Below are 111,227 nucleotides of genomic sequence, written 5' to 3' on the forward strand. Positions count from 1 at the left end.
AATCGAACCCGGGACCTTCGGCTCAGTAGTCAGGGTCACTAACCACTACGCCATTCAGCCGTCATTATAATACATAATATATACGCAGGATGCTGTAGATTCTTAATGAAAAATATAAATAAGGGGTTTGCTAAACGTCCAGGTTACACTCGATTTTCAAAACTCGTGTGTGTGTATTTCTTACCAAATTGAGTCCATTTTGCATAACAACATCCAATTACTCATTTGATACTTGCCCCCACCTGATAAACAGAACAGTCTTACAGGTCGCTCGCGATAAATTAAACCTTAACAACTTACGAATAAGACTTATAAGGAAAATATTGTTCAAAACGTGTTGTCTTGACATATGACCGTTAAATTGACTCAGTAGATATTGACAGGCGACGCCAACTGCCGGCTTCTGTTCTTAATTTGAAATTTTAGATGAAAATATTGAATAGTTTGTGTTGTGTATAAGTTGCCAGTGTTATTAATAAAATAAGCTGCGATGTAAGTTGACTTTTGGAACAACAGTTGGCTTTTAAAAAATAGTTTAGTTTTTAAGTTTGTGTATATTTAGCCCATGTAACCGCCTTTTTTATGTCAACTGGCATGATGCCATTATGATAAAAGAAGGCTTTTTTAGATTACTTTAATGCATCTTACTAAAAATTATTTCATTATTTTATCCTTTTTATCACAGAAACCAAGCTGCCTAAGTACATAATATAATTTAAAAATATGATATAACACATTAACTTTGTGCATAACTTGATCATAAAAATATATTATAAGTCCTTGTGTATGTATAAAAGCCGTTTGAACATGAAATAACTACCCTCAAAACCGCATCCAGAGTTTTTTTTATTCCTAAGTTAATTAAGAAGTTATATTCCATACATTAGAATTCAACGCGGTGCCTTTTCGTAGCAAAAGTAAGTTCTAGTCTAGCGGGTTTGATAAATAATTATATCTCATCATCATCATCATCATCATCATCATCATCAGCCTGTGCCAGTCCACTGCAGGACGTAGGGCTCTCCCAAAGTACGTTACTGGATGCGATCCACAGCTTTCCACATCCAAAAATTACCCTGTTTTTCCCGCTAGCTTCGCTTTACCCTAAAAGGGAATTCAGGGATTAAAAGAACATAATAATATAACCTTTATGCTATATATTATGAAAAAATTAAGAAACAATCACTATAGTAATAGTAATAGTATTTTTTTCATAATTTTTCTGTATACTGTAGGCATGTCCACTAACAAAATTCCTTCCTAAAGGCGAATAAATTAGATAACCAAATGAAACACTCATAAAAGCGATTGTTAGACCGAATTGCACTCGGGGTCAATGAATAAAATTAAGTTTAGGTTTAGTATTCATTGATATTAGGTAACTTTAGTATTAATTAAATTCAACATCATCATTATCAGCCAATAAACTACCTATGTATAATAATAATAATATGTGGGAATATCTCACACACGGCCATCCAATCCCATGCTAGGCAGAGCTTTTAATATGGGAATCGGAGAGCTGATATAATATCAAAACAGATACATAACTAGCTATACATAATTTAGTACATGCATATTAAGGAGCCGTCCATTAATCACGTGAGGTCGTTTTTCTCATTTTTTGACCCCCCCTCCCCTCCCCCTGATATTTGGTGAGGTTTAAAAACAACCCCCCCTCCCCACCCCCCCTGGATCACGTGTATATTTTGGAAGTCTATGTAAAGGCAATTTTTGACTAGAAAAAATATAGGTCATACTACAAATCGTTAAAATTTTTGCGCCGTCCAAAATATCGGTTCAGAAATACCAAATTTTTGTCAAAAAATTAATACACGTGATGTCTAACGAGAACCCCCCCTCCCCCCTCGTGATGTTTCGTGAGGTTTTCAGTACCCCCTCCCCCCCCCTTTGAGCCTCACGTGATTAATGGACGGCCCCTAACTAATATCTGTCTTTAAAAAATATCTGCCCTGCCGGGGATCGCACCCGGGACCTTTGACATAGCAGTCAGGGTCACTAACCACTACACCCCTCGTTTAGTAACAAAAACAATGGTACCTAAAAGGCGTCAGTGTGGTCTTTCCTCAATACACAGGATCTTTTATAGATTACTAGCTGTTCCCGCGAGCGTCGCTTCGCCTTAAAAAGTTTTCCCGTTGGAATTCCGGGACAAAAAGTAACCTATGTTCTTTCCTAGGGTCTAGACCGTATGTATACCAAATTTCATTCAAATCCGTTCAGTAGTTTTGACGTGAAAGGGTAACAGACAGACAGACGCAGTTACTTTCGCATTTATAATATTAGTTAGGATTAGGATTAGGATGTAGATTGTCAGGTAGAGATTGATTTAAGCAACACGGCCGCGTTTCTGTACAGTTTTATTTATAAGTTGACATTTTGGATTTTTTGCTTTCATGGTGCTAAATAAATAATATTCTATTATGGTAACCAATGACATGATATCAATGATTTCAAAAAGAAAGATACGCCCGTCAGTACGTTTTGTCAAAAGAAAATTATGACAGATATTTATGAGATGTTAGGGCCAACGCGAGGGTGCCATTTTCTAGAGCAGTTGGGCCTGTCCTTACGCTAGTAATATATAAGTCAATGCATGATATTCTATTTTACCCTCTCATTCCTCCCCAGCATGAAGCTGCTCCTACTGGCCGCGTTGGTGGGCTGCGCGTGCGCACGCACCGCGACCCGCCAGCCTGGGGTGCAGGCGCACATCACCTCGCTCACTGATAAGGTAAGCTTATTTTAGGACGATCGCGAATGCTTCTGTAGTCTAGTGGTGGAAGAGCTACTAACTTTAAGACGGAAGTGCTGATTCGGTCGACCTAGAGGGCGTGAGTTCGATCCCCGAGTTGTATGCCAACAATTTTAGTTTCTATATTCCAAGAGTATCATCACCTCACTCACTAATAATAATAAGGTAAGCTTATTTCAATACTTTTATTTTATTTTATTTTACAAAAATAGACACACCAACAGCACATATGATCATACATTATAAAGACATAATTAAAGGTATTATTATTCTATCTATGCACCAATTACAGGCGTGCAACAGCATTCAAAAAGACTATCGTAAACAGTAATTTAAAATCTAAATAAAATTATTGTTAACATGCAAAATCTAAACTAAAATATACAATATTTAAAGACATGTACAGTAGAATTATAATATACATATATTTGCAAACCTAAATTACTTAAATGAATGACACATGAAATTAAAAATAAATTAAGAATATATAGGTACAAATAAAATCTATTTATTAAGAATGTCTAAAATTAATACTAAGGTAAGGTATAAGGTAAGCGTCCACCTGTCGGCACATTACGCACCGGACGCATTGCTTACTTTACATTTATTTACAGTAATTGTAACTAGGTATGAATATTATATAGATAGTGAGACCATAGACTAATATTAGTCTATTAGTTTATGGTGAGACTAAGGAAAAATCTAGTGTGAATAGCGTGATGTCACTTCTCCGACCAGCTGGTGACATTGACCCTGAGTATTCGTCCTAGACAACTGTATCTAGACTGTAGATCTATGTATACCTAGGATAGTTACACGTCTGTATAGTTACTATCGATCGGGTCTGCTAGCCAAGTTTTAACGACAATAGTACCTATGAGTTATGAAATTTACAAAGGCAAAGCTCGCTGTAAAATACGCGTACAATCGTACAGCAAAAAGCGGGTGACTCGATTGCGAGTCACCTGTGAGTTCTGTGACTAAACCATCGGGGATTACAATCGTGGGCATAATAATATGTGTAAAATGTGTATGCATGTATGTATAATTGTATTTACTCCAATAAGTAAGTACCTACCTACCTAACTATTTCAGTCAGAGTAAATACTGAAATCTTAGTATCTGCCTAAACCAAAAGAATTATCTTACAGTGTTGGCATTAATTTACATGTAGTGTACGAAATATACTCAAAACAAAGATCTTCATTGTTTGTTTACTTTATCTATCAATCTGTGTACTAAAGGCGAGGCCCCATTGGTGCCTTACGTCGTCGCGTCGCAGCGTCGTCGTCGCTGTAATATATTTTTTATGATCGTTCCTCTCCGTAAGTGCCCACATATCGGTAGGTATCGTACGCATCGTACCAAACGGATTGTCATAAATGTATGGAGAAACGGAGTCGGCAATGCCGATGAAGTGGACGCACTTGTGTGCATTTCTATACAAAGAATACTGAATGCGTCCCACAGTCAAACCATATTAACATTTGGTTTTGTGGGATGTATGTAATAACATAAGTTGTTTTCTTTGAATAAAGATTTATTGTATTCTATTGCCTACAATGAAAGGTGGCTTGCCTTTTGGACGACGCGACGCGACGCGACGCAACCCAGTGCAACGCACCAATGGGCCCTCATACTAAAACCATGGCATTGGAGTGAGATAGAACAATGGCCGTTTGATTCACTGACCTTGTCTCGTGTTGACTCAGTCTATCTCAGTCACTCCCGTCACGCTCGCCCAATCGGAGCGAGACAAATAATGTTGCCAGGGTTGACGGAAATGGCCAAAATGTGGGAAATTATCGCGCAAAATGTGGGAAAATATGAATTGTTTTGTTGATAATACTGATAAATAAATGTTTTTTGATCAATAGTGTCAAATACCGTGTTAAACATCCACTAAAAACTGGTTGAAGAATTTTATTATAGCAAATTATAAAATACTTAGGTATTATTATAGTTTGAAAAGAAAGTACATATTTCTTACACAAATTCAAGTATTTTCGCTAAAATAGCAAACAATCACAGAGCCGTATTTATGGCGAAACCTGTAGTATAGTGACTTTTATCTACGTCGATAACGGACCCGTGTAGCGGCAGCTGGTACCTAGTCTGAGTATTGACTATGACACATAACTATGTTTTGCGAGTGTACTAACTGATTCTAATTGGTATATAAGTAAGTAAATTGATATTAATTAGGTTAATTTGAAAAAATCTATATGTACATAATTATACTGTATACCTAAGATACGATATACCATAATCATCTATTGGTCACGTTAGGCTAATTTAAAATTACTTATACTTAGTTAAGTATTATAAAATGGATTTAGTATTTACTGAGTTCATTAAGACTTACAGTATTTCTTTGTATACGTACCACGTACCTACGCGTACAGTCATGCTTATTAACTTCATTAGTCACTAAAATACTATTAGTCTATTATTTAAACGTTTTATAGTCACTGCAGTCGCTTACTCTGCTGTGGGTAACTAAACCGATAACACTTTATAAATAAAACCCCAAATTCATAGCCCTTTTTGTCACCTTATAATAGCTTTACAAACAAACTATTTCGTGGTGATATATATACGAATTGGGACTTTTTGACTGACACAGTCTAAACTCCTGCATTTTAAAGTCATTTGTAAACGTTCTACAAACTTTAAATACGGCATATTAATTTGGGGGTAATTTTTTTTTTGAAGTGAAAATTTAATCTTAAGGTTGAGGCGGGCAACCCTGCAATTTCCCACGCCACTGACTCAACCACAGTTTCACAGAGTCTACCAATAGAATTATATCGTGTTGAGAGAAAATTCGAGTTTTCCATTTTCTAACACCGGTAAGTTTTTTTTACATGCACATGCACATAACCTACTTTTTTATACTTTTTACACATGACCTCCTTGTTAAAGACTTTTTGGTTTGATCTTGAATCTGGCTAATCGCGTTTTCGACCTTTGCATGTAATTATTTGCCGGTTTGTTTTTTTAAGATGCGCGCGCTATTTTGTGTCTTGTTTTTTATTTTTCTTACATTATAAATGAAATGCCTATTGCCTACTTATTGCCATCGCTTTTTTATTAGTAGTGTCTAGACTAGAACAACGTTGACTCGTGTGTAGCCATTGCGGTGAGTGGTTACAGTCGTCGAAATATAATAGGCCCGTTTGGACAGCTCCAAAATGTATGGGATGACAGCTGGTGTCAAACCTAAATCATAAAAAAATTACCTAAACAATAAGTAACTTATGGTGCTTTAATAGTTCTTTTTTTCTTTCGGCCGTTAAATAATAAGCCAGATTATGTGTCTTTTTATGTATTTCATCAAGTAAATAGCAAATTTGTATATCTGTCCAAACGGGCCTATTATATTTCGACGACTGTAGTGTAATTAATAAGTGTAGACTACCTTCGTTAGCACTACCATCACCTAACTAATATAATAAATAAAAACGTAAGTACATCATTTGTTAGTACTGCTTTGCGATTCTGTAAAATCAGACATCTCACTTCGATCTTCATTCTCCCTTCAACTTTCACTTCACGTATGTCATCTCATACATTAATTGTCAAAATCTCGAAGTTGCGGAAATTACAGAATGCCAATTTCAAAACTCACTCCGGATTCAGAATCGAGTTTTGACAATTAGCTTTATAGAATCGCACTGCTGGTACCTACATAATTATCATAGTGCAGTGGTTTCTGAAAAAACTGAATGGCAAGAACAGAGTTAAGGTTCCTAAACTATAAAATATGACATATTTACTAGATATATACCTACCTACTTTATCTAGTTCTAGTAATTGTATTGATACTTACTAGATAAGTAACTCATTGACATTAGAAGTACATATTAAAGGGGTTGCTATTTTATGAGTGGAGTAGGTACCTTATGCCAAGGTACTTGTACTAAAACGAATCTGTTCTAATATTTTTTTACCATTTCCGCTGCGTGTCAGTATGATTTGACATAGATAAACGTTATTATATCGCGATTCGCTACATCTACGTCTATAAAGATGATGAGTAGCGGGGTCTGGATAAGTCTTCTATTGTTAGCTTTCTTGATATTAAATAACGCATACCTACCAATACAGCCATGTCGATCTCTTAAACTATTTCAAAACAAAACGTTAAAATTCACTCAAGACTTCAAATAAAGTATTCTCAAAGAACTAACGAAATAAATCTAAATTGAACATTCTCAGTGGAGATCATAAAATATCCCACGAACCTCAAACATGTCTCAAAGATTTATAGACTGGAGTATAAAAACAGGAAAAACATCTGAACAAAATTTAAAAATAGCTTTGCTTCATCCAGTAACAACTATTGTAAAATTTAAATTTAGCTTCCGTTGATGATTTATTTAAACGAATTAAAATATTGAATTTAAGTCTATTCTTTTATCTAGACAGGGACTAAATGGACAAGTTTCATTTCAAAACTGTACCCTTTTTGTAACATCCTGTACTTATACATATGAATCCCCTTATTTCGGTGGAAAGAAAATATAACAGTTGTAATTTAAAGTGGAAGAAAAAACAACGCTGTTAATCAACTAAAATCAACAATAAACCGTGTTGACTATTTTCCTTCATTCATCCCACCTGGACCGTTTCCGAAAATAGCCCAAATGATGTCATAGTCGTAATACTTACCGACTCATAATAAGAAACAGAACTATCCAGGGTGGAACTTTATCAATGATAATCGCGTTGTCACGTCAATAATGCAACGTTGGAAATCGGAAAAAAATATACTTAATCCATGTAAAGTCAACTATGTATGGTCAGCAAAAATTACTTAGCTATTATAATACCTAGGCCTAGAATAGTATACATAGGAAACCTAGGCCACAACACAAAATCTTTATTTTTGTGATCAAACTGACGGGTGATACGTAACATGAATTCTTATAATCAAAGCTTGAATTATATTTTAGAATTGTTCGTTCCTAGTTCCCATACACTGTATCGATAGATAAAATATGATTTCACCCATGAGGATGACCATGAGGTAAGGATCAAAAGGTTTGCGTTGGGGTGGCCGACATAATATATCTTTTGCTGGCTGTACATGGCTCTGGCGGATATCCCTCCGAAGATTCAGAAAACACAAAACTGCAGTAAATAAAATAAAAAAAATAAAAAAATAAAAACGCTAACCATGACTCTATCTCGATACCGATTGCCTGTCAATCATCGTTCGTCATTCGTAAATTTAGAGAGTGACTCTGTCAACGGGAGGGCACCCTGTATATAGTTCAGTTCGGATCATTATTATCACCGGATTTCGGGAAAATCGCCGAGTCGCCGCCAAACTGTGTCGTAATTCTCGCAATAATAAACATGATCTTGTTATACAGTTAGCAAAAAAAGTTTAGAAATGAAAAACTTTAGTGAAAATCAAATAATTTCTTGGTTGTAGAAACTTAAATACGTGACTTTTTTACTTGTTTATTAAATACCAATAGTTTTTTCTTGTGAATTTCTATAAGTCGTAAATATTTTTTTTTCAAATTGACCCACTGAGTCACCCTCCTCTTCGGCTCAGTGTAGCTATTTTGCAACATCCTATATAAATGAAAGTGTAATGACAACTTTGTTTTTTTTTTAAGCTTATGACACTTTTTATGTTGACTGTACAATACAGGCGATAGTTTTCGTACCTAATAATAAAATAAACATAATTTTGTTTGAACGATCGTTAAATGATAATGGACATCCTCTGACTGTTATTATAAACATTAGTCTATCCATCTTTCAGCAATCCATTTGATGTTTCATTTCAGTAAAGTAGGATTGAGTAAAGTTAAAAAAGACATCACAATCCGATCGATAAAAAAAGTAAAAATCAAATTAAACATATTCTGTACTACCACAAAAAACTTTAAACACTATTTAACAAGTATTTAAAACGAAATTTGACAGATTTTGTAGGCGTTTGACAGCGGTAAACACCAATGTGGTAAGGCCCATTATTTTCATCACCGAAATGAGGCATGATGCATGATTAATATGAATATATAGCTCTTTTCATGCCCGGGGAAAATTGCTTTCTTGCATCTCAAATTTAATTTCAAAATCAGAAATATTGTTTTTAATTGTTCTTAGCTGAGGTGGACAAGATCACAAGTTGTATCATTGAAATAATAAATTATTAACTAACTAGGTACTTTTATAAAAGCTACATAGCGTTGCTTTAAAATAAGACATGACAATAAAAAATAAACATTGGTTTTCGCCCGTAACTCAACGTACTAGAATACAAAAAAGGTGGTCCTATTTTCCCCTTGTCCTATTAAAGGCTTAAAAAAGTTTCTATAAGAAATAGTACATAATTATTTTATTAAAAGCTCGACAACATGCGAACTTGTGACTACTTAGTATTAACCTAGCGCAACCGTGTGTTAACCAACGCACCAATGGGACAGATAATGTTAAGTGCTTATTAATGTTACAACGACATTTATCGTAAAGTCGAATTTAATTAGGTAAATATCCATTAAGGTCGGTTTACATTGAGCGAACACAGATATAAGTAACATTCTTTCATGATCTTTTCATAAGGTACCCCTTAAACTTTCTTTCACACATCACCCTGCGTGTTGTGTGAAAGAAAGAAAGATATTTTTTGTGCAAATATCTTTTTTAATAAGTATTTATACTTAACTGTTTTTGTTTTTCGTATGTGTTGCTACACAATAATTTAATAAAGTTTTTTTTTTCTAACACTGTGTTCGTTTGTTGTACTTATACATAGTAACCTAGCAAATGGCGGATCGATAATCTGAAGGGCAGGCTAACCTGTATTATTTGATGGGACCGCTCCCATTTCAGGACAGCGGCTATCTTGATGCTTTCAGCGTTTTTCAGCAGTTTGCAATTTAGCTGTTGTTTTTCATTTTGAATATTTAACTATATAAAAGGGTACTTATATTAATCCGAAAGGTGGTAACTCAGAGGTATATAAGCAACTTAATTATGCTCGACACTCAACACAAACACAGCATAAGTTTTTTTGCACTTTGCTACCTGTACCTCCTGCAGGTGGACTGGTAGAAAATGCTTTTGGCAATAACTAGATAAAAACACACACGCAATTTTTTCATGGATGTCTTTGTTCAGAATGACGAACTGTACGCTTTCGTCGATACCATTGTGCAACACCTGTATACTTATATGTATGAAATGTGCGTTATATTGTTTTGTTGTGAAAATTTTTAATGTTAATTTTGATATGGAGAGCGAGATCTCCTGGCACAGGTATTTTATACTTAATAGGAGGTCTTTACCTTATATTAGTTATAAGTTAACAGTTTTTGAAATAAACTATTTTTAATTTTAATTTTTTAATTTTTAATTGTTCTCAGGACGCGCGAGCTAAAGCCATGGCGCACCCGGCATTCGCCAACGCAGGCCGACAGGCGGGCGTGGAGCTGTGGAGGATCGAGGTGAGAACCATCACCATCATCAGTGGCTACAGCATCTGTTGTACAGTCCAACTATAAAGTCGTGAAAACGGAACTGGATCCTAACTAATTATTTAAGATCGTATTTAATCGATCTGTTATATTTATTAAAGGACAAATCCGTTAAAAATCCATAATCAATCGTTATTTTATTTTTAAAATGTATGTAAAAGTAAGTAAATAACTGCCTAACTTAGCAAAATCGCACTCTTTGATGTCAGGTCTTTATGGTTTGACTATAGATGGTAGTTGCAGCACTCGTAGGTTATGGGTTGCCGCTTCGCTGGCTGTACATTGTACAACCCTATAGCAGCAAGGCATGAGAACCACCAATAGCATACGTTTTTATGCCTGATGAAGGTGCCGGATGCACACAACCGATAATGAGTGACCGACTTTAGTTAGGATAATAGAATGTGATCCCCCTTTTCCACTTTTGCAAGACATGTCTGGCTGATCAGGGACTGGTTATAATCCTTTCAACATTATTATGGTAGTAAACCTATTTCAGCTCTAATGTTTTTCACCGAAAACATAAGCAAAATAAGTAGTAGAATATAATTTCACAGTGTAATTGTTATTAAACATCTTTGTAGCTTTACATATATACAGTTTAGTACGATTGATTAGGCGTAGATAATATGTTAATGCACCTACTTTAGTTTGCTACTTTGTATTAGCGTAAATATTATTAAGTTATTTCTATCAGTGGAAACTTGTAAAAGGCCTTTTACTGCTCATTCTATTGTTATACCTTTAAATTGTGCTGTAAGTTTTCCTAAAATAAAATAAATAAATAAATAAATAAATCAATACACTCGCGAGCTATGAAAAAGTTCCACCTGCCATTGCCGTTCCTGAAAATATCACTGGAACTTTTTCATGAGCTAATTTTCAGTTATTTTTCAGAACTTCGAGCCTGTTCCAGTACCCGCAAAAGACCACGGCAAGTTCTACAAAGGGGATTCTTACATTATTTTGAAGGTTAGTTTACAACTTCAATCATTTGTCCCATTCGAACTAGAAATATTATTATCATAGGTTATAGTTACATTGGTCTTATAGTGTAAGTTAGCACATGGCATGCTTTCCATGACGTGTACACAATAGAGACCCAACTAACATCGTAGCGTTAAAAAAACTCTCATATAACTTGTATAATGGTTCCATTCGAAAATTAAAGTGTTAAGACATAGCTGTATAAGAGTGTAGGAGAGTGCTCTAACTCACTTATAACCACGAAAGAGGCCCACGATTTTGAGAGTAAAGGCTTTAGAAAGTCGGTAAAACGGTGTCATTGAAGTGTTTAAGTTATAGAAAGCCTGTAGTACGGTGTCATTGAAGTGCTAAAGTTACTATAGAAGAGCGTTTAATCACTCTCAGCTAGAACTTTTACCGGTATAGTTGTAGTTGTAGAATGGTTATTTGACTCCCTGACTCTTATTTGTTTGGTAAAAAAGGGTTAAGTGAGTATGTTACCGTTTTTCAAATATACTTTTACCATACAAGTTGTATGTCTTTGAAAATAATAGTGTCAACAGCAATCATACGCGACAGTATTAGAGTGACAGTATTGATCATTACTAAATAACAGTAAATATAATATATTAACTTGACTTAACATGTTTTGTGAATTGAAAATAACATGCCATTGTAATTTAACTGTAATGTATACCATATTTCCCACCTCAATTTTAATGCGCTCCGAATTCATTAAGGATTTCAAATGAAACATAAGTAAATATAAAATAGACGACTCAATTTTGTATTTTTTTGTATCCTTGCTGTAAGTCCATTAGTTTCATAAATCGATTGGCATGACTGGAATGACAAAATTCACATAAATAAGTAAGTATTTTAAAGCAAAATATTGTTAATCCCAGCAATTTATAGGTTAGGTCGCCAATGCAAATGGCGAACTCACATTTGAGACATATAGACTCACCTAAGTCATCTATTACACTTTTTGAAATAGAACACCCTTAGTCAAGGGTATTATGCAGTCTTAGTCGATCCGCACAGTCTTGCTTAACACCGTTACTTTTACAGTCTACTTGCCTAACGCAATAAGCGTAAGTTAAGTTAACCTTAAAGATTAAAACTGCATTGTTGAGTTTTCCAACACTGTAATAATCTTGACTTACTGCACTCTTGACAAAATCTCTTTTATAACCAATTCCTGCAGCCTAAATTCAATATGACACCTAAAGATTTATATGAGTATTAAAGGAAACCACTTAACAACCACAAGTGTTAACAGGTGTCAGTGAGCACTCTTGTATAGCTTTAGGTTCTAGAAACAGTTTAAACCTATAACATATTAATTATAATTGCTTTGACTAATACCATTTTAACACTTAAACCTGCTGTTAACACTAATTTCATTTGTTAACTCATCTTTATCGCTTTATGTTAGAACTGAGATAACTAAAACACAGTTATACAGGTTAAAGTTATAAAAATAGCTGTAACTGAGGGTAAAATGTTTGTTGGGGAGCAACGCATTCAAAATTAACCACATGGAATTGTGGTAAATGCCTGATTATATTAATCACAGTTATTATAATATCCCAGGGGCACATACTTAGAATAACCATCGACTAATTTATCTTTTTTCGTGATTCGTGATACGGGCTTCGTGCGTCGAATCTATTCTACATTATATATTTCCATTATCCCTTCCACCAGACGTCAGCCGACAAGAAGAACAACCTATCCTGGGACATCCACTACTGGCTGGGCAGCCAGACTTCCCAGGACGAGGCTGGCGCGGCGGCCATCTTGACTGTCGGGCTGGATGATAAGTTCGGAGGCGCCGCGGTTCAGCATAGAGAGACTGAAGGGCATGAGAGTCAGCAGTTCTTGGGCTACTTCCAGTCAAGTGAGTCATTCTGCTGCTGCTACATGGGTTCTTTATCTACGTAGGTAAACGTGACTTTATTGCGATTTTCCATTAATATGGCGCATTGATTACTTGGGGCGCAAGACGCTTTTCAAGGCGCTTTTTAATTTTTGTGACGTCTTGACAGTTCATTATCGATGTCGATAAACTCGTAATACGTATTATTTACTCGTAATATTTATGATAAATCGCGATATAATGACGTTTATGTACGTCGATAACAAACCCGTGTATCGGTAGCTGGCATATTATTGCTTTCGCCACACCACACTATACCACAAATGATGGCCTAGTGTCAGCCTGGACCAGCCAGGACGAGGCTGGCGCGGCGGCCATCTTGACTGTCGGGCTGGATGATAAGTTCGGAGGCGCCGCGATTCAGCACAGGGAGACCGAGGGACACGAGAGCCAACAGTTCTTGGGCTACTTCCAGTCAAGTGAGTCATTCTGCCACGAAGTTCACTGTTGACGAAGATAAACGTCACTGTATTGCGATTCGCCATTAATGCGCTTTCCACAAAACACGGCACCGTATTTATCGCGATATAGTCACGTTTATCTACGTCGATAACCACCCCGTGTATCGGCACTGGCATTTTACTGCTTTCACCAAACTATAGGTTTTTAGGGTTCCGTAGCCAAAATGGCAAAAACGGAACCCTTATAGTTTCGTCATGTCCGTCTGTCCGTCTGTCCGTCTGTCCGTCTGTCACAGCCGATTTACTCGGAAACTATAAGTACTACAGTGATGAAATTTGATGGGAATATGTGTTGTATGAACCGCTACAAAAATATGACACTAAATAGTAAAAAAAAGAATTGGGGGTGGGGCCCCCCATACATGTAACTGAGGGATGAATTTTTTTTTTTCGATGTACATACCCGTGTGGGGTATCAATGGAAAGGTCTTTTAAAATGATATAAAGTTTTCTAAAAAACATTTTTCTTAAAGTGAACGGTTTATGAGATATCAGCTCTCAAAGTCGTAAAAAGTATGTCCCCCCCCCTCTATTTTTATAACTACGGGGTATAAAATTCTAAAAAAAATAGAGGTGATGCATGCTAATTAACTCTTTCAACGATTTTTGGTTTGATCAAAGTATCTCTTATAGTTTTTGAGATAGGTTGATTTAACTGTAAACGGAACCCTTTGTGCGCGAGCCCGACTCGCACTTGGCCGGTTTTTATATTTCTCTTAGGTACCACAAATGATGGCCAAGTATCAGCCTGCTCAAACTGATCAACACGTGCAGTCGTGCAGGTTTCCTCACTATCGATGTTTTCTTTCGATCGTTCGCGATGAAATTAGATTTCAGTACCTACCGGATTGTGCAAAATCCAAATCCATTGCAGTTCATAATAATGAATCCAGTCGTTGTATGTTTGTTTGTGTATTTGCGGCCAAACTCAACACATCGCGGTATTGCGGGATAATTCTGTTCTATGTTTACAAAATATCTCATTAATCATCATCGTTATGTGTGTACATAGATCTATGTTTCATCTGAAACTAATAAACGATACCGAAACGAAAAAAAGGTCAAAAGTAATGTAAAAACTGATTTTATAACAGCATTTTTATATTACCTTTTTTATCTTTCTAGTTAACATTCAACAAGTTTCCATACACATTACACAATGAAAATAATGCGTCTAGGTATTGAGTCCTATAATACATAGGTATGCTAACTATCTAGTTACTAGATTCTAGTAGATTACCTAGGTATCAAGTAGATAATTGTGATCGCAATACACAACAAGTGCCTTCAACTAGATAATTGATCCAGCTGATTAGTCAATCACTTGGTAACCTTCGAGAATGGGAATAAATTAATAGGAATAGGTAAACTTACATGAGTACTTTAAGTACCAACGTCAATTAAATAGTCAAAAGAAAATACACTTTACAACACATAGGAGCGATGGTAGCTCAGTTCTGTAAGCGCCCGCTTCTCACACTATACGGGTTCAAATCCCTCTCCTTTTACCGTAAAGGGAAACATCGCGGGAAAACCCCCATATCTAGATAGATTTACCACATCAAACTCATAAAACCAAACGTGATAACCTAAAGTCAATTTTTTTTATCTCAGATACTAAATACAATACTAAAAACAATACTTCACTTAATCGCGGGACAATCGACTGTTCATGAACCGTTCAGAATCTGTCAATTTAGATACTTACCCCCTTCTTCTTCCTCCAGCCATCAGATACCTGGACGGCGGGCACGCGTCAGGGTTCACGCACGTGAGCACCAACGCGGGCGCCAGCAAGAGACTCTTCCAGATCAAGGGCAAGAAGAACATCCGCGTCAGACAGGTATGATGATGATGACCAGCTATATTGTGGCACTGCTTCTTTGAAAGAAGCCTAAGGTCTTGTCCAGAAGGAGTGAATTCATCAAGAATCTCTAACGCGTGAGCATTTGCGAAGGAATTCAGAACGAAAATAATAAGCTGCACTTTCAGAAAAAGAAGAAGGCCTAATAATTGAACTTAGATTTTATTGAGTTGATTGTGATATTTGGGTGCCTACTCGTCTACAGCTAGACAAGACGCCCAAAAGAGCGCTTGTCGTCACTACCGACCAAGTCGTTGGTCCAGCACCGTCCTACGGTTGCATATTTGTTTCTCAAACTCAAAAACCTCCAGACAACTAAAGCCAACCCTTCTACCCTCAGGTGGACCCGCTGATCTCGTCCATGAACAAGGGCGACTGCTTCATCCTGGACCTCGACCAGGACATCTTCGTGTACGTCGGTGAGAAGACCAGGTTCGTATGACTGCATGTCCAAACCTTGACAGGAGGTGCTGGAAGAATTATGAACTTAAGATCTAATTGTATTGCCAATTTTACGCAAATAAAGGTTTCTACTACATACATACATACATAGGTACTTACATAAAGCTGAACGACTGCAATCCCCGAAAGGGTGGTCAGAAGTCACCCGCTTTTCGCCGTACATTTGTACTAAGGTCGCGAGCCGTATCGCCGTTTTTGAATGAGATTATACTCGCACTTAGGTTACCCTAGAATCTAGATGTGGGTTTCCTCACGGTGTTTTCGTTCACCGTAAGAGTACGTGGTATAAATTTGTACTTAAATTCTTCATTTCTAAAGAATGCATTGGTACATAGCTGGATTCAAACCCAAGGCTTCAAGAATGTGAGTCGAGACTTTATCCATTATTTTTTTTTTAATATACTTCACTTTACTTTCAGGAACGTAGAGAAACTGAAGGCCATATCTGTCGCCAACCAGATCAGAGACCAGGACCACAATGGACGCGGGAAGGTGGATATTGTTGGTGAGTTTTGTGACATAAGAATGAGATAAATTTTACTTGTCTCGATAATGCGGCCCATCCTCCCGTGATCCGGATGAAAAATTCCGACACTTTTAAAGGGCACCGACAAGAAAGCTGAAGCCTATCTGCTGCCACGGCCATGATAGTCTGGTTTTCATCTTTCTGCCGCATCTACCTGCATAAAAGTACGGTGACAAGTAGACGTCAGTGGTATCACGCGCACGATATCCGAATGTCTCATCATCGCCTGCGCATTTGACATTGACTTATTACATGAAAATATATTATTGATTACCAACCTAAGAAATATTAGGTACATTTACTCTAACAGCTACACTAGGATTCCCTGTGTCGTAGGGGTCTTTCGAAACGAAGTGCGTATTATTAAATTTTGCAGACTGACGATATAAATGATCACTCATCTACCATTATCCCTTCACAGACCAGTACTCGAGTCAGGCGGACGTGGAGCGCTTCTTCACGGCGCTCGGCTCCGGCAGCCGCGACAGCGTGCCTGAGGACAGCGCGGGAGGAGACGACCAGGTCAGAGGATAATAATGTTATGTCGGGATACCTCACACAAGTGACAAGCTAGGTTGAGACTGTAATGTGGATAACGGACAGCTGATACATCTATATCTGCGGCCGGGGATCAAACCCAGGACCTTATTCGGCATGGCAGTTAGGGTTACTAACTACCACCACCATTCAGTCATCAATAATGGTCGGTTGTCTGTATAATGGGATAAGAATGCTTCTTCACGGCGCTCGGCTCCGGCAGTCGCGACAGCGTGCCTGAGGACAGCGCGGGTGGGGATGACCAGGTTAGGATGGAACTTCAATTGTGTGAAACATAGCATAGTATGCCTCACGCCAGAGATGCGGGTTCCAAACCCGGCGCTCATATGTACCTCTAAAGTTGAGTCCTTTGAATTTAAGTACAATGTATACCATGGCACTTACGATGAAGGAAAACATCGTGAGGAAACCTGCATATCTAGATGTAGCACATGATGGTGTACAGCATTCTAGTCCACTTTAGTCCTCTTTATCACAATAAGCCAACAATCATTGACAGCTGTGTGCCACTAATGCCACTATATTCTGTCTTCGGTATCCCTCCAACAACAACCAGCTACCTGTCCTAGCATGTCCTTTCAATAGCTCTTCCCTCGCTGCCTTAGCTGATCACATTGTCTTTACATTACTTATGCCCTTTTTGTACCAAAATCATCCAAAGCTCTAACTAAATGCCTTCAACATCACCAGGCTTTCGAGCGCAACGAAGAGCAGACGGTGACCCTGTCTGAGATCTCCGACAGCAGCGGCAAGCTGAAGATCACGCCGCTGAAGAAGCCATACACGCAGGAGCAGCTGAAGCCTCAGGTATTGTCAGATCAGAAATAATTATGTGGTATGAATGATATTATGATTTTTTATACGGAAAAACAGAACTTCCAATAAAAAGTCGGCTAAAGTGATGTGACGATCTTGCTGAAGTGTGTCAATAATGGTAAATGGTAACTGCGAGTATAATGATAATCATCATCATCAGCCAATAATCATCCACTGCTGGACATAGGCCTCTCCCAAGGAGCGCCACAACACTCGGTCCTCGGCCTTCCTCATCCAACCACTACCCGCCACCCGCCTAAGGTCGTCAGTCCAGCGGGCAGGAGGGCGTCCCACGCTGCGTTTGCCTGTTCGTGGTCTCCACTCGAGAACTCGTCTACCCCAACGGTTATCGGTTCTTCGGCAGATATGACCAGCCCACTGCCACTTCAGCTTGCATATTTAATGATAATATGCTCTTTTTAATAAAGATACTTTGATTTCAGGAATGCTACATCCTGGATACAGTCAGTGGCAGCATCTATGTGTGGGTGGGCAAGCAGTCTACTGACAGGGTAAGTCTACGTTTCTATAAAATATTATCATCCAGCACTCATTAGAAAACTGGTAGACATTGAAATCTACAGTCCCGTAGGTTGTGCTTATATTATGTAGTCCGTATATAAAAGGAACACTGCTGCTTAATTCTCTAGCCAAAACAAGAACACCTGATCAAATCTTTAGTATTTAAATCTGTACTAATAATCTGTTGAAAAAATCCTTCAAGATGATATAAATAAATGAAATTTTAACTTTCAGGAGAAGACCGAGGCGATGGCTAAAGCTGAACAATACCTTACTGCGAAGAAGTATCCTGCTTGGGTATGTACCATGTACCTTTTTACCTCCTACATCACTACATCACCTTCTTCTTCATGGTGTCGATGGCATCTAAAGTTTGATTCCCATTTAGTGGCGCTGTAACTAACTAGGTATCTAACGTTGACTTTACAGAACAGTGGTCATTATCACGTTTGAAACTTTTAATTTTCCACCATTCCTATATGTCCAGATTGTCCAGTAATGTATACGTCGTGTATATGACTAGTATATGACGACCGAATGGCGTAGACGACCGAATGGCGTAGTGGTTAGTGAACCTGACTACTGAGCCGATGGTCCCGGGTTCGATTCCCGGCTGGGGCAGATATTTGTTTAAACACAGATATTTGTTCTCAGGTCTTGGATGTGCCCGTAAAATGGCAATAGGCCCGCCCCCTATTACATTGGGACTAACATAACACTCTGGCGAAAAGTGGGTGCAGCAATGCACCTCTGCCTACCCCGCAAGGGAGTACATTAGTACAAGGCGTGAGTGCGTGTGTTGTGTGTTTTTTTATGACTAGTATATAGTAATGCTAATAACATTCCACCACCAGGTGCATGTATCCCGAGTCCCGCAGGGCACGGAGCCGGCCGCCTTCAAGCAGTACTTCACAACCTGGCGTGATGTCGGCATGAGACACTCCAGGATTGTGCGCTCTCTTAGCGGTAGGTTCTTCTTTTATCATCATCGTCATGAACCTGTAACCAACTGTCCTTAAAATGTGAGAGCGCTTGTGTGGAGGGCCATAAAACTCTGCATTCTTCATCCAACCACTACCTGTGAAAACTCGTCTACCACAACGGTTCTTCAGCAGATATGATGAGACCTTTGACACTTCAGCAAAGAGGGGCTTACCGTATTATGGCTGCAGGCTGGACAAATTCCTCTAATTCTTTATTATTTGTTGTGTTTGTAAAAAAACAGAAAACCAGGAATAATCAAACCTTTAACTACTATCCTCAGATGAAGAGTACTACAACAGCGACGACGAGGTGTCTGCTCGACGTGCACAGATCGTGGGTCGCACGGGAGCAGCCCGAGCGTTCATGCCTGACGAGGGTACCGGCAAATACACTGTCTATGGGTGAGTATATGGAAAAGCAGCGTGGGACGCCTTCCGGTCTGTTAGACCCAAGACTTTAGACAGGGTAGTAGGATGAGGAAGGCCGAAGACGGAGATTTGTGGCGCCGCTCCTTGAAAGAGGCATATGTCCAGCAGTCAATGATTATGGGCTGATTATGATAATAATGGTTGTCGCCAGACCGACGCGTCTACTACAAATAGTAATGTATCAGATTGTCGATCAGATATGGCCAACTGTCCTACCGGCAAATTACGTGAGGCAGTCTGAGGTTGGCTTAGAATCGGAAACCGAGGATACAATACTGTGCTGCTCTGCTAACCACATAATTTTTGTCTACAGAATCGAACCCACAACCAACAAGCTGGAAGCCGACTCGTCCAATCAGGGCAAGCTGTACCAGGGCGACGCGTACGTCATCAAGTACACGTACGACAAGGATGGCGCTAAGAACTACGTCATTTACTACTGGGTGGTGAGTGCACTTCCGTTACATACACTTTTTGGCTGAATACTTATTGAAACCTGTTGATATAGATGTGTGTAGATGTGTGAACCCACCAAGCATCACCACCAAGCTGAAATCTGCTTCAATGCTTACCGTGTGATCTGATAATCATAAGTCTACTGGACATATACCTTTTAAAGGACCTTCTCCCCCTCCTCTAACTTTCTCATAGCTTCTGCCACCTGTCTAAGGTCGTCAGTCCAACAGGCCGGTAGGCGTCCCACACTACGCTTGTGATTCGTCGTCAATAATGATCAAGTATAACTTATTGTGTTTCAGGGCAAAGACGCATCCAAGCAAGATGAGTCAGCCGCTGCCACCAGCGCTGAAATACTGCACTCACGCGTAAGTATTCTTGGTTATTCAAAATCTATATTTGCAATTTGGTAGAAAACGGCGATATAAGACTGAAGCACGGGTCTTTTTCTTCATATATTTTCCATACTATTTGTAACTGTGCAGAAAGGATTGGCCTCTAGGAAAAAATTAGCGTCTGTCGCTGACTCGTAAAATCACCTTTCGTGTGTCATTTCTACTTTCTTTCTTCTATCTATCTATTTTTCCCCAGTGATTACTATAGGATTGAAATGTTTCCATTAGAGCTCACTTATCTATTTTGTTAACTGTACCTATGATAACCATGTCTATTTGCAGATAACCGACGCTCCGGCAGTCCTGGTGAAGGTGCCCCAAGGGGAGGAGCCCAAACATTTCCTCAAGATGTTCAAGGGCGAGCTGGTGACACTATTCGGAAAGCAATCGAAGGAAACCGCTGACAGCATCAGACTATTCCAAGTAAGTATAAACTTAACATATCAGCCATGTTTTCGACTAAAACTAATTTTAAATCAAATCAAAGTGCTTAATTTAAGTTAATTGAATTTAAGTGGTTTCAAAATTACTCTTAAATCATCCAATACCTTCAATCACGGTCTAATGTTGTTGATCCATATCACGAACAATATAGGACCCAACAATAACCCCTGAGGTACCCCACTAAATAGGAGATAACATTTCAAATAGCATGCTTTTAGACAAGTAACCAGAAGTGACTGGATGGAGAAAACCAAAACCAATATTAAGGCTTTCCTTGTGAGAGCCCTTTATCCAGCAGTATATGATTCTTTCTTACCTGATGATAATTATATCTATCTATTTATCATGGCAAGCTGATGTTCCGCATTTAGCCTCTAAGGTGGGCCATTTTGCGTGAAATACCAATAGGATGGCTAGCTATTATTACTATTAACCCACCCAAGCTCACGCCAGAAAGTCAGTAGACGACTAAGGATCATACCTGGGCTAGTAGCACGGCCCGCATTTAAGACGTGACATAATTTTTGCATCGCGCTCACTCACATCGAGCAGCCTCAAGAGCTAGCGCGACGGAGAGCTTTTGTCACGTCTTAAACGCCCCGTACTAGCCCTTCTGATGATGCTCATGATAATGACTATCCAGATCCACGGCAACGAGTACGGAGTGGACACGCGCGCTCAGGAGGTGCCTCTCACGGCTGACAGCTTCCGGGCTGATGACGTGTTCCTGCTGAAGGCTCCGGGACAGAGGTCCGGGGTGTGGATTGGAAAGGTAAGGAGGTTATTGAAAATCCCACTTATATTATAAAGGCGAAAGTTTGTGAATGTGTGTGTGTATATTTGTTACTTCTTCACGTGAAAACGGCTGAACCGATTTTAATGAAATTTGGTATGGAGTTAGCCGACACCCTGGATTAACACATAGGTTACTTTTTATCGCGGAATTCCCACGGGATATTTTTTAAATGAATGACATAGTGAATGAGGATTAATAAAAAGGGTCGGGTGGACCACATTGAGTATGAATGATCACCCGAGTCCACGTTGTACTATGGTGGACCATTCTAAAGAAAACTGCTACAAGGTACAATAAAATATTCTTTCAGAATGCACGAAGCCACCATTTACGCTAGCAGAAAATATAGGTTCCGTGCCAGCTTCAGCCACTGTAGCGAAGCGTGACTGTATGCTTGATTATAAACGCTGATTAAATAGATTGTTGCACTTCTATTGAATTATTAGATGATAACAATATGCACACACGTCGGTAGGTGGGTAGAGAGAGAGAGAGAGAGAGAGAGAGTTGCCAGACGACAAAATACATATTAAAATATTAACATTGTTCTTTCATCACATTATCTATCTACATCTCTTCTATTCAGGAGTCCAACGCCTCCGAGCGCTCCATGATCGAGTCGTTTGCCGAAGCCATCATCGGGAGAGGAGCCGAGTACGAGCGCATCCACCAGGGATCAGAGCCTGCGCACTTCAAGGACCATCTGGGTAACTAATAATAATAATATAACACATGGGGTCGTTAAACCTAGTCAGAGGCCTTCGGGCAGCTTGAAAACATCTGACAGTCGGGTTGCCCACTTACCCGACAACTCTCTTAAAACAAGCTTGCTTGTGTTGGGGTCCAACGCCTCGGAGCGTTCCATGATCGAGTCGTTTGCCGAGGCCATCATCGGCAGAGGAGCTGAGTACGAACGCATCCACCAGGGGTCAGAGCCCGCGCACTTCAAGGACCATTTGGGTAGTCTATTATTTTCTATTCTCTGTGGGGGTGTAAGTACCAGGGGGAACACTCTATATGACGAAAAACAAAGTTCCTGAGCGCTGCTGCTCGAGCCACGACTCTATCTCGTTCGTTCGTTTTTCGTCAGTATACAGGGTGTGGCAAAGAGGGTATACTAAGCCAAAACCTACATGTGCAACAAGTTATATCTAAGCCCGAAAATTAAATCAGAATGAATTAATAAAAATTAATACGAAAATATAACGAATTAAATCGAAATTCGCAAAAAAATATATCATTTGCCATAGTATACCCTTTTTGCCGGGATTCGAAACCGCATCTCTAGCGTACCACCACTCTATTTCATGTATCCTTAATAAAAACATTATGTCTCCAGGCGGTGAAGACATAGAGCCGTCCACAACCCAGGCCTGGCGCGACCGGCTGGCGCGTCGTCTCGGAGCCACGCCGTCGCTGTACGAAGTCACTGTGGACTCTCGCAACGTGTTCACGTTTGATGAGCAGCCTAACTATCAGCAAGTGGTGAGATGCATAGCTTTATGACAAAAAACATAAGCAGCTGTCTATACGTATAATCAAATATACTTCAAATCCATAAAAGTTCAGTTTTATAGTCATGTCTTAGCAACATGAAATGTTTTTGTAAGTTATTTTACACATAGTTATGTAAGTAGTTAATTGAATTTTAAAAAGTTGTTCAGAATGCTCTGGTGTCATTTAATTCTCAGAGCTTTCGTGCAATCGGCACGTTTAATACAGCAGCAGCGCTCCGAAACTTCGTTATTCCCCAGTACCCCCAGGCCCTGTAGCACAGGGCGCTATTAAGACGTGACAAAAGTTCTCCGTTGCGCTCACTCTTGAGGCTGCGCGATGTGAGTGAGCGCGATGCAAAACTTTTGTCATGTCTTAAAAACGCCCCGTACTAAGTAGCCCTTCTGTATTTATTACTTTGTTACCCCCCATAGAGTATATAGTCCAGTCAAGGAATGAGGTGTAGAGTGCGTGAGCAGGTAACTAAGCGATTCCTTCAGAAACTTGTTGAGGGGGCTTGGGTTGTTAACATACCAAAAGTCCTGACTCCTAGGTGATGAGCGGGGGGGAGTAGGGGGGTTAAAGGTACGATTTTTTGGTTTTTAGCTTATTTCTCGAAAACGGTGCATCGGAGAGAAATATTATAAGCTAATAAAATGGAGCTCTTAAAATTATCTAAAACTTTTATACCATATGTTTTTTTCTAATTCCTAACCGTTTTCGAGCTATTACCCTCGGATAAAGTTGAAATTTACAAGAAAAATGTATTCATGTCAAAAAATTCATAAACATTGCATCATATTGTCTTAACCTATTCATAAACGAAAAAAATGAAGAGGAAAGAAGTTCTAGATTTTTTTATTCCCTTTTAGAATATATTACATATGCTGGTCAATGTCCAACCCGCCTAAAGTTAGAGCTACTTTAAACTTGCATTTTGGTAAAGTCACTGACATAGCTCACCGAATTAGTAAGCTTAAGTGTGAGTAAAATAGCTCTAACTTTAGGTGGGTAGGACATTAACCAGCATATGTATATATATTCTAAAAGGGAATTTAAAAATCTACAACTTCTTTTCTATTAATTTTTTTCATTTATCAATTGGTTTAGACAATATGATGCAATGTTTATGAATGTTTTGACATGAATACATTTTTCTTGTAAATTTCAACTTTTTCCGAGGGTAATAGCTCGAAAACGGTTAGGAATTAGAAAAAAACATATGTTATAAAAGTTTTAGATAATTTTAAGAGCTCCATTTTATTAGCTTATAATATTTCTCTCCGATGCACCGTTTTCGAGAAATAAGCTAAAAACCAAAAAATCGTACCTTTAACCCCCCCTACTCCCCCCCGCTCATCACCTAGGAGTCAGGACTTTTGGTATGTTAACAACCTAAGCCCCCTCAACAAGTTTCTGAAGGAATCGCTTAGTTACCTGCTCACGCACTCTACACCTCATTTTGAGTCATTTATTGACTGGACTAATATTATAAACACTCATCCGTGGAAGCACAGGATCTAGTCTAGATATACGTACGTGGCCATCCGTGGTATTTTTTTACGCATGTACGAAGCCGTAGAGCCCGTAGAGTGATTATTTATACTTTAATACCTGTTTCTTCCACAACCCCAGTTCCTACAGCCTGATGAAGTGAACCTGCTGGACACGGGAGACGAGGTCTACGTGTGGATCGGAGACGAGGCTGAGCCCAGGCTGGCCAAGAACTCACTCAGGATCATTGAGGTGAGAACACTTACTATAATCCTTTCATCGCAGAGTGCCTAAAACGCATTCTGCTTCTTTCACGTTATGCCTAAATTTTAATGTAAATGTCTAGGAGGTATAGTCTGAAACTGTTTATCCACAGTCGATTGACCCATGAACTTTTATGCAAGTGCCACACTATCGAGGAGCCATTAGTTATGGCGGTAATGGATGTTATCGTAGGTGTGTGGCCCCAGCATTAGCTTACGTGTGTTTCGCCTACAAACTTGTGTGGGTTCAAACAAGGTGTCAGCTTACTCCATGGCAAATTTGATGAAAATTGATCCAGCCGCATCGTATGATCATGTATAAAGGCCTCTACACACCAAAGCCGCTGACCCGGCGGCTCAGGCCGCCGGCTCAACCCGCCGGCCTCATTTTGAACAATCATGCCTCATTTTGTACTATGATAACCCGCCGGCACTAGGCCGCCGGGCTATGCCGCCGGGTCAGCGGCTTTGGTGTGTAGAGGCCCTTAGATTTACCGCCCATTCGACTCACCGTTAAGGGTGAGGCCCCGTTGTTGCGCTGCGTTGCGTGGCGTCGTCGCCCGCTGCAAAAGAACTGTCATAAAAAATATGGGTTCCCCTCATCTCGCCTAATCTTTATTGCCCTAAACTCGTTTCGCATAACTCGTAAGGTCTAAACTTTTTTGGTAGAATCATTGGCATAAACTTGAAACACCTAAGTCTCGTTTGCTCAAATTGTTCGTATTGGTATAATCTTGTTTCTCCTAATATAATCTTAATAAATACTATATTAAGTATGTTGTAAATGTACAAATTGTGGTATTTTTCTCCTACATCCCGAAAATCACGATATTATTTAATTATACGTTAGCTCTTCATTTTTACCTTTTTTAAATGGTTTTAAAGTAAACAGTTATACTTGATATATGACTTGCCTTGTTGTGAAAGATTCACACAATCAAACAGTGAAAACCGCTAGTAAAAGTGATCACGGATACTCAAGATAATAGCAAAACAAGTTCAAACAGAAATAATAACGGTTCTCCAAAATACTGACGAATCTATCAAAATATCGTAAGTGAATGTCCATTATAATGATTACAAACGCCATTAAACCCCATGAGATCGAAACCTAAAGATAGGTGCGACGACGAGCAAAGCGAGGAGGAGCGTGTTAGGTGCACATTATCGTCAAAAGCAAAGCGGAGCGCAGCGAAACGGAGCGGAGCGTTTCCCACATAGCGGCCACAATACAAGGCACCAGTTTGCGCTATGGAGGGAGACGCTCCATCAAAGTTAAAGCCAAACGAATATTATTACTTTGTATAACCTATGCCATAGCATTATTAGGCTATTCAAGATTTGGCTATACCATTATTAGGCTAAACAAGATTATGCGAAAGAACTTTTTACTAAAAGAGATTTATGCCATACGATTTTCGGCGTAACGAGACTTTGACCAAACGTTACTATGCAATATAAGATTAGGCAAATAAATCTTAGGCCAAAAAAGGTAGAACCAAAAAATATATCTGGGTGACCGAAAGAACGAACGCACAAACACAACCCCCGTGTTGCACCACTTTTAGCCCCTCAATTAACCGAATTATAAAATTAATACCCATATACTTATCTGTATATTATTTACCTGTGTGTTACCCAGTATTAATAGACCCATGTTATCCCCAGTCGTACTTCAAGAAGGCGGGTCACGCGCGGGTGGCCATCGTGATCAAGCAGGGCGCCGAGCCTGAAGCCTTCACTAGGCTGTTCGACTCCTGGGACCCCAACATGTGGATTGTGAGTAGTAATTTAACATTCATTCAATAGTTACCTTTGTAAACTTTACATATCTACAGGGTGATATGAAAATATAATAGGTACTAACTAGCTTTTGTGGCTTTGTCCGCTTTGTCCAAATGTACAGTCAGCTGCTTTAGTAGCTATACACTTTTGTACCTTGTCAAAATACCTACTAAACAAAACGTCAATGTTTGAATGAATGAATAGGCATTTAGTGAGTTTGACAAAGATCAAAAGTGTATATAGTTACTAAAGCAGCTGACTGTACCTACTACAGTCCGCTTTAGTTGGTGCAAAATCGTTGTTTCGAATAGACATAAACATAAATAATTATGACAGCTTAGATTAACGATATACGAACAAGATGGAGTGTTAGTGCAAATTAAACTTTGCGACAAATATCACCCCACTTCCACCACTATTTATCTTCGTAAATATCGAAGCTACAGCTCTTATATTTTGTATAATTTAAAGTGTATTTGTTAATAATGTTAATGTATGTGTTATTTTACAGAAACAAAACAACTATGAAGTAGAAAAGGAGAAAATGCTTCGGGAGAACTTTATCGACACCGACTAGATATAAAATTATAACGCACAAACTAAGTAACGACTGCTATGGTATGGCACGTTTATCTACGTAAATAGTTGAACGTTAGTTTGAGTTTATCCATGTAGATAAAGATGTCATGCCGTGGGCATTACAGATATCTAAAGTGTTAAATAATTAACAATGTCTATTATGTTTTTTTTTATACTTAAGCTTTAATTAATTCCGAAAATAAGTACGCACATGAGCACAAAATATTTATAATGTAGAAATTATATGAATTTGTTGCATTAAACTGTTTTCTATTCTTTTATTATTCTATGTTGTAACCGTTAGCGTACCTACAAAGTATAATAGGTAATATATAATAACCTACTTTTTAAATGGTGCTAATCAATAGGTACTATACCTACTACCCTACAATTTATACATTTACTTTCTACAAAAAAGCATTTATTATGTAGTCTGAGCCTATCTGAAACCTAGTTAAACATTGTGAGATATGGCGTTTCGACTTTCTCCGTGTTCGGCATCATAAGGGTCACAGTGACAGTTAAATAAAGTCCATTTTTCTCTCCACCTTTAATTTGCAAGGTGCGGGTGCCTATATAAATAGAGTGAGTCGCCCGCGCGCCTCAGTTGGTTTTTGATTTTTGAAGTGAACACTTCGGCAAAATGGCTCAATGTAGCCACGGTTCTCGTCGGCTTCGCTCCGACGGGGAAAAATATAATATTGAATTTGCGGAGTCCTCGCTGCCGGGAGCTGTAGCGTGATGCGGACCAGGCGGCGCGGGGCCTGCCGGCTGCTGCGCACGCAGCCATTGCTGAGGATTTCGCAACGAAGGTTTGAGTTGATAAGCCGTGAGTAAAATGCTATTATTTACTGCTTTTAAAAGCTCAGCCACTGGTCATAATGCTCCGGCGCTTGGGGTTTTTATCCCACGCAGTAGGGTCCGATTCAATAGTCGTGGTCATGATTGATCACATATTCCGGTCCTACTAGTGGCGCTTGAGCTAGATACTTACATTAATTACCGCTTTAAGTAAAGCATATGTTAATTTTATACAGGAAAAAATAATAAAAATATATTTTTCTACCCTCAATTTCTAATATTTTTAGAAAACAGTTGATAAAAACTTTGCTATTACAATAATGCACTTGATTATAGCTTATGTAAGGCTTTACAAACAGGAGCTTTCCAGGAACGTCATAGGATTTTTTACAGGAAGCACGTGGCTCCGAGTTTCAGTATGTTGGGACATTGTGGCATGCGCGGCGAGTAATGTGATTCGGTGAAATTGAAGTTTCGTGTTACCTGCACCCGGCCCTGTGCTGCGCTGGCCGCCGTCTTGTGGCACCTGCATCGCAGCGTACACCCGGCCCTGCGCTCCTGCCTTGGCCACCGGTTCGTGCCACCTGCATCGCAGCATACACCCGGCCCTGTGCTCCTGCGCTGGCCGCCGTCTCGTGCCACCTGCATCGCAGCGTACACCCGGTCCTGGCCCTGGCCACCGGTTTGTGGTACCTGCATCGCTGCATAGACCCAGCCATGCACTCCTGCCCTGGCGGCTGTACACCCGGTCCTGGCCCTGGCCACCGTTTTGTGCCACCTGCATCGCAGCGTACATCCGGTCCTGGCCCTGGCCACCGGTTTGTGCTACCTGCATCGCTGCATAGATCCAGCCATGCACTCCTGCCCTGGCGGCTGTGTTGTCCCACCTGCATCGCTGCGCACACCTGGCACTCCTGTTCTGGTTGCCAGATCCAAACGCCCCCTGTCTGGGAAGAGATTTTATGCTCAGCGGAACCGCCTGCACTATTGCTAGTACGGTCATCATCATCATCAGCCATCATTATGAGTGACTTATTTAGAAGGTATCGAGTAACGTGCGCTATTCATCAGTGATTTTGGCATATGCAGACGAACGTTTACTGCCAAGGTTGGTCATGTTAGCCATACAAGGGCACACCAAGGAAGCCTGAGTAACCACCTGCAGTCGCCGTAGCCGCATCGGCATGGCTGACGACAAATCGGGTAACGTGCACCGCTTCTAAAAGTGTTATAGCACTTCAATTTGATGCCTCCGCTGAGGTAGGGTATTCTAATAAAGCAGCTTTCTTCTGAACTGCCCAAAGTGACCTGTAGACTGCTCCTGGGGATAGTTGTGCAATCAATTTTTTATTTCAATGTCTCTGCTGAAGAAACTGTCTAATGCAGCTTTTGTTCTAAACTGCCTTAAGATCATTGGACTGCTCATGGGAATGGTGACGCACGGTAAGTAGGAGCGTTACTCTATACTGATGAGAAACGAACGAACGAGAGCTTTCGTGCAATCGGCACGTTTAATACATACAAACAGATACAGCGGCTCGCGCCGCAGTGCACTGAAAGTTCGTTTTTCGTCATATAAAGTGACCCCCCAGACACTATCTTAAGTGTCATGACACATCGGCAGATTCCAGCTTTGAGTCTTTTCTTTTCTCGGCTGTGAGCAAAGTGAATCCCACCGGCGAGTGTTCAACCTAAAAGCACTGAGCTAATTCCTGATTTCGTGAAAGTCGCTGTTGCTATACCATACCGCTTCACAAGTTACCGAATTTATTATGATCCTACTGTCGGGTGATCATGATCGGAGTGTCATCGCGGTTTCTGAGTGGCACCATATTAGCTGTCTTCCTTATGTCCCAGTGGATTGTGAGTGTGTATCCGAGCTCTTTGTTGAAAAATGCGTGAACCTCCTACGCAGCAGCTGTCTACTAGTTGTGTATCGAATAAATCGAGTAACGGTGCTCTTGCACGAGACGACTACCTTTTGGTAAAATTATAACTTCCACTATTCTGGGAACATGCATATACCTACTGTGTACTGTGTAACACATCACGTGTAGCCGCAGCCCTACTCAATGTACGGGGCTAGATAATAAACAATGGCAGTCGTCATTAAATTTCTATGAATTTCGAAGGTCATCATTTGGAGCACAATCCAAAGGGTGAAAGTACCTATTCATGCCTAAACGGCTTCTCTAATGAAAATGTATTTTTAATTCGATTCTGGCGCAAACGTTTCATAACTATTTTTCAACACTGTATCTGCTGAAACTACTTAGACTGACTGGTTAAGATGCAGACGTGCCGTTTTCACAATTCCATTTTGAGTAATCCTCAACTGTTTTATGGATCTTTCAGTTAGTTACGTAACTAGTTACCAAGTAAAAAATTACTTGTGTCATGCTCGTACTCGCATCTCATTTAGGAGCTCTCTGGCCTCTAGCTGAAGGCTAAAACTGGTATATATATCTACTAAGCTAGTACAGAGTTATAACCGGGCAGCGGTGACATGGTAGCTGCTTGATTTATTAGAGTTTGCTGAAAACTTTCTAAATAAGTAATAATTATTAGTCATAATATTAACTCTTCGCAGTTCTTTCAGAATGCAATACCAGGTCGCTGAAGTAGGTAACCTTATGTTCGCGACTGCAGCGCCGCGACCGCCGCGCCGCCTGGTGGCGGTCGGCGGAAACTAAAAACAAAAGAACTGAAAGAATCCTCTGAAAGAGGCCTGTACAATTTTCACTTCTCAATCTGAACTCGTCACGATACGCATCTGTATAAATTGTATTATATTCAGTTTTCTTTGTAAATAAACGTAATATCAGCACAAAACCTATGGATTATTAATCGCTTGAACATAAATTTGGACCTCCGGAGCCGGATAAAACAAGAAAATTGAAGAATTCGGAAATACAATATACGAATCATCGAGCCACGTCTACTTCGACGAATCCAGTAGTACGTGCGGCGAATACGAAGTCGACGAGTCAGAACCACTAGATCAGACGCCAGATACGCTGGACGAGCATCCTGAAACGAGAAATATACGAGAGAAGCAGATGTCCCACTGAGGCGAGCGAGAATCCCACCACTTCGAGGCGGTCTCCACGCAGTCAGCGCGGCGTCGAGAACACGGTCAAGACATTCCTACTACATATTCCTTTGCCCTTTGCCAGAGATCTGTGTTAACATAGCTTGTGCACTCACTTTTCAGTACACGAGACCCTGCTGTTCGGCTCAGGTTGGCGCGCGCAGCACAGGATAACTGTGAGTACTCTTGCATTCTATAAACTGCCAAAATGAGTAAAGAGGATATTAGTAGAAGTAGGTCACCTTGTAATCCACGCATTAGCGACCTTAAGAAACAGAGAGGTACGTTAAAATGCAGATTAACTATATTCGAAAAGTACGTTACAAAATTTAAAGATAGTACGTTAGATAAATTACAAAAAACCGAAGTTAGCGTTAGAATTCAGTCGATGGAGGATACATTCAAATGTTTTAATGCTATTCAGAGCGATATAGAAGGATTAGCCGATGAGGATGAGCTTATGTTGCAGTTGGATTACCGCGAGTCATTTGAAGAACAATATTTTAATCTCATAGCTGTTGCTAAATGCTTGCTTGACGATGAATCGCCTAGTTCTAGTGCCAAATGCGCTCCATTCGCTAATATAAAATTGCCTGATATAAAACTCCCTTCCTTTGACGGTAGCTATGATCGCTGGCTTGAGTTTCGAAACTCATATGTAACAATGATTCATGAACGAACTGATTTAAATTGCATTCAGAAGTTTCATTACTTAAAATCGTCACTAACTGGTAGCGCTTCTCAAGTTATTAGTGCTTTAGAGTTTACTGCGGATAATTACACGCACGCTTGGGAGCTACTCGAAAAGAGATTTCATAACGATAGGCTACTTGTTCATAATCATGTTAAATCACTTTTTAACATTCACACGGTTAGTAAGGAGTCGCCTGGGCAGTTACGGAAGCTCATAGATACGGTGTTAAGGAACCTACGTGCACTTCAAACCTTGCATGAGCCCACGAGCCATTGGGATACGTTGCTAATATATTTGATTGTTACTAAACTCGATGAGAGCTCAGAGCGAGAGTGGGAACAGCACAAGGGTACCTTACTTACTAATTCAGAGTCAAATAAACTAAAGTTAGACGATTTAATGACGTTTCTTCGCAATAGGGCAGACTTCTTAGAAATGGTTAATGCGAACCAATCTAATTCAAAAAGCACAGTTAAACAAGTCACCACCGAAAGCAAAGTAGCATACGAAAAGAAAGGATCTTCACAAAATAATTATGTGCACAGTTACGTCTCCACTAATAAAAATAAGTCGACGGATAAAAGATCACCACGGAGCTGCGTAATGTGTAACAAAAGCCATCCTTTGTTTACGTGTACGTACTTTCTTAACATTGCTGTAGGTGAAAGATCAAAAATTGTGCAACAAAACGATTTATGTGTGAACTGTTTACGGGCAGGTCACTCTGTAGCAGACTGTTTATTCGGACCATGCAGGCAGTGTCAACAGAAACACAACAGTCTACTTCATACGAATCAAAACGATAGCAGTACCCGCGTGTTACCCGACAAAGTTCAAGAGTCGGTGTCATTGTCTAGCACACTAGGGTCGCAACCAAGCAACACAAATACGGAGTATAACGATCAGCTGTTAAACCGGGTTTTATTGTCCACCGTGCTAGTCGAAGTCGCCGGTGATAATAATAAGTATCACACTGCCCGTGCATTATTAGATAATGGCAGCGAACACAATTTCATTTCGGAGAAATTAAGTAAACGATTAAATACGAAATTAATACAGTCCACTCTAAACGTTACAGGTGTAGGCAACAAGCACACCAATTCGAGTCACTTATGCGATATCACGATGCGATCAAAGGTACAGGATTACAGTACAGCTTTAAGATGTATTGTACTTTCTAGCATTACCTCACACTTGCCATCTACCCGTGTAGATGTGCAAAATATACGAATCCCTGAAAATATACGATTAGCGGATCCTAGTTTTCACGTTCCTTCAGAAGTCGAGTTGCTGATAGGTTCTGATTTATTCTGGGATTTGATAGAATCAGGAAAAATACGATTATCAAGCGGTACCTACTTAATCGATTCTAAGTTAGGATGGTTAGTTTCAGGGCCGATTCCAAACACTGACTTGCGCATGAATAATCAAGTTCAGTGCAACTTCACTCAAACGATTGATTCACAGTTACGTAAGTTCTGGGAACTTGAGGAAGTACCTAACAGTAAACCGAGTTTTACATTAGACGAACAAAAATGCGAGGATCTATTTACTAGTACGACAATACGGGAAGCTAGTGGTAGGTTTTCAGTACGAATGCCATTAAACGAACCAGTTGAATCTCTCGGAGATTCATATAAAATCGCGAAACAACGGTTTTTATCTTTAGAAAAAAGGCTAAACCGTGTACCCGAGTACAAACGGATGTACAGTGAGTTCCTGAAAGAATACGAATCACTAGGTCACATGACTAAAATAGACGAAGTCCAGTTTCCGAACTATTTTCTACCTCATCATGGTGTTTTTCGCGAAAGCAGTGAGACGACGAAACTTCGAGTAGTTTTCCAAGCGAACACTCCCACTGAATCAGGCAAGTCGCTCAACGACATTATGTTACCGGGGCCGTCATTACAAAACGATATATTCTCGATTCTTTTAAGATTTCGGCAGCATAAATACGTGGCATGCGCAGATATCGAGAAAATGTTTAGGCAAGTAAACGTACAGCCTGATCAGCGCAGCTTGCAGTGTATAGTTTGGCGGGAAAACTCTGATGATGAGTTAGGCGTATATCAGTTGAACAGTTTAACGTATGGGACAACTGCAGCGCCTTATCTAAGCATGCGATGCATACGACAGTTAGCTGAGGAATGCGATGATCCCTTGATAGCCAAGGTGATCAAAGACGATATGTATGTTGATGATTTGATTACGGGTGATGATGATCAACAAAAATTGATAGCTACATGCGAGAAAACGTCACAAGTATTGAATTCGGGTTGTTTTCCGCTGCGAAAATGGACATTTAACTTCGACGTTAGTGACACAGCATCTAAAGAAATAGCTAAGGGTCCGCACACACAGAGCAAAACGTTAGGACTTGGGTGGTTAAGCGCGAGCGATGAACTTCACTTCACGACAAAATTAAGTTTAGATAGTGAATCAAAGCTAACAAAACGTTCTATCCTGTCAGTGTTATCACAAATATACGATCCCTTAGGTCTCTTGGCACCAGCAGTGATACAAGCGAAGATCCTGCTGCAACAGTTGTGGTTGCTTAAGATAGGTTGGGATGACGCGGTCCCCGATGACGTAGTCAGCATGTGGAATAGTTTCCTAAGTACGCTAGGAACATTAAACGAAATAAAAATAGATAGATGGATATCAAGCGATAATACGGAGGTGCGAGAGCTTCATGTCTTTTCTGATGCATCACAAAAGGCATACGGGGCCTGTGCCTACATACGATCATGCAGTAATAATGGCAATATAACTGTAAAACTACATTGCGCGAAAAGTAGGGTTGCACCTTTAAAAGTTTGTAGCATACCTAGACTTGAGCTGTGTGCAGCGTTAATCGGCGCTAGACTATACGATGCGATAATAAAAGCGTTGCGTCTATCATTCGATCGCATATATTTTTGGACAGACTCCACGATAGTCATGGGCTGGCTTCGCATGTCTCCCCATCTGCTCAAAACTTTTGTGCAGAATCGAGTGACCGAAATAAACGAGCTGACAGGTAACTGTACGTGGTTACATGTTGATGGCAAACATAATCCCGCCGATTTAGTTTCGCGAGGGCTTAACTTAGACGAATTAGGTAAGTCAAGTTTATGGTGGAATGGACCGTCTTTCCTAAGTAACCCTGAACTGCCAGCTAGTCAGACGAATCAAGTGCATTTCGAGTCATTGCCTGAAATGAAACCGACAAACAATACGACGAGCTTAGTCAGTACGCAGCCTAATGATGAGTTATTTGACTTCACTAAATACTCTCAATTCAATCGGTTACAACGTATAGCTGCCTACTTGCTACGCTTTGTAAACAACTGCCGAAGTAGTAAGATTAGAAAAACCGGTTCATTATCAGCTGATGAGTTACACGAATCACGACTTTTACTCGCGAGAATGTCACAAAAACAATCATTTCCGAAATTATACGATAATTTAATAAACAAAAAGGACTTGAGTCGTGATAAAGACATGAAACAGTACCTAAACTTAAACGTATTTTTAGACGAAGACAAAGTTATACGTGTAGGCGGTAGATTAGGTAATTCTAGTTTTGAATACGGGAAAAAGTACCCTATTCTATTGTGTGGTAAACATGAATTCACTTTAATGATGTGCCGTTATGAACATAAACGATTATTACACGCTGGTCCACAGCTCATGTTAGCAAACATTCGCGATAGCTGGTGGCCAATCGGTGCTAGGAACTTAGTTCGAAAAGTAGTGCATCAGTGTGTAATATGTACGCGATTGAAAGGAAAGGTTCTAAGTCCTATCATGGGCAACCTACCTGCAAACCGTTTGGAGGGCAGTTTTCCCTTCTTACATACCGGAGTAGACTTCGCTGGGCCAGTGAGCATACTTAATCGTAAAGGACGAGGAGCGACACTTACCAAAGGGTACATATGTTTGTTTGTTTGCCTATCGACGCGAGCGATTCATTTGGAGCTAGTAAGCGGTTTATCGACAAATGATTATGTTCTAGCGCTCATTCGGTTCTATAGTAAACGCGGTAAACCAATTTCGATTACTTCAGATAACGGAAGAAACTTTGTAGGCGTAGAAACGCAATTTCCCTTACTCTGTGAGAAAAATAAACGAAAGGTCATTGATCACTCGGCTAATCAGGGTATACAATTTCATTTTATCCCTCCTTACTCTGCTCATTTTGGTGGTTTGTGGGAGGCGGGAGTAAAGTCCTGCAAGAGTCACCTGAGGCGAATAGTTGGTGATGCTCGATTAACGTTTGAGGAATTTAGTACTGTGTTAGCGCAGATCGAGGCCGTCCTAAATTCCCGCCCCCTGTCACCGCTCTCCGCCGACCCGAACGACCTCTCACCGCTGACGCCGGGACACTTCCTCATCGGACGCCCCCTGACCGCCCCACCAGCCGAGGACCTGACAGCAGCCGTGACCAACCGGCTCAACAGATACGACAGAGTCGAACAGCTTCGCCAACACTTCTGGCGGCGATGGTCAAAAGAATTCGTCTCTGAACTACAAACACGAACCAAGTGGAAAATCAACCACGACACACTCACGATGAACAGTCTGGTGCTGATAAAAGAGGACAACCTTCCACCGCTGAGATGGCGACTGGGAAGAATCGTACAGCTGTTCCCGGGCACGGACGGAGTAGCTCGGGTGGCAGACATACGCACCGCCACGGGCGTGGTGCGCCGCGCCTTCTCGAAGATCTGCCCACTGCCTCTTCAGCCAGAGCCCTCTTCATCATCATCACCGGCTTCACCTACGATTACGACCTAGATGTTGGAAGTAGGTTCTTCCAAGGCCGGCGGTATGTTCGCGACTGCAGCGCCGCGACCGCCGCGCCGCCTGGTGGCGGTCGGCGGAAACTAAAAACAAAAGAACTGAAAGAATCCTCTGAAAGAGGCCTGTACAATTTTCACTTCTCAATCTGAACTCGTCACGATACGCATCTGTATAAATTGTATTATATTCAGTTTTCTTTGTAAATAAACGTAATATCAGCACAAAACCTATGGATTATTAATCGCTTGAACACCTTCCTTAGCTGGACAACAACAAGCCTTTTTGTTTTAAAGAGTGTCACATTTATTCGCCGTTCCACTGTCATATCGATGTCCAAGGACTTTTTCTTGGGTAAGTATAGCTAACTACCTAAGTTTACCTATAGATAGCCGCAAGCTATCTGCTGTTGGCGAACTGTCAGTTCTGATTGATAAGTCAGGCTCGAGGTGGCTCGTCCAACTGTCCATGTTCCCGCCACCATGATTGTTGCTTCCACAGATTAGAGAGTCTATGCTGGCTGTCGTTGCATCAGGTCTGATCAGGTACAACTAACATCTTTACGTACCATCTTTATTTAATCGAGCTATTTTATTTTGTTTTATCTAGGTTGACTTAATGGTTTCAAAATCGAACCTACAACAATGTAAGTAGGTACCTATCTACGTACCTTTGAAGTTGCAACAAGGCGAAGCCTTAAGGTTTTGGCCGAGACCTGCCCTTAGTGTTGACGAACATACCTAAAGGTGACCTTGTTAATGTTTTTCATATGAAGTACTGAACATTTTACTTATCCTGGTGGCATGACTGATCATTTACTTACCCAGCTAAGACATGTTAGCCGGGTTTCATTTGTCAACTATTACAATTGTTATTGTTGTGTTAATCAATCTTTATTAATTGATGTCATCTACCAAGGAATGCTGCCAGAGCTCATAATATTCACACATGATGATACAGAATGATAGTAGCCCACAAAATCGGTGCAAAGGCTTATAAAATAACTTTCCTTCCTAGTAGGAACACTTCACAGGAACTCGTTAACCGCCGAGTTAGTTAGAATACAAAATTAGACTGTGTGTTACTTGTCAATCTAGAATATGAATATAGTGACCTGCATCATGTTTTGAAAAACTGAATACTTAGTTATCCGCCAGTGTCACAGCCTTCATCTAATCTTTTCCAGTAGCTGATGAGGATGAGATATTTAGTAAAATTATCTTCCCTTCAAGCACCACTCCTCGTTCCAAGGACTAAATGCCGCGCCAGGTGTTGCAGGCCGTGTCGTCGTACAGGGCTGACTGAGCAGGTCCTCGAGGCTCCAGGGTCGGCTGCTGCATTTCTGAGGTCAGTCCAGAATTACATACCCTAGTCAGCATGTGCTGACCTGAGCCCCAGCGGCCTGGATCGATATTCTACATTTTACAGCTTTTAAATATTGTTGCAAAGTATTTCACTGGTTCCATCCATTCGGCTAGTGTATGTTAAAAATATTGCCTTGACAATAACAAGATTTTGATCAATAATTACTTATAAGTATTGCTTTCGAAGAGGCACTGTGTGTGTCCATATGTATAAATACCTACCTATATGTATAGGTACATACCTTCCATAACTTTCTGACAAGTCAGGAATAATAAGGAAGTACTTAAGTCTTATGTATACTTATACCTTTCTTTTTAGTATATCTATTACCTAGAAATCTATGCATTATAAATTTATAGATTCAAATATTTATCTACTGATATACTCATCAGTAGCTTATGGGTCACAGTTGGTTTTCTCTCCACCATGCGATAATAAACACATCTCACAATGTTTAACTAGGTTTCAGATAGGCTCAGACTACATAATAGACGCATTTTTCCTGAAATAAAAATGACATATTATGTATCTAGCCTATCTGAAACCTAGTCATTTCTGCATGGTGATATTACAACTGAGGCGCGCGGGCGACTCACTCTATTTATATAGGCACCCGCACCTTGCAAATTAAAGGTGGAGAGAAAAATGGACTTTATTTAACTGTCACTGTGACCCTTATGATGCCGAACACGGAGAAAGTCGAAACGCCATATCTCACAATGTTTAACTAGGTTTCAGATAGGCTAGATACATAATATGTCATTTTTATTTCAGGAAAAATGCGTCTATTTTTTATAATTTTAATTATTAAAAATTTTCTAACAAATTTTAATACAGCAAGAAATGTTTGGTAAAATTAAACACTGGATTAAACTATTTATAATGTACTTATACTTTGTTTTATTTTCTATTTACCTGACCCTCTAGTACGGGTTTTTCTATGTATGAAAACGACAAAAGTTTACGTTTCCTCCTGTCATCTGCATACATTATCTGTAAAAAGTTTCATGATAGTTTCCATTAGAGGCGCCACTTAGTATGCGAGAAAACGTAAACTTTTATAGTTATCGACGAACTATCAAACCTGTACTAGACCTGCTGACACCTTAACTATGGAAGAGACGCAGATTATGTATAAGTAAGTACTAAATTACTTCCATGAAATTTCCTGAATATACAGGTTGTTCCAAAAAATATTAAACGTGAATTTCTCTATAAGTAGGTACTTAAGAATTTGATCATGGGACCATACCAGTAAAACCTCAAAACGTCTTTATAACGTCACAGGTGTCAGGAATAATAGCTGAAATGAGATAGATAGATCGATAGATAATTCTTTATTGCACACAAACACAGAAATTACAATGGAATATGCACTACTATGAGTAATTAATGAGGAATTATGCATGAAACGGCGTTTCAAACAATCATCATCATCAGCCAGTTAACGTCCACTGCTGTACATAGGCCTCTCCCATGGAACGCCACACTCTGTCCTCGGCCGTCCTCATCCAGCCACTACCAGCCATTTGTCGGTTCTGTGCCTCGAGTGCGAGTTTTATCTCTGTTATAAGTTTAAGAATTCTGGGTATCAGTGGTAGCGTAGCTCCCAAACGACTAACTAAATCGATTTCAATGTTGTGATTGGTAATGTAGTCCAGAATGTTTTAGTCATATTTATCAGACCAGAAACAAAAATAAGTTGCTTTTCCCCACACTCAGACTTTCGAAAACAAACACATCATTCATGGGGAACTGTATACGTTTTTATAATAAATTATCAAATGAAGCAATAAACCTTACTGAGCAAAAATTTAAGAATTATGTTAAAGCTACATTATGTAGTAAAGCTTACTATAGTATAAATGATTATTTAAACGACAAAAACGCGTGGTCTTGTCCACCTCAGCTAAGGCTATTGAAAAAATGAAATGGATATAGGTACTTAAGTAAAATTGTAGGTACTAGATATAAGTAAAAATTGTAATAGATTATAAGGAAAAAGTTGAAAAGATGCTCGAGGAGTTTCTTTCGCCATTTCTTTCCTTCTCAATGACGGGGCCTTTGTGAAATGATGGTAGATGACTATCGACAAATAATTGTAAAATTTTACGTCGATTAAACCATTTGAATTTGAATTTATCAAAATCGGCTAAGCCAGTATTTATGCGGTTTTTAACGTTGGTTAGGTTATTTGTACTTTTTCATACTCAAAAACCGTCTATTCATTCATACATTGAATATTTCTGAGTTTGACAAGGTTCTATAGTGTAAAGCTACTAATGCAGCTTCCTGTACTAAATAGAACATAATTCTTACATAATTTTTCTTAATAAAAATACCTATGTCACGTTTGGCGGTTAATCTACCTTGGGAATAACGTAGAAATAATGTAAAAACCTATTTAATAACATATCACAAATCATAACAGTAAGGTCAAGTAAACATAGATAACTCTTGTGCCTCGTTTAGGTTAGTGGTTTGCGTTAGGACAGTAGACAGTCGATTAACTATGTAACTAGTAAAAGCGAATTTTTAAAGTCATCTAAGTATAGATACTAGATAAGGATGGTTATACTCTGTCCATTTTATTATTGGTTTTTTGACATTTGAAATCCCATACATATTTGATGACTGCAATGGAAAACCAACTTTACTTACCAGACATAAGGGAACGTCAAAAATGCAATAATACAGGGTGTTGCAAAAAGGGTATACTAAGCCGAAACCTACATGTGCAGCATGGTATATCTAAGCCTGAAACTGAAATCAGAATTTGAAAATTCGCGAAAAAAATTTTTCATTTTCCATAGAAACTTTGTTGGTCACGTAACTTTTTACTATGGGAAAATAATTTTTTTTTCGCGAATTTCCAAATTCTGATTTCAGATTCACGCTTAGATATACCATGCTGCACATGTAGGTTTCGGCTTAGTATACCAATTTTGCAACACCCTGTATAGTGGAAGCTCTATAGTTAGTTTGACAAGGTGCAAAAGTGTATTCGCTGCCAGCTTCAAAACAATGTAGTTGCTTGTACCGTACTGCACCGTAGCTGCATTTTGCGTTTAGACTGGTAGATAAGACAGCTGCCGCTTCACGGGTTCGTTATCGATGTAGATAAACGTTACTATATCGTGATCCGCCATATTAACGACTGCACTGTGACTGGAGAAACGCGCATAAAACGAGTTTATCGACGTCGATAACAGGCCCGTGCCGTGACCGCAGGATAGTAAAGTTGATGATATCAACTGGTTTTCATCTAAACGAGGCATAATATCCAGTTATTCTTATCCTGTGGTCATTATTTGGTCAGTTGGCGCATCGCTCCTTTACTACAAAGACGTGTGAATAACTAATGAAATAAAACTAATTAAAGATAAACCTGTAGATCTACATACCTATTAATGAACCAAAACTAGATATACGTGTTGAAGAGGTGTATTTAAAATTAGTGCATTTTGTTCAGTGACTTCAATGTGGATTTAAAAGACAAAAAAGGTAGGTTGAATTTAACTTTATTGTTGTTTGTTTTAGATACCAATTAAGTTGTTTTTATAACGGACAGCTATCGGTAGTTTTATTAATGTTGTTAAAAGTTTGACGTGGTTCGTTGTATTATGCTAATTATATGCCTATTAAAGGTGCAAATTGGTATCTTCAGTTTAAATGGAACCTATAGTGAGCAGTTAATTAGGCATCTAGTTACTTAGATTAAAAATATATGAGCAAGATGGAGTATCGCATACAAAAACAAAGCAGGATCACATTTTGTTCACTGTCAACCCGTTTTAAGTTTAACCTAATGACAACCATTGTAATACCTACCAATGAATAAACCCACAAATCTTCTAACTAATCGAACTAATTCAAGATAAGAGCTCAGTGGAAGAAGTGGGGTTTTATTTGTCGAGTATTAAATTATCACACACACACACACACACACACACGCACTCACGCCTTGTACTAATGTACTCCCTTGCGGGGTAGGCAGAGGTGCATTGCTGCACCCACTTTTTGCCAGAGTGTTATGTTAGTCCCAATGTAATAGGGGGCGGGCCTATTGCCATTTTACGGGCACATCCAAGACCCGAGAACAAATATAGCTGTGTTTAAACAAATTATTATTGTATTAAATTATCGTTATACATGTATGGAAGATTTGCGTGTTTATTTTTGTATAACGTCATTTTGTTCAATGGAAGAGCTATGTTCGGGGTTTCCCCGCAGTTGAGGTTTTTCCTCGGAAAATTAACTGCATCACCCAAAAAAAACTTTAAACTTTGTTTATCATGTGTTTAAAACTAAATTTGACAGGATTATCAGGCGCTTTGCAGCGGTAAACACCTGTTAAACACTTTCAGTTTTTATGGTAAGGCCATAAGTCTTTAAATCCAAATGGTGTTTGTTTATCGAAAACCGTTATAATATACCTATTTCTAGTTTCTAGATCTTATATATTGTATAGATTTATTAGTTATATACCTACCAAAAGTATCGGCACATGTTATAGAGACCGACACGGTTTATAATTGCTAATATATTTTTAACTCTAACGTTGGATTCTAATGATAGATGGGGTGACGACTTGCGAAAGGTGGCTGGTTATGATTGGATGCGGAAAGCTATAGATCGCATCCAGTGGCGTGCTTTGGGAGAGGCCTACGTCCAGCAGTGGACTGCTATAGGCTAATGATAAACGTTGGATTGCACGAAACATATTTAAATCTATTGCTCGCTTGCTTTGATAGTAGATAGATAGTGACTGAGCAGGGCAGCAATAGATTTAAATGTGGAACATTTAAATCTATTGCTGCAAATCACCCTAAGGGCCTGTTACACAATGTCTGGTTAGTCGCTACCTGTTGGATAAAATACATGCTGTTACTGTCAAAAAAATAATCACAGAGAGTGACAGCATGTTTTTTATCTCACAGGTGGCCACTAACCGGACATTGTGAAACAAGGCCTATAATAGTGTATAAGTTCCATTCCTACTTACAAACTTTCATGATTATAATATTACAATAGCCTTGAATCAATCTTATTCTCTCCTCAGCTACCCTCAAACCTCCACCATGGGTCCTTCAACACTGCTGCTGCCGTGTCTGCTGCTCCTGTCGTCATCATCATCACCAGCCCAGGGTCAGAACATAGAGAGGAGACTCGGACCCCTGCGAGAGGTTTTCGCGTGGAAGCAACTCACTTTCGACATTAATGGACATACTTGTGAGTATTATTACAAAAGTCTGTTTTTTAATCTCAGATACTAAATTGACAGAGATTCTGACTGTTGATGAACCGTTCAGAATCTGTCAATTTAGTATCTGAGATTAAAAAAAACAGACTTTACGTTACCTTTCTCCTTCTCCTTTCTCTGTGGGGGTGTTATTACCTACACCTTGGATCTCTCGATGGAACTCGATGGATGCGTTGCTTATTTATACCTAGTAACGTACCTACTTGGTGGTTATAAATCAATTATCAATTCACAATTAAGATGATAAAATGGTGATGTGTAGGTACCTACCAGGAAAAAATATTACAAGTAGGTGCTTACCAATTATGCAAATGCGTTACCTACTACTATTATGTACCTTCTGTCTGCATCATGCTTGCTAGATTTATGTGAGTCCGGTTTTGCTTGGTACCTAAATAGGTTAGGTAGATATATACCAATGAACAAATGATTTTTCATCACTCATATATTTAATAATGCTCTGAAAGTAGATGGGGATTTCCTGAAAAATGACTCTTTTCATAAAACACTTGAATAACTTAATGTGCAATTTACTAGATAGACGACAACTATGACGATAATTTTTTTAGGTTTGTCTCGAATATTTCGAGTTCAGTCATTCATTCACTTCTATAGGCTACAAGTAACTAGAATTTTTAACCCGGAATTCCTCACAGAAAACCCTGTTGTCCAGGAAGCCGTTTAAAGGCGATGCAAAGTCCGCACATAAAAGCTAGCCTGAAATAACCTCCTTTCTTCCCCTCTCGCAGTGCTCCGAGACCGCTTCGGCGGCATAGATGAGGCTTCGGAGGCTGATGCAGAGGCTGATGTGGAGGCCACCAGGGAGCGGAGACAGGCCGACAGCGTCTACTTCATACAGCCTGACAGCGATAGGAACCAGGGCGGTGAGTATTTGATTAATGATTTCAAATGGAAGAATGCGCGAACGTCAGAATATTTAGCATTTAAGGCCTGGGTCTCAGCTAGGTCTCAGCATTGTGACGCGGCCCACGGCGAGACGCCGGACGCGATCTACGGCGCGTAATAGGAGACACGGGCCTTAGGCCTGGGTCTCCTATTTTATGCTCTATGCGGCGTCCGACTTTGACGTAAACGTTTCTATCAACGTCCTACGGCCTACCTACGGCGTCTACGCGCCAACGTCGGCGTGTGAGGGAGACCGCATCAGTACATTTCTATAGTGAGCATCGTGACGCGGCCTACGGCGTGACGCTGGACGCGACCTGCGGCATAAATAGGAGACCCGGGCCTTAAAGAAAATGTCGCTGCTGGCACCACTTCAAATATTATGACAGATACGTATGAAATTTTGGGGCCAGCGTGACAGTGCCTCGCTACGCTAGTAAATTTAATAAGTCAATGATTCGATGTGTCTTTTTGTAACATATACGAACACCCTCCACATAAATCTTTCGGGCTGATCTGTCCGTGGCTACATTTAGGGTCAATCTATGCTGAAATAGTGCTTTGTTGTTAAAATAGCTCTGAATCTGAAACACTGAGGTGTAGTTTCTACAGCACAGAATCACGACCCTGCACAGTTATACCATGATTCAACTAACTGACGTATCTTTTCACCACGATTGCTCACAAATGCTCCTAATGGTCATAACTACTTTTTTACAGCCATAACATCAACACCAATACAAATACAAATGTATTTTCCAGAACAGGGAAACGCGAATAACAGACCCAACTCAAGCTACGGGGGTGGAAACAGACCCAACCAGAACAATGGAAACAGACCCAACCAGAATAATGGAAACAGGCCCAGCCAGAGCAATGGAAACAGACCCAATAATGGCTTCGAGAACCAAGGAAGTGGAAATGGTGGAAGCCGTAAGTATTTCAAAAATTTTTCTATTATTGACTTAGTTAACCATAACTTTAAATAATAAATACGTAGGTAGGTATAGGTACGCACATACATCATATCATAACCCAAATGATTATTTTCGCCGCAATATCTTTAATTAAATTGTAGATATTTTAAGCGTAAAGAGTCTTTGTTATTCATATTTATGATTCTGAAGCATTTTCCCAGATTGTTCCACTCCTAAAATTTAAACTCTTATATTATCAAACTTAAACGATATAACTGATAATAAGTACCTACATGTTACTATACTACAAAGATTAATATGATTTTCTTCCACCAAAGTCTTTTAATTTGTATATTTTGTTTAAGGTCCCACGGTAACCAGCACCACTGCTCGACCTTCCAGTGAGTATAATAATAATATATCCTACTAACTACTTAGTTACTTTAATAATTAATCGAGCCCCAACCAGTGCAATTTTAAAATTGCAACCATTAACCAAACCACTGTTCCATCCATTATCATTTACGACTCAAGTTACGAAAAGATGGCTTAAGTATAGCTTATAGGTTGCGGAAATATATCCGGCTTAATTTATCTTCCATTTAATATGTTTCAGATGAATCTGGAAGGTTCTTCGTGCAATACAACAATGTCCCCATGGGGGTGGAGCGAGTCGGCAACAGACTGTTCGTCACTGTGCCTAGGAGACGATTTGGTAAGAACCTTTCATCATCAACATGTAGACTAACAGGTACAAAATTGAATTTAACAGGTTTACGCTGGTCTATTTTGACTCGTTTATTTGAGTCCTGACTAGAATTATAACATCATAACGTGATATTTAAAGTAAAACAAATTACGGACAATAAAATGGAAAAGCTGAAAAACACAAAACCTCATATTTTATGAACTATTGCTGCACCCAAATCAATAGTTAATCAGTCTTGGCCATAGAAGTAAATAAACTAAACTAATCGTCCACTTAATTTCACCCATACACTCCATAATTCTCATAATAACCTTCCCCCTCCCCAGGCATCCCTTCAACGCTGAACTACATCGACCTCACCCGCAGCTCCAACACCCGCTCTCCATCCCTGAAGCCCTACCCGAGCCTCCGTCAGGGGTCCTCCCTGGTGTCCATCTACCGGACCAGAGCAGACAGCTGCGGGAGACTGTGGGCCGTGGATACGGGGCTTTGGGAGATACCTGGTAAGAAGGTGATTTAGGGTGTGAGGTAGGAGTCTGTTCGGGTGATGTTACGAATATCAACAGTACCTTACCCAGTTATATACGTTCGGCGCACCCTGTGCAGTCGGCAAGTCGGCAACGGACGAACTGACTGACTAATCCTTTTAGAAGTGTGACGAATTCTAGTGTTTGTCACCAACAAGCTATAGAGGAGAAGAAATTTAATGTGGATTTATTGATTCTTCATCAAAAGCCAGTTGCATAGTGTTTACAAGCCAAATTACGTGTAATATGGTTTCTATGCAGTTTTTTATTTTCATGTTTTCAAGTCAGTGAACAACGGTAGTTATGTCCTCTTTCAGTTCAAGTAAGTACCTACCCTTATATGAACACCCTGTATTAATACAATACTTATTTAAACAGACAACCGCCGCCAAGTGCAGCCGCCAGCCATCGTGATCTTCGACCTCAACCGCAACCGGCAGATCAAGCGGTACGAGTTCAAGTCTACAGATATACCGTCAGAAAACACTCCGGCAGGTAACTTCCACTATTCAACAGCCTGTAATTGTCCACTGCTAGACATTAGGGGCCTTACTACAAAAACTTAGACAGTATATTTAACAGATGTTTAGCGCTGTCAAACGCCTACGAAATCTGTCAAATTTTGTTTTAAACACTTGTAAAACGGTGTCTAAAGTTTTTTTGTGGTAGCACAGTTAGCCTCTATTAAGCAGTACTTCAACACTCTGTCCTCGACCTTCCTCATCCAGCCACTACCGGCTGCCTGTCCAAGGTCCCACATTCTCTTGATGATTACACTTCTCGCATCGTGTACGTCCAGGTGTTCTTGTAAAGATATGACCAGGCTATTTATAGCTTGACAACTTCGTGCGCGACCCTCCTTGCGGGGTAAGAGACGTGGCGGGGGCGAGGTAGCACGACATGCTACACACGTAGAAAAGTGTGCCCGGATTAATCTCGCGATAGCTTGTAACTATTTCTGACGTGATGTAAGAGTAAGTAAAATTTTATTCTATGAGTGTTCCCGTAAATGTCATATTTAGCTTAAAATTAATAGTTTGACAGAATTAAAATTAGGATGTCTACCTTCAGAATATCTACCAATTTGATTTTATTTATGTAAAAGTGTTTTATTTTATAAATCAATTTCCATGTCACTTTCATGTTCACTCTCTGTTTGAACTTGTTCATCATCGTCGTCATCCTCATCTTCATCATCGTTTTCATTAACTTCAATTATAAATCTAAAACAAAAACAAAAAAACATTATACCTACTTTGAAGTATAATGTACTAGAGTACGCCAGTCATATTAGTTCAGTGTTTACCTAACTATAATATTTTATGTTTAATTTACATTATATTATAAATAAACAATAACATACCTGTCCAAAACATCGTCAAATACTCTATCAGATTTATAATATTCGTCTTCATTTTTTATGACATGGTCGTGACAATTTTTCCACTTTTCAGTCGAATAATTAGATAAAAGCAACTCTAAGTCTTTTATCTTTTTATCTAAGTTAGAGTCAATTGACGTTCTTGCGAGCTCGCCTTTCACGTACCCCCACACAAGTTCAATAGGATTTAAATCCGGGTGGTATGGGGGTAGGCGAAGCACGATATGACCATTTTCTTTCAAAATTTCATCAATTTTGTATTTTTTCATATTTTTTATTTTTTTCACATTTACGCATAGAGCTATCATGCTGAACACCCCGGCGTTCTAGCCACTGCTGCATGACACTTTTCAGGGAACTCATTGTAGGCTTCTTCTCGATTTGAGTGCTATGGTAAGCTGCGTTATCCATAACAATAACAGAATTTGGAGGAATGTTTGGTGTAAGTTTTTCATCAATCCACTTTCGAAAATTTGTGGCATTCATGTCACCATGATAATCACCGGTCTTCGAGTGTGATTTGAACATCAGTAAAGCATTATGTACAAAGCCATTGCGGCTGCCAGCGTGTACAATTATTATCCGAGATCCTTTACCGATGTTTTTCATAGCCCCACGTTCCGTATTAGACTGCCAGCATTTTTGTGTCGCGTGGTTTTGATTCACGTAAGTTTCATCCAGAAAAATTATTGACTTACCGTCCTGGCGGTATTTTTTTATATGTCTGATGTAATGCCATCGTAGGCGCATTATGTCGTGACGTTCAATCAATATTTTTCGCTTTGACTGGCATGATAAATATTTGAAACCAAGCCTACGTATTGTCTGTCTCAAGTACTCACGTGAACAATGAAGAACATCGTCTTGTTTTAACTCCGCATTTAACTTTTTCAACGACGGCATACATTTTTTGACATTATACCACTGTGTAATTTTTCTGCGAATGACACCTTCCGTGAAACTGTCAATTTCAATCCTTTTTTTAGGACTTATATTTTTTTGTGGTAATTTAAAAGTGCTGCCCTGTGCCTCCATGGATCTCGCTTCTTTTATGATTTTTTGAATGCTGGTTTCCGAAAAACCGGTCGCTTCAGAAACAGTTTTTTTCAAATTAATATCGTTTGCGTATTTAATCGTCGACCGGTCATTTTTGCGACTTTCAAAATACTTGTACACTTTATATACAACATCCTTAGTCTGTCGTGTAATAACCTTACTCATTATTGCCGCACCAAGCCTTAGCCGCGTAGCAGGACTGATCCGGTACGCTATTCTACAAGAAGCCCCTTAATTTGAGAAATTATACGATTTGTTGTTTTTTCGTTGTTTTGTTGACGAATTGTAGATACCTAATAATAATATAATGATAATACTAAAAAGATACCTAAATATTCCAACGATTGTGGAGGCTCCGCCCTCAATACTCATCTTAAGACTAATGGTCTCAGGATCAGTGGTCTCATGTGCGTCGAACTCAGATTATGACAGATTTTACAACACATGTGGCCGCCTCGACTGCTCGGCCGAGACTGCCGTAATAATGACGTGCAGTGCACGCGTTGCCCTTCCCCGCTACCTAACCGCTACCCGTTGTCGTCTTGGGTACCTCGTCCCCTCCGCGTCTTTCACCCCGCAAGGAGGGTCGCGCACGAAGTTGTCGAGCTATAGTTTGCAGATTTTCAGTGCTAACCTGAAATCTCTGACTTTAACTCCTCCTGTCTTTCAGAACAGTCTGAAGCTATGCATCAACAGTTGATAACCTACCCAAGAACTACTGTCAGCCCACTGAATGTTTCAGCCAACTTTTTTCGGACAAACATTTCATAAGATCAATTAACTCAATTCTTCAAATGCCCTCCCTCATTCCAGGTCTAGCCTCGATAACAATAGACATGAAAGACGGCGACTGCGCCAACGCCTTCGCCTACGTCCCAGACCTCAACACCAACGGCATCATAGTGTACTCCCTCAGAGAAGACGACAGCTGGAGGCTCACACACAACTATATGCATTTCAACCCGCTGGCTTCGAACTTGAATATTGCTGGTGAGTATCTACATGGAGAAATAGATAAGTAGTAAAACGATTAGAACGATTTTTTATAATGGAACAGCTGCATTAGGCACCTCGTTTTCATAATAAAAGTTGTTGACTGTACAGTCTTTGTACAGTTCACTAAATAAGTTACATCCTGTACAAATTATATATACGAGGGCGGGTCAATAAGTCCGTGACTTTTTGAACAAAATACTGGTTTTTGGATATTTTTTTTATTTATTTTTCAACGTAGTCTCCTTTGAGCTCTATACACTTTGTGCAAAGTTTCTGCAATTTTTTTATCCCTTCCAAAAAATGAGGTTTCTCGAGGTCATCAAAATACCCACCTTGGCCTTCTTTGGCACCGATTCACCCCGAGAAACCCACCGTTTAGACTGATTTTTGGTCTCTGGTGTGTTGTGGTGGATCCACGTTTCATCCACGGATACAAAACGGCGCAAAAACTCGTCCGAATTTCGGTTTAACAACGCCAAACACTCCTCTGCGAAGTTGTCATTCGATTGCGTTTGTGAGCAAACGCGGCAGCCATCTTGCGGAAAGCTTTTTCATACCCAAGTGATCATTCAAAATTGAAACCAGTGAGCCACGTGATATCCCTGTGGCTTCCACTATCCCTTTCACTTTCAATCTCCGATCGGCCAACACCATGTCGTGAATTTTTTCAATCATTTCAGGTGTAGAGACCTCAACTGGGTGCCATGGACGTCCGGCATCTTCCGTACTTGTACGGCCACAACGGAATTCAGTAAACCACTTTTAACCATAGATATTGATGGTGCAGAGTCCCCATAATCTTTATCAAGCTTAGCCTTGGTTTCAGTGATGGTTTTTTTCCGTAAAAAAATCATGCTTAGTGAGCACACGAAATTCAGTTTTTTCCATTATGTTTTAAATCACGCGGTTGTTGCTAAGAACGGGTGTAAAACACAAACCAAGTGACGTAACTTGTGCAAATTTTGACAGATGTCTACTGACAGATGCTTGTTGACAGGAGCAGTGTTGTTCTTTCAGTTAAGTGGCGGGAAATTATAAAAGTCACGGACTTATTGACCCGCCCTCGTACTTAAGTAGAGGAAAGGGATCTTATGGGATTCCACCGAAGATTGAAGATATAAGATACCTCATTCGCACATAACGCTGCTGTAAAAACCGAGCTTTATTTATGTTATACACACAAAATACTCACGCATTTTACAAATATACCTTTAAAAACCACACAATGTAGCCTAACATAAACATAACCACTTCGAACCCGGAAAAACTCGACCAATCACGCACCCGCACCCCCTTTCCAGGCCAGCGTTTCCAGTGGAACGACGGCATCTTCAGCATCACGCTGTCCCCGACCTCCTCTGACGGGTGCCGCGTGGCGTACTTCCACCCCATGGTCAGCACCCAGGAGTTCTCTGTCTCCACCTGTGTGCTCAAGAACAGGACCGCAGCTGATGGCAGCGACTATTGGACCAGGTTTAATGTTAGTAACTATACCTCTAACAGGGTACTACCTGATTATATAAGATCCAGTTTATAGCCACGTATCTCATAAACTAATTGATCGATCCGGATGTTTTTGACTACGTTAGAAAGGCAATTTAATTGCAAGTATTTCAAGCTGTCATTCATCAAAATCGGGCCATCCATTCAAAAGTTATGCGCTCATTATTTGTCATGTAACTCGTGATATTAGGCGTTTTAACGTGCGGTTAGTTCGGTATATTCTGGTAGAGCATGGTATCCATGGCACCATGTTGGTGACTCCTGGTGGTGACGGGTGCCGGCTGGCGTACTTAAACCCAGTCAGCTGGTCAGCACCCAGGAGTTCTCTGTCTCCACCTGCGTGTTGAAGAACTGACGGGAGCGACTATTGGACCGGTCATAGAGCAACACCTAACCTAATGTGAGGCATAAAACCCGTGCGAATGGAGAATGTTTATGGGTGCATAGCGCCGAAACTAATCGACCGAATGCAATATTTTTGATGTCGTTAGAAAGGTGATTGATTCCATTGCAAGTATTTCAAGCATTAATTCATAAAAATCGGGCTATTCGTTCAAAAGTTATGCGCTCATTCGCCATTTTACTCGTGATATTGGGCGTTGTCACGTCCTTACCTCTAGATGGTGACTCTACCCGTCTAACATACAAATCATAGCCCATAAGAGGGCCCAGTTAAATAATTTATATACTTACTCAATAACATTTGACTTATAAATTGTCCACAGCTACTAGGCGAGCGCGGCGCCAACAGCCAATCTACAATGCACGGCCTGCACGACCGCACCGGAGTGGTGTTCTACGCAGACGTGGGCCGCAACGCCCTCTCGTGTTGGAACTCCGCGACTCAGCTCGTCTCGTCCAATGTCGTCATACTGGCGCAGGACTCGACACGGCTGTCTTATCCTTCAGGTTATTAATTTATTATCTATTTGATTGGTAACCTAAACTCTAACCTACAGTATAATCGCTAAAAAATAGCACATCTGTAAGATTTCAGCGATCAAACATATTAAAGCGCCATCTATTGAGGCTAGAAAACATTATTTTAGTTCCGTATCGATATCATAGATGGTGCTAGTCGTTCCGTAAATATCTAGTCAGTCATGAGCTATTGTGCCGTTACTCAACGGAAGGCGAGCTGGAATCGAATTTTAATACAAGAGCTATCGAACTACGCTGAAATGCAAATATCTTCATCTTCGTCACTAAATATCACTATTGCTTACAGATCTCCACGTGACTGGCGACGAAGTATGGCTCATGGTAAACTCGATGCCTCGCTTCATATACTCCCGGCTCGATACCAACGAATACAGCTTCTTTATTTATAGGTGAGTTTTCAACAAGCGTGGGACCCCCTCCTGCCCCTGGACCGAGCATCTTCTATGTATATGGTCTAATATGGGTCATGTCATGTATGTATATCATGCATGTATATGCCCATGGTCTATATCTATATGTCTATTGTTTATATTTATATGTATGGTCTATACCTATGTAATATACAATGGTGAGGCCTATGTCCAGCAGTGGACGATTACCGGCTGATGATGATGAGTTTTTAACTTCTAACTATTCCGGCAAAAGTTGTAAAGTAAACTGAGAGAGGGTCGACTCAGAGTCGCATTTTACCAAGGTCACCTTAAAAGATAATGAGATAATTTTTGTATATTCTGCCCAAGCTTATGGTGAAAAAAGAAACGTTTCCACTGTATTTGATGTTATCTGTTGAAATTAAATGAAATATTCGACGTAAAATTATTCAATTAATTTGTCAAATTCAAATGACACTATGACTGCATCATTGAAACCCAACCCAATACGGGACTCGGTAACAGTATTGTCTCTATCTTACATATTTTTTTTCATGTTTCAGGGGTTCAGTGAATGACCTTATCATGAACACTCCGTGTGCGGACGGCCTTACGCTAGGGTTGTCATCTTCGTGATAATAATAATTAATTTAAATACAATATTATTTTTTGACTTATCTAAGTTTTGAGAACTATAAGTACAATTTGTAAGTCTAGAATACTCTGTCGTTTTATGTATGTAAGTTAAAATGAAATGAAAGACAAAAATATGAAATCAATATAATTTTATTAAAACATATTGTATTTTATTACAACATATTGTATTTTATTAACCTACTTAAATTACTAACATGGTCAGTATTTATTTGCAAACAACACACATACTTACACATAATTACAATACATTGACACGGCAGGTACTGGTGGTTATTAAGGCTATATGGTTAAAAATACTGAATAGATATTCATGAAGTTTAGTATGCAGCAAGCCCATACTCTGGACTTTTTAACGGAATTGCCACGGTAAATGGATTTGTTTTAACCCTTAGCTTGAATGTGAACTGAACTCATAATTAGCGGTATGAGTAAAATAGCTTTATTTTTAATCATTAAATATGTATGTGTGAACTCTAGGGCACAAAAGATCTGCTTAAAATATTTAATATATTCAGACTTAAAATGGGAGTGTTACTGATAAAATTACAACCACTAAATGGTGTAAATGAACGCAATTAGGCACGGTAGTCTTGTGTGCACTCCAGGGCACAACAGTTTATCAAAATGGTTTCGTATAGTGTTACACACTTCCTGTATTGTTACACACTTCCTAAGATATGTATCATCATCATCATCACTCATCCTCGTGGGATCCTTGCATCACACTAGCGACGGTGTTGAACTGACGCGTGAGTGGCAGCGCCCGTAGTGCGCGCGGCTCCGACAGCCAGTCACAGTTGGACGAGCGCCCCGCCACCAGCCGGCCCAGGAGGCCGCGAACGCACTCCATCTTGTCCACTAGGATGCGGAGTTTGCTGTGGGGAAATATATTTATATATTAACCTGCTACCGTAACACCAAAAGACATTAACTATGAACGATCCTTAAACAGCAATACTTATCTTTGAAAACTGGCACTATTCGTAGATATCAGACAAATGCTGCTTAAGGGTGGGTAAAAATACTGATGTGTAGGAGGTGGTAAGTGGTAAAGCAGCAAGACACAATTAGAAAACTTATTCAACCGGTAGGTATAAAATCTGAGGCCTTATCACAAAAAGCTTAGATTACTTCAAGACAACCTTTAGGTGAAAGTATATGAGTTGTATGGTGGTGCAGGATTGGCCAGACTGATTAGCATCTGGCGCTGACTGTCCAGAGTTACAGAATAATAACTAGTTACCAGAATGCTCCCGCTGTATGTAAGCAAACAGGTAAGATACACTGATAGTTTCCAGTCGCGCAACCCTAAAAGAAAATAAATAAAGTAAAATAAATTGCAACTTACTCGTATAGCGGTCCAGGTTCCACCATCTCACTATCAGCAGTCGCTGAAGCGCGTCGGTCCCGCAGCTCCCCGAGCAGCGCGTCCCACTGCGCGCGCGCAGCCTCGTGCTCCGACTGTGGGGAGGAAAACTATTATAATAACATCTATCAAATAAAAAAATACAAGGTATAGGTAAAATATATGTAAGCCCGAAAATGAATACAGAATTTCAAAATTCGCGAAAAAAATACATTCTCCATAATAAAAAAGTCACGTGACCAACATAGTTTCTATGGAAAATGTTTTTTTTTCGCGAATTTTGAAATTCTGATTTCATATTCTGGCTTAGATATACCATGCTGCACATGTAGGTTTCGGATTAGTATACCCTTTTTGCAACACCCAGTTGTATATCACAGTAAAATTAAGAAAAATGAGTGTGCAGGTCACACTTCCAAGTTACCTAACTATTTTTAATTTCCGTATTTGCCCCTGGGAACATCATGAGATTGTAACTCTTACTTTATAAATGTACCTTATTTATAAAGTAAGAGTTACAATCTCATGACTATATGTAAGGAAGTTAACTATTAAATTAACACTTATAAAAGAAAATAATTAATACTCTCTTCTCTATGACTGCCTGAAAATGTGTGTGCCCCAGAGGTCACACCACCAAGACAGTAATCATTAGATTAACACTTTGTATGTGCACTGAAAGATTCATGGCTAGCCCAAGGGTTAAAATCCCATGATATGATTAAAATGTATTTGAAAGCCCTAGAGTTATGTAAGTGCCAAGTACAGGTGCATTCTTCTTACCATATAGATGAAGTGTAGGATATATTGCTGTGGTTTATAGTCTCACTAAAAAAGTTTTCATATTATATCAACACACTGAAACATCCTATAACTATGTAAGTAATGCAACACCCTGTACAAGAGCCCCTACCTGCTTCTCAACAAGCACGGAGTCCAGCTGGTGCAGCTCCAGGTCCAGGGTGCGGAGTCTGCGCATGCGCTCCAGGATACGCCTGGAAATTCAGACATTAATGTTTGCTTAAGGTTGGTAGACCCCGCCGCACCAACTTTATACTACTTACTGAGTTATATGAAATCCCTGGAGTATAACTGTTCTATACCAGGACTTTAGCCTATATTTTATATGAAGGAGAAGGTTAACAGGAAAACCTGAATTATAGTGAAGTCTTTCTAATAGTAGTTTCGTGATGGCTAAGTTGTAAAAAATTATAGTTTGTATCCTAATCCTATCATAAATGCGAAAGTAACTGTGTCTGTCTGTTACGCTTTCACACAAACACTACTGAACGGATTTTAATGAAATTTGGTATACAGATGGTCTAGACTCTGGGAAAGAACATAGGCTACTTTTTATCCCGGAATTCCCACGGGAAAACTTTTTAAGGCGAAGCGAAACTCGCAGAAACAGCTATTTACTATGAACTTACTCTTTTCTATCAACCAAGTCAGGACTCAGCTTGCTATCCTTACTACTGATCAGGTTTTGGACGGCACGACTCTGTGATAAACCTTTAGTGATTGCTCCTTCCAAGACTCTCTTCTGGATAGTTTCTTCTAAATCTGACGTTATGTTCGCTCCGTTCAGAACTCGGTCCGTAACTTGCGGTGTTGCTGGAATTGTAATAAATGTAATTATTCAAATAGCTCCCATTTGTTAAATAATAAATAGATGTTCAGTGCTAAACGGAAGGACCAGGTAGGATATCCTAACCTATCCGTTTAATGTAGGTTTAGGTTACCCAATACTATAAAAACGAATGCAGACTAGAGAGTAGTTGGGTAGGCAGTCAACCCGCTTTTAAGCTGATAATAAACTCTCACAATACTTACAGGCTGATATTTTAGCATGCAGCAGGCGGTATTTGGATGTGAAAGTGGTTAAATCTTGCAATTTCTTAGCAATAATATCTTCTTCAGTTTCTCTGACTTTAACACAAAATAACTGGCTTGATAAGTTCCGTAGGTCCTCATCTAGCTTACATCCGACCTCTTTTAATGTCCGGAACCCAGACATAGTTTTAGAAAATTTATTAAGTTACTTGAAAGTTGAATTATAAGGTAAACAAAACAAAACCGTTTTTAGATTTTGAATTTGAGGTTTTGTTTTGATTTTTGATGAACTTTTGACACTTGCTTGGTGTACAGCTTGACATTGTAAGAGAAGTGAAGTTAGCAATTTTTAATCAACCAATCACCGATCATGTCGGGCTACCAACATTAAAAGTTATATGATTTCCGCATCCGGATGAAACTAGAAAAGGATTCGTTCATAATTTAATGGGATCTACTCTTTTTTGCCAAACCATATTCTGTACAACTTGTTGTCGTGGCATATTCTGACATGTCAACAAACAAACTTTGACAAGTTGACACAAACAAAAACAATCAATGGACGACGACGACGGAATCAAAGACTACTATAGTATAATCGGAATAAGACTGTTGACTCAAGGTCAGAATCCGTATCGCAGATGAGCGCCATCTAGAAATCAAACATGGAACTAATCATACCATACTATACGTATAGGTAGGTAGGTAACCTGTATTGTATAGCTGTTCTATCAATGCCTGTTTTTTATTCAATCTGCTGACAGATTTCCTTACCAGAAGGAGAAAATAATATAATCTAGCAGATTGAACATAAAACAGACATTAATTATGCAGTCTTATTTCAGATAACAAACTGAAAAAATGATTTTTATGAATAAATAAAACAATATGTAATTTTTACGTCTTTTATTTTTTAAATAATACTCGAAAGCACTTTTCTTAATTTTATCAATTTAATATAGAGCTTTGAGGACAACTTAAGAAGAGCTTTTTCGTTTTCAGTCATAGTCTTGTATCGGCGACCTGGAATAACGATATTTTTTTTGTCAATTTATTGCATAATCAATATACCTACCCCGCAATCAGCCGCTCTAATTGGGGGCACATAATGGGGTCTAGGAGTTGTGTTCGGTATAATATAATTAATTAATATTTAAACTTACGAGATTGTGACTTCATTCTTCCACCAGCAGCTACAGGTCTTTCAGTTGTGTCCATGTTGTAACCTGTAAAACATATTTATAAGGTAAATATTAGATATCTTTTTTTTCATGGTTCTATACAGTCATAGTCATACACACTCTTAGAAAATGACAACTGTCCTATATGACATATAGTTGGACTTTTAATTAGATGCAGTAAAATGACGTTTTGTGGGTTATATCCTCCTAATAAATAGGGATGTAACTGAGTAAGAGTGGGCACACACTTAACGGTCCGGTCAGGGGCCGGCAAGAACAGGTTGACATTCATTTGTATGAAGTGACGTGACATTCTTTAAGAACGACCGATCAGAACGTAAGAAGTATGAAATTATGAGTTAGCTCTGGAATGATTAGATCTTCTGTGAACTTAATCACATCCCTATTGAAAGTCCAACTATATTAAAGTTAAAGACAAACAGTCTGCTGAGGACATACAGCAGAGGCCTAGTAACAGGGTCCCGTTGGCACCATTTGGGTGTGGAAAACTAAAAATTACAAGAGAATTAATATTATATGTGCAGTCAGCATCATAAGTGGCTATACACTTTTGTACCTTGTCAAAACCAAAAGTCATAAACCGTCAAGTTAGTCATCATTAGTGCCGGTAAATTTGGCAAGGTACAAAAGTGTATAGGGACTTGTGAAGCTGACCGTACCTACATATTATTATGTACATATTAACATGTGGTGTGGAATATTGCAAAGGGCATAACATCTTTATCTCAAGATTGTTGGATCAAATCCCAACATGAAAGGACTACTTGGCCTTCCATTATGATTTTACAAACATACTTAATATTTCCCTTTTATTATTTAATGAGAAATAGTAACATGTAACTTTGAGACTAAACCAGCTACCTCCTAAGCATAAATTTATGTCCTTATGTAAAAATAACCTAACCTAACCTTACCTTGTGATGTGCTAGGTACATCCATATGTAATAGTGGCATATTACTAATTGGTTCAGCAATCAGTAATGGTCTTCTTCTTCTATCATCTTCAACATCTCCTGTGAAAAAAAGGTATAATTATTATAATAAGTATTTATACAAAACATTTGATGACAGCAGTATAAATTGAGAATCAAAAGCAAATATAGATAACTAGCTTTTCCCGCGAGCTTCGCTTCGCCTTAAAAGTTTTCCAGAGGGAATTTCGGGATAAAAAGTATCCTATGTTCTTTCTCAGGGTCTAGACCATATGTATACCAAATTTCATTCAAATCCGTTCAGTAGTTTAGGCGTGAAAGAGTAACAGACAGACACAGTTACTTTCGCATTTATAATATTAGTTAGGATTAGGATTTAATGTGCCACAAACTTATCTGTTCCGGTGAGAGCGAACTAAATTGCTTACTAGTTCATTGTATATTGATATAGATTAGATGGGTTTATTAAAACCTCAAGGGCTAATTACCACTATGGGCAAACTTAAAATCTTATAGAATGAAGAAGTATTAGACATTTACTTGAACTGTCACCGGAACAGATAAGTTTGTGGCACTATAATGCTGAAATAATACATACTTGGTAAAAGACGTGAAGGCACTGCCATAGGACATAATTTTTTGGGGTAGAGGTATGTCTCCACAAAATGTTTTCGACAAACTCTTCTGTTCTTGTAAACATAATCCACATTTAACTCATTGAGGTCACCACCGATTCTCGTTATCCAAATCTCAAACAACTTATTGTTCTTCTTAGGATCTGGAAACGTGTGTAGGAGAGTACCTGAAAATATTCAATGTTCTTATCAAGTAAAGCTTAAAGCCAATAATAAAATGAATATAGAACTTGAACAAAAACAATAATTAATAAAGAAATCCTTCCCTACTGTTAGGTTGGACGAAATTTGTTGTATACTCTCAGACACCTTAAGCTACTGGAAGGGACAATTTAACCGAAAGACCTCCAGCTACCTATAGGTTCAGTTAATACTTGTAGGAGTCTATACTATAACCTATAAGTAACACTGGAAAAAAGTTTGCTTGGATAACTTATCATAACTTAAAATGTGATTGTCTTGGAAACCTTTTCAATCATGAAGTATACAAACTAACTTACCACTTCCTGCAACGACATCACAGCCAGGTACACAGCATTTCAGCCTGGACATGTTCACACCAAAACTTGAGCATAAAACAGAGTCCGTGGGAAAGCGCAATAGTTGTCGTTTATTAAGATATCCGTAAGAAAGTCCAATCGTGGGCAAAACAGAATCCGTAAGAGCAGCAAAGTCAAATAAAAGTCCAAAAGTATCGCAAACCAGAAATAAACAACGCAACAGAGACGGTTGTGAAAAAATTTCAAACTTAAAACTTGACGTTTGTGACATGTGACATATGTCTAAACTGCCAAAATTCAAACTCAAAATTTGACGTTTGCGACATGTGACATATGTCTAAACTGTCAAAAAAGTTTCATGTTTAATTCACAGCCGGCGCTGCTGGTAATGAAATATTTACGATCGTTTGTACTGAGTTGACATAGCATGGACGGAATTCCCGGATTTGCTGCGCAATAAGCCAAAAAACTGCTTCAACATCTAAATTGTACCATCTTAAATTCTTGATGACTTATAACACGTTTCCCTGAAGCCATCAATACCTCCAAACATGTTGGAAGACGATGCCAAATCGTGCCAAGTGTGGTATTCATTGCCAACCGAAGTATTATTCTACATTTTCCAGTACTTACCAGCCAGAGACCTGATTAAATGCCGCCAAGTATGCTGCCAGTGGAGGTATGTAATAGATGGGTTGGTAAAAAATGAGTTTCTATGGCGAGAACACTGCCGAAAAGACTTTGAATCAGTCTACCTTATGGCCCGAAACAACGCAAGGATTGGCATGACTTGGTTTAACTTGTACCGATCTCTCGCCCTCTGGCCGAAGTTGGCGACCGCACGTGACGTCATAGACGAGTTCGCTTCAGCTTCCAGCGTCCAGGAACAAATATTGGACCTGAGAGTGCTGCAAAACGGAAATGTTGCTGTGCATAAAAAAGGATCCATAGTCTACTATGATATTGAGACGTTGGAAGAGTCCAAGCGAGCACCGCTCATAGGCCACTACTTGAGATACGCGGAAAATTCAAAAGTTGTAGCTATCCTCGGACTTCAGTTGCACTTGTTCCTCATTCGTAAAGCCGTCTACAGCACTAAACAGGAAAAAAGCAGCACTTTTCATAACGTCAACCGTTTCTTTCTCAATGAACAGAAAGTGTATTTCTGCAATACGGATGATGAAATTTTTGTTGTGGACTTGGAAAAGCCTGAAATTCGAGCGGAATATGTGACAACGGTCACGGAAAACATCATATGCCTTTCCTTCAATGACAACCACATTCATGTACTAACATTTGCTAGAAATGTATATTCCATTGTTCGTAACCGCATGGCCTCCAGGTGCACTTTGGACCACTGCTGCAACTTTCTGCAGGTGCTAATAGATTTCGAGTTCTTAGACCAAATGGATTGGACCATATATAACCAGTGGATGTTCCTAGTCAACCGTCCGGTGCCTCAGGGGCCTTTGCAGAACATAAAAGTCATGAAAATATACGGAGATATGATCTTTGTTGGTTCCAACTGGGGTGTACTGCGTATCTACTACTACCCATACCGTGACGATGAGTTTGACCTGTACAGTGCAGAGCCCGTGAAACAGTACAATTTTATGGAAAGGCTAGACTGTCCGGTGCTGACCGATTCGTGTCCCATCATACAGATAGACGTCTTGGAATCAGAAGATGGCCATACAGTGCTAGCTGCGATGCCGAAAAAAATTGCTGTATTAGAGTTTGTTCACACTTTTAAGAGGACAGCATCGGTGGCCATGCTACCATATTACAGGGAAGTACAAAAAGTTAAGGTACTAAGAATTGATGACTCTGTTTGAAGCTACTCTACTCTCAATGACTGAATCTGATTAATCTTTAAAATCTTCTTTCAGAATTATTATGTAGGCCCTTACTATCAAAACTTAAACACATACTAAGTGCCAATTTCTCCATTGTCGGTTATCTAACCAACAGGCATTGATTTATAAATGAAATGTCATCTCCATATAAAATTCATGACAGATGTATCAAAAGTTAACCACTACTCCCTGGTTATGCTCTAACCGAGAATGGAGAAATTGGCACTAAATGTTGTCAGTTGGCGGTCAAAAGCCTTATAAATGTGTCAAATTTCGATTTTATTTTATTGATAGTAACACAATTAGTTTTTGGTTATTGGCATAGATCTTTGTCCAAAACTAGAGTTTGTGATTTGCTGCATTAAGTTTAACTCCTGTGAATAAAGAAGTAATATTAAAATGGCGGTCATTTCATAACAGCGAATATTGTTTCTTTATTCACAAATGTGATATACTTATCTCAATCAATTGTTATTTAATTATTAATTATTTTTAACGTACATGATAGGAGCTATCCTGAGGCCACTACATTTAAATTTAGTATCATTCCTTATTTATATCATCATCAGCCCATTTCATTTAAATGATCGGTGATAATCGGTTCTTCGGCATATTTGATAAGCACATTGCCAATCAGTTCTGTACGGGCCAATAGCCGTACATTTTGCTATGTTAACAGTTTTACCTTAGCGACCTAAATTAAGTCAGTTCTTGTCCGTCATCAACCGCGCGCGACACGTACTCATCATCATATCATTATAGAATAGTTATCAGTTTAAATAAATCAAATTATCATAAGTTATATACTTCTTTTATCATTTCTATCATCTTATCATATTGGTGTGTGGACCTGGCCCTCACATCAATTGGTCCTTCGAGCCTTTCGGACAGGCGGGGCTGACAATCGCGAACTTCGAACTTTCGGGACACGTGTTTGTGTAGCCTAATTACTTCATCTTCACTTACTATTATTACGAATTTATTAAATGTTGTTTGTTTACAATTAAATTGTTATAGAATTTATCGTTTAGTTTAAAAATTAAGCTCCCTAATGTTACTGGATTTGACCTGCTGAATCTATGAGGCTTTTTCTCTAATAAATTCTTTATTTGGATACCTACCTACTTAATTTTATCGATTTTCCATTGTCAAACTAACACACCGTCAAAGTTTGAATAAGAACAAAGGCGCTCTGTGAGTTTGACAACGTACAAAATGTACAGCTACAATCAAACTATAAAGTCCTGACATCAAAGAATGTGATTTTGTTTAGACTTTTTATGATCATCAGTTATTTACTTACTTTTGCATACATTTTAAAAATAAAAAACCGATTGATTACTTATGGTTTTTTTACGGATTTGTCCTTTAATAAATCTAATAGTGATGTAACGAATATTCGCATTCGCATTCGCATTCGCGAATATTCGCACTTTTTTGGATATTCGCATTCGCATTCGCATTCGCAAAATTTTGTGCGAATGTTTTGCGAATATCAGTAGATACTTTTTAGAAAAAAACTTTTTGAAAATAATGGTAGGTTAACAAAGTCAAAATCCATTCGTCTATAACTTTTTTTATTACAAGTTTTACTTTACCATATTTATTTACTTTGGAAAATGAAACTATAGATTTAGTTGATAGTTTCATAAGACCTAAACATAAATAAGCTCTTTAAACAATCAAAAAGCGTATTTTGACTATTGTCAAAATATATAGTGTCAGAGCAAGAGAGCCATAGATTTAAATAAGGTACGTGCGCCAAAGATGGCACTATTCCTAAGATGGCCAATTTCAAAATTTCAATCTTTTAGACGCCCGGATAAGTTGTAATTTCGAGTCATTTCGCTCTAATGTTTGGTTAGTGCCATAGAAAAAATAGCCTACGATTTACATCCTCATTTTTACAAACTTATTAGTATTTCTTAAAAATAAAAAACTATTTTCGTTTTTTTATTCAGACTTTCGTAGGTTCAATGGCATTCTGAAGAAGCTTAGCGTTGTTTGTATTCTTTTTTGATTTTTATTTTATTTAATTAGTTCTTGTCACCTTGTTCCTATGAAGGCCCACCACACGCGTTGCCAAGATAGCCCGGGCCTTACAGGACTATACAATATCAAAGTTTCTTTGGAACATGAAAGAGACAATGAGTGATTTCGGCTATATTTTTATTATTATGTTATATTCAAACACAGAAACTAAACTTTAAGCGTAGTTACAGTCTCTTAAGTATCTTCTATCCAATTTAAGTAATTATAAAATTAATAAAAATTCAAACATATTTTTTTATAAACCTATTAAAGCCAATATTTAAGCATTGTTTTTATTTTTGTGAATTACCTAGTAAAAAAACTGTTTATACTTTAAAAAATTGTTAGAATAACAGAAGAACATTTTTATTATTTTAATATCATTACAGACTTTTCTAATGAAGTTAGATTTAGTTTTGCTAAGCCTAAGATAGACCACCGTACTATTACGTCCAAAAAACGATAGTAATTGACTAATTAACAAAGAAGTTCATATTTTAGTTTATTTATTTATTTAAATCTTTATTGCACAATTATTACAAGTTTAAGTTTTAGGTAAAACATGGTTTTTGTTTTGATAGCATTTATAAATTACTTGATTAATATCGGGCCATGATAAGTGCCTATGTTCCTAAGAAGGCCCACATTAAAGGTGTTCGAAAATGATTGTTTCCGTAAAGAAGCTTGATTTAATCTGATGATTTATTTGTTGATTAATATTCAAAAATAAATGCAGAATATAGTAGGTAATCATGTTTATATTCTTAAATTGTTTCTCATTTTAATATTTTTTTTCTCATTTTTTATTTATTTAATTATTGCAAAAAATGGGCATTAAAAGGAGCACGTACCTTACGTTCAAATGTTTCGTGTTTAAGTCACCCTCAGAAACCGCACACAGTCGCAATGAGTCGAGATAAATAAAGGGTAACTACTTTAAAAAAAACTGCAACTGGTATTGGCTAATCTGATTCGGAATGCGCCTAGAACGGAACGTACCTCGTTCAGTACGAGACTGCCATCAAACCATACAAATGACGCCAAATTTGAACACAAACTGAATATTCGCATTCGCATTCGCATTCGCGAATGTCGATATCAGATATTCGCATTCGCATTCGCATTCGCGAATGTCCAAAAACACACATTCGTTACATCACTAAAATCTAATATATCTTAAACAATTAGTTAGGATCCACTTCCGTTTTCACGACTTTATAGTTGGACTGTACTTATGAAGCTGACTGTATTATTATTATTATTAAGATTTGGCTTCTGTATGGCTCAAAAAAACATTTTAGTAAATTTATAAAATATTTGTAAGTACAAATAATAATATAAAAAAATGTTTTGCAGCTTATTATAGCTTATTAAAGAGTATATTTTATTGGTGTGTTACATTAGTTATATTAAATACTTATGTGCAATAATCTATGTTATGTAAAGAAGCAATTTAAAGATGGCATTAATAATTAGTGGGTGTAGGAAGAAGTACTTATTTATCAAACCAACGTACAGACCGTCTAGTACGGGTTTTGCAATTTTGAAAACGAAATAGTTTAAAGATAGGTTCCGCTAGAGGCGCCACTGGTTCTACCTTTTTTGGCATAAGATTTTTTTGCCTAATCTCGTATTGCATAGTAACGTTTGGTCAAACTCTCGTTACGCCGAAAATCGTATGGCATAAATCTCGTTTAGTAAAAAGTTATTTCGCATAACATTGTTTAGCCTAATAATGGTATGGCCAAATCTTGAATAGCCTAATAATGCTATGGCATAGGTTTATACAAAGTAATAGTATTCGTTTGGCTTTAACTTTGACGGAGCGTCTCCCTACATAGCGCAAACTGGTGCCTTGTATTGTTTCCGCTGTTTGGAAAACGCTCCGCTTTGGTTTTGATGAACATGTGCACCTAACACGCTCCTCCTCGCTTTGCTCGTCGTCGCACCTATTTTTAGGTTTCGATCTCATGGGGTTTGTAATAATTATATTGGTCGTTAACTTTCGATTTTTTGATCATACAATATCGTGATTTTCGGGATGTAGGAGAAAAATACCACAATTTGTACATTTACTACATACTTAATATATTATTTATTAAGATAACATTAGGAGAAACAAGATTATACATAGGTATAGACGAACATAAATTTGAGCAAACGAAACTTAGGTGTTTAAAGATTGTGCCTAAAGAGTTTTAGACGAAACGAGCCTTATGCCACATAAGTCTTGGCAAAGTGATGGTTCGGCCAAAAAAGTTTAGACCATACGAGTTATGCGAAATGAGTTTTGGTCAATAAAGATTATGCCAGATGAGCGGAACCCGGCGCCACTTTGTATGCGAGAAAACGTAAACTTTTATAGTTTTCGATAAACTATCAAACCTGCACTAGACGGGCGGAATCCACTCTGAACCTCACATTATAATATACCTAGTTACCTCACGTAATCTGGTAAAAAAATATATACTTTAAAAAATTAGCATTATACATTATACAGGTGTTGCAAAAAGGGCATAAGTACTAAGCCGAAACCTACATGTGCAGCATGGTATATCTAAGCCCGAAACGGAAATCAAAATTTCAAAACCCTTTTTGCAACACCTGTATTATACCTACTATGATTGGTTGATATTTTTGAATAACTACCTACATTTTTTGTAATTTTTTTTAAAGTTTATTTATTAACAAACAAACATTAATTACTTAGTTTCTTGGAAATTGAGGGTTAGTGGTTTACCATTGGATGGATTTCAAAAAATATTACATAACATGTTACCTAAATAGAAAATTATTTGTGCTCGTGTGAGCCTAAATGTAATTTAATTATGCATGCTTGTGCACGGGTGTAAACAGATGTGGCAAACAATGTGCTTCTGTAAATAATATTTTTTTTTATATTTTAATTGACTCTTCTAAAACGTTCCTGTCGGTAGATCAACATTACTTACTTTCTATACAGGTGATTCTTTCGTAGATGCATATCCGGAAGTATGTTACAGAGCTCTTCATTCTGAACAACTTTTCTTATCTTCTTCTTCTTCTTGACCTTGGTACATAACGAAAAAAAAATGTTTCCCTATACAAACATTGGTTGTTTACTGTGTATGGGGAGTAGATATTTTTTTTCGAGAATATCCCAAGGTCATTATAACAAAAGTTGTTCAGAATGAAGAACTATGTAACATACTTCCGGATATGCAGCTACGAAAGACTCACCCTGTAGGTATAATCGCGAAAAGACTTTCATTAAATCCAACACGTGAATGAATGATAAAATGCCACCCTGTATTTTAGGCACTACTAAGTGCCAATTTCACCATTCTCGGTTATCTAACCGACAGGGATTGATTTATAAATTAAACGTCATCTCCATATAAAATTCATGACAGATGTGTCAAAAGTTAACCATTACTCCCTGGTTATGCTCTAACAGAGAATGGTGAAATTGGCACTAAGTTGGACTATGTATACATATAAGTAAGTAGCATAATTAGCTCAATTTTATGATCTGTAGAATGGTTTGAAATCATCATTTAATAAATAATAAAATGGATTTTGAAAGTAAAAACCCGGATTTATTATTATTTAAGTACCTACCTGCTTTTTTTAAGCTGACAGCCCTAGAAATCGTTTCACGGAATAATTTATCAAAACTCCTATCACATTGGAATACCTAAGTTAGATTTTGATTGTTGCAGATGTTTCACGCCAGCGTGTAAAGAAATGAACTTTTTTGTGTTGTCACTTGTTTCAGTTACAAAGTTAGCTTTGTCAGTCTCTATCATACATATCAATGTCTGTTATCGACTTCCGTATCCTAACTTCCGTACTGCTAACTGTAGGTAAACCACCTACAGTTAGCAAAACAGATAAGTAAGTATCCATTTTAGGTAGATAGCCACAGTCCGTTTCATTAGAACAGTGCGACAAACTTATCTGTTCCGGTGAGAGTGAACTAAATTGATCCATATCTCATTACTTACTAATGAATTGTATATTATAAAAGGTTAGATGGGTTTATTACCACCGCAAGAGCGAATTAACAATACGAGCAAACTTAAAATCTTATAGAATTAAGAAATATTAGTCATTTATGTGAGCTGTCACCGGAACAGATAAGTTTGTGGCACTATAGGTACTTTTGTGCCCTGTCAAACTCACAAACCGGCTATTACAGTCAATCAATCTTTGGTTGTGGCACTATGCCGTGTGTGACTGACACAGCAAATTCCGCCAAATTCAATAGTAATAAGGAACACACATGTATATTATAGCTGTCTTTACGGTAATTTAGATATATTTACAGGGTTAATACCTGGAACAAATAGACAAACACATTATATATACAGGACATCACAAATAGGGGTTAGTATAGTTTTAGTATATATAATGACAATATACAAATTTACAGTTTAATATTATTAGTCTTGAGAAATCTGTACAGAATGTTAGCAACTGGAGTATGTACAAGTGTTAGTAGATAATTAATATTTACAGGTTTAGGAATGGATGGGGGGAGGAAATCGTGGAGGGAGGTTTGAAGATTGGGACACTCAAAGAAAAGATGATCAACAGATCCTTCGCTGGTACCGCAGTCACATACAGAACTATCACGCACCCGAATCCTAGCCAGGTGCACAGGGGTGCACGCATGACCCAGACGGAGCCTGCAAATAGTGGAGGTAGTAGGTTTATCAAGGAATCTTGCTCTAGAAAACCATGGCCTTTTGGGGATATGGGGTTGAATGTTGGAGTAGAACTTACCTTTGAGATTCCTGGAAGTGTCCCAGGACACTTTCCAGGATCTATCTAGCCTCGGACCTGCGAGCGAGGCAAGGTCATGAGCGAAGTTTTGGTAATGAGTATCCAGGCCCAAGCTAACGGCTTCCTTAGCGAAGGAATCTGCACACTCATTACCAATGATGCCACTGTGTCCGGGAATCCAGGCAATAGCTACCTCAATACCCTGAGTCACACAGCGATGAAGAGTTTCTCTAATTTTGAGAATTATTGGAAATTTTGATTTAGATTTAAATGGATAAGCGATGATAGCTTGTAAACAGCTGGCCGAATCTGATAAAATGATAGTTTTATTTAATTTGTGGGACTCAGTGTAGAGAAGAGCTTCTAAGATAGCTGTTGCCTCGCCCGTGAAGACCGAGGTTTCAGGAGGACACTTGAAACTCAACACAACCCTGTATCTGGGCAGCCATACAGCTAAACCCACGTTGCCATCTTCAGATAATTTAGAGGCATCGGTGTAGATGGGGAGCCAGTCCGGCCACTCAGTATTGAGTTTCTCATTTAGGGCTCTATCAGCCCCAGGGGAGTCCTTTCTGATGCCCAAATCCAGGGCTATGTTGGGTTGAAAAACTAGGGTGTCATAGGGGACTTCGAAAAGGGGGTTAGTTTTAAATTTCACAGTGGGATGAGGGAGGTTAGTGCAAAAAATGAATGTTTTAAGGAGGAAAGAAAGACCATGGTTTTCTTGGGAGTTACATAACCGCCTAAGGGTATCAAGCTTGGCCAATAAGGGGTGAGAGTCGGATTGCCAAATTTTGAAGAAGAAACGATCACACAAATACTGCCTCCGGAGTGAAAGAGGGGGATCAACGCACTCCACCTGCAGGGCATTGGTGGGAGAAGATCTCATCGCACCCGATATAATACGAAGACACTTGTACTGTATTTTGTCGAGTTTTTCCAATGCAGCCTTGTTACAGGGGTCCAGTACAAAGGAAGCATAATCGAAATGACTTCGAACAATAGCATTGTACAAGAGTTTCTGTGAGTAGGGATGAGACCCCCACCATACGCCCGACAGAGATCTAAGGACGTTGACGCCCCTCTCGCACTTTTGAGCCACATAATTCATGTGATGGGTTCCCGATAATCGTGAATCTAAAATAACGCCTAAAAATTTCACTTTGTTGGCTACAGCAATTGTATCTTCTCCAATAACGAGATCGACATCAGGGATGTGGCGTTTTCTGGTGAATACAACTGCTGTGCATTTTGGGGGGGAGAGAGATAACCCATGACCATCCAGCCAATCCGTGAGGTACCTAAGCGCCAGGTTCAGCTGTACATTTGTCTCTTCTAACGAAGGAGATGCATAATAGAGAGCCAGGTCGTCGGCGTACTGTAGAATGTCGCAAAAGCAGTCAACGGATTTATCAAGATCATAAGTATAAAGACTGTAAAGAAGGGGGCTTAAGACCGATCCCTGGGGAAGGCCTTTCCATACAAATTTTGGGGAGTCCAAGGTCGAAGGGGATTTTATGTAGATAGATCTCTCCATGAATAGGCTGCAAACCAAACGGGTAAGCTTCACTGGAATGCTCAGCTGGCGCATTTTCTGCCTGAGCACAGGAAGAAGGACGTTATCGTAGGCAGACGCTATGTCAAGAAAGACACCCACAAGGTATTCTTTCCTCTTAAATGCGATGTGAATATCTGTAGTAAGAATTGCAAGGCTGTCTAGGGTGCTCATACCTTTCCTAAAACCAAACTGGGTTTTAGCGAGGATTCCCCTGTTTTCAACTAACCATTCCAGCCTGCATTTAATCATGTGTTCCAAGATTTTCGACAAAGCAGAGGAGAGGGCGATTGGACGTCGGGAGTTAGGGTCACGGGGGTCTTTTCCGGCCTTCAATATGGGAACGACTATTTGCTTACTCCAAGAGCATGGAGTAACTCCATACTCAAGAAAGTAGTTTATCAGCTCCAAGTAGAAGCACTTGACCTTGAGGCTTGATTTTGAAAGGAAAGAGTATGGAATGCCATCAATACCTGGAGAAGAATCGGTTAAGCCAGATAAAGCAGATTGAAGTTCATCCATAGAGAATGGAGAATCCAACCTGTCTGAAGATGGTAAGGGAGCTGGTGGGGGGCGGAGAGCACTAGAGTGTGGGACATAAGGTGGAGCCAGTTTATCGCTGAACCCTTCTAGCCATAGAGAGGGATCGTTGCATAAGATATCTTCGACATTAAGGGAACCGCGATATCGCCGAATGTATCTCCACACCAGAGAGGAGGGAGACCTAGGAGAAAGATTTTCACAAAATCTGATCCAACCCTGTTTCTTTTTCTTTTTAAGAAGCCGTTTGGTTCGTGCGGCTATTCTTTTGTAACTTATGAAATTTTCCATGCTCATATTAGCTAGATAAACATCCTCTGCGTTTTTTCGATCTTCAATAGCCGAAGTGCAGTCAGAATCCCACCAAGGTGGTGAGACTCTTAGGCCCTTACGAGATTTTTTATTTTTAGCAGAGGATGTGAGAGCTTTTTCGAATAGTTCATAGTTACCAAGAAAGTTGTCACTGGAACAGGGTTGGATCAGATCAAGTTTATCTTCAACAGAGGTGATGAATGTGGACCAGTCATTCCTACCTATCATGTATCTTGGGAAGGCACATGAATCAGCAGGAACGCTAGTTCTGTTAGGTATAGTAATAGAAATTGGAAAATGATCACTCCCAAAAGTATTTGGGAGGACCCTCCAGAATATTGATGTTGAAAGAAGAGGAGAAGAAAAAGTGAGATCAACAGCACTTTTTGGGTTCTGACGTGGAAGGACTCGACGGGTAGGAGAGCCGTCATTTAAAATACAAACATCTAAGGTATCAAGCATGTCTAAGAGGGCGATTGCAAAAGCGTCGGTGTGATAAGAACCCCATGAGGTATGATGGGCGTTAAAGTCCCCCATGATCAGGAGAGGTTGGGGGAGGGAAGAAATGATGTTATAAAAAGATGGAAGCAGAGAGGGATGAGGATTAGGGAAATACACGGACACGAAAGTAATGTCTAAAGCCCTAAGAGCCACAACATTAAATTCCTGTCCGTGAGGGGGGGTAGGGATAGAGGAGAAGATAAGGGAACGCTTCACAAGTAAAGCGCACCCAGCAAACCCGTCATCCCTGTCATCCCGCAGACACGAGTAGCCCGGAACTCGGAAACGAGAACCTGGCGCTAGCCATGACTCCGAGATGGCAACGACAACGGGCTTGATATTGTCAATGAGAGTGAGTAATTCATGTGATTTACTTTTAAGGCTCTGAGCATTCCACTGGAGGACCCGGATCGGGTTCAGAGCCATTCTGGGTGAAGGATGTAAGTTCCTTGAGTTTTAGGGCAACGTGGGGCGGTATTGTGTCGCTGAATTTAGCCAGCAGACTAACAACTAAGGAAAGAAGATTGTCTAATAAGTTGTCATTAGGGGTGATAGAAGTGATAGAGTTGAGGGCACTTCCATTAGGAAGTGAGGAAGATGGGGAAGAGATAAGTGCCTGATGGGCAAGTCTGTCGTAACCAGGACTGAGGGGAGACCTAGGCCTACGCTGTGTGTATACAGTCTTTTTGTATGATTTGTTTGCAGGTGGGCCAATAGGTTGTGAAGCAGTAACTTCAGCAAATGATTTTCTGCTCTTAGGAAGTCGAGCATCGGCTTCAGCGAAAGAGATGCTGTCCTGCGACATAATGACTTTAATGGATTTCTGTCTGGCTTGCTCAGGACAATTTTTACTAGTGGAGGCATGACTTCCGGAACAGTAGATGCAAGTGGGAGGGTCGGCATCGCAAGTCTCACCCAAGTGTGGCTGGGCACACTTGTAGCAGCGAGGCTTGGACCGGCAACTAGCCTTCATATGGCCAAACCTGCAGCAAGCATGGCACTGAATTGTCGGGTAAGTATACCTTTCAATTTCTACCGCTGCACGGTAGGAGAAAATTTTCTCTGGGAGAAGTTGACCTCTAAAGGTGATGACAATGGTCTGAGTGGGGACGTAGGAAGTATTTCCGTTGTTAACTACTTTTCGGCTAATTCTCCGGGCTTTTAGGACAATACCACAGCCAGCCGGGAGGTCCAAGGAACCTACAAACTCATCCATGGAGAGATCAAGTGGTACTCGCCTAGCAACACCCATCCGGGTGATGTGGTAGGTTGGAATTACAGCCTTAAATTTGTTTGTAGTCAGGGCAGGATGCTTGATAAATTCATTGGCTGCCTTCGCAGACCTAAATTCTACAGTGACCCTGTTGCGGCCTGTCATTTTGACACCATCCCTTGTGATGTCGGAAATTTTATTTTTGTACAAAAATTGACCGAACTTGATAGCCCTAAGCGGGGACGAAGCAGCTGGAGCTGTACTTCCCGACGAGCTTTCCTGGGTGACATGTACGATGAATGGGCCGGGGTCAGAGTCGTCGTACACCTTGGTGGCGTCGAGACTAGGGTGCGTGAATATGGTTTGTATGCTTGCGGATGCTAAGTCGGGGTCGACAATAACACGCTTACCTTTTGGTGTTGAACTTTGTTCATCATCCCTAGGGCGCTTTCGCGTCTCCTGGGAAGAGTCCGTGAGTATATCAGGTGAGGAAGACATCTGTTGATCATCTGGGGGATCAGGATCTGGGGGGCGATCCGAGTGGTGCTCCATTATATTGAAATGGAGCTAAAATACGAGTTTACGGACGAACACAACACTTACCACTAACCACCACCACACTTACTACAACAAACAAGTATTAACACTGTAAATTGGCACAGAAAAGGCTCGAAATCGCGCTGATAATTAGGACCACGTGGGTACCCTAGTTACGCTCGAAACGGAATCCTATTACAGTCGTCGAAATATAATAGGCCCGTTTGGACAGCTACAAAATGTATGGTATGACAGCTGGTGTCAAATCAAAATCATTGAAAATCTAAACAATAAGGTACTAGTTATTATTCTATGCAATAAGTAAGTTTTGGTGCTTTAAAAGTTCTTTTTTCTTTCGACCGTTAAATAATAAGCCGGATTATGTGTCTTTTTATGTATTTCATCAAGTAAATCGAGAGTAAAGACCAAATTTGTGTAGCTGTCCAAAGGGGCCTATTATATTTCGACGACTGTAAGTGCGAGATCTCATTGGTGCGTTACTTGTCGTCGATTATCCTAACTAATATTATAAATGCGAAAGTAACTGTGTCTGTCTGTCTGTCTTTTACTCTTTCACGCCAAAACTACTGAATGGATTTGAATGAAATTTGGTATACATAGGGTCTAGACCCTGGGAAAGAACATAGGCTACTTTTTATCCCGGAATTCCCACGGGAAAACTTTTTAAGGCGAAGCGAAGCGCGCGGGCACAGCTAGTATTTTTATAAATAACCGTTTCCTTGTGGTCTCACCCTATTTCATTCAAACATTGAAGGATTGTGAGTTTGACAAGTGTATACCTAGTTTACCTACCTAACCTATAGAGCTTCCACTATGTTATTGTATTTTTGAGGTTTCCTTATGTCTGGTAAGTAAAGTTGGTTTTCCTTTGTAGTCATCAAATACGTAAGGGATTTCGAATGTCTAAAAAAGAAGTAATATAATGGACAGAGTATAGCTACTATTGAAGCTATGATATGATAGCTGAAAATAGCAATTATAAAATAAACAACATTTCGTAACCGGATGTCCTTGGAACACCGCCCAGCCGACATTGACCTATCTTCTACCGACTCACAAACGAGGCACCCATTTTTCGCTGTACATTTTGTGCACAAGAGATAGGTTGCGAGTTGCGAGCCGTCTCGCCGGATTTAATGAGTATGGTACACTCTGGAATCTAGATGTGCAGGTTCTTCACGATGTTTTCCTTCACCGTAAGAGTACGTAGTAGGTATAATTTGTACTAAGTACTTTAATTCCTTATAAATAAATCAATGCATGGGTAGTTAACCAAGTATCAACATGACAGGATTCGAACCCACAACGGCCTTATGAATGAGAGCCACCGACTCGTACTCCTTAACTTAGTTTTTACTTTTTAATTAGCTAAGGTGACCCTTAAAAAGCTAGAGCTATTTGTCTATCTATCGATAGAGTGACCCCCCCCAAGCTCCCCCACAGAGAGCGACGGGAGGTCAGACTAAACTGGTGGTTGGCGTGTGTGCGATGTGCGTGTGAGTGACGTAAGGGACGAGCCTCCACAGACGTTTCATTGCTAGCTAAAACAGCCGCTAAAGCGCTTTTATATTTTTATAGCCGAGTAAGTACTTTTCTATTCTATTCTATTCTCTGTGGGGGTAACAGTACCTGCACCTGGCTCTCTCGAATGGAACCTTTGTGCATATCCCCAAGGTCTAAACTGCCTTCCTAAGCTTGGACCATTTTCCCACCACGCTGGTCCACTGCGGGTTGGTGGGTTCACATATCTAGATTCTAGATGTGCTAAATCTAGATATGCAGGTTTCCTCACGATGTTTTCCTTCACCGTAAGAGCGATGGTATACATTGTACTTAAATTCAGAAAAGAACTCATTGGTACATGTCAGCGCCGGGATTCGAACCCGCATCTCTGGCGTGAGAAGCGGGCGCTTACCCGACTGAGCTACCACCGCTCCTTGAGTAAGTACTTACTTAACTACCTATCTGGTACTTACCACTTGTTTTAGTAGTTAATGATTTGTAACAGCGTACTAGTTTACTTTTAACGGGTTTTGAAGATGGACCTAGGTGATTGTAGCCACCAAAATTATGTTAAAAGCTTAATAAGAAATCCAAGCAAAACTATAGGAATTACTTATCCCCTTAAATGGCTCTAGAGCAGACAGGCTAGCCGCATTCCTTGCCGCTTGAAGCGCACAAAAAGACGAAAACCAACCAACCATCATGATCATGACGTCATCCGGTCATTCAAGTTTTTTCACATCCACGCTCCGCGCCAACGCACCAAGACGCGTTTAATATTGGAATCATTTCCGAACACAACGCGACTCTGGCCGGCGAGAAAACCGCGAAAAAAGGTTAAAGTTCAATACGATGACATTGGCAGAAGTGATTATTGTTTAAAAAGTATTGTTTTATTTTCTTAAAGTGACAGTGTTTTTGGTGGGAATCTAAAAATAAGTTTTTGTTACGCAAACGGCCGGTGTGCGAGTGCCAAGAGCTTTTGTGTTTGTTCGGTTTTCCGAGAAAGGACGGATTCTAGCCATCATGGGGGTAAGGAATTTTGTGTTTTATAACTTTTTTACTAAAATTTGAGTTTTAGAAATGAATCATGTTGCCATAACTATTTTTTTTTATTGACTACATACTTTTTAACACTTTTGTAGTTAGTTATTGTTATAGCTTTGGATATGGCTTACATAATTCAGTTAACTAAGTACCTAATATAAAAGTTTTAAAATATGTTTAATGTAAGTAGGTACCTATATGCCTACTTTAATTTCATACTTAAGTACACTAAATACCTGCCTGCCTAGGTCCCTCACATAATTCCTAATGGATTCATTACCTACATCTACATAGGACTAGTTATTTATACTTAAATGTCAAGGAGCTTGTAAGAATATGTTTTGTAGACACAGGTGCCTACATAATATCTAGAATTACTATTGTTGTTAAGTAAATGAAAGTACCTTAGTAGGTACCTAGTTAAATAATTCATAATCATCATCATCATTTAACCCGTAGTCGTCGACTGCTGGACATAGGCTTCGTCCAAGCAGCGCCACTCTGTCCTCGGCCTTCCTCATCCAGCCACCGGCCACCTGTCTATGGTCATCGATCCATCGGCCCAAGGACGGATACCTACCTGAAGTCTGTTTTTTAATCTCAGATACTAAACTACCACATTTTGAACTGTTCATCAACAGTCGATTGTCCGGCCAATAGAACGATAAACGTCACTTAATAGCGGGACAATTGACTGTTCAGAAGCTGTAAATTTAGTATCTGAGATTGAAAAACAGACTTTAGGTACTTTTTACGACGCCCCCTACATTTAGCCGGTAGTGATTGGATGCAGAATATTGCAGAATGCCGAGGACAAAGCTTTGTCGTAGCCCTTGGAAAAGGTCCTAGGTACAGTCAGCTGCATAAGTAGCTATACACTTTTGTACCTTGTCAATCTGTAACTGCCAATCTTGCCGCCTATGCATATTGAAATATTGACGGTTCTTCAGTTTGACAAGGTACAGAAGTGTATAACGACTTATGCAGCTGACCGTATGTCCAGCAGTGGACGATTGCGGACTGACGATGATGATGATTCATCAAATCACAACTCAACTGCTAAACAAGTGTTCTATAAACCTCCTTTCTATGTAGATAGGCTTCCCCAAGCTTCACCAAGTTTATTCTATACACACCTTGTCTTTGTAGGTTACCTAAGTATGTGGTTTTTCTTTGCACCCAGACCAGTTACTAGGAAAGTACTTAGACAATGTCTATTGTGAAATGATCACATACTTTATATGACTAATCGATTGAGCAATAACAAGTAATAATCAAGTAAGTAGGTACTACTAGGTACTTACCACTAAAGAATTGTAGATTTCACACCATTCATCGGTTTCCAATTGTCCATGGTCGAATAAATATGATTAAACCAAGATGGTCATGGATAATATTATAAGTAGGTACCTATACGTTAATATATTTACTTAATTATTAGACCATGAAGTTAGTAAAATCGTAATTTGTCTAAAACGTGGCTCTTTTTAAAAATAAAACATTTTATAAAACTGGATTTTTATCTAAGATCTAAGAGTATTATATAGTCTTGTAATAATAAGATAGCAGTTAGCCTAAGCTATAAAAAAGGTATTTAATTTGTAATGAAAGATTGGTGGGTAAGTAATCTAAAGCTTTCGATAGCAGCATACCGATGAAAAGTCAAGAAAGTAATGCAATTAAAGCTTTAATATGTACTTTCATTGAACATATTGATGTTTCGTCGCAACTAGTAACTGATAAGTATCAGAAATACAAATTTTCTAGATTCTATACACATTAAGTGTCTGTATTGTAGGGTGGTGTTCCTCAAGGCTGTATATTGGGACCATTCTTGTTTGTCATTCCTTCGATCACCTCAATATAACAACAGAACGATGATATTGTATGATTTACATAAGGTTCACCTAGTATTTTCCGTAATACATCAAATTTCCGAAAATCATGGAATGTATCTCACATATAATTTATGTATATTTTGAAACGACGCAGAGCTTGTTGCTCGCGGTCAAATACCTACTTAGCAGTTATTCAATAAATTTAATTAAATTCAATGGGTATTTAACACGAAGAGACAATTGTAAGGAATCTAGAGCTAGGTTCTATTTACCAACCTGAACTACTTACACAAACATTGTATTAAAGGCAAACGTGGAACTGAATGTACCTATACTTATTGATAAAATAAATATAATATAAAAAGGGTGTGCCACTTTCTCAACTGAGAACGTCAAGGCAGAAACTTCCCAAAAAAATCATTTCTAAGAAAATGAGAAAATGCATCTTTGTCTTGAGGGTCTAAGATAATTTATGAACTTCGTATTCACTAAAGTATTTCAACAAAGGCGTGAGGCACACTTAAGTAAGTACTTACTTAATTCCCTCAGGATTATACAACTCCGGTGGCCATATGCACATTATTATGTATAAGGTTAAGAACCCCTGACACTATTTATAAGTTCCATACTTACTACGTTATAGGTAGGATTATGTATTATAATGGACGTGTGTTATGTATGCAAATTACTTTGTTATTCAGCTGCCTTTCCTTTAGGTAGGTACTGTTTATTATAGATTTTACATAGCTGTATCATATTGTTAACTTACCTATAAATGTATACCTAGACGTACCTGCCTTCTGTACTAAGTTTGTACTAAGTACACTATCTATGCCAGCAGTTTTATATATATACTTACCTGATGGTGACCTATTTTCTATGTTCGGTTTCCTTTTGTTCATCATCACAACTATTTATAACCCATCACGTCCCCACTGCTGGGGCTCGGGTCTCCTTCCAATGAAGGTGGGTAGGTAAGGATAAGGCCTAGTCCACCACGCTGACCTAGTGCGGGTTGGTGGACCCCAAACAAGCTTCCTTGTAGTGCTGAGAGAGCCTGCCTTTCTTTCGTTGTCTTCAACAAATACTGAACTTTTATTATTAACTAGGCAAAATACATATACTTAGTTACTTCGCGTCACCTTAAAAAGTTTTCCCATGAAGTTTTCCTAGCTTAATTTTTTTCCCGTCCCCATCCCCGTCCACCGTATCTTTCCCAAAGAGTCCGAAACCAAGTATTTCCTCAAGGGAGTTCGTGTTTAAAGGTAACACAACATCCAAAGATCCATCCACCTCATAAAATTACGCCGCGACATAGCTGTGGTCTTCCATATCGTGTTCACGACAGGAGTCAAATTACTCGCCACAGTTCTTGGTAAGACACGACCGGAATTATGTTTTTTTTGCGACAGCGGTGTTTTTTTTGCGTGTAAAACCAGATGAAGTTTAGTGCCAATTTCACCATTCTCGGTTATCTAACCGACAGGGATTGATTTTTAAATTAAACGTCATCTCCATATAAAATTCATGACAGATGTGTCAAAAGTTAACCACTACTCCCTGGTTATGCTCTAACAGAGAATGGTGAAATTGCCACTTAGCCTAGGTAACGTCAAGTACCAAGTACAAGTGACGTTACCTAGGCTAAACTTAACTCTTTAAAAATCATGGAAGTAATAAGTACTTACGTATATAGTAGGACATATATTACTTCCATGTTTAAACTTTCTATTCTATTCTATTCTCTGTGGGGGTGTAAGTACCTGCACCTGGCTCTCTCGAGTGGAACCTTTGTGCATATCCCCAAGGTCTAAACTGCCTTCCTAAGCTTGGACCATTTCCCACCACACTGGTCCACTGCGGGTTGGTGGGTTCACATATCTAGATGTGCTAAATATAGATATGCAGGTTTCCTCACGATGTTTTCCTTCACCGTCAGAGCGATGGTATACATTGTACTTAAATTCAAAGAACTCATTGGTACATGTCAGCGCCGGGATTCGAACCCGCATCTCTGGCCTGAGAAGCGGGCACTTACCCGACTGAGCTACCACCGCTCCAATGTTTAAACTTAAAACTCATTGTTTTCTGTAGCGAACATTCAGTCATTAAGTGTTAGTGAAAATTATTCTTTCGAATTCTTCTATGAACCTCAGCTATGATATATGATGATATTAGTTTAGATTAAGTACCTAAGTTAGGTCCTGTTGTAGCATCGTTTAAGAATGATGTGGATACCTATAATGAGGCATACATATCAGTATTTTATAATAAAAAATACCTTTGTATTGTTTTATATGTATGCTGTTGGTGTTCCTTGATAAATAAATAAATAAATAAACATATTCACACTTGTCACTGAAGCAACTAGAAGAAACGCAATGGTAAAACTTTCAGGAAAGTCTTTTTTTTATGAAAAATCATTTTGTGATTAGGTATATTGAGTTACCTAACTCGACACCGATTTATGTTACAGGTACATATAATTATTCTAACTAATATTATACATAAATGCGAAAGTATCTATGTGTGTGTCTGTCTGTCTGTCTGTCTGTTACTCTTTCACGTCAAAACTACTGAACGGATTAGAATATTTGGTATACAATATGGTCTAGACCCTGAGAAAGAACATAGGCTACTTTTTATCCCGGAATTCCCACGGGAAAACTTTTAAAGGCGAAGCGAAGCTCGCGGGAACAGCAAGTTCGCTATATTCCTACCTACTTCCTATTACAATATCCATGAAACAGTGGATGAATCACCATCCCAGCCCACACACGTGTTTTAGTACTACGCTTGAGAGTTGAACAATAAAATGAAACAAAAAAACCCATTTGAACTTAAAAACCTTTAGGTCAACGAACCATGGCATTAGATAAAATCAGCTAGTTTTATTGTCTCTCCATGACTTTATGCCTTAGGTGTTAGGAGTCAAAATCGAATCCAAAGGCAGATAGATAGGATAGGTAAGTGTAGTCAGTAGCTACGTATAAGTACTTACCAAGTGTTCTTATACAAGAAGCAGGTATAAACTAAAGTTTATTAACCGACTTCGAAAAAAGGAGGAGGTTCTCAATTCGTCTGTAGGTATGTATGTTTTTTTAATTTTTTTATGTATGTTCACCGATTACTCCGCCATTTATGGACTGATTTTGAAAATTATTTGTATTGGGTTGAGCTCAGGGGTGGTCACATTTTTTTCAGAATTTTATTCCACCCCTAAGGCTGGGTAAAGGGGTAAAAACAGGGTATGAATTTCCATTTTGGGCACCTATTAACCGATTCTAATGAAATTTAGAACGTAAATATAGTTCTTATACTTAATTTAAAGTTTACGTTTTAAATTGCCGATAATTTTTTTATGAAATTGAGAAAAGCACTGTTAGTTAGCACAGTAGCACACTGTTAGCTTCGCTTGGCCCCCGCATCGGATTCACAAATGATAGTTACCGTCAAAAAAATGCAACACACGGTTCAGTTCAGTTCCCATTTGAGTAGATTTATAAATAAAGTACCTATAATATGTAATATGTGGGGACATCTTCACACACGGCCATCCGACCCCAAGCTAGGCAGAACCTGTGTTATGGGTTTGGGTATCGGACAGCTGATATATCTACACAAATACATAGATAGATACATATTAAATATAAATATCAACACCCAGGACCCGACTGCAAATACCTATTTGCCTTTAAACAAATATCTGCCCCAGCCGGGAATCGAACCCGGGACCTTCGGCGTAGCAGTCAGGGTCACTAACCACTACGCCATTCGACCGTCTCAAATATAAACTTATAATAAACATAAAGTCATAAGAAAATTCATCCCATCACAATGCACCACTCGTTCTCAAAATATGATAAACCGAGTAGGTAACTAAGAAGGTGCGTATATGTAGGTATAGGTATCTACTTACTTATTACTAGCTGTTTCCGCGCGCTTCGCTTCGCCTTAAAAAGTTTTCCCGTGGGAATTCCGGGATAAAAAGTAGCCTATGTTCTTTCCCAGGGTCTAGACCGTATGTATATCAAATTTCATTCAAATCCGTTCAGTAGTTTTGGCGTGAAAGAGTAACAGACAGACAGACACAGTTACTTTCGTATTTATAATATTAGTTAGGATTTAGGCTCGTTGTCCACAGCACGTTTTCTTAACCGTACGGTATACCGTACGACAAAACGTGTGTCAACAAGATGCCTTATTGTAGCTAGCCGTGTTTAGCAAAGTAGATTAACATTGATATGTCTTTTGTGGGACGCAGGCTATATTATATTATTATACAATATCTATATTATATATATTATTCACTAAATTACCTAAACATAAAAAAGACACACGCATAACCTATTGTACTGATATTCAGACATATCTTCTATATATTATAAAACATAGGATTGTATCTCATTATTATCACAGTATTACCTACACAAATTTACCCGACAACAACACACCTCAGTCTGGACTCCCCTACTTACCTGCATACTCTAATGGCTAACATTGAACATAACTTAATTAATGACCTAGATAAAATTTTACTACAAGAATGTTACCTATGTAGCCCGGAAAGCTGTAAATCAATATTAACCAGAGAGGAAGAAAACCTAAAAATCCTTACCCAAAATATTCGTATAGTGCCACAATCTTATCTGTTCCGGTGACGGCTTCGCTATGATCGAATCCAGTGATGCCATCGATTAAATTTTGCCTATTTGTGGTTTAAACGACAATGCATTTCTGCTATTGCCTATTTTATAATTAGGTAGGTACATTTATAAGTATAGATAAATCAAAATATTGGGTCAATAGTAAATGAAAGAGGATATTATATATCAAACGACATTTGTTGTATGGAAAATTTGTATACGGCGAACAGAAATAAAATAAGCTCTGATGATATAGGAGATTAAATCTAGATTACAATGGCATAGGTAATGTCATCTGTGGGTCGTGGAAATACCGAGATAAGACAGTCTTAAAAAAATATTTATTATTATTTATTTATTTATGAACACTTTATTTTACTTTTTCTAAAGTAACAAGAAATAAGAGCATAAAATTAAAAGAAATTCAGACAATGTGCAAAAGCTAATTGCCAAAAAGCAATTTCTTCCAGCCAACCCTTGATAGATTGGGAAAACATGTCGTTAATCATCATTATTTCGTCTAAAATCGCTGCAGGTGCGCTAAATTCTTCTTGGTATACTGCCTAAGATTTAAAGTGTCATGTCATGTCCACACACCTGTAATCAAAGAAAAATAAAGATTATATACTTTTCATCATGACCCATCCCGTCCCCACTGCTGGGGTACGGGACTCTCGAGAAAATATTAATAAAATTACATGTGAGTATATGGGTAAAATTATTCGTCATATTTGGCAACACTAACCTGTAGCCGTTGCAACTCGTTCTTCCAATTTTTCCAAACGGAATTAAAGGCGCCTGAATACGTTATTCTTCCTGCATAAAAGCCAATATATCTAGTATTACTTTTCTTGCATCACATTTTAGCGCTTTTGGCATTATTTTCACGCAGAAAATCACAAACAAATTAAATAATGTAGCGTCAGCCTCTTCGCAGAAATTGACATCTCAAATAACGTACAGAGTATGAAATGACGTTTGAAAATGACGTCTCGTTAGTTGCACATTTTGACCACCGGAACAGATAAGATTGTGGCACTATAGCGCTGACTGTAATTTTTCTGCTTTTGAAGTTCTATTGAAAAGAATAGGTATTGAACACGATATTATAATCTTAACAGAAACCTGGAATAAAAATAAAACAACTTTCCCCTCCTTACTGAACTACGATACTTATTCTACCTTTAATAACAAAAATCAGAATGACGGTATAATTTTACTAATTAAAAGTAGCTTAAATTATTCTATAGATGAACCCATATTCAGAGATGGCACTTGCCTATTAATAAAACTTAATCCTGATACCCTAATTGTCTCAATTTACAGATCTCCATACATAAAAAATGTTACAATATTTCTTAACTCACTTGATAAACTACTTAGGGAGTATAGACAATGGAAAAATGTTATCTTAATGGGCGACATCAATATTGACATCAAGTCTGACAGTATTGATAAAAACTGTAATGATTACTTAAATCTACTTGCAACTCATGGCTTCCTTACTGGCCATACTTTCCCAACAAGGGAGAGGAATTGTCTCGACCATGCAATGATAAGATCTACTCATACAGCTCGGATCGCCGTCATGGAGGCTCCTCTTACCGATCACGCTGCCGTTGCACTGTACTTAAGTAATGTACCAAAAAATTATAACATAAAAAAACCAACGATTAATAAAGTAAATTTGGAAGCTGCAGCCCTTGAGATATGTAATGCTGATTTCACAGATATATTTAAATCTACCAATGCAAACTGGTCAGCGAATAAACTAGTTACCACTATGTCAAATATCATTCTTACACATACCACAACAATCAATCTACCTAGGAGCCATCGGAATTTCAAGCCGTGGATCACCCCTGGCCTCATTAAATGTATGCGGAAACGTGACCAAATGCACCTCAAAACAAAAAAAGCTCCAAAAAATACAGAACTTAAAGCTAAGTATCAGAACTATAGAAATGTATGCAATGATCTATTAAAATACTTAAAACAAACACATGAGAGAATGGAATTAAAAAAACACAATAAAGACCCCAAACGTTTATGGAAAACAATAAAAAATATAACTAACACAGAAACGCAAAAATCACCTCCTACTGAATTATTGAATATAAAAGAATGTCCTGAAAAATCACTAGACTATATAAATGATTACTTCTCTAATGTTGGTAAAAAACTAGCAAGCCAAATAAAACCACTAAACGGTAACCTGTGTAATAAACAAACCAATACCTTAAATAACAGTTCGGTCAACTCAATGACCATGTTACCTACGGATTCAAGTGAAGTAGAAGCAATTTTGTTAAACTTAAAAGACGACTGTGCAATTGGTTGGGACAACATAAGTGCTAAAATTTTGAAATTGTGTAAATCTTCTCTGGTACCTGTATTGACTCACATTTTTAATATTTCTATAGATACGGGAATCTTTCCCTTGGTTTTCAAGAGAGCGGTCGTCCATCCAGTCCATAAAGCTGGTGATAGGGACCGTGTCGAGAACTATAGACCAATATCAGTCTTATCTGCCCTCTCTAAAATATTTGAGAAAATAATTAATAAACGCTTACTATCGTACTTAGAAAATAACCAATTCCTTTCCAATCACCAATTTGGATTCAGGGCAGGTAAGTCAACTGAAGATGCTGTAACTGGCCTAACTAAATATGTAATGGAAAATCTCGACGACAAAAAGAAATGTATCGGTGTATTCCTGGATCTGGCCAAGGCTTTCGACACGGTCTCTATCCCTAAACTAATCCAGAAATTGGAAATGATGGGTGTAAGGGGCGTCATACTAAAATTATTCAAAGATTATCTTACTAACAGAACACAAAGAATTAAAATTGGCTCATACTGCAGCTCTGATGCTCCAATTACGTTTGGTGTCCCTCAGGGAAGTGTGCTTGGTCCTAGCCTCTTCCTTGTGTATATAAATGATATTTGCAATACTAAATTTGAACATGGAAAAGTTTTTACTTTCGCGGATGATACTGCACTTATATTTTGTGCGAACAGCTGGGAGGAGGCAAAAGCTAATGCAGAAATGGGGCTTGGAACAGTAATCCATCACCTGAATAACAGCCTTCTTACACTAAATGTCCAAAAAACTAAGTTTATCACATTTGCAATGACCTGCAGGACAATACCAAAAGACACCGATATTTCCATTCGTGCCCACAAATGTGACAATATAGACCTAAGCAATCCAGTATGTGACTGTGGTGTGCTTGAACGTACTAAAACTATTAAATACTTGGGTGTGCTACTGGATGAGCGGCTCTCTTGGAAACCCCATATTAATGCTCTGTGTGGACGAGTAAGACGACTTATACATATAATGAAAAAGCTCCGACCGGTCGCTGATTTTGCTCTTCTGCGTAATACCTACTATGCCCTAGCCCAATCATTGTTACAATACTGTATCACCTCCTGGGGAGGCTCGCCGTTGACCAGTATGCTTCTTCTAGAAAGAGCTCAACGAGCTGTACTGAAAGTCATGCTGTTTAAACCCTACTTTTTTGCTACCTCAGAACTTTACTCCCTGTGTGGTGTACTAACAGTGCGACAACTGTTCATAAAAGCAACTGTTCTACGACAACATCTTAACCAACCGTATACACCAAATTTAAGAAAAAGAAGAAAGGACAGAGTATGTACCATTAAAAGTCATAGGACGACATTTATGCAAAGGAGCACTTGTTTTCTAGGACCATACCTATATAATAAAATAAACAAAGAAATTGATCTTTTCCCTCTTAATTATTCCAAATGTAAATTTAAACTAAACACCTGGTTACAGAAACTAACTTACAAAGATACAGAAGCCTTGATATCAATACAAAAATAAGCCATCAGCTTAGGCTAGCTAAAGTAGGTTATTGTCAACAAACAAGACTATAGGTATTGTATTATAGGTGTGATTCTCTATTATTATTATATAGGATGTTGCAAAAAGGGTATACAAATCCGAAAAGGTTAGTTATGTAATAAATAATTTATAAGTTCTTAAGTACATTTATGTATTGTAGGTTTTTATATATGTATTTATATAATAATATGTATATGCAATAAATATATGTATAGGTGTATATACTTATATATATATATATATATATATTATCAAATTTATAAGTAATATATTTTTATTCAAACGCTTTTGCAATAATATTGTAAACTATTCTGTTTATTTTTTGATTTTTTGTAAGATGCAACTATAATGCTTAATTATTAGTAATACTATAAGTACTATCATACCTACTGAACTAAAGTTTAAATAATTTTAGACCCTTACTTTGGAGATTTTTTTTGTGGTAAATTGTAAACTTCTACTTATCTCTAGTGTCAAATGGAAGGAACTGAAACCTATGATACAGGTTTAACCTAGTTTAGGTTTTCAGTGATCAAATTATTATACCTAGTAGTTACAAAACCAATGTATATTTGTACCCTAGTTGTAATATTTCTTTCTTTTGCCAAATAAACGATTTTGAATTGAATTGAATTGAATTGATCTTGGACAAACAATTATAAATAAGGTTAGCTAAATATGTAATTAGTTACCTATGTATATGCTCGTAACTGTTATTCTACCATGAGTAAGTGTATCTCTATCTCTAGAATCAAAAAACTTGAACACTCCAATTTTGTGCTTACTCATCGCTAGAGTAAATGTGTTCTGTAGTGTTACTCATGGGTTCCCTTATGTGGAACGCATTGTTGCACAAGTATAGTAATCGTAATAGTAATACATAGGCTACTTTTTATCCCGGAATTCCCACGGGAAAACTCTTTAAGGCGAAGCGAAGCGCGCGGGAACAGCTAGTAGTTAATAAAATTTTAAGCACGCCTTTTAAGATAACATCACCTAACTATATCAACATAGGTAGTTGCAATAGTTCAATGCCAATGACTGTTTGCACACTAAATTTAGATATACGACGCCGATCTGTAAACAAACTGTTACTTGGTTAGCTTGGTGTAATATTAACATAAAAATTACGGAAATCAATATTTTCATTGGGCTGTGTCGATGTTCCCGGGGCTACACCTACACCTGTTGCAAAAATACTTACTATAATATATTAAGCCGAAATTGGCTAAGGGGCCGTCCATTAATCACGTGAGGCTCAAAAGGGGGGGGGGGGAGTTGGAACGGAAAACCTCACGAAACATCACGTGGGGGGAGGGGGGTCTCGTTGGATATCACGTGTATTAATTTTTTGCCAAAAAGTGCTAGGTATTTCTAAACCGAAATTTTGAACGGCGCAAAAATTTGAACGATTTGTAGTACCTATTACCTTGATTGACTCGCCCGCCGTTGCGTTTCAATTCAAAACGCAATTTTCGTTGTATTCTTTCTAGTCAAAAATAGCCTTTACATAGACTGCCAAAAAAATGCACGTGATCCAAGGGGGGGGGGGGTTGGTCCCAAACTTCACCAAATATCACCAGGGGGGAGGGGGGGGGTCAAAAAATGAGAAAAACGACCTCACGTGATTAATGGACGGCCCCTAACACAGGGGGTAATTTTAAACAACTTTTGGTTTACGACTTTTGAAAATTGACGAAAATAATAGCTCACCCCTGAGTCACCCCATTTTGGCAGTGCACTTATACCCTTTTTGCAACACTTTGTCTGTATAGTGTCACACACTGTTTATTAGGAGTGTTTGGTAGACGTACATTGCTGGGCTTGTTGTGTAGGTATTTGTAAAACTTGAATCAGCAATACATTACATACGGCATACCGGCATACCCAGCAATGTGAGTACGTCTACTCGCACTCGCACTAAACAGTATGTGAATCAGCCTTTAGGTGGCGGATATTTTGTTTCCTCATCAGATCTGACAGATCCGCGGTGGACCTGGTAATCATCACTATTACTCTATGGTCTGCTTGTATACTCGATATTTAAGTAACTCTCGAGCCATTAGCCGCAAATCCTTACTAATATTATAAATGCGAAAGTAACTGTGTCTGTCTGTCTGTCTGTTACTCTTTCACGCCAAAACTACTGAACGGATTTGAATGAAATTTGGTATACATACGGTCTAGACCCTGGGAAAGAACATAGGCTACTTTTTATCCCGGAATTCCCACGGGAAAACCTTTTTAAGGCGAAGCGAAGCGCGCGGGAACAGCTAGTATATTATAAATGTGAAAGTAACTGTGTCTGTCTGTCTGTCTGTTACTCTTTCACGCCAAAACTACTGAACGGATTTGAATTAAATTTGGTATACATACGGTCTAGACCCTGGGAAAGAACATAGGCTACTTTTTATCCCGGAATTCCCACGGGAAAACTTTTTAAGGCGAAGCGAAGCTCGCGGGAACAGCTAGTAGTTAATATATCTCTTTCTTTTCCAGGAAATGAACGTGAGGTTAGCGTTTGCTATCATCGCGTCGGCGGGGTTCTCTGCCTTTCAGCACGGGTACAACACCGGCGTGTTGAACGCACCGCAGGGGGTATGTTTATATTTACTTTACTATTGTATAAATACAGGGTGAGTCTTTCATATAGGTGCATATCCGGAAGTATGTTACAGAGCTCTTAATTCTGAATAACTTTTGTTATAATGACCTTGGGATATAACGACACTGTGTATGGGGAGTAGATTTTTTTTTTTCGAGAATATCCCAAGGTTATTATAACAAAAGTTGTACAGAATGAAGAGCTCTGTAACATACTTCCGGATATTCAACTACGAAAGAATCAACCCTGTATAATGGAAGGCAAAATAGAAGGGAAGAGAAGAAGAGGGAGACCAAGAAAAATCTATGTAACTAGACCAACTTAAGAGCAAGGCAAAGGTCGTGTCGTACAAAATAATGAAAGAACTGGCTTGTAACAGACCGCGGTGGCGGGAACTACACCGACAAGAGCAAGGCTCTTAAATTCATCAGCCAATAATCACCCACTGCTGTACATAGGCCTCTCCAGGGAACGCCACAACACTCGGTCCTCGGCCTTCTACATAGGTACAGCTACTATACCGGCTACCCGCCTAAGGTCGTCGGTCCAGCGAAGTTGATATTTACTATAGGTAATTTACAAATAAGTAAGTAAGTGGATTTTGGCGAGCAAACGTGAATTTGTATGGAGCAGGAAAGACGCCACTAAGCCTCTGAAACGATTTATCCAGAGTCGGTAGGTACGAAGTTTGTGGACGAAACGTTATAGGGGCGAAATATTTGACCCAATCTATTCAGAATATTTAACACAAATTGATTTAATAATTTCAGGTAATGACGAAATGGCTTCAAATGGACGCTCTGCCCAACGCCAATAAGACTGTGGACCCCAATGACGAGCCCACCGGTGCGTATCATTATCATTAACTACTATCAGCCACTTTCAATAACTCTACCCTATCCTTAGATTAGCAATACGACCAAGAAGCACAAAACTGTCCGCATTTTAGTGCCAATTTCTCCATAGTCGGTTATCTAACCGACCAGGGATTGGTTCATCAATGATACATCGTCATCTCCATATAAAATTCTTGACAGATGTGTCAAAAGTCAACCACTAATACCTGGTTATGCTCTAACCGACTATGGAGAAATTGGCACTTATTTACTGACAAACCGTTTATAAATGTTCAACCGAGGTTCAACGGTTCAACCTAATTAAATTTAAAAAAAATTAAAAAAAAACAACCATTTTACCAATGAACCACAAATCTTATAACCAAACCTAATTCAAAATAAGATCTGAGTGGTAGTTAGAAGTGGGTGGTTTTGTTTGTAGAGACGTTTCTTTTGCACTGTCACTCCAATCTAAGGGTGATTACAAGACATAGAGAATCGGGTTCCCTGAATCTACCTGTACCGGTAACCTGATTATGCGAAAGCGCTTATGACATTTAAAAATCCGGGAAATGCTCCTTGAGTGAGCGCTTTCGTATAATCAGGTTGCCGCCGGTACAGTTAGATACAGGGAACCCGATTCTCTATGCCGTATACGCCATTTATTGGCTGCACTATTAAAGAGGCACAGATAAACCTAAAAAAGTACCTCTTTACACTTGACTATGAAACAACAGAATCTCTCCTCGAAACTTCCTCATAGTTCATAGTGTCTTCCCCCATAAACACATACACACACACACACACTCATATACACATACCCACACACTCATACGCACACACACACTCATATACACACAACCACACACTCTCACATGAACTCAAACACACCCACTACACAACTACACAACATGCATCACATTTTTTTAAGTTAAATTAAATTATAAACTCTATGTTCCTATTACTAGTTTAAAACATCTTAATTTTAAGTCAAAATTGCTTTTATATAATATTACTATTAATTAGTTTAAAAACAGAATACTAAATGTAACCTACACGCTATGTAAATCGTTTTTGATAATATCTTCCGCGGGTCACCACTATACAGGCATTTAGCCTAGTGTGGAGACCACTGTAATTGGTGTTGTAATTTCTTTTTTATTAATAAATTCTGATTCTGATTCTGATTCTGATTCTGATTCTGATTCTGATTCTATGTAAGCACCCTAAGGTTCCCAATTATGAACTAAAGCGTAATTTTATTCCAGTGACATCGATATGGGCGGTGGCGGTGTCCATCTACTGCGTCGGAGGTATGATCGGAGGCGTCATCACAGGCGTTTTAGCCGATAGGTGAGGATATTTCTTACACTATTCTCTCTTTTTTTACTGCTAAAACGCTGTAAAACCTGAGATTAGACACTACATAAATTTAGATTCAAGATTTTGGTGCAAATCGCCCTTAGCGCCTGGGAGGTTTTACATCTCCGTTTTAGCGGTGAAAATTGCTCAAAGAAAGTTTGTAGAGCGCAGGAGTGTCGCCATCTAGCGATGCGCACGGGGCACTGCCTCAGCGCTATTCATAATGAGCTACAGCGAATGATTGAAGATGTTTGTTAATTTATTATTTTACGTATAAAATTACTAAACGGATTTTCATGAGACTCTCTTCCATATCTGTACCTACACTATTTTTTAAACTATTTATCTAATCACCAAATTCATCATCATCATCATCAGCCAATAATCATCCACTGCTAGATATAGGCCTATCCCAAGGAGCGCCACAACACTCGGTCCTCGGCCGTCCTCATCCAGCCACTACCGGCTACTTGTCTAAGGTCGTCGGTCACCAAATTCACCAACTGCTTATTCCAGGTTCGGTCGTAAAGGCAGTCTGCTCATGAACAACGCGCTGGTGTTCCTCGGCGCGGGGCTGGAGGGGGGCTCCTACTACGCCAACTCTTCGGAGATGCTTATTGTTGGAAGGTAATTATAAATCTTAAGTTTGAGGTGATATACTTAAGCCCACTTTATTAAGAATAAAAAAACCGGCCAAGTGCGAGTCGGGCTCGCGCACAAAGGGTTCCGTAGCAGCAAATATAATAAACTTTAAATCAACCTATCTCAAAAACTATAAGAGATACTTTGATCAAACCAAAAATCGTTGAAAGAGTTAATTAGCATGCATCACCTCTATTTTTTTTAGAATTTTATACCCCGTAGTTATAAAAATAGAGGGGGGGGGACATACTTTTTACGACTTTGAGAGCTGATATCTCAAAAACCGTTCACTTTAAGAAAAATGTTTTTTAGAAAACTTTATATCATTTTAAAAGACCTTTAAGAAGGTTTTTGAGATAGGTTGATTTAACTGTAATTTTGCTGCTACGGAACCCTTTGTGCGCGAGCCCGACTCGCACTTGGCCGGTTTTTTTTTACTATTTAGTGTCATATTTTTGTAGCGGTTCATACAACACATATTCCCATCAAATTTCATCACTGTAGTACTTATAGTTTCCGAGTAAATCGGCTGTGACAGACGGACAGACGGACAGACGGACAGACGGACATGACGAAACTATAAGGGTTCCGTTTTTGCCATTTTGGCTACGGAACCCTAAAAAGGAAATACATAACTAATTGACAAATAAATTAATATAAATTTTAACTAACTACTTTACAGTAAATTCGTATTTATTCGACATATTTGGGTGTTTAAATTACCGATAGTAGGAAATGGTTCTTCTGATTAAAATAATTTTAAAATTGTGTGTAAAACTGCAGGTGTATTTTTCTATAATCTATTGTTTGGGTATAAAAAAATCTAGTATATCATATTTTTATTATTTTTCCAGGTTGCTGATCGGTATAAACAGCGGTCTCAATGCCGGTCTAGCCCCAATGTACCTGTCTGAAATATCCCCCGTCTCACTCAGGGGCTCGGTAAGTTAAATACACATTACACATAGACATAGTAACTCAGGTATTTTCAGTCTCTTAATTTCCATATGTTGATCTGTCTCATGGGTCCATTTTTTTTTAATTTATAGTTATTACCTAGTACCTATTTAGGTATAAAATACTGACAGAGTACCTATGACGCTAGCGCTCATTGATAGACCCTCGTCTAGCACCGTGAATATAAGTAGGTAAGCTAGCTATTTATTTAGATTACGATTAAAAGGCATACATTTTACCATTGTAAAATCTAAAATCTTACCCCATCAACAATTTGTTCTTTGTCGGAGAAGGACAAAACAGTTTATTAGTTAAAACGTATTGTAACTTTTCTATGAATAAGGGGGTTAGTCTTTGTTTTACGCACAACATTTAGTTTGACGTCGCTAAAATTTAATGTTTTTACCTTCACCCCCAGATCGGCACAGTCTACCAGCTCGTCATCACCATCACCATCGTGCTCTCCCAAGTCCTAGGCCTCAGCTCAGTCCTAGGCACCTCCACCCGCTGGAGCTTGCTGCTGGCGCTGCCGCTGCTGCCGGCTGTATTGCAGTGCGCCGCGCTGCCGTTCTGTCCCGACTCGCCGCATTATCTGCTGTTCAATAAGGGGAACGATAAGGGAGCTACGAAAGGTATGATGGATTGATGGATTATGGGATTAATTGATTGATGGATTCATGGATTAACTACCGATTGATGGATTGAACGATTGATGGATTCATGGATTGAGGGATTGATGGATTGATGGATTGATGGATTGATGGATTGATGGATTGATGGAGTGATGCATTGATGGATTGATGGATTGCTGGATTGATGGATTGATGGTTTCATGGATTAGTGATTTCATGGATTGATAGGTTTATGGATTGATGGGTTGATGAATTTCTGATGGATGATGGATGGATTGATCTTAAATTGATTATTGTGTAGTTTATTACTATACCTTACAACATACCGAAACCTTTTTAGCTCATTTAACTTTTTCTTGTTTCACAGCTCTAAGCTGGCTTCGAGGTGGCGCGGACGTTAACTCGGAAATGGAAGAAATGCATCAGGTGAACATAGCTTATTATAAATTCATGAAAGTATAGAATAATTTGCTGATAAACGAGGTATTTATTGTCTACAGCACATGCTGGGCTGGTACCTTTTTGACTTACCCTTACCACGATACCGTTTTTAGTTTTTTACATCGTTCGAGTAGCGCCGAGTAAACGCGAATTATTCGCGAGAGAGTCACCACCTAACGGTATTCGCGCTGTACTAGCTTCGCGCCATACAAATTTGAGTCGATTGCCGATTTTACTGCTCGATCGGTTAAGAAAAACCTACACTTGATCCTCTAGACATCAACCATGTTTCTCTTTATTTTGTTTGCTAGAAATATATTTTGTTGCATTCAGTATTTCCAACAAATACCTACCTATAACTCTATCTTTATGTAACCATTTTATAAACGCTATCTCCCCAGGGAGCTGAAACCCAATATGTCTCTATCTTTATTCTTTATCTGACCAATTTCCCACCCCAATCTTCCCTAGGAAGCGGAGAAGACCAAGATCCGCAAGAAGGTGACAGTCCGGGAACTCTTCCGCAACAGACAACTGCGAGTCCCCCTCATTACTGCAGCCGTGGTGATGTTGGCGCAGCAACTATCCGGGATCAATGCTGTTATATTCTTCTCCACTGATATCTTTTATAAAGCCGGGTTGAGCCAGAGCACCGCTCAGTATGCTACTTTGGGTAAGTTTGATTTTTTTGCGATCTAGGAGACATACTTAGATCGCGGCAGGTGGTTTGCCTTGTCTACAAACAAGATAAAAGATACATGTCTTCCACAATATGGCCGCTTTCAAAGCTTTCTGACGCTCTTAAATATGCACGCCTACGCCTGTACAATTGTACATACATACTTCAAGGGACCTACATTCAAAAACCTCTGTATAAAAGAGAGATCAAGCTACAATGTTACGAGTTTACAACTAGGTACAGTGCCACAAACTTATCTGTTCCGGTGACAGCTCGCGTAAATGTGTAATACCTACTTCTTCATTTTATAAGATTTAAGTTTGCCAATAGTGGTAAGGTCAACCGGGGCCAAGTCGCCTACGGGGCTAATGCCTCGAATCCATTTATCTTCCGAACCACATACTTTAGAACTACTGGAGTCATCTGCTATCTATCTTTGGAACTCAAACTTTTACCACTGACCAATAGATGTCGTATCCGGGACAATTTTCTTAAATTATCTGCATTTGAATTTTTTCGCCTCTTTTGGCTTCCTCCGGTTTCCCGACACGTTTTTTTGAATCGTTCCAAATGTGTGTTTCTTTAAAAGAATCTATGTTTCCTAACTGTAAACACTGTTATTGTTTTGTTGCTTTACATATTGTTTTGATTATTTTATTGAAATAACGTAAGATTCAGACACAATATGCAATAAAAAAATTGTTGGTCTAGCTTTTTTTTTGGGGTAAATGCCTCTGGGCTGATGGGGTTATTGCCTCTATTGCGGCGCAATAGCCCCATTTCCAGAGGTTCTAAACATTTTGTGTTATAATAAAAGTAGTTTATACACTCACGAGCAATGAAAAAGTTCCAGTGACATTAGCACCAAATTACTCCTACACGAAAAATACTAGGTTAATGACGCCTTCTGCAATATTGAAGAACATTTAACAGCGTATCAGAATTAACATTCTTACCCCCTTATTCATAGAAAAGTTACAACACGTTTTAACTAATAAACTGTTTTGTCCCTCTCTGTCAAAGAACAAATTGTTCTTTGTCGGAGAGGGACAAAACAGTTTATTAGTTAAAACGTTCTGTAACTTCTCTATGAATAAGGGGGTTAGACTATAGTTGCATTACCAATCCAACTAAAACGTAAATAATTTGAATATACATATATTAGACTAAATGTTTTAAAAAATTGGCGTCATTTGGTGTCGACATTATAATGTTGTTAACACGGTATATATAAAACAAACATATAATTAATAATAAATCATATTAACAGAATGATCCCACTTGTTTTTAAAACTCTAAATAGTTTTGTAATGATTATCCTTGTAAGATGTGTGATTTTAAAGTTGTGGTTTGATTGCAAATTAGAAAAAATATGCTCTTGTATGCTTTTATACTGTATTTTAATTTGTCATGTAAGTATTTATACTTTTTTAAGTCCAATAAAGTATTCATAATAAAATGTTGAGCACCCCTGGAATCTTGGATGGGGTAAATGCCACTACAAGAAATTAGGGTGTGTAGGCACCATAGCCCCAAAAATTTTTGATCAAATAATTCTCGTTAACTAAGCGCAGTATTTAGTTTACAAGCTAATAATTAGCTACGTTAATAGTAATTCTATGAATTATATCTACTTAAACTTGTAAAAAGCTCTTCCAAGCACACAAAAATAGTGAAAGAGGCCAATGGAAAAAAAATAGCCACTAGGGGCTATTGCGCCTAAAAATTCCATTTTTTGTAGAAACGTCGTTTACATATAGAAGATATTTAAAATTCTACAAAATTGCATCAAAATATGAAACTAGATAAAATTTCCTAATATTTATCACAAGTTATAGCTTAATACGAAGAAACGATTAATACGATAATAAGAAGCGTCCGTAGTCGAGCGGGCCTCAGTGATCGTAACTGATCGCTGAGGTTAAGCAACAACTGACACGGTCAGCCATTGGATGGGTGACCAATTTCAAGTGGTGCTTCTCTGGACGCTTCCGTGCTTCGGACGGCACGTTAAGCCGTGGGTCCCGGTTGCTGCTTCGGTAGCAGTCGTTAAGCCTAGTCAGAGGCCTTCGGGCGGCTTGAAAACTTCTGACAGTCGGGTTGCCCACTTACCCGACAACTCTCTCAGCACAAGCTTGCTTGTGTTGGGGTCCACCAACCCGCACTTGGCCAGCGTGGTGGACGTGCCCCAGCAGTGGGGACGTAATGGGTCGTGATGATGATAGCTTAATAGGGAGTTTAGTCTGTTTGTTATGATCAAATGAAAGTCAAAGTATTGTGGCGCAATGGCCCCGGTTGACCTTAATTCGCTCTTGTAGTTTCAATAAACTCGCCTAATCTATATCAATATATAATTCATTAGTAAATAATGACATATGGATCAATTTAGTTCGCTCTCACCGGAACAGATAAGTTTGTCGCACTGTAAGCTCATTAAATGATGATGATGACATTGATGACTGTAGCATTTAAAGCGGAAGTAAGTACAGTGCGACAAACTTATCTGTTCCGGTGAGAGCGAACAAAATTTTAGAAGAATAGAATAGAATAAATCTTTATTCAAAGAAAACAACTTATGCTATTACATACTTCCCACAAAACCAAATGTTAATATGGTTTGACTGTGGGTAAGGAGTCGCACTACCATAGGCACTACATAACAAATTGATCCATATCTCATTATTTACTAATGAATTATATATAGATTTTTTTCTAATCTATATTAGATGGGTTTATTGAAACCACAAGAGCGAATTACAACTACTGGCAAACTTAAAATCTTATAGAATGAAGAAATATTACACATTTACGTGAGCTGTCCCCGGAACAGATAAGTTTGTGGCACTTATGCAACACATTTCAAGGGACCTACATTCAAAAACCTCTGTCACAGAGATCTAGTAAAATATTTACTACCAGTAATTATATTAAATCGATGATGATGTCATCTTACAACCACTCTGACTTCAACATTAATTTGTCCTCAGGAATGGGTGCCATGAACGTGCTAATGACAGTGATAAGTCTGGTGCTCGTCGAGATCGCTGGACGTAAGACGCTACTGCTGATAGGATTCGTGGGCATGCTGCTATGTACCGTCGCTCTGACCGTCGCCAGTCTGTTTGTGAGTTCTAAGTATACGTAATTTAGAACTTAATTGAAAAATACACAACATATATTACGTTACAAAGTAAACATAAGCACAATAGGCGGCCTTATCGCTAAAAGCGGTATCTTCTCGTAACCTTTTGTGAAAGAAAGGATGGAATAGATGAGGAGTACTTTCATCATCATCATCATCAGCCAGTTAAACCACTGCGTGCATAGGCCTCTGCTGCTTTCATCATCATCAAAAGCACCCCGTAATGGTCCACTGCACAACAACATACACAACACTCTGTCTTGGACCCTCCTCATCTAGCCAATACCAGCCATCTGTCTAAGTTCGTCGTAGGTCCAATTTGGTATGGAGTAAGCTGAAACCCTGAGTTCTCACATTCTTTATTTCTAAAAACTTTGCATAATAAAAAAATACAGAGGTCAAGGTGGATTTGTATTATACTTACTACTTTAATGAAAAATTATAAATGTTACTGCAATATTTTCATCTCCTTACTTATCCAACTATTCTCCATTGCAGACATCAATAGTGTGGGTGTCCTACGTGTCGATAGCGCTGGTGATTCTCTTCGTAGTGATGTTCGCCGTCGGGCCGGGGTCCATCCCGTGGTTCCTTGTCACTGGTGAGTTGTCACAATGTTGCCACTAGATGGCGTTATTAGAGGATTAGTTAGGATGTCAGCGCCATCTTTTGCCAGTCAATTTTATTTCTTTGACAATGATTTCGATTCTGAAGGCACCAAAGTTATTACTTAAATATTAATAAATTTGCACATCTACATTCTGAATGTCTACCCTAAGTGTACTCATTCAGAATGGGTGACATGGCTCGCGACTTGACGTGTTCTATTACGTGAGTAGGTACAAATGTGCAGCAAAAAGCGAAAATGTCGCTTGCTCTGTCTACTCCTTCGGGGATTAGAGTCGTTAGCAATTTAGCATGTACCTAAGTATATGTAAGAAATATACCTAAGTGTCCTAAGTACTTTATTAATTTTGCTTCTGTTCACAGAGTTGTTCAACCAATCAGCGCGGCCGGCCGCCACCGCCGTCGCCGTCACCGTCAACTGGACCGCCAACTTCATCGTGGGACTCAGCTTCTTGCCGCTCTCTGTAAGTACTTTAATATCTACAGAAAATCTAACACGGGGCCACAGACATATGTATATATGACATTAGACGCCCCAAATGTACGTAATGCGCGTATAAAAAGGTAGAAAAAAAAATCTTTTAGCTGGTATATTTGGTTCCGCCTAGCAGCTGTCATCATCAGTGTAAAAATTAGAATTCGTATAAGTACAAATTTCGGCACGCTCCGTTCTCATAGAAATAAATGCATTTGTGGCATCTAGTCAAATATGTCTGTGACTAAAAGTTTTAAAAATAGTGGAGGAGGCCCCATCTAGCTACCGAATAGGTACCTACCTACCTACTTCAGCAACATAGACATTTATGTTTACTCTACAACTTTACTTTAAGTACTTTACTTTACTTTACTTTTTTTAGTACTTTACTTTACTTTTTTTTAAAAGTATATTAAAATATTAATAATATATTCCCTCCAGCTCCTCCTCGGCTCGTACGTGTTCGTGATATTCGCCGTCCTGCAGTTCCTGTTCATCCTGTTCATCTACTACAAGGTGCCGGAGACCAAGAATAAGACCATCGAGGAGATCACCGCCATGTTCAGACAACACTTGTAATATGTACGGTGACGGGGAAATAATGCAAAATGAACAACTAATAGAACAGACAATACAAAATAAACAACAACACAATAGGTTGCTGTCAAAAGGGTACCAGCTCAGCATGTGTTGTGCACAATATATATTATTAAACTATATCATAGATGGCGTTAAGGTAACGATACTAGAAGTGTGGCAAACCCGATAAGTTCGATGTCAAAATAGGTACCTACATGCAAAAAATATTGTTATAATTATTCATAAGAACTGAGAATCTCTTGTAGGAACTAGCTTTATGTTCGTTTGATTTAAATCGAACTATGTAAGATGTAGGTTCTACTCGTAAGATACTATTTACACTTGTCAATTTTATGCATTTCAAGTTTAACATTAACTGTATAACTGTAGGGTCTGATTTGAACTCATTTTTAATGTCTAAGGTGTACCTACCTAAGTAAGTACCATGCTGTGTAACTGTAGGATCCGATTTGAACTCATTTTTAATCTCTAATGTGTACTTAAGTACTTAATTATTTAAGTTAAAGCACTACATTATGTTGTAAATATTCATATTAATAGCCAGTGTTTAGTGCTGTTTTATAAATTTGACAATTACCGTTCTAAACACCCGTTAAACATTGTTTAATCTTTGTCATATTACAGTTCCAAGTCTCACTATTTTTTTTAAAGAAAGTACTGTATGTCGCAAATAAAAAGTGCCTTAGGTAATTTTTATATCAGCCTCTATGTAAGCAGTTATCTTTATAATAAATATAATTTATTTATTAAATGACAATACTTAGGGTTATTCCGATCAAGTTATAGGTATATAAATATACCTATGTTTTGCAACAACTGTATTTGATAAACTACATAGGTAAGTAATTTATGTATAAGCTAAGGACTTTACAAACGAAATCACATAGTTTATAGTTAGATGTTAGACATTAGATAGGTTTTTTTGGAAAATATTATTGTTATAATTTTTCAATACACTTATACAAAAGATCTGGGTCATTTAATTTCTTATCCGTCATATATTAACGCCTCTAAAGTAAGAGTCCACCTGTCGGTATCGTAATCGTACGTATCGGACCAAACGGATTGTCATAAATATGAAGACAAGGAGGCGTCGGCAATGCCGATGATGTGGATGCACTTGTGTGAATTTCTATACAAAGAATACTGAATGCGAAAGAATATTGTACTTATTCCAAAACGGCAATATGGTTAGCAACCTGTCACGTGAGTACAAATGTGCTGCGAAAAGTGGGTGGCTCGCTTGTGAGCCACCTCTGACTACCCCTTCGGGGATTATACATATGTATGTATGAATGCGATTCGTGTGATGCTTATAGATAGAAACTTACCTTAAAACTTCATCAGGTCAACCAATAAAAATACATTCTCAATCATAACGAATATAAATAATTTATTTCTTTTTCTTCGACATCTCAATAAACGCATTGCACACAGGTACATATTGTTTCCTAGTGGCTGATAGATTCAACTGCTTGTAATATACACAGGGCTGTATATCCGTCTTGATAGAGGAGGGGACTAGTTGGAAAGGGGGTGTCTTGCAGTCTTCGATCATCTTTCTTAGCTGGAAAGAAAACATATAATTATGTAGTCGTTTATTTTTTAAATTGATTACCTATTAGACAATACAAAAGGTAAGTGCAGAAGAAAATGGGGAAACAGGCAATACCTGACAAAGATAATTTTAAAATTGGGAAAAAATAAAATTATCTTTTTCATACTACAATATTTCTTAACTTTTGCAAACATTATTCTTATTCTTCCTCACTCTGTACATATATACTTTCTACAGGTGTTGGGTAAATAGACCAATGTTTGGAAAAAATCTATCTGATATTAAAATTAGACTTTTCACTCTCTAACAATACAATACTCTTTAACTCCTTATTTGCACCGAAAGGAAATAATACAAAAAAAACACTTATAAACTTAAAAAAACGGTACGAAAAGGCGGGCTTATTGCTTACCTCAGCCACCGTGTCCTCACTCCCTTCACCACAACACAGGGCCGCGTCTCGACTCATTTCCTCTGTATTTATTCTCATGCCAAGAAGTAAGGCCAGTTTACACCCGTGGGTTGACAGGGCGTCGTGTAGAGCCTGCTTTATGTGAGGTTTTTGTAGCACTTCCTGTGGATAAGGTAGGGAATAAATAATAATAAAATGTTAGGAAATCTCACACCGATCCAAAACTTGTCAGAGCTTGTAATATGGGTATCGGACTGCTGACACAAATACCTACATAGATACATACATACCTATCAAATCGATGAATGACAACCAGACACAAGGCAGACCAGACAAATGCTCATCACACAAATGTTTGGCCTGGGCGGGATTCAAATCGCTGCATCTGCATTAACCCTTATACTATAAGTATAAATGAACTTTACTAACCTCAACTAAGATCGGGAAGACGGGCACAAACACAGGGCCGAACACTTTGTAGTCTTTCCTCAGCAGCTGCGCCGCGGTGAGCGCCGACACGTCGCTCTTAGCACCCTGTAGTTGTTGGTGCTTGCACTGTCTGAAATAGAAAGAAAGAAAGGATGGAAAACATGTAGCACATTCTGAGCCCTTAGCACGAACTTTCGTCGAGGACGTGAAGTAAATCTGACACGATGAATTTTGTAGGGAAATATGAACAGCGCCCCTGGCGGGCAGTAGCAGAACTAAAATCGGCAGCAGGAACTTTTCGTCGTGTAGTAACGTGTATGGTAACGTGAAGTATTTTGCGGTTTGTATAGGAAATGGTAGCATGAATTTGATTTTGACATATCGTATCGTGAGTTTACTCGAAGATTTTCTCACTGCAAATTATTCAGTGACAACTATTTAAAATGGAAGTTAGAGCATTTATTTCTTTTGGTTTTCGTATTTTTTATTCATTACCAATATGCTACGACCACGTAGATACCCTACTAAACTAAACTAGTATTTATTACACGCAGCAAGAGACGTAGATGAGGAGGGTAGCCCAGAGGCAAAATTTACAAAAAATCATGGGAAATGTAGGGTTGTGATGTGTGTGATTGAAAATCGATGGCGCTGTTTGGAGCAAGACCATTATACAACTGTTCAGTGTGCAAAATCTATTAAGTACAGCGTGCCGTATTTTGCATTACGTGGCCCTCGATTTTGGCGTGTCTGACCGTGATGACGTGGTGATTGAAGCTCGTGATGAATACCTTCTAGACTGGAAGTGCCGAGAATCCATCGTGACGGATGAGATCCATGGCATCCATGGCACCAATAGCAGTAAGAAGTAGCAACACAGTACACAAACACCTATACTTACTCACGTTTTGCTTTGTAACCTATAATTCGTAAAATTCTAATGTACCTAGGTAACTGTAGTTATGTGTAATTGTATTAATAAATACCATTATTGCTACTGTCTAGATGTGTTTGAACTCTACCCTCTCTAGAATAGTTAAGGACAGTTAGTTATTGACTATAAACTTTAGTGCCAATTTCTCCATAGTCGGTTATCTAACTGACAGGGATTGATTTATTAATTATAAGTCATATCCATATAAAATTCACGAAAGATGTGTCAAAAATCAACCACTACTCCCTGGTTATGCTCAAAGCGACTACGGAGAAATTGGCACTTAACCTAACTAAAGGTAATAAGTCTCTTGGTAGGCAGGATTAATAGACTTCATTAATGATAAATCATCAACTTTCTGGGCCCACTTACTAATGGGTATAAAGTTCTGGATAAATGAAATTACCACAAAATAAATAAAATATTTACATTCTGTTTAACAGTTTTTTATTCTTTATTTTACAAAAAAACATATTTATCTTAGTAGGTAGTATCATGTAACATTTGCAAACATCAGCATAGTATAACAAAATGTATGATTTATCTTTTCTCCTAAATGTATTCTTCACCGAGCAATCAAAATGCACACTTATAATTTATGCCTTCACGGGGGTGCACTTGCAGGCGGTGGCCTGGTCCGTGATGCTGGGTACAGGATACGCTGGTATAGCTGGATTGGGCTGGCTCCTCGTACCAGGCACATGTTCCATGCTGATTCTATATCTCATCACATCAATTATATAGCATTCACCGGTAGCTTTCAATCTGACATATCCATTTTAGGGCTGAACCATCAACCATTCACTGTGCCCCCTTAGGCAATTTGGGAGCATTTTCTCTTTGTATTATTCATATAATCACTCCATACCTGCAAAACAAATGATAATTGCATCATTAAGAATAAGAATATAACTACTAACTATTTCAAAGAAACATGAGTACTGCCGATGCTTTATCTCAAGGTAACTAGTTAATGCTTTTTAAAGAGTACCTAGGTATTAGGAAATCATTGAGAGACGAGGGGATAATCTGTCATGACAACCTTTTATGTTTAATGTTTAATGTTATGTTTCATGTTTAATTTTCTCCTTTGCTTATCACTCCTTGTCCCGTCCCTTCGCTATTGAGCTTGGCTAGTTCCTTCCACTTATTAAGGCACCACTGGCGACCTCTCCATCCGTGGGCCTTGGCGTTGGTATCCGTAGGCAAATATCACTGCGTTGAATTCAATAAAACAATAAACAAATTTAACAAATAATTATGAAAGCCGACCTGTCAGTGTCAATAGATTGATAATTTGACAGATGACAGATGACAAATGTCAAAAAAAAAAGTTAGGATGTGCGTTCAAATCATAGTTATCATCCATAGACAATTGTTAAAGTGCGTTTATAAGGAATCGCTGCTTACTTTGAAATTATTATGAAGGTTTTGAACTTAACAATCTCAGTGTGGTACAACCTTATTTTAACTCTGGTAACGTTGTAACGACCGGCACACGACGAAGGCTTATGCTGCCATTTCAATACGTTCAAAGTTAACGTGTAGTAATGAAATACGGAAACGATGAAATGTTCCTGCTAAGGGTACTGACCCCTTAGCATGAATTTTCATCGTGAACGTGAAGTAGACTTTAAAAAAAAAACACGCACTCACGCCTTGTACTAATGTACTCCCTTGCGGGGTAGGCAGAGGTGCATTGCTGCACCCACTTTTCGCCAGAGTGTTATGTTAGTCCCAATGTAATAGAGGGCGGGCCTATTGCCATTTTACGGGCACATCCAAGACCTGAGAACAAATATCTGTGTTTAAACAAATATCTGCCCCAGCCAGGAATGACCATCGGCTCAGTAGTCAGGGTCACTAACCACTACGCCATTCGGTCGTCCTACGCCATTCGGAATTTTATTCATCGAGTAATTTTGTATGAAAATATGAACAGCGCCCTTGGCGGTCGGTAGCAGAACTAAAATTTCCCTACAAAATTCATCGAGTAATTTGACGTCACGTTCACGATGAAAATTCATGCTTAGGGGTCTGGTTGCCTGCTATCCGTGATTGTGCGTGGTTCTCAGGTTAGTGGAGACACTTCTCTTTACCTCTGGTTGTATCATTATATTCTTCATATACCCTTGGCCAAAGTCACCTAGCCACCCTATTTAATAGTCCACTTTGGATGCTTTTATGTCTAGCATTTTATAATAATTTAAAAATTACTAGCTGTGCTAGGGAAGCTTCGCTGCGCCTTAAAAAGTTTTCCCGTGGGAATTCCGCGATAAAAAGTACAGGGTGTCAGCTAACTCCATAGCAAATGATGATGGGCACCAATATATGGAAGCTGGGACCAGCACCAATAGAAATGAGTGATACGTCGTTGAAAAGGTATTTTTTTGCAGAATATGAATAACGGAAGCGCTAGTCTTGATTTACTGTCCAATAAGAATAATCGTACCTTGAAAGTTTTTATATTTTATTTCTGTAATTATAATGTTTTTGTTAGTTTTTCACATTCATTTTTAATTTTTATAACGAAATGATCATATTTCAAATAATATTATATTTGTTTATTATCTCAGTAAATAAAAAAAGTTGAAAGTAATTTCTCCAATTTCAATAATACGTGTTTACGTGTATTACGCCCTAACTGTCATCAGGAGAGAGAGTGCAATGCCATAGAAAAATACTTCCTTCCGACGAATATATTTCAAAATGGACAACATATACGGACTTGTCGTCATAATACTTTTTTGCCCCCTTGAAAAGAGCTATCCAACGATGTATGTCTCATCTTTATTGGACATAGGTCCCAAAACGCCCATTGTCATTTAATTAAAATCAGTTCGGTTCAGCCGTTTTGACGTGAAGAAGTAACAAACATACAAAAACACTCACAAACTTTCGCCTTTCTAATGTTATTAGTGGGATTATATTTACCTGTTCTCTTCATAATTAAAAGGTTCAATGAAGCTCTCTAGGAACAGAATAATTTCTTCATCCTTTTTCGTTGCCTTGTTGTATTCCTTTGAAAAGTTGGCAGTGTCAAGAATTATGGTGCCTGAAAAAAATACTTATTAAAGTTTTTTAACTCAGATAATAAAAGGAGAGTTAGAAGTAAAGTAGGTAAGTATACAAAGGCGAGCTTATTCCCAAAGAACTTCTAACCAACCTTTGATTGGTGGAGTAACTAAAATATCTATTATGAAACTGTACGTTACATTTGTATAAAATAACAACCAAAATGGTAACTTACTATGAAGAAGTTCTATACAAATAGGATGCGTCTGGAAGAACTCCACATCTTTGCCCAAAACGGTACACAAATGCTTTATACGTTCCGCAACTAATGTGCAGCACGAACCGACTATCTCTATTGTTGTCCGAGTGTCCTCTTTGAAGTTCCATGCACTTTTGTCTTTGGGACGGTGGTCTATAATTTCTGTTACGTATGGCGCTAGGAATAAGTCTTGTCTGGCTAAGACATGGTGGTCCACTAATATTACGCTTGTCGGTTGACTCTTTACCAACTCTTCGAAGTCATAGTCGTTTCTGAAATAGCAGAAAAGAGCAACTCATAAATTTGGAATGTGAAACGTGAAGTTATAAAATCTACAGTGCATAATATGTTTAACTGTTTTAGGTATATCATTATTCCAGTAATCTTTTTATTTTATTTTTATTTTTATTTTATTTATTAGGGACAACAAACAATTGTACACATACATTATGTAACACGTATATATAAGAAGAGTAATTAGGTGTACAATCCACACCGTTATCCACAGATTAAGTTTTTAAATACAATTGCAAGTACTTACAAAGAGTGACTAAATTAAACACAAAGACTAAACACTAAACAACCCAAGGGAAGGGACGAGGAGGGGGAGAGGAAAGAGGATTGAAGTGACATTTAAGTAGTATATGTGTGTGTATGAGTTACTACATGTGTAAGTTATTGAGTGTTTCAGTTATATGTTTCTTATAACAATAGGGAGTAAGTGTGAACACGTCCGCGTCATTAAAGAGTTGATTATAAGTAGCTACAAGGCGCTGCAGTGGCGCGCGCTTGCCGGCGTTGGTGCGGCAGCTGGAGGACGCGAACAGCTGGTGCGGGTTCGCAGCTCGCTGCCGGCCGCCTCGCCGCGGCACGCGATAACTTATGGAGTTAATTAGTTCCATGGAATCGAACTGATGTCTACAAAGATTGTATAGCATCATGGCTCCGAGAAGTATCCGCCTAGATTTAAGTGTAGGCATTTTAAATTTATCAAGTAGGCCTGGGTAAGGTAATTTTGATTTGAAAATTTTATAAAAGGTTGAACGAAGGAATTTATGTTGCACAGTTTCAATAGCATCTTCATACTTAGCATAAAAGGGGTTCCATATACATGAAGCGTATTCTAGGTGGGGACGTATTAGAGTATTAAATAAATAAACATAAGTGGAATATCTCTTGAAATCTTTGCAGGTTCGCATGACGAAGCCATACATTTGGAATGATTTTTTAACAATATTATCTATGTGAATATCAAAATGTAAATGTGAGTCAAAAGTGACACCAAGATCACGTATGTGTGACAATTTTGGGAGATTGAAACCATTGAGACTATAAGTAAACTTGACTACATTAATTTTCTTAGTAAAAGTAATGGAGCAGCATTTAGACAGAATCTTCAGCTCATAATTATGACTAATGAAAGATATATTATACAAAACAATGAAAGATATTATATTCAAACATGCTAAGAGGACCACACAATGCACCGAAGCAACACTTAAGACCAACCCTATATGTGAAACTAGTGTTGTTCACCAACTACTAAAAAGAAAAGTGGTTCTTTACCCACCTAAAAACTAAATGTGACTTCTCCACCCCATGCTTATCAAAGCAGTAACCAATCTCAGTTTTTATAGGAAAATCTTCTCTGTTCACATTCAGCACCGCCACAAACAAGTCATCTTTGAAACCTTCATCCCGATAGCTTTTAGTGCATGTCTTACACTTGATCTGCTGGTACTGCCAGTATAAGTAGGCAGCATAAACAAGTGACGACGCGGCCGAGTCCAAGTCGCAGCTCTCGTTGCCTATTACTATGGTGAGTTTTGCGAAGTTTCCGGTTTTCTGAAAAAAATATTTAGTGATGTTTCAGGTTGAGTGTTAGAATAAAATAAATAAATAGTCATTTATTTCGGGTGTATAAAGCCCATATCAGAACATTAAATCAATAATAAAATTATAAAATTAAAGTTAAAATTAAAATTAGGTACATTCAGAAAGTTGTCATTGTTATTATTTTTATAATTAAAATTATATAAACATACGTTTAAATATAAACATACAATAAAATCATATTTACAATAAAATCATATAGTGTTAAGAGGGTTAGAGGATTTTGTGTGCTATTTAGCATGGAATTGTTATGACTATGTAGTTAAAGATAAATGATTTATTTAGGACATTGGAATACCGAACCGGGTAAGGATAAACCGGCGATTCCAAAATCTAAATAGGTTATGTTTTTATTTTAGTCGTACATAAAACAGATTAACTATTTATGAGACAGTATATAGTAAAGTTATTAGAATACTTACTAAATTATTGTACGTACGAGCAAGATACTCCTCCATTGTAAAAATATAACTTTATTTTTCAATGTTTTGATTTGATTTTGATAGAAAAGGAGAAAAGCTGAAAAAGTTTGATTACATCTGACATTCAATGTCATTGTCACAACCACAGATAAAAAAACAGCTGTGTTGTGTGCGCCTCGAAAATGCAATGAACACCATCTAGTGACGAGTAGCAAAACTAAAAAAGACGCCGACGGATGGCCAAGCGTTTTCCGGATCCGAGAAGCAGTGTTTTTTTTTTTTCCAGTGCCGAGAAGCTAAGCCGTCATTTAGTTTTAAATAGGTACCTACTGTATACAGGGTGTTGCATAAAGGTTGTTTTGTGACCCCCTGAGTCACCCCCACCCCCTTAGCTTACCCTTTTTGCAACATCCTGTATTATAAGTTTGTGTAGGTTTTGACATTACCGATCGAGCAATGAAACCTAAGCTTGTAATATAATTATAATAATAATCATAAGCGATGCCACCCGATGCCGGGGAGAATCCCTGTTCCTCATCTCTGGCTTGCCTTTATTGGTTGTCCAGAGTGAACACTGACGAGGAACAGGATCTCCCACCTCTTGCTTGCCTTCATTGGCTGGCTTGAGTGGTGTACCGCTAGAGCAGCAATGCTCGAGGAAGGATGTATTACCCAGTAAGGTGCTTGTAGGGATCTTGACCGATAACGCGATTGTCCTGAGAGCCGTGAAATACCTCTCCATCCTTAGCACCTCATGCCATGTTTCCCCCTTGTTGCTACGTCACTGTAATGTGCTAGTCTAGTTCTAGACAGTTTCTAGTAGGTAAATTATACTAAAGACAAATGGAAACCAAACTGTATCTTTAACATAGTTTATTATTTCTCGTAAGTAATTATTCACCATATAAATACATTTTTACATCGATATTCTCAACATTTCTTCAATTTTTAAGTATTAAGTATAATCCTACTTTACATCTGCCGTTAAAATCTAATACTTAAAGTATAATCTGTCTCTAAAGTAAGTATAAGTAATAATAATTATAAACATAATTATGTATGTATGTTGCATTCTTAGACAACCTTTATTTATGTATTTAAAAATGAAATAAAAATAATTCTAAATACCTAAATTATGTAAAGGATAATTATTTACTGCGCTAATTATTCAAAACCTGCATTATTAAGTAGGAATTTTCGTAAATTAGATAGATAAAAACATACATTTCGATGACAAAAATTGACGGTTCACAGATAATGTGTATGAAAATTCACATAGGGAATGAATATTCGACTATAGGCGAGTTGCACAAAGGAACTAGAATAAGCTACTTTCGGCATTAAATCTATGTCTTATCTCTTTTTGATCATACACTGTGAAAGCAGCGCAATACATTTAAGTTCGACCTTAGCTTAAAGTTCCTTTGTGCAACTCAGCGTAATAGTACCATTTTTTTAATATCAAACATGATTCTTGATTAAATGTTTAATTTAATAGTCCTGCGTTAGCGCAGCTACTTAGGTAGCTATACACGTTTGTACCCTGTCTAACTCACAAACCGCCTATTAATTCATACCAACTTTGACGGTCTGCGAAAGTGAGTTTGAACAGGTACAAAAGTACTTATTGAAGCTGACTAACAAAGGTTATTATTAAAATGCCGAATGGTGTTCTGACCCCTTAGCATGAATTTTCATCGTGAACGTGAAGTAAAATACACGATGAATTTTGTAGGAAAATTTTAGTTAATGCTACCGCCAGGGGTGCTGTTCATATTTTCATACAAAAATATTTGATGAATTCTACTTCACGTTCACAATTCATGCTAAGGGGTCTGACATAGTATTATGAAGTAAACGGTAATGGATTGAGAAAATGATTGCCACAAATTCGTTTAAGTTGATGTAGCTTTTCAATAGGCACATAAACTAGATCCTCCTTACCGGTCATATTAACGGTAATTCAGTCTTCTCTGGAAGTTAAAAATAGTAGAAGATGATATTATATTTCACATAAATAATTTGCAAATACAGACGAATTGAGAACCTCCTCCTTGTTTCGAAGTCCGTAAAAAATTCAGATTTACACGGTAGGTAGTATGTATCAAAAAGTATTTATAGTTCAAAACCAACAAACTTGTCAATGTCAAATAACAATAAAATTATCCTTCACATAATATTTAGTATAAAGACAAAACATTCTGCCACTATCATCACTAAACATCTTATATCACACAAAAATCCCATCTCAATATGTTTTTAAATATAAATGTTAATTATTTAGACATTCTAGACGGCCGGTGAATATTCAGTTTGATTTAAAAAAAAGTTTTTTGTAAATATACATACTAAACAGATAACTTTTGAATATTTTCTGCGTTATAATTTTAGTAAAATAACCCATGTTTGTGGGGTAAGGGCAGCCTATTGACAGTATTTAGTATGGCTGCATCATTTTTAATAATTTGGCTGGCCATTATTATAACCATTACTCTCATCTCTTTGTTTTCTATTAAGTATGAATATTTTTTTTAAAAACTTCTTAATAACAAACAAACTCGCGCCCGACCGTTTTTGCAACTAGAAGCTAACCTAAATTTCCAATAAAGATGAAAGCTGGCGAAACAACACCGAAAATTCGTTTATTTCATTGGCTGCGCAATCGACCAATCACAATAGAGCTTTTCCTGACAGGTCAATGAAAGAAGAACTAAAGCGTAGATGGTGCTAGTAAACTTCCGTTTGTCTTTTGCTATTTTTAAATGATATTTGTATAAAAATATGTAATTATAATAATATGTGGTGATATATCCTCACATAATACGCTTGATTCAGATTATTAGCTTTCAATGTAAATGCATGATACATGTATACATAAAAGTAAAATTGTAGGATCCGCCACTAGTCATACATTACATCCTGAAAGAGCCTTTGTGATTGGTCGGCCGAGCAGCCAATAAATAGCGTTCATTTGCCTCAATCCGCAATTTTCACCTCTATTGCAAGGATACTAAAAACATATCCTCTGTTACACCAAAACTTTGTTTACAAAAACAAATGAAAATCATAATATTTTTGCAATAGCCACGTCTAGATTTGAAAAAAGTATGTTAATAATTATTAT

General features: G+C 38.5%; 8 protein-coding genes and 1 long non-coding RNA gene across 10 annotated transcripts; 5 read left to right on the forward strand and 4 right to left on the reverse strand.

Annotated features, from left to right (window-relative positions):
- The first annotated feature begins 337 nt into the window (after positions 1-337).
- LOC105382898 (gelsolin) lies at positions 338-27,791 on the forward strand. The gene is made up of 23 exons (XM_048624284.1): positions 338-492; positions 2,653-2,755; positions 10,165-10,245; positions 11,173-11,247; positions 12,952-13,144; positions 15,372-15,487; positions 15,849-15,940; positions 16,390-16,475; positions 16,918-17,018; positions 17,745-17,861; positions 18,314-18,382; positions 18,627-18,689; positions 19,247-19,358; positions 19,657-19,777; positions 20,118-20,250; positions 20,563-20,628; positions 20,938-21,078; positions 21,665-21,871; positions 22,482-22,602; positions 23,235-23,380; positions 25,025-25,135; positions 26,815-26,925; positions 27,443-27,791. The coding sequence occupies exons 2-23, from the start codon at positions 2,654-2,656 to the stop codon at positions 27,506-27,508; spliced, it is 2,430 nt and encodes an 809-aa protein (XP_048480241.1). The 5' UTR covers positions 338-492; position 2,653; the 3' UTR covers positions 27,509-27,791.
- A 3,153-nt stretch (positions 27,792-30,944) lies between these two features.
- LOC125489185 lies at positions 30,945-37,110 on the forward strand. The gene has a single exon (XM_048624110.1). It carries the CDS (start codon positions 31,611-31,613, stop codon positions 36,876-36,878), a length of 5,268 nt encoding a protein of 1,755 aa, XP_048480067.1. The 5' UTR covers positions 30,945-31,610; the 3' UTR covers positions 36,879-37,110.
- A 4,484-nt stretch (positions 37,111-41,594) lies between these two features.
- LOC105382882 (L-dopachrome tautomerase yellow-f) lies at positions 41,595-53,456 on the forward strand. The gene is made up of 13 exons (XM_048624116.1): positions 41,595-41,750; positions 43,309-43,478; positions 44,259-44,393; positions 45,178-45,348; positions 45,698-45,733; positions 45,949-46,047; positions 46,368-46,544; positions 46,947-47,063; positions 49,819-49,995; positions 51,303-51,481; positions 52,230-52,413; positions 52,733-52,835; positions 53,381-53,456. Exons 2-13 carry the CDS (start codon positions 43,328-43,330, stop codon positions 53,451-53,453), a joined length of 1,602 nt encoding a protein of 533 aa, XP_048480073.1. The 5' UTR covers positions 41,595-41,750; positions 43,309-43,327; the 3' UTR covers positions 53,454-53,456.
- Positions 53,457-54,168: 712 nt separating this feature from the next.
- On the reverse strand, positions 54,169-57,004 carry LOC105382899. Its single transcript, XM_048624285.1, has 5 exons — positions 56,674-57,004; positions 56,271-56,454; positions 55,754-55,835; positions 54,823-54,935; positions 54,169-54,349 (listed from the first exon to the last, which is right to left on the reverse strand). Exons 1-5 carry the CDS (start codon positions 56,855-56,857, stop codon positions 54,169-54,171), a joined length of 744 nt encoding a protein of 247 aa, XP_048480242.1. The 5' UTR covers positions 56,858-57,004.
- A 131-nt stretch (positions 57,005-57,135) lies between these two features.
- LOC125489177 lies at positions 57,136-62,437 on the forward strand. The gene is made up of 2 exons (XM_048624058.1): positions 57,136-57,243; positions 60,373-62,437. Exon 2 carries the CDS (start codon positions 60,494-60,496, stop codon positions 61,775-61,777), a length of 1,284 nt encoding a protein of 427 aa, XP_048480015.1. The 5' UTR covers positions 57,136-57,243; positions 60,373-60,493; the 3' UTR covers positions 61,778-62,437.
- A 5,567-nt stretch (positions 62,438-68,004) lies between these two features.
- Positions 68,005-73,448, reverse strand: LOC119694654. Of its 2 annotated transcripts, XM_048624056.1 has the most exons (3): positions 73,321-73,448; positions 68,597-73,241; positions 68,005-68,147 (listed from the first exon to the last, which is right to left on the reverse strand). In XM_048624056.1, the coding sequence occupies exon 2, from the start codon at positions 73,213-73,215 to the stop codon at positions 71,881-71,883; it is 1,335 nt and encodes a 444-aa protein (XP_048480013.1). In that variant the 5' UTR covers positions 73,216-73,241; positions 73,321-73,448; the 3' UTR covers positions 68,005-68,147; positions 68,597-71,880. The 2 variants fall into 2 exon arrangements, 1 of the variants encoding a protein (XP_048480013.1); XR_007266787.1 differs by lacking the exon at positions 68,597-73,241.
- A 2,006-nt stretch (positions 73,449-75,454) lies between these two features.
- LOC105387873 (solute carrier family 2, facilitated glucose transporter member 1) lies at positions 75,455-99,198 on the forward strand. Its single transcript, XM_048624101.1, has 13 exons — positions 75,455-75,810; positions 88,683-88,781; positions 89,559-89,634; positions 90,893-90,977; positions 91,503-91,613; positions 92,483-92,570; positions 93,004-93,217; positions 93,585-93,643; positions 94,130-94,331; positions 97,325-97,461; positions 97,978-98,080; positions 98,470-98,570; positions 99,023-99,198. The coding sequence occupies exons 1-13, from the start codon at positions 75,805-75,807 to the stop codon at positions 99,158-99,160; spliced, it is 1,419 nt and encodes a 472-aa protein (XP_048480058.1). The 5' UTR covers positions 75,455-75,804; the 3' UTR covers positions 99,161-99,198.
- Positions 99,199-100,550: 1,352 nt separating this feature from the next.
- LOC105380775 (exopolyphosphatase PRUNE1) lies at positions 100,551-108,249 on the reverse strand. Its single transcript, XM_038116219.2, has 7 exons — positions 108,104-108,249; positions 107,359-107,633; positions 105,765-106,060; positions 105,449-105,569; positions 101,581-101,710; positions 101,152-101,313; positions 100,551-100,748 (listed from the first exon to the last, which is right to left on the reverse strand). The coding sequence occupies exons 1-7, from the start codon at positions 108,137-108,139 to the stop codon at positions 100,575-100,577; spliced, it is 1,194 nt and encodes a 397-aa protein (XP_037972147.2). The 5' UTR covers positions 108,140-108,249; the 3' UTR covers positions 100,551-100,574.
- Positions 102,945-104,107, reverse strand: LOC119692495. The gene is made up of 2 exons (XR_007266789.1): positions 103,557-104,107; positions 102,945-103,382 (listed from the first exon to the last, which is right to left on the reverse strand). It is a non-coding gene; the product is annotated as an uncharacterized LOC119692495 (long non-coding RNA).
- Positions 108,250-111,227: the final 2,978 nt, after the last annotated feature.

The sequence above is a fragment of the Plutella xylostella genome, chromosome 11, assembly GCF_932276165.1.
Source record: "Plutella xylostella chromosome 11, ilPluXylo3.1, whole genome shotgun sequence".
Taxonomy (NCBI): domain Eukaryota; kingdom Metazoa; phylum Arthropoda; class Insecta; order Lepidoptera; family Plutellidae; genus Plutella; species Plutella xylostella.

Bases quoted from the DNA above. Each gene is read 5' to 3' on its own strand.
- LOC105382899 (XM_048624285.1), bottom strand. From the start codon at position 56,857: ATGTCTGGGTTCCGGACATTAAAAGAGGTCGGATGTAAGCTAGATGAG. The intron at 56,455-56,673 runs GTAAGTATTGTG...TTACAATTCCAG, and splicing joins GCATGCTAAAATATCAGCCT to CAACACCGCAAGTTACGGAC. The intron at 55,836-56,270 runs GTAAGTTCATAG...CTGAATTTCCAG, and splicing joins GACTTGGTTGATAGAAAAGA to GCGTATCCTGGAGCGCATGC.
- LOC125489177 (XM_048624058.1), top strand. From the start codon at position 60,494: ATGTTGGAAGACGATGCCAAATCGTGCCAAGTGTGGTATTCATTGCCA.
- LOC119694654 (XM_048624056.1), bottom strand. From the start codon at position 73,215: ATGTCTTCCTCACCTGATATACTCACGGACTCTTCCCAGGAGACGCGA.
- LOC105380775 (XM_038116219.2), bottom strand. From the start codon at position 108,139: ATGGAGGAGTATCTTGCTCGTACGTACAATAATTTA. The intron at 101,711-105,448 runs GTAAATATAATC...TTTCTATTTCAG, and splicing joins TTTAATTATGAAGAGAACAG to ACAGTGCAAGCACCAACAAC. The intron at 101,314-101,580 runs GTTAGTAAAGTT...CCTTATCCACAG, and splicing joins TCTTCCCGATCTTAGTTGAG to GAAGTGCTACAAAAACCTCA.
- LOC105382882 (XM_048624116.1), top strand. From the start codon at position 43,328: ATGGGTCCTTCAACACTGCTGCTGCCGTGTCTGCTGCTCCTGTCGTCA. The intron at 51,482-52,229 runs GTTAGTAACTAT...AATTGTCCACAG, and splicing joins ACTATTGGACCAGGTTTAAT to CTACTAGGCGAGCGCGGCGC. The intron at 52,414-52,732 runs GTTATTAATTTA...TATTGCTTACAG, and splicing joins ACGGCTGTCTTATCCTTCAG to ATCTCCACGTGACTGGCGAC.
- LOC125489185 (XM_048624110.1), top strand. From the start codon at position 31,611: ATGAGTAAAGAGGATATTAGTAGAAGTAGGTCACCTTGTAATCCACGC.
- LOC105387873 (XM_048624101.1), top strand. The intron at 90,978-91,502 runs GTGAGGATATTT...TGCTTATTCCAG, and splicing joins ACAGGCGTTTTAGCCGATAG to GTTCGGTCGTAAAGGCAGTC. The intron at 92,571-93,003 runs GTAAGTTAAATA...CTTCACCCCCAG, and splicing joins CCGTCTCACTCAGGGGCTCG to ATCGGCACAGTCTACCAGCT.
- LOC105382898 (XM_048624284.1), top strand. From the start codon at position 2,654: ATGAAGCTGCTCCTACTGGCCGCGTTGGTGGGCTGCGCGTGCGCACGC. The intron at 10,246-11,172 runs GTGAGAACCATC...GTTATTTTTCAG, and splicing joins TGGAGCTGTGGAGGATCGAG to AACTTCGAGCCTGTTCCAGT. The intron at 13,145-15,371 runs GTGAGTCATTCT...TTCTTCCTCCAG, and splicing joins CTTGGGCTACTTCCAGTCAA to CCATCAGATACCTGGACGGC.